Below are 144179 nucleotides of genomic sequence, written 5' to 3'. Positions count from 1 at the left end.
TGGATCATAACAAACTGTGGCAAGTTCTTAAAGAGATGGGAGTACCAGACCATCTTATTTGTCTCTTGAGAAACCTATATGCGGGTCAAGAAGCAACAGTGAGAACTGGACACGGAACCACTGATTGGTTCAAAATTGGGAAAGGAGTCCGGCAAGGATGTATACTGTCGCCCTGCCTATTTAACTTATATGCAGAGCACATCATGAGAAAGGCAGGGCTAGATGAATCAAAAGTTGGAATTAAGATTGCCGGAAGAAATATCAACAACCTGAGATACGCAGATGATACCACTCTAATGGCAGAAAGTGAAGAAGAACTAAAGAGCCTCTTGTTGCGGGTGAAGAAGGAGAGTGCAAAACTTGGGTTGAAACTTAACATTAAGAAAACCAAGATCATGGCATCTGGCCCTCTCAATTCCTGGCAAATAGACGGGGAAGAAATGGAAGTAGTGACAGATTTTATTTTTCTGGGCTCCAAGATCACTGCAGATGGGGACTGTAGCCAAGAAATCAAAAGACGCTTGCTCCTGGGGAGGAAAGCCATGGCAAATCTAGACAGCACACTAAAAAGCAGAGACATCACCCTGTCAACAAAAGTGCGTATAGTCAAGGCTATGGTCTTCCCAGTTGCAATGTATGGCAGTGAAAGTTGGACCATAAGAAAGGCTGAGCGCCAAAGAATTGAGGCCTTTGAACTGTGGTGCTGGAGAAGACTCCTGCGAGTCCCTTGGACCGCAAGGCGATCAAACCGGTCAGTCCTAGAGGAGATCAATCCTGACTGCTCTTTAGAAGGCCAGATCCTGAAGCTAAAACTCAAGTACTTTGGCCACCTAATGAGAAGGAAGGACTCACTGGAGAAGAGCCTAATGCTGGGAAAGATCGAGGGCAATAGAAGAAGGGGACGACAGAGAATGAGGTGGCTGGATGGAGTCACTGAAGCAGTAGGCGTGAGCTTAAATGGACTCCAGAAGATGGTAGAGGACAGGAAGGCCTGGAGGAATGTTGTCCATAGGGTCGCGATGGGTCGGACACGACTTCGCAGCTAACAACAACAACAACAACAACATATATATATATATATATATATATATATATATATATATATATATATATATATATATATTAGCATTGGTAAATTCAAATAGCAAATGAATACAACTCTAACCAACCAAATATTTTCTTATACCATACTGATGTATTCTCATTGTATTCTTTTTCATTATTTATTTTATTGTTTTATTATTTTACTTCTGTTCAATTCACACTCCTTTTATTTTTTTCTTTTTATTATTGTAAGTTGCCTTGAGTAACCGCACAAGGAGTTGGGCAGCAAATAAATTTTTCAAATAACTAAAGAAAAAAAGAAAATGCACATATAAAAAAGCCCAGAGAATGTAATGGGCTAATAGAACCATGTAGCAAAGTCAAGTTTAAAAAATTATTTTAAAAGATCTTTGATCCAAGAACCTTAAAACATTTCAACTTATGTTTAAATTGCAATTCCTCATGTTATCGTTTATACACCATGTCAATAAACTGAGAGTACTATAATTACCTCAGGAAAGAGGCAATTTCCCTGCTTTTGAAACAAGTAAAGTGCAGCATATTCTTAATTCCTTCAGGTCAGTTGTGTACGATACCAACTTAATAAAAATTAAGACACCAAAGAATTTAAAAAGTGGAAAAGAATATCAGCTAAAGAGTTGGAAATTAGAAATGTCTATTTAGAGAAGAATAGCTGAGCTTTAAGGCTAATTATTATTATTATTATTATTATTATTATTATTATTATTATTATTATTATTATCATTATTATTATTATTATTATTATTATTTATAATGCTTCAGTATGAAGTCTATTGTCAGATGCATTGTTCTGAAAGATCTAAGCTTTTTTTCTGGACTGTTCAACTGAAATGTTTGCAAAGAACCAAAGGTATTTGCAAAACACATATTTTTCACTTTCACTTCATTGTTAAATAATGTTTTTCTCACCCTGAGTGAGACTATTGCCTCCAAAAAGGCCTTCTTGGTAGAAGAGATCCAGAATATCAACTTACCATTAAGAAGTCTAGGACAGTAAAAGATGTTCCACTGGAGCGCTTTCTTTTCCAAAATAAATTATATTGGATCATGGAGTTTCAATGGCCCATTGAGATCTTTGAACTGAACATTCTGCTTAGTGCAGGAATCCAAATGAAAGCATCCTGGACAGTTATCTATCTAGCATCTGCTAAAACCATCCAATGAAGGGAAAGTCATTACTTTTCCACTCAGCTGCTCTAAATGTTAGAAACTTTCTTCTAACATTTAATTGGAATCTGCCTTCTTGTAGCTTAAATCCATTGTTCCATGACCTGCAATGTGAAATGACAGAGAACAGCACTTAACCTTCTTCTATTTGATCTTGTTTTGCTTATCTATCGTAGCCCCATTCAGCTGCCTTTTCTCTAGGCTAAACATACTGATTTCCTTTAATCATTCTTCATAAGGTTGAATTGCTAATCTTCTGATTAACTTCATTGTCCTTCTCTGAACCTGTTCCATTTTCTAGGCATAATTCTTAAAATGTAGCTTAGGTGGGATTGCATCAAAGTGGAATGATTACTAATTGTGATTTGGAAATTATACCATGTAGCAAAATCTGCATTTGTCATTTTTGTAACCACATCACACTGCTGGCTTCAGTTTGTACTTAATTACTATTCCAACATCTTTCTTTTTTTTTAATTGAAAAGTTTTAAAATACATTTTAAAAACATAAACTCCCTCCCTCCCCCTCCCCCCCACTTCCCCTCCCTCCCCCTCCCCCTCCCGACTTCCCAGAGCTGAATACAGGGTATTAACTTTTACAAACTTAAGCTAAAATATGCTAACTGACTAAAAAAACACTTTAAATTCTATTGCACTTTAACTCCCCTTAAACATAACTAAATAACTAAATAATAATAACTAAATAATAATACATCATATAATACTAATGCTCACTCATATGCTAAATGAAACTTTTTAGTCCCATATTTATTCTGAATATAATCAATCCATCTTCTCCATTCCAAAATATATCTCTGTTGCGATTGTTCTTTCAAATATGCTGAAATCTTTGCCATTTCCGCCAGGTTTGAAACTTTTAAAGTCCACTCTTCTATAGTAGGCAGTTCCTCCTTCTTCCAATATTGTGCTACCAAGAGTCTTGCTGCCGTAGTTAAATTCAACATCAATTTAGTTTCTATAACAGTACAATCTGTAATAATACCCAACAAAAATATCTGTGGAATAAACAGCCACATCTCTAGGTAATTTTCTTCGCCTGGCAATCCAAGAGTTGACACAAAATATTTTATCTATGTCCACTATAATATCTTCAGCTTGGCACCCCAAAATCGGTTCCAAGGCTTCTGCCAATAACTCTTTCAGATTTTCCTTTGGGTCCTCTTTCAAACCTCTTATCCTCAAAGCAAACTCCATATCTCTATATTGTATCATAACCACATCGTCATCAATCTTATCCATTTTATTCTCAGTTTCAGACATTTTAGCATCCAATCTCAAATTATTTTGATTCACCTCTTCCACTTGTTCATCCAAACGCTCAATACAAACTGCCAGCCCCTGAAATGCCGCTAAAATGTCCTCTCGTATTTCCTTATTCTTTTCATTGATAAGTTCTGCCATCTGTTCAGATATTTGCTGAGATTGATTTTTTAAAGCATCTTGTAAATCTTTTAATGTTAATGCAGGTGCAGGTGCCATAGGGGGTGGCATCAAAGCCTGTAATGTAGAATGTTGAACTGGTGATGCACCAGCACTTCTAGGAGCGGAAACTTTAGCTGGTTTAAGAAGCCATTTTAACACCCAGTTAACTTTCATTGCACACTTTCACTTTTCCACCCAGCTTGCAACTTTGTTGCTTCCCTATTAAATGTCCAAATCTTTAAGTTCACTTTTAAACTAATTTCAAATATTTTGCACAGAGTGACTTTAAAAAACACAATTTCTTCCTTCCACTCAATCTTTTATTTTATAATATTTCCCTTGTCCTTTTGTTCTTTCCGTTTTCACTGGGAATTCACTCCTGCGCCATCTTTCTTCCTTTCTTTTAGAATAAACCGGAGTTAAAGATCATATACTTGCTATTTCAATATTCTCCTGCACAACTCTGCCTGCATTCAAGTAATCCAAAGCACTGTATTGATTGCACAGATGGTTGCAGCGTCCTGCTCTGTTCCAAAGCCTTGGAAAAGAGAAGTTCCCATGTCCGGAGCTAGTTCAGGCTTCGAGGGAGCTCTCACCCTTCAACCCCCAGAATAATAACTCTGGGGGTCTAGGGGAGCTCTACCTCTACCTGAATGCTCACCCCCCTTCTCCCGAGGGGAGGGCTCCCAAACCACAAAGCAGCTGATTGTCACTGCTTTTGCGATTCAAACGGCAACAACAAGGCTGACGGTCAGAAATGACTGCCATCGACGGAGCCTTGCCACCCGGAAGTCCCCAACATCTTTCTTAAATACCATTACCATTACCAAGATAATGCTCCATCCTATGTATTTGTTTTTTATTTCTGATTAAAAACCTTGTCTCTGTTAAATTTCATGTTAATTATAACCCATTTCTTATTTCAATTTTTCCTTTTATTTTCTAGAGAATAAGGTATCCCAACCAATTCTGTGTCATCTCCATCTTAAATATGCATTCTCTCTGTCACTTTATCAAAGACATTTTAAAAAAATATCAAAGAGTACAGGGCCAGGGCTAAACTTTGCAGAATCAGTAAAGGGTTAATACTTCTTTCTAACCTGATGAGGTATTTAAATATGATATGTTTCTGATTATCTATCACACTATTCAGAACACATTTAATTAGCTTAATAGTCAGCCTGACATGATGCATTGTCAAATATTCAAGGAGCTTATAGATCTATGCCTTCATGATCTATTTCAGCATCTTCACATCTATTGATGTTATATTCTCTGTAGTTTATTAAATCTCCCTATCCTCTATTTCAGGGGTGTCAAACTGCTGGCTCACAGGCCGGATGCATCATAGTGAAACCGTACCTACCCAATTGCCGGCAATGGCAAAAAGGTCACAATACGTCACAACACGTCACATGACATTGCGAGTTTGACACCCCTGTTCTATTTGAAGATAGGGATATCTGCTTTTCTCCAGTTACATGACACTTCATTAATTCTCCAAAATTTCTTAAGGATAACGCATAGACCAATTTGCCTAGACCATCAACTTTTTTCCCCAGTGTAGAATTCATGTGATTTTAGAGATTTAAACTTATTCAAAGTAAGGACAAATTACCTGACCATACTTCTATCAGTGTGAAACTTCTGTACAGCCTCTACATCCTGCTCTTGAAAATTTCTATTGCAACATATATTTTTATGTTGAAGAAAGTTAAAATGAATTAGGAATTGTACAGTTCTGCCTTTTCTTTGTCATCAAGTAATCTTTTTATAGCAAAAATAAAGTTATTATTTAACTTCCTTTTATTTTGATCATGAGAAATTGGAAAATGATATAGCAGTGGGATACCTTTGCAGAATTAATGCCTTGCACAACTGTAAAAATACCTATTATCATATTATTCAATAGTTATATATGTTTTTCTGATTTATAACATATATGCTGATTGTTTATTTAGCTGACTTCAAGAAAGTGTTTTTTATCTTCAATGCCAAGTAAATCATAATGATCATAAACACCTAGGTTTTTCAATACCAAAAACAAATAAACATTTTTTTATTTTTCCTAAAAATTATCCTTAATTATTTATCAGTAAATTCAGTTTAGTATGTTTTAGTTAAATATCCTGTGTTCAAAGACTCAATAGAGGATAATAGTATGGCTCTCATAATTTACTAGCCCACAGATTCAATACATTAAGTTTCTAATTGTAAAAGGTATGGGTAAAAATAAATCTTAATGGCTTTGTTATTTTCCACCCACAAGTGAGTTGAATTCATCTGGATTTTCTCTGAATAAAATGTTTTCTCCATATATTCAGGGTATTCCAGTTTAATAAAATACAGAGTATATAAAATCAATATATTGATTTTGAAGTATATCAATATCAGTTATTTCAACAATTTTGAAGTATCAATATATTTGACTTAGGAAACAATATAATATGAGGTCCATCAGTGGGGTTCATTAATTTTTATTAGTAATTATGAATAATTGTGAGAGGGATCTTGGAGTCCTAGTGGACAATCACTGGGTGATTAAGATACTTTAAAAATTAACTGGATTTTCTGTGGTTTTGTGTTATGATGATCTGAACAACATTGTCATATCCAGTTTATAAATGTCATGTAATGGCAGCAACACTGTTTTGTACCAATCTTGATATTTACAGTTTTCTTACTGTTTATTTTTCTCTTTATAATGTGGATTTGTTTATTACTTTACCTTTTTCTTATGTGTTTGTTCCTGATTAATATGATACTTGAATCTTGCAATTAAAGGTATGTTTTAAACCAGGCATTTCAAACTTGTGACATCACATGATGTCACGTGATGTATCGTGACTTTTTCCCCATTGCCGGCAATGGGGTGGGCACAGTTTCAGCGTGACACATCTGGCCCGCAGGTTGGCAGTTTGACATTCCTGTTTTAAACTAAAGTAAGTCTTACTGAAAAAGGAAATGTGTGAACAACAATAGTTCTTTCTTTATGATTTTATCAGTTGATTTTATATCATTTTTATTGCTGTTCAATTGCTTTTGATTATTCAGTAACTCCTTCTGTGAAGTCTTGTAAACTCATTCTTGTGTTATCAGTAATAACATCTTGTCTTTGGTTAATCTTTTTTTTCAAATGTCTTTGATATTTCTAAGTATTTCTCTAATGTCTCTTGCCTTTGTGTTACATGTTCAAAATTTAACTTCATTATTAGTGCTTTTTATTAGTGCTTTACTTCATTTAATACTAATTGATTTATTCTTCTTGTGGTCCAAGGTGTACTAAAGTTAAGTAAATAAGATAATATTATACAATCTTGGCATGATCTTTTCTCAATTTTGAATCTTCTAGTCAGTCCATATTCTACTGAAGCAGTTGCTTCTTGATCATTATATAAATGCTTCATAGGCAAATAAGGTATATTGGTACACTGTTTTTTTAAGTGCTAGTCACAATTTGTTTGGTTCACACAATCAAAAGATTTTATAAAGAATAAAGCAGATGTTTTATTTTCTGAAACATTCTTGTCTTTTCCATTATTAATTGTATATCAACAATATTACAGGTAGTCCTCGACTTATGACCACAACTGAGCCCAAAATTTCTGTTACTCAGTGAAACATTTGTTAAGTGAATTTTGCACTCTTTTATGACCTTTCTTGCCATGGTTGTTAAGTGAATCACTGTGATTATTAAATTAACATGGTTGTTAAATGAATCTGGTTTCTCATTGACTTTGCTTTTCAGAAGGTTGCACTACAACCAACATAAATATGTGTCAGTTGCCAAGTATCTGATTTTTTTATTATTATCTTTCTTACATAATCCACATTTTCTCATATTTCTAACTTTCTAACCTCTGTTTTTATCAGCTAACCATTGGTAAAATAAGTCCCATTGTCAGAACCCATATTCTAGGGGGGCTCTTTCTTTCTTTAACTCAAACTCTATTTTTTCTATACTTCTGGGTTCTGCCATGCTCCTGGAGGGGAGGGGTGGGGGAAACCACTGCGGGTTATTGCTTTGTTTTCCTCTATCACTACACTGTAACACTTTGCTGTTTCTGCATACTTCCTCTGTGAACTATCAGTTCACAGTTAGAAAAGGGGGGGGGAGGAGAAAGGAATGTGCCTCCGGCAACTGGTTTATCTCTGCATTTGGATGGGGAGGTGTGAAGAGCCGACAAAACATCGCTGCAACTCTGAGACAACCTGGCATTATCTCTTCTTTCCCACAACGGACTTAAAACCTGGGGATTGGCCCATTTGAACTGGCCGGATGAACTATGGGGTGGGGTTTGCTTGGGACACTTCTAACCTATTGATCTGAGTGGGAAACCCTCAGATCCTGTCTATTATGCCTGCTATCAGCTTCTCCTAATAAAAGTTCCTTTCGGAAAAACTGCTTCCACGAGTTCTGCTTTCTTAGGATGAAGTTTTGAAGTGGGCCCTGACACCCATATCATATAGAATTCAGTTGCTTCTTTTTCTTTAATTTTTAATGTTAACCTATCCATTTTTGAGCATTCCAGTATTTTTTAAATTATACTCTCCTCTATAGGGCTTTTTTCATTTTTCCAAAATTGTGCATATGCTATCCTAGCTGCTGTTAATATATGTAAAACTAAGTAAGTATTACCTTTATTATAGTTTCCTCGTAACATGCCCAATAAAAATATTTCTGGTTTTACATCTGTATGTTGTTTTATCATTGCTTCCAATCATAAGTGTATTTTATTCTAATAATTTTTTGCTTTGGGACATGTCCACCACATGTAATAATATGAACCTGGTATTTGATTACCAGCATTTAATGGATCTGAATTTTGATAGGATGTTCCAATGGTGGTAAGTATGAAAAACGGTCATAGCTCACTTTTTTCAGTGCTGTTGTAACTTCAGATGGTCACTAAATGAACTGTTGTAAGTCGAGGACTACCAGTATATATGCCTACTATTTTAAAACCATATGTACATGATTTTAGATCACATACATAAAATTTAAATCACGCACACACATACACACACACACACACACACACTGTACTCCCAGTTGCAGTGCAATAACATGGTAACAGCATAACCACCAACATCAGAAACCAAACAGTACTCAAAGAACTAAAGAACTCCTTTCCCACAATGTATGTATCATGTTGACTTTGCTCTGAATCTGAATATCCATCTGATTTTCTTGGCAGAAAAGTGGATTGGGTTGCCATATACTTTTCCACTGTATTTATTCTGATCTTTCATTACCCCTCATGGGTAACTTGTTGAGAGTGTACAATCCCTACAGTGTAACTCATCACATTAGGATGCACAAGCCCATTCACTGCTGCAAGATAATAATTTATAATGGAGCTTTGTAGTGTAAATTTTTCATAAGGACTTCTTTTAAGGAAATAGGCAGGTATTGGAATCCCTGAAATTTGTTATTGATCTGAAGTGGGGAATAGACCGTGCTGAAAGAATCAAGGTACAACTTTTTCTTATCAAAAGTCAGTTGAGTAATAGCTTCTCAGACATAAAATTAATGCACCTAACAATTAAATACTTAATACTTCATTAGGCAAAGGAATATGAATGAATGAGTTAAAACAAACATATTATAATTCCAACTCAGTTAAACCTTGGTGTGTATTCACCACACATAAAAATAAGTTTGTATTAGATCAAATAAATTCTATGAAGTGCCCAGCTTTGCAACAGTTAGATTAAAATTAAAAGGCACATAAGATTGCAGTTTAGCAAAGCCCTTTTCCATATAATGTTATCAAATATGAGACATTTGCTATTTAAAAATAGCACATTTATTTTTTTGATGGAATGACAGCATTTCTTGAACACATTCAAGAACCCAGCAATAGGAAGAGTCAACATCAGTCTTATTTTATACATACCATAATAGCATTTCAGGAGTTCTGGAGGATTCCTCCTTTTCCAGCAGTCATCATATTTTTGGTTGCACAATATAACTTTGAATCTATCTTATTTCTTTACATCTTTTTCTGTATTTGCTTCTGAGCCGAATAGCAGCCTCTCCATCATTGATTTAGTTACACAAAATCTACTCAAGAGTTCAGCTACTGTGCAATTGTGGGATATTGAATGAGATATTCCTACTATTGTCCCTTGCTATTCTCCTCTATTTGCAGTGTACGCAGTGCTTTTTTTGTAAAAGTAAAAGGTGCCGGAACTCACACATGTCATACAACCTGTCTTGCCTACCCTACAAGGTTCCATCCAAAAAAAGTGCCGGAACTCCGTTCTGAGAGTTCTATGAGAAAAAAAGCCCTGAGTGTACCAATAGGGAGATGAATAGTATAAAAATTTGAGAAAGAAAGTACAGTGTGATTAACCTTTTCCTGAAAATCATCTATCAAATGCTTCTTCCCCCTATTAATGTTCAAAACCCTCAATTGTAAAATAAACCCAGTTGATGAAACAGAGATATCATTAGGAAAAGCAGTTTTTGAGTGTACAGGAAGAAATGATTTGTAGAAATGTGAATGTCTTTACATAGACATAAATAATATCAGATTACAAGAAAGCAATGATTGTCAAGATAAATATATACCCAATGTTATAGCATAGTTTAATATCCAAAAATGATTATTAGGATTATTATTATTTTTTAAAAAGGACTGTAAAAATTATTGGGGATAGTCAATATGAAAATGAAAATGCCATTTGGTTTCAAGTGAAAATGCCATTTGGTTTCATGTTGTTTATGAACATCTATCTATTAAAAGTTCAACTGAAGCCACAAACATATTTCATATATGATTCACTGAAAATCCATTGAATTGTAATAATGCATCCTTTTGTCTTCTGGAGGAAGACCTCTCATTTCCTTTGGCATTCTAATTCCCTAGCACAGTGATCCCCAACCTTTCTGGCTCTGTGGACCAGCAGTGGTAAGGGGGAAGGGATGGTTTCGCACGTGCAACCTAATCCCATGTATGCAGAAATGGAGTTTTGTGCACTGGCCCTCCACTTGCTTGGCTTGTTCCCAATGGACCACAGACAAGTACAGGTCAGCAGACCACGGGTTGAAAAAAGTTACAATATTATCCCCTTCCCCACCCCCCCCTAACCCCCCTCCCCCACTTCCCAAAGCTGATTACAGAGTTACAAATATATAATAATCATAATCTAACTAACATTAATCAACTGTATAAAAAACCAAATACATAATACACTTTAACCCGCCTTTAACATAATTACCAACACTCTAAAATACCCAACTCCTAGAAAAAAATTAAATTATAACAATAACAATCTAAAATTTACTCATAAGCTAAATGGAAGTTTTTAGTCCCATATTTTTTCTGAATATAATCTATCCATCTTCTCCAAACCGAAATGTATCTCTCTTGTGAATGATCTTTCAAATAAGCAGAAATCTTAGCCATTTCTGCTAAGCTCGACACTTTAAGTGTCCATTCCTCTATAGTAGGCAGACAATCCTTCTTCCAATATTGCCCTACCAGTAACCTCGCAGCTGTTATCAAATTCAGCATCAAATTAATTTCTTTAGTGTCACAGTCTGTAATAACACCCAATAAAAATAATTGTGGAGTAAACTTTATCTTTCTCTTGAAAATCTTTTGAATGTTCCACCAAATTTTAATTCAAAAAGCTTTTATATTTCTACAAGTCCACCAAATATGAAAATAGGTAGCATCCAAGCTACCACATCTCCAACATTTGGGCTGTAAATTGGAATAAATACAAGACAGCTTTTTAGGATCCAAATGCCATCTATAAAACATTTTATAAAAATTTTCTCTTAAGTTTTGAGCTTGAGTAAATTTTACATTTCTAACCCAAATTACCTCCCACACATCCAATGGAATCGGTTCTTGAATATTTTGAGCCCACTTTACCATGTAGTCTTTCACCAATTCCGTTTCCGAGTCCAATTCTATTAAAGCATTATAAATTCTCTTTATATGCGCTCGAGTTTGATCTTTTATCTGTTTTACCAAATTTTCATCCATCAGCGTCAAACCAACCTTCTGGTCTAACTTCCACCTAACTTGCAATTGAGTATACTGAAACCAAGACTGTACAATATTTTCTTGTTTTAGCTCGGCTAGTGACCTTAATTGCCAGTCACTCCCTTCCAATCTAAGTAATTGCTTATAAGAAATCATATCCAAATTAACACCCATAGATACCCCCTCTATTGCGTGTCCAGGAATCCCCCAAATTGGTATTTTATAATTAAACTTATAATAATACTTTTTCCAAACACGCAATAAAGCACTTCTTAAAATGTGAGATTTAAAGGCTTTATCAACTTTTTTATCATAAATCAAATATGCATGCCACCCATATAATAAGTCCCATCCCTTCAGATAAAGTATACTTTTATTGGTTAAATTGAGCCAATCACTAACCAGTGTTAAAACCACTGCATCATAATATAATTTCAAATTAGGCACTTTAAGTCCTCCTCTTTCCTGAGCGTCTTGTAAAATCTTAAGTTTAACTCTCGGTTTTTTCCCCCGCCCAGATAAATTTATTAATACCCTTCTGCCAATCATCCAAATTAGCATCCTTTTTATCCTCTAATGTTTTCAAGAGAAAAGATTCCTGATATTTTTTTATCAATTTCACTGGAATTCTGATCACCCAAAGATGGAAATTCTTAATGAGGTTTTGTGTTTTTAGCAAAAAGAAAACACATTCATTAAAGGTTACGAATCACAGGTTTTTCTAATGATATTGAAATTTTGCTTTGGATTTTTTTTTTAAAAAATATGAATGATAACGGATTCTAAGTTTACCAAATTATTTCATTATAGAAATGCACATCAAATTTACATTTACAGTGGCTGGAAATAAAATAACAAAATAAAACAACTAAAGTGAGCTTGTGGTCTAACTATTCATAACACAAAATAGATCTAACTTATGTCATCCAAGTAAGAAAGATGCAAATAATTTGTAAATAGCATATTGAATATTCTATTCATTTTTATATGCCAAATGACATTGAAAAATAAGTCCTATAATCCATTTTTCTTTATTTCCAGGTAAATCCATACATCCTGAAGAAAATGTATGGATACAGCATACAGAATCAAATTTTCTATATGTTTTCATTTCTTCCTAAAAGAGCACAAAAGGTGAAGTATATTTAACACTAGAACAACTTTAGGGAAATTCAACTTTGTGTTTAGATTATACTACTATGGCTTTATCATTTAGTTTCAGTTCGTTGTGTTCATGCATGCATCTCATCTTGGCTGATTTTGGTGTACTAAACATATTTTATTTTTAGTGGAAATCCAAAATGTTGCCTCTTTTAAAATTATGTCTCTATCGTGTCAAAGCAGATCATAAATCAACTACTAGGATATTTCTACATTAATGACCCTAGAGCTACCAATAAAAATACATTTCTGAAGCATTTCCTGCCTTTCCAATTTAAATTTTTTTATTGTAGAAAAAAAAGATGGAAAGAGCAGTAAGAAAAGGCATGAGGCATATAATGGAAGACTGTCACATCAATTCAAGCTATATTTATGAATTGAAAAAAAAGATAATTGTACAGCCACATATGCATTTTTAAGTCAAGACACAATTTGTTAATTGTCATAAGTGGTCAAAGATGTAACCGTGCAAAAATAGCAGAAAGAAGTTAAAGTAGCAATTGTCCATTTTATTCAAATGGTATTTGCATTTGAAATGCCATGCATGTATCCAATTAGAGACACAAATGGCAAGAGAGAAGACAGGGGTATTCTTCTGCTAGTAGCAGATAAAGAGATCCCAGAGCTAACATATGCAGAAAACATCCTTCGCCAGCATATTTTAACCTAACTTCATTGTTGAGTCCAATTCTGCCTCAGCAATGAGGCCAGATTCTGGTGCTCTTTTAGGGATGTCATGCTCAAGAGCTATTGGTACATCATTTGTAAGACAAATAACTACTAGTCACTATTTGTCATTGATTTGATCAGTATATACCCACCAACCATTCATATCAAGCCAAATATTATTGTTAGGTGTCTACAGTAATTTTATCAAGTAGAATATTATTTGATAAAACATATAGACAAATAATAGTAAAGGTATTTCCCTTCTCCAGTCATGTCCAGTTTTAGGGAGCAATGCTCATCTCCATTTCTTAGCTGAAGAAGCCAATGTTGTCCAAAGATGTTTCCATGGTCATATACAATCAGGTGCAGGGAGCGCTGTTACGTTCCCACTGAAATGCTAACTATATATATCTAGTTGTATTCCATTTATGTTTGGAAGACCATGTAGGAGCTGTGACCAGGGGGGCTTTTGCCCAGGTTCGCCTGGTGCGCCAGTTGCGACCCTATCTGGACAGGGATGCCCTGCGTACAGTCACTCATGCGCTCGTGACCTCTCATATAGACTACTGCAATGCTCTGTACATGGGGCTGCCCTTGAGGACCACTCGGAGGCTTCAGCTGGTGCAGAATGCGGCCGTGCAAGTTGTGATGGGGGTCTCCCAATACTCCCATGTAACACCTCTTCTCCGTGAGCTGCATTGGCTTCCAGTTGCCCTCCGGGTGAGATTCAAGGTGCTGGTGATTACCTATAAAGCCCTAAATGGCATGGGTCCGGATTACTTATGGGATCACCTGCTGCCAGCGTCATCTTCCCTTCGTCCTGTGCGCTCCCACAGAGAGGGCCTCCTCAGGGTGCCGTTGGTCAGAGAGTGTCGGCTGGCGGCCCCCAGGGGGAGAGCATTCTCTGTGGGCACACCAGCCCTTTGGGATCAATTACCAGTTGAGCTCCAGATGGCTCCTGACCTTTGCTCTTTCCGCCGTGATCTGAAAACCTACTTATTTGAACAGGCTGGCCTGGTCTAGGGTTTGGGGTATTTTTAACTATTTATTGTTAGGGCTAAATTAATTTAATCTTATTTTTAACTTTTGTATGTAGTACTTTTATTGCCCTGTACACTGCCCTGAGTCCTTCGGGAGAAGGGCGGTGTAGAAATTCAATAAATAAATTAAATAAATAAATAAATATGCTTTCAAATTGCTATGTGGGCAGGAGCTAGGGTGAGACTAGGAGCTTACCCCATCGCTCTGGTCTTGAACCTGGGCTGTCGCATTTCCACTCAGCAAGCCCAGTTTCTTAACTGCTGAGCCATAATAAATATTCGTTTTATATACTGTTTGACTGACAGATTGCGTACATATTGTATGAATCCCTTGGGTGCTGGCTTGGATGATGAGACATCTGACAGGGACTATGAGGATCATCATAGGGACGTGAAAGGCTTTATGGCAGATTCAGATGGTCTGGATGAGGCTGTTCCAGGAATGTTGGGGGAATGTGAAAGAGAATGGCTAAACAACCAGTTGACTGTGCAGGCAGGAGGAGAGATGCAGCTGCAGTCAGTTAATATGAATGACCAACCAGCTGTGCAGGCTGAAGAAGTACAGCTGCAGCTCGACCCAGAGAAGAAGTTGATGCCCCTGCCTGATCCAAAGTCACCTAGAGCTGAGCAGAAGGAGGCACAATGGAGGTTGCTATCAGAAATTAGTTGCTGTCAAGGTCTAGATGGGACAAAAAAAAGCATAGAAGAGAAGCAGTTGTTTAGCTGATAGTTCTTAAAAATCCAGTTTTTTTTCCATTGTGCAAAGCAAAATGATCCTTGGAAACAATACCCAGAGATTGAAGAGAAGAGGAAGTCTGGAGCAGCTTCAAATAGCCGATAGGATCTGAGCAGGCCCAATTTAATGTTTATTTATTCTTATTGTAGAAGCATTGGGCATTTCTTGTATGGCAAGACCTGTGCCAGAAGAAGAGGTAAAACCAGTGCAGTTGAATTTGAATATATCTATGTGAGGGTTGAGGATGAAATGAAGGTAATATCATGAAGATATGCCTTACAAAATCAGTAAGTAAGGTATTTTCATGCTGTACTTAGCAAAATAAATACAAGAGTTGAAATAAACTTAATCAGTATGCCTTCAATTCTCAAACTGCAAACTTGAATTGACTCATGCCATCTTCAAATTTCAGATCTCTAATATTGATTGAATCAGAGCTGACTGACATATGCATATAAAAGACAATTATGTGCAGTATGACATTGGCTTCTACCACAGAATATGAAGAGAAAAATTGCTGTTTTGTAAAAAGATATTAAATAAATAGACATTTTAAAACTGAGGACTTCATATATTTATCAACAAGCTATTCAATGTGATCACTTTTGCAAGTCACCTAAACCATATTGGGACAGAGTTATGCCCTTGGGCATTCTTCTTTGCTAGTGAAACAAAGGTTCACTTAAACTTGATGATACGGAGTTTTTATCAATTTCAGTTCTGATCATATCTGCAAAATTTAATAGTAAACTCTAAACCATAGCCTGTTGGTGCATGTCTCTGTGTACATTTATGTGTAAGAAAATTAAAATTAGTTATTTGTCTTTATAAGACTTTATTATACTGAATATTTAACAATCCAGAATGAATTAATATCCTCAATTAAGACAGCAAATAATTTACTTATTTAAGATTGTTTATCAGAAAATTCCTGTTTAATTTTACCATTCATGATCACAATGTCTTCTTCATCCTAAATATTGCAACTGATAATATCTTATTAATCAGGATTAATCCTGAACAAAAAACAGACTAGGTATATATCTAGTTGATCTAATTACCTTCAACACTTTCCAGAATGCAGTGGAAAGTAAGTTTTAACAAATGAGATGGTGATGAAGTTCACTTGGGAACTCAGAGAAAAAAAATGGCAACATTTGGCAAGTTCTGTGCTGATTTTGAAAACACCTTTTCTAATAAATCTGTTGAATCTTCTCAGATATGGATTTTATGCTGCGAATAGATTCTAGGGTGGTGACTGAGACGTGTCTACATTTGATATATGATCTTTAATTTGTTCACAATAAGGATACAGACAAATTGAATGTGGAAGCCTACAGTTGATTTGCTGATCCAAATCCATCCTGCCTCGTAAAAGCTGTCAGAAGGGAATAGAGTTTGAGTGGTGGAAACTGTAAATACTTCAGATAGCCAATGGTTATAAAGGAAGCTGTAGTAAGACCTGTGTTAAAGAAATTCTCTTTAGATTTCATCATCATCAATCATTATTGGCAAGTCACTAACTACTGGTTATTAAAGTCCCAAAGCTGATGAGCAAAACTCCAGGCTGTTTTTGTAGAAAGAGAGCATCAGCAGATGGCCAATGGTGATAGCTAGGGAAGTGTGTCCTCTGAATGGTATTCAGCAATATCAATAATAATATTGTTTTTTTAGAATGTTTGACTGTATGGAACTCAAGGCACCATATCATTGTGGCTCCAGTCCTAGAAAATGGAGGCAGAGACATAATTGCTTTTAATATTGATTTGAGATTCTACAGAATTTTATACCTCTTGTTTTCCATTTCAGACATATGTCTGAAGAGGCTAAAACTGAAAACTGATTCAAATTTTCTACTAATTGTTTAGATGCAAAATTGCATAAAGGGTCTTTATATATAGAAGAAAATTATTTTTCTAAATTTATCTTAAATATGAAGGCAGAGGCAAAATCAAATAAAGCTGCATTTTATTGGTTTACCTTGTGACTCCTTGTGACTTTGTGTAACTAAGTTTATAGACAATTAAATATGAATTTTAAACCAAATATTTATAGTTAATTGTTAAAAACCAAAATTATTGTGACAGAACTAATTCCAAATACTTCAGGAACTTCATGTTTCTTCACTGTGCAAATATATACAAAAATGAAATCCTTTAATTCTTATTGTTGCTACAGAAAGAAAGTTATTCAAGGACTATGCCATTATGCAATTTGTTTTTATAATTAAATAACAAATTGGGTTATGGGATATGAAAACATAAGAAACATCAGCATTACCAATACATCTTACTACAATAGTTAACAAAAATCTGAGTAGGGCTTGGTTGATAATAAGACATGGAAATATATAGGAATATGCAGAAGTATTCAATCCACTATTGTTTTCTTTTAGAATGCTTTGTTTTCAAAACAAAAGATTCACTTTTCAAAGTGAATAAAGTATTTTCAAGTAAACCAGAAAATATGAATAGCAACTCTTGATACAACATTTATTTTGTCTCATATATTGGTTTCAACTGAAGTGGAATATGCATTTTTTTCTACCATCTCTCATCTTACACTGGAAAGAGGGACTATCTACTATTACTTCTACCAGAACCTCCCAAGATATAATAATAATAATAATAATAATAATAATAATAATAATAATAATAATAATAATAATAATAATAATAATAATAATAATAATAAAGTTGGAAGGGACCTTGGAGGTCATCTAGTCCAACCCCCTGCTCAGGCAGGAAACCTTATACCATTTCAGGCAAATGGCTGTCCAGTCTCTTCTTAAAAACCTCTAGTGTTGGAGCATTCACCACCTCTGGAGGCAGGTTGTTCCACTGACAGAGAGAAAGAAAGGGAGGGAGGGAGAGATTATTTACCCCAATGACAATGGGTATCACTGTTACGCGTTTCATCCATAATCGCGCAGTTTCCATGGCCAGGTTGCGGTATTTTGTAATTTTTTCCAGTTCTTTTTCTTCAACTCAAGCATCTCCTGGTACAGCGATATCAATCAGCTGTACACTTTGGTTCTCTACAACTGTGATATCTGGTGTGTTGTGTTCCAAATGGCGATCTGTCTGTATTCAGAAGTCCCACAAGATCTTCACCTTCGCATCCTCGACAACTTTTTCCACCCTATGTTCCCACGGCTTTTCAGACACAGGCAAGTTGTATTTTTTACACAATGCCCAGTGGATTAGTTTAGCAACTCGGTCATGGCTAGATTTGTAATCAGTATGCGTGATTTTGCTACACTCACATATTAAATGTGAAACAGTTTCAGCTTTGTTGTTGCAAAGTCAGCAATTTGGATTGTCAGTAGATTTTTGTATCTTCGCTTTCATGGCATTAGTTTGTAGTGCTTGTTCTTGAGCAGCCAGTATTAAGCCTTCTGTTTCTTTCTTGATGGTTCCCATCTTAAGCCATGCCCATTTCAAGTTGTTATCACATTTTCCTTCAATGTTTTTCAAATGTTGTCCATGCAAAGCTTTGGTTTTCCATCTATTTAATCTATCATCCAGCCTTTTTTCCCTTATATTCTGCCTTTGTTTCTGTTATTTTGATAATGCTCTCTGTTTTCACAGCCTGCAGCAATTTTTCTGATTCACATAGTTATTCAAACTTCATTTTTCTTCTTCTACAGTTTGGTGGATTTGCAGTAGCCCTCTGCCCTCTACTCTTCTTGGCAGGTACAATCTGGCAATGTCACTTTGTGGATGTAGAGAATGATGCATGTTCAAAGGTTTACGTGTTTTCTGGTCTAGGTGTTCCAATTCGGCCAATATCCAGTTGATAATTCCAGCTGGGTAGCGTATCACTGGGACTGCCCATGTATTAATAGCTTTAATTATATTTCCACCATTCAGCTTTGATTTTAGTATATAATAATAATAATAATAATAATAATAATAATAATAATAATAATAATAATAATAATAATAATGTTGGAAGGGGACCTTGGAGGTCATCTAGTCCAACCCCCTGCTCAGGCAGGAAACCTTATACCATTTCAGGCAAATGGCTGTCCAGTCTCTTCTTAAAAACCTCTAGTGTTGGAGCATTCACCACCTCTGGAGGCAGGTTGTTCCACTGACAGAGAGAAAGAAAGGGAGGGAGGGAAAGATTATTTAGGAGGCAAAGTGATGTTAGGCATGTCCTGTGCTTAGAATAGGGAAGGGTATGGAGAGTTTAAGAAATTTATTGGGGCGGGGGACACAGAGAGCCTAAGAATAGATAATTCTTTGGCTGATCCCTGGCAGCTGCAGTACATGGTACTGTTTCTGAGGATCACTTTTAACATTTAGTTTGTGTGAAACTTTATAAGCTAAAACCACTTTCTTCATATAAACTTTGATTCTTGCAACCAGCCATTTTCAGTAGACCGAGAAGGGATGTTGAGTTCTAATGTTTATGTCCTTACAAGGATTATAGCAGTTGCCCCAAAGATGATAGATATCTTGACGGTATCTTGAGGGCATCCCGGTTTAGCTTGCCTTTCTTCTATGTCATATGAATCATTCATCTGCCTGGTGATAATATTAATATGGAAGAGCCTTTTTATCCTGTAATGGTAGCTGTCCCTAAGAGATGAAATGACTATTTGACAGTATCATTCTCTTTAGTGCTTGATGAAAGTTTTAAATCAATTTTTTACTTGTAATTACTAATGTTATATGATCATGCTTGGTTGATCTGAAATTTCATTGTTATTATTATTATTATTATTATTATTATTATTATTATTATTATTATAAAACTTTTATTCATAAAACATGAAACTCAGTCAACTGAACACTCAAATTGACTGGCACTAATGGTTGACACGGGCTGCTATCAGCATCCTAGGTATCAGCCAGGTATCCCCTTAAAATGTAAGATGTTCCAAGTAGCACAGTTTTTTGTAGCTTTGCTGGAGTTATTGCAGGAAGTTGCAATTTCTTGATGTGTTTTGTAAAGTTTTTGGACATAGTTCCCAGTGCCCCAATGACAATGGGTATCACTGTTACGCGTTTCATCCATAATCGCGCAGTTTCCATGGCCAGGTTGCGGTATTTTGTAATTTTTTCCAGTTCTTTTTCTTCAACTCAAGCATCTCCTGGTACAGCGATATCAATCAGCTGTACACTTTGGTTCTCTACAACTGTGATATCTGGTGTGTTGTGTTCCAAATGGCGATCTGTCTGTATTCAGAAGTCCCACAAGATCTTCACCTTCGCATCCTCGACAACTTTTTCCACCCTATGTTCCCACGGCTTTTCAGACACAGGCAAGTTGTATTTTTTACACAATGCCCAGTGGATTAGTTTAGCAACTCGGTCATGGCTAGATTTGTAATCAGTATGCGTGATTTTTCTACACTCACATATTAAATGTGAAACAGTTTCAGCTTTGTTGTTGCAAAGTCAGCAATTTGGATTGTCAGTAGATTTTTGTATCTTCGCTTTCATGGCATTAGTTTGTAGTGCTTGTTCTTGAGCAGCCAGTATTAAGCCTTCTGTTTCTTTCTTGATGGTTCCCATCTTAAGCCATGCCCATTTCAAGTTGTTATCACATTTTCCTTCAATGTTTTTCAAATGTTGTCCATGCAAAGCTTTGGTTTTCCATCTATTTAATCTATCATCCAGCCTTTTTTCCCTTATATTCTGCCTTTGTTTCTGTTATTTTGATAATGCTCTCTGTTTTCACAGCCTGCAGCAATTTTTCTGATTCACATAGTTATTCAAACTTCATTTTTCTTCTTCTACAGTTTGGTGGATTTGCAGTAGCCCTCTGCCCTCTACTCTTCTTGGCAGGTACAATCTGGCAATGTCACTTTGTGGATGTAGAGAATGATGCATGTTCAAAGGTTTACGTGTTTTCTGGTCTAGGTGTTCCAATTCGGCCAATATCCAGTTGATAATTCCATCTGGGTAGCGTATCACTGGGACTGCCCATGTATTAATAGCTTTAATTATATTTCCACCATTCAGCTTTGATTTTAGTATTTAATAATAATAATAATAATAATAATAATAATAATAATAATAATAATAATAATAAAGTTGGAAGGGGACCTTGGAGGTCATCTAGTCCAACCCCCTGCTCAGGCAGGAAACTTTATACCATTTCAGGCAAATGGCTGTCCAGTCTCTTCTTAAAAACCTCCAGTGTTGGAGCATTCACCACCTCTGGAGGCAGGTTGTTCCACTGGTTAATTGTTCTGTCAGGAAGTTTCTCCTTAGTTCTAGGTTGCTTCTCTCCTTGACTAGTTTCCATCTGTTGCTTCTTGTCCTGCTTTCAGGTGCTTTGGAGAATAGCTTGACTCCCTCTTCTTTGTGGTAGCCCCTGAGATATTGGAAAACTGCTATCATTAAACAAAAATAAAAAGAAGAAAAACCATAGATTAAAATTAAGGGGAAAAAATTATATATTGTTTAAAAGGATTTTTTCTAAGAGTTCTGTCAAAAATTTCAAATGTTGATAAACAGTGAATTTAAACAATTTAAACAATCAATTACAGTACTGCTAATAAAATATAGATTTAGCTTTTAAATGTTGTATTATACTCCTTTAAATAATTCTTGATGCTTTGATGAATTCCAAATAGTGGGGATACAGCCAATAGGAACATATAGTTCTTTAACACACAATAAGTACTGTATGGTCATGTCAACAATTCTATAATAACATTCCCAAACATTTCAGACTAAAAATATGGCAACACTAATTGTAGTGATAGTAAACAACTATTTTAATAGAATAATTGAATACAGTGATATCTTGGTGCTCAACTGCTTTAAAACTCATTAAATTTGGTACTCAATACATTTTGACATGAACATTTTGTCCCAGTATTCATCTTTTGTTTGATACTCAACACACAAGCTAGAACTTGTGGGTGTCAGCTGCCTTGTGACTCATTATATTCCTTATGACAGGGGTCTTCAAACTTGCCCTTTTATGACTTGTGGACTTCAACTCAGCCCACAAGTCATAAAAGACCCCTGCCTTATGAGAAACATTTGTTTGGTACTCATTGTTTTTGGTATTCAGCATGCCTCCCAGAACCAATTAAAGATGAGTACCGAAGTACCACCATACATATTTTGTCTGATATGAATTTTTAAAATATATATCTGTCAGGGAGTAAATCAAAAACTCCCTATCAGAGGGCTATGAACTGGTTCAATTTCTAGTCGACAACCAGTGGTACAATAGAAGATGCCTGTTGAGGAACATGCATTTGAGGTACTGGCTGTACAGGTTGTGCAATCCGGACTTGACCTGCAGGAGGCACCGGTGGCGCCTGTGCCAAGACTTGTAGAAGATGCATTGGAACTGCCACTGGTACTGGTGCTGGCTGTGGCTGTATTTGAGCTGCAATTCCACCCTGGCCAGCAGGAGGCGCTGCCACCTGAGCTGCTACATTAAGTTGGCCTGGCCTTTGTATTTGAGAACCCAGTGGAGGCTGCACTTGGGCTGAAGGCTGTTGTGCTCCATCTGGGACAGGAACCTGGATAGTAGCAGTATTAATAGGAGTTCTAACACCATCAGGGACTGGAGCTCCCGATGAATGGATCGGTGTTGCAGCTTGAAGCAATGATTGATGAAGAGAGATCTGTGAAAATGTGTACTGCATTCTTTGTATTTTCTCATGTAATAGTAACTCGTATAGTAATTTATCTTCACCAGCAGGTGGTGTTATAACATTAGATTCAGGCATCACTGTAGCCTTGTGTGTCATTAGATCCTGCTCTACATCATGTGGCTGCGACGCAGGTGCTTTCTGTTCCCCTTCATCTAACATAACACCCACTGGTGGGAGTGGCTTTGGCTTGGAAGAAGAAGGCAATATGGCGGAATCTGGGATTTGAATAACAGCAGAGTCCTTCTCATGCTGCTTAATCATTGAGGCATATGCTTTTGCCTGTTGCAGCTTGTTAAAAAAACTCAGTCTGATCAAAATAACTTTGCACAGCCTTCTCATGTGGAGTTTGTTCAGGGCTAGGAGGAGAATAATAAATTACATGCTTCCCTAGTGAAACTTTAGGTCTGGCACCGAGCCACTCATATTCAACTTGAGCCCCTTGAGTGTAAACTCTTTCTGGGGTGACTGCCTGAGAGCTTGTAGCATCAGAAAATGGTGTGACCAACCTGAAATCACCTGCTGCAGCTTCTTCTCCAAGACGCGTGGCAGAAGCAAGTGGAGTCTGTAAACTTGAAGGAAGATGCCTCAGTGCAGTGACCTTCTCCTCTTCATCAGACTGATAATGAGCTGCCTTTTTCCTCCTACTCTTTTTCTTCAGCATATTTCAGCAATTAATCACAGCATTCCTCAGTCGCTGAACTAACTAACTGACTAATAGCCTATAGGCTTATCAGCGTCAAAAAGCAACCATTCTCTGCTACCATGTCATGGAGTAAATCAAAAACTCTCTATCAGAGGGCAATGAACCATGGTTCATTTGATGCATGATAAACATCAGGTAAAAAAATAAAGAAACCCTGAAGCATATATTCTACTATTTATTTTATTTATTTTAATTCCATTTATATCCCACCCTTCTCCGAAGACTCAGGGCGGCTTACAAGCTTAGCAGTAGCCTTCATTCTATGTATAAAACTTTTAATTACAAAGAAACTTAAAAAAGTAAAGAAAGACTCATGACTACATGCCTATCTCACCAGACAGCACAAAGAAAAGGAGAGAAGAAAACTTTTTGTCTGGACATGCGCACATCATAGTAGATCCAGACATGAAACCAAAACATGGCTAGACATGTGACAATCACTTTGGTTACAATGATAAGAGTAGAATACAGCTGGCAGAAAAACAGAGTGAGACGTGTTGAGCTGAGAAAACAGACAAAACGCAGTGACAATATCCCACATTTTAACTGTTAAAAGATAGTCTAAAGAGGAACAATGCAATTTATATTTGTATAAAATGTTTATTATTCTTCAACAGCCTATTATAATAGTGCTGTCTCCAGAATTAACAAAAAATAAGCAAATGATCTAAATAATAAAGTAGGAAAAACATTTCTAGTATGCTTTTTTCCTCTCAAATCCACATTAATGGGATCTTACAAATGATCAACTGAAAGAGTAGAGGAACATTTGAATGTAGTGTGGTGAAAAATAATGAAAGGTCATCCAAAAATAGATGCACCTCAAGTTTAAGTTGACTTCCAAAAATGGGAATAATAAAAATAAAAGAAAAATTCTGAATATTAGATTTGACCTTTGACCATATAGACTAGCATTCTGAATCCAAAGTGATCAACCAAATCCATTCAGGAAGCTCACAATCAGGAAATAACTCTGTGGGCTGGCAGTTTGACACCCCTGCCATAGATTAATTACCGTATGCATTGTATAAAGAAGTATTGTTTATATTGGTCCTGAATGTTCTGACTTTTACTTTTGATAGTTGTTTTTAAGTTTCAGTATTGAAAGAGAGGTAGAAAAACTTCATGCATAATGTTGTATTTCTAGCATATCTTGCCTTGTTTGCCTTTGCTGGAAGCTGAAAAGTCTCAGCTATGTAATCATTCCTCAACAAAGAGGTGGTCTATTTCCTAATCATTTTTGATGGTGTGTTTGTTTTTTTCAGATTGTTTTCCAATTCTCTTATTTCTGATATGGTGACTAGAACTTTCCACAATGCTGACTATATTGGCTGATTTATTTTCAATAGTCTTCCAAATTATTCTAAGCTTGAAATTTGCCCTTTTAATAGCAGCCACATGCTGTGTTGACATCTTCATGCCCAATCCACCATTTTCTTAAACAATTACTTCCAACTCAGAACTCATTAATGCATTAATAAAGTTGGGATTTTATGTGCCAAGATGTATCTTTTGGGCCTAATTACATAATTGTATTTATCACTTTGATGTCCACTCACTCAATTTTAGAGCTTTTTCCAATTCCTTTTTTATTTTTTATCTCAAATAATTTGGTACCATTAGAAAATATTGCCACTTCATTGCTCACTCCAATTCTAGACGATTTGCAAATGAATTAAAAAGCATTGTAGTATTACTTATCCCTAGGGCACCCTGCACAGCATAACTTCCCCAGCTGGAAATTGTCCATTTCTTCATATCTTCTGTATACTGTTCTTTACCAATTACTAATCCATAACAGCTTCAGTTGCCTTATCACATGTGTTTGATCTGGAGCCTTTGATGAGGGTCTTTATCAAAGACTTTGAAATTCCAAATATATAGTGTCAGCTGGGTGATCCTATTCCACATGGTTGTTGACAATGAGAAAAACTGTAGAAGGTTAGTAAAAAAAATAAGAAATACCCTTGTAAAAATCCAGACATCTAGGGGAAAGCATCAAATATTAAAGTATTGTATGTTTACCTTTCAGTTGATCACTAAGATTGAAGAGACACATGAACAACATTACATAAGGCCAGCCAGTTTCATAAAGGCTCCCTATACTACCTATTCCATCAAGTGATGTTTTGCAGCATTACCCTATAACCACTGTACAAATATTACTGTAATAGCAGTAATAATTCTTAGCAACAAAATCAAAATATTTAAAGCACCTAAGAATATAAATATATGAATTATTTTTTCTCCACAAAATAGGAATGTGGGTTTCCAATTATATGCTTGCTTGTCCAAAGTCAGTGAAGTGGAATTTTTAAGTGTAAACACATATAAATTGTTTTGTAAGCAACTCTTAAAAAGATCTAATATTGGATTCAGACACAGGCATGTTTAGGATTGATCAAATATAACCCTGGTATTAATTTGCTCTGTGGATTTTTGTTAAACTGGACCATGATTAGGTCTGGATCTAATATCTTTATGGGAAAATCAAAAGAAGGTATTTTCTCATTCAAAATTAGCTTGTTTTCAGTTTTTTGTTGTTGCTTTCTTATAAAATCTAAACACAGTTAACCTGCAAACAACCTGACATCTGTGTTTCTGAGGAACAAGAATATTTCAGTTAATTAATTCAAACTATTTCATACTTACAAAACAGAGAGACTAAAATAACTAAAATACAAATTAAGCAGATAAAAAACAAACACCTCATGTTACTGAAACTTAATTTTTCCCCAAGTAAGGACTTCAAAATATATATACTATAAGAAATCATTACTTTAAATAAGTGCTTTTTTCTTTTGCAAAGGAGGGAGGGAGGGAAGGAGGGAGGAAGATCAATGAAAGAAGGACCTACAGTAGCAGTAAATAACCTGAAGGAGAACCAACTCTGGCTGTGGCAATAGGACTATTACCTGACTTTTTCACTGTCCTCTATGTTCTGCACATAGTTAAAAAACAGCAAGACCAATCTGCATAATTCATGACTAGGGACCAAGAAGGTTAGCATCATGTACTGAACCAGCCTCAAAATAATGAAAATTGTGCATACAATTATATAACATCCGTCTCCCACACTTGGTAGATGAAGGTTTTAGATAAAATTATTCCTGATCTGTACTGAAAATATGAATCAAAAGAGCCATAAATCTAGCAGATTTTTCCCATCTCTCACTCTGATCCAGTGATTGTTCACAGACTTGAAGTTTTGACAAAAGAGGGATGCATGTTTCAGAAATAAATAAACACAAATACCTAACTGGAAATAGAATTTTGTAACATGCATGCCATAATTTTCAATCCATATATTTGATTGGGTTTTGACATTGAAATGAATGGGGATATCCATAAATACAAGAGACACGGATATATCTACCTGTGATTACACATAAATACAATTCATATTGCACTTATATTATATCAATTGTGCCCTTTATTTATAGTCTATTCCACCAATTCTAAATGAGCTTATCCTTTTTATATGAAAAGAATACATGAAATTATATGTGGGTAACATGCTAATGTATGAGCAATGTGAATAAATGTATAGTTTTAATAAGGGAATGTCAGAGACAGTAAAGATTGGTTGGTTGTAAACAAGTTAATTCACTTAATAATACCAATAACTGGGATCTTGAGCATTTATGAGATAGAAGTTACAAGTTAGAAACAATTTGACTCAGTGCCCACTAATCCCTCCATCTTCTACTTCTACTGTCAAAGATTTTCTTCAGACAAAGACTACCAGTTCCATACATCTGGGCAAGAACTACACAGGTCTCATAAAAGATAGGGTTGCTTTCACGCTAGTCCTGGGTAAATATGAAATCTTTTAAAACAAGAGGGATTTGTCATCCTCATTTTTGTGAAGTATTTAATACAGACTATCTTTGAATTATTTCAACATTTCTTCCCAGGTTTCTTATTATCTGGGCTAAGTTGTCATTTAGGTCTATTGACTATTTACGTATGTCATGCTGGCTGGGAAGTTCTGGGAGCTGAAGTCCACACATCTTAAAGTTGACAATTCTGAAAAATACTGATATAGATCTGTGCTTTGGAAAATGATATTTCATGGATTTTTGTAAGCACTGTTGATTTTTTTTCTAAATAATAAACACTGCAAATATTTGTTATGTCTGCAAACTACTGTTTGGAAGCAAGTCTTGAAAAAGCATACTCTGCTAGCCACTCTGCTATACCATTTTTCCATTTTAAGATTCCTACTGTACCAGTAAAGGAAAATATTGGTAGCTTGGGATTAAAATGAGGGGTCCTTGGTGCTCTCTGAGCTTGGTTGTTTTCTTGGGTAATGTTTCATTACCCAAATTAGGTAACATGATCAGTGCTAGTAAGGAGTGAGCTTTGCTGTAATTTCATATGCTAGTGGCTTGCCTTCTCAGTGCTGGTGGGAGTGATCTTGCAGGTTCTTTGTTTGGGCTGTCTACTTCCTGTTTGGCAGTTCCTTGATTGGGGTATTGTTTACTTCTTGTTGCTAATCTTTGAATTAATCTATGCTCATCTGGGTGCTGACTGATGGTAGGGAAGTATTTTGGTCTTTTGGTTCCCTTTTTGGCTTGTTGATTGTCTCTTTTGCATAGTATGTAGATATTGTTTATGTCTGTGTGTCTATTGATGACTACTCTGTCAGAGTGCCAGGCTTCTAGAAATTTCCTATAATTTTTGGACTTGGCTTAGTCTCAGATATTCAGTTTCCCAGATAAAACTATGGTTAAATCTGTCCATATGTTGTGAAACTGAAGAGTTTTCATCATGTTTTCTGACTGCTAGTTGATATTCATGGATGGGTTCTGCGAGTCTTCTTCCTGTTTGTCCTATGTAGTGGCTCTTGCAGTCATTACACTGTATGTTGTAGATAATTCCTTTATTTTCTTCTGGGGCTGCTTTTTTGGTTTACTTAGGATGTTTTGGAGGGCTTTAGTTGGCTTGTGTGCTTTGCTGATTCCAAATGGTTGTAATAATCTGTTGGTGGTTACTGAGATATTGGCAGTGTTATTCTTTTTACAGTATGTATTGGTTGTGCTATATTGAGGTATAGTCAGGCACTTTTTGATAAAGTTGTGTGGATATCCATTTTGTTGGAAAATGTTGTATAGAAGCTCTGTTTCCTTTTTCTGCTACTCAGGGTTGCTGCAGTGAGTTTGTGCCCATCTAAATAAAGTTCTTCAGTCCCTCACACTTCGATGCTAACACATTCAACATTACCTTCTTCATCTGAGAATACTCAAGGCATTGGTCCATTGCCTCTAACACTGGAAAGAAATGATAAGTAAACTTCAAGACTTCTGAAAAAGGCATTGGGTCTTGTTTTAACTTTTGTAATCTGTATTTTTATTCTTGCCCTGTTCACCGCCCTGAGTCCTTCGGGAGAAGGGCGGTATAGAAATAGTATTAAATAAATAAATAAATAAATAAATAAATAAAAAAAATCAGAGTGCAGTCTCAGCTTAATAGTCACCTGAAGCCCCACAGCCACCAATGTCACAATTACCACACTCTAGATTTAAACTTATGTTTACAACTGAGCCCCTTCAAATCTGAGACTCTTGTTTCAGATGAAGAAATACTAGATCCATCACTTACAAGAATTCACTCTCTAGTGAGTCACTGTTTATTTTGAGACAATCAACACCAAGGCCTCCTTCTTCTATCTCAGTATCATTTTGTCTGAAGTGAATTGTCTTAAGGTCATTCTGTCTTCAGGAAATATCTGTCCTCAAATTAACTTCTATTTCTTCACATTTGTATTTTGTGGCTTCTTGAACTAACCACTTGTTTACTGGGATAAAATTCAAATTCATAATTCTTATTATCTCATGTACTGCCCTAAATCACATTCATCTACTTTAATATTACTATTCACTTAGCTTTAACTTTCCTAAGTAATCCCTTAACTGGCAGTATCCCATGCTGACACTTTCACATTACCAGAATTACAGTCTCATTGCAACTTCAGAATATCCTTTTGGCAGAGCCTTAACATTAAGGTCCACTGGAGGAAGAAATAATTAAAATAATACTAGACTGTGCAGAAATGTACAGACTTATTTTGAGATTGAAAGGAAAAGAAGAAACAGAATATTTTCAAACTTGGGACTTTACCAATGGTTGGAGAAATGAACTAGGAATTAGGAATTTAATTTGTATTAGTGAATGATGAACTTAGACAACATGTTTGTTGAATAAGCACTGTTGAATTGTATTAAAAATTAATAAAAACTTATAAAAAACATTAAGGTCCTTTCCCACATGGCCACTGGTCCAAGGTTACCAACATTCATTGTTTCTCAGGTACATGATTGTCTGATAACCTCCCTTCCCTTCTTGTACTATTTTACTGGATCTAAAATAATATATCAAAAGGGAGAACTATTGTTCTAAGGCTTCTTAGATCCTATTAGCTTATCAACCAATGTTTTGTTTGCAGATCACACTGCAAGAGTTCTTCAAAAGGGCTCTGACCAATTTCAGTTATCACATATAGCACAACTATATAGTAGCTTTAGAATCCCAGGACATTAAAACAAAATTGAACATATTATAGTCCAGAGAGTTCCTATAACATATGCTGGATCCCACTATTAACTGTGAATTGAAAGTATATCCCATAACTTGCTTAATGTTCTCTCATGGCTGAAAGATGAGAATGTTTTCCAGCTATTCTTTCAATTAAGAAATATGTGACAAGCCATCAAAGAAAGTAGGGTCCTTTTGAAATACCCAGTAGCAATGGTATTTACTATTATCTGTTATTGTTCAGTTGGAAATCTTGACAAAAAATTACATGAAATAAGAAATAAAAATTAAATTGAAATAAGAATGTATCTTTGAGAAGTATATAAAAGGCATACATTAAAGAGCCTTACATTAAACATATGGATAATGTAAAGCTATATAAATGGAATTTACTTTAAAAAGCATACCTGAGAGAAAATTTTATTTAGAACTATTTTACAGAAATATATAAAATGGATATGGCAGATTTTCCTTTTAGATAAAACAATAAAGAACAAATGGAAGTGGATTTTCCAGCTGATAAAATCCAGTTGGCAGACCATATGAATAGCTGAAAATCTACAGCTCTTACACAGCCTGCATTTATACTTATTCACACATTCCTAATAAAAGCTAGGGTTCCCAGCTGTCTACCAATTATATCTGTATTCTCATCAATGCTTGTGGTGCTTGACACTGTTTGAAAAAATATTTTGCTAAACTTCATTGGCTGAATTTCATGTAGCTGGTCTGCATATACAGTGAAAAATTATTTTCTTGCTGCATTTATTTATTACAGGGTATAAAATGCAGGTGACATTCTTAACTCAGATTGTGCACAAGAAAGAGCTTTTGGGCTTATGAGAAAGAGAATCCAATTAGAAAAACAATAAAAATGCAAATGCAAATATATAAAACTTTTTAGTCACTAAAAAGAATAAGAGGATCAGGTAAACTTCTTGCCAAGCTTAATGCAGAGATCTCACTACGCAGCACAAGAAGAACATAAAAATGGGACAGCTACATGAAAAGTTTTAGTGTAGGTTTAGATGGAGGACTACTAGATTTGATCTGGACCTTATTCTAAAATATAATAAACAACATCTGGACAAAATAACAACAGGCTAGTTAGCTCTACAGTATGCAGATTCAAATATATTTATAGAATATACATGGCTGTAAAACAGCAAAAAATAGGATGAACCTTAGCTGCATTTAGAGCTCTGTTGTATCCTCTGTTTAAAGCTACATTGGAAGAGACCATTTAGGGGGAAAAAACCTCATAGTGAATATAGAAGAAAATTGCTACCTCTTAATTTAAAATTGGGAAACTTACTAAGCAAATTGATTAATTATTCAGAACATTAGTGGATTTATCTTAGATATTCCTGGGTCATAGAGAGAATAGATGGGTACTCCTTATGGTTTGAAAAATCACTATCTCTATATTATTTGATTCCCAGTTGGGTTTTCTTGTTTTCCAACTGTATGATGACCTGTATCATTTTCTTGCTTTTAGGGTCACTTTCTTTCCTATAATTACAACTCTATCAAAGATTGGCCTTTCTTTGAACACAGAGAAAAAAAGCATAGTCATCTTGTTATTTGGCAGCAAGTGTGAAGTGAGTTTTGTTCTGTCACTAGCTAAAATGTGAAGACAGATCAGCTTTAGAGTTTTTGACACAAGAGATATTCCTCTCCAATTATAAAATCTAGAGGCACACCATTGGTCAGGCAAATCCTTTACAGAGCACATGAACAAAAATGGGGTGGGAAAGGTTATACTTTTATATTAAAGAAAGAATAAAGGAATTACAATGGAAAAATAAAATAAAATAATAAAATAAAATAAATCTATAAAATTATGAAGGAGCATACAACAGTTTCTGGGATTGAATTCTACACTATTTGTTTATGCCAGAGGTTTACTAGGATTAAAATAACAATCAAGTAAGTATCATATAATATTTTTAAAGATTATTGTTGTTAGCTGCAAAGTCGTGTCCAACCCATCGCGACCCTATGGACAATGTTCCTCCAGGCCTTCCTGTCCTCTACCATCTTCTGGAGTCCTTTTAAGCTCACACCTACTGCTTCAGTGACTCCATCCAGCCACCTCATTCTCTGTCGTCCCCTTCTTCTATTGCCCTCAATCTTTCCCAGCATAAGGCTCTTCTCCAGTGAGTCCTTCCTTCTCATTAGGTGGCCAAAGTATTTGAGTTTTACCTCAGGATCTGGCCTTCTAAAGAGCACTCAGGGTTGATTTCCTCTAGGACTGACCAGTTTGATCGCCTTGTAGTCCAAGGGACTCACAGGAGTCTTCTCCAGCACCAGAGTTCAAAGGCCTCAATTCTTTGGCACTCAGCTTTTTTTATGGTCCAACTTTCACTTCCATACATTGCAAATGAGAAGACCATAACCTTGACTATATGCACTTTTGTTGACAGGGTGATGTCTCTGCTTCTTAGTATGCTGTCTAGATTTGCCATGGCTTTCCTCCCGAGGAACAAGCGTCTTTTAATATCTTGGCTACAGTCCCCATCTGCAGTGATCTTGGAGCCCAGGAAAATAAAATCTGTCACTACCTCCATTGCTTCCCCATCTCTTTGCAAGGAATTGAGAGGGCCGGATGCCATGATCTTGGTTTTCTTAATGTTAAGTTTCAACCCAAGTTTTGCACTCTCCTTCTTCACCCGCAACAAGAGGCTCTTCAGTTCTTCTTCACTTTCTGCCATTAGAGTGGTATCATCTGCATATCCTAGGTTGTTGATATTTCTTCTTAATTCCAACTTTTGATTCATCTAGCCCTACCTTTCTCATGATGTGCTCTGCATATAAGTTAAATAGGCAAGGCGAAAGTATACAGCCTTGCCGGACTCCTTTCCCAATTTTGAACCAATCAGTGGTTCTGTGTCCAGTTCTCACTGTTGCTTCTTGACCCGCATATAGGTTTCTCAAGAGACAAATAAGATGGTCTGGTACTCCCATCTCTTTAAGAACTTGCCACAGTTTGTTCTGATCCACACAATCAAAAGCTTTAGCATAGTCAATGAAGCAGAAGTAGATGTTTTTCTGGAACTCCCTAGCTTTCTCCATGATCCAGCGTACATTGGCAATTTGATCTCTAGTTCCTCTGCCTCTTTGAAATCCTGCCTGTACTTCTGGTAGTTCTCGATCCACATACTGCTGGAGTCTAGCTTGTAGGATTTTAAGCATAACTTTACTAGCATAAGAAATGAGTGCAATGGTGTGATAGTTTGAACATTCTTTGGCACTGCCTTTCTTTGGAATTGGAATGTAAACTGATCTTTTCCAATCTTGTGGCCACTGTTGAGTTTCCAAATTTGCTGGCAAATTGAGTGTAGCACTTTTACTGCATCGTCTTTTAAGATTTTGAATAGCTCAGCTGGAATACTGTCACCTCCACTAGCTTTGTTGTTGCTCAGCTTTTCTAAGGCCCACTTTACTTCACATTCCAAGATGTCTAGCTCAAGGTCAGTGACCACCTCATTGTGATTATCAGGGACGTTAAGCTCATTCTTGTATAGTTCTTCTGTATAATTTTGCCACCTCTTCTTAATCTCTTCTGCCTCTGTTAGGTCCCTGCCATTTTGGTCCTTTATCATGCCCATTTTTGCATTAAACGTTCCCTTCATCTCTCCAATTTTCTTGAAAAGTTTTCTCGTCCTCCCTATTCTATTGTTTTCTTCTATTTCTTTGTACTCTTCATTTAAGAAGGCATTCTTATCTCTTCTAGCTATTCTCTGGAATTCTGCATTCAATTGGGCGTATCTTTCTTTTTCTCCCTTGCCTTTCACTTCCCTCCTGTCCTCAGCTAGTTGCAAAGCTTCCCCAGACAGCCATTTTGCTTTCTTGCATTTCTTTTTCTTTGGGATGGTTTTAGTTGCTGCCTCTTGTACAATGTTGCGAACCTCTGTCCATAGTTCTTCAGGCACTCTGTCTATCAGATTGAATTCCTTAAATCTATTTGACACCTCTACTGTATATTCAAAAGGGATATGATTTAATTCATACCTGAGTGGCCTAGTGCTTTTCCCTACTTTCTTCAGTTTAAGCCTAAACTTTGCAATGAGAAGCTCATGGTCTGAGCCACAGTCAGCTCCTGGTCTTGTTTTTACTGACTGTATAGAGCTTCTCCATCTTTGGCTGCAGAGCATATAGTCAATCTGATTTCTGTGTTGACTGTCTGGTGATGTCCATGTGTAGAGCTGTCTCTTGGGTTGTTGGAAAAGAGTGTTTGCTATGACCATCGTATTCTCTTGACAAAATTCTATCAGCCTGTGCCCTGCTTCATTTTGTACTCCAAGGCCAAACTTGCCTATTATTCCGATTATCTTTTGGCTTCCTACTTTAGCATTCCAATCCCCCATGATGATAAGGACATCATTTTTTGGTGTTAGTTCTATAAGGTGCTGTAGGGCTTCATAGAACCGGTCAATTTCATCCTCTTCAGCACCGGTGGTTGGGGCATAGACTTGGACTACTCTGATATTGAATGGTTTGCCTTGGATTCGAACTGAGATCATTCTGTCATTTTGGGGATTGTATCCTAGTATTGCTTTTCCTACTCTTTTATTGACCATGAAGGCTACTCCATTTCTTCTGAGGGATTCTTGCCCGCAGTAGTATACCTGATGGTCATCTGAATTAAATTCACCCATTCCTGTCCATTTTAGTTCGCTGATACCTAAGATGTCGATGTTCAGTCTTGTCATCTCTTGTTTGACTACGTCCAGCTTTCCTTGATTCATGGATCTTACATTCCAGGTTCCTATGGAGAAAAAATCTTTACAGCATTGGACTTTACTTTCACCACCAGACACATCCACAGCTGAGCGTCCTTTCAGCTTTGGCCCAGTCGCTTCATTCTTTCTGGCGCTACTAGTACTAGCCCTCTCCTCTTCCCCAGTAGCATATTGGATGCCTTCCGACCTGAGGGGCTCATCTTCCAGTGTCATATCATTTTGCCTTTTGGTACTGTCCATAGGGTTTTCATGGCAAAGATACTGGAGTGGGTTGCCATTTCCTTCTCCAGTGGATCACGTTTTGTCAGAACTCTCTGCTATGACCTTTCCATCTAGGGTGGCCCTGCATGGCATAGCTCATAGCTTCATTGAATTATGCAAGCCCCTTCGCCACGACAAGGCAGTAATCCATGAAGGGGATTAAGTACTATTAGGTAAAGGTAAAGTTTCCCCCGCACATGCGTGCTAGTCGTTTCCAAGTCTAGGGGCTGGTGCTCAACTCCGTTTCAAAGCTGAAGAGCCAGTGCTTGTCTGAGGATGTCTTTGTGGTCATGACTAGATGCCAAAGGCGCACGGAACACTGTTACCTTCCCACCGTAGTGGTCCCTGTTTTTCTACTTGTATTTTTATGTGCTTTCGAACTGCTAGGTTGGCAGAAGCTGGGACGAGTAACGGGCGCTCACTCTGTTACGTGGCACTCGGGATTCGACCCGCCAAACTGCTGACCTTCTGATCGACAAGTTCAGCATCCTCACCCACTGAGCCACCGCTATTATTAAGGGCTATTATTAAGGGTTTTATTGCATAAGCAATTACATTACAGAGTTTTTGTGCATTTTAAATCTGGAGAAACATATTTAGAAGCTATTTTCTTCTATTCTCTCTCCTCCCTTCCTTTCCTTTTGTATCTGGTGGAGGAATGTTAAATTTTCTGAGTAGCAATGTCTACAAAACCATGGGGAAATCCTTCAAAGGTCTGGCACAATCTGGAGTCTTGGTGTGCTTTGATGAATTTAATCATATAGAGCAGGAGGTAATTGTAGGACCAGCTTCTTGGCAAAACTAGCATTCACTGAAAATTACAAGCCTGACAACTTCATTAGCAGTGCTGACATTAAACAATACTGACTAAAGCTCATGGTTAAGTGGGGAGAAAAATAAAAATGTTTAATCACACTTAACTGCTATCCCCTGTTAAATTTGCACCTTTGCATTTTGTTCAAACGTTGCTATCTTTTCTTCTATACTTCCAGAGGAGATATATTGCTGTTGCAGTCTTCTAACACAATGGCAAAGGGAGGACAGTGAAGAAATGTAACATTTTGTTCATGATAGATTAATGGCATGACCTCTCATTTTCTGGAATACAACCTGCCGCTCACTGTCTTTATAAAATGAAAGAACACTTTCATTTTCTAGCAACCTAGAGACATGAAGAGAGTTCTGCTTTAACTGTTTTCTTTAAACCTAGCTAAAATTTGAAGACAGATACTTCAATAAATAAGATTTTTTTTCATTTATCTTCTGCTTGGAAATTAGTATTCAAACTAATTTCCTACAATCTTAAATTGCACAAATGTTATTAAATATCCACACAAGAATATTATAACCTGGTCCATTTTGCAATATGAGTTTTTGAACTCTAAATGCTTTCATGCTACATAGTGTCATCACAAAATGAAAGCAACCTTTGTATATTTTAAGTAGTCAATAAAATTTAAGTTCCTGAAGAAATTGAGAAAAAAGTGGTAGCTCATAGTAGCACTATTTGATATAAATTTCTTTTCAGCAACTAGCTTATTATTTTATGAATAATTTAGAAGAATAAGCTCATGTATTAATTTCAGTGCAAAATACAGAGACACAAATTGTTACTTCTGTTGTCAAAACAGAGATTCAAAGCATGGATGAAGGCCACTAGGTTAGCATCTGTTGTGCGAACTGTAAAATGCAATTCAAGGTGCTGGTCATCATCTTTAAAGTACTGTATGGCACAGGGCCAGATTATCTGCCAGATTGCCTTTTCCTAAGGACATCCACCTATCCTACCAGGTTCAGGTAGGTTGGGCACACTCCTAGTCCCTTCCATTAAATATTGCCATCTAATGGAATGCCTTTTCTGTGACAGCCCCTACTCTCTGGGATACTTTGCCTCCTAAGTTTGGCAGCCTCTATCTTCCTAACCTTATGTATATCTTTGAAGACCTGGCCTTTTCCCCAAGCACTGGGATAAGACACTGTTTTAATGCTATCTTTACTTTTGATTGGGAGCCACTCAGAGCTGGTTATAAGGTAGGAGATTATATCAATATTTTAAATAACTGCATAAGTGGAAGAGATAGATAGATAGATAGATAGATAGATAGATAGATAGATAGATAGATAGATAGATAGATAGTGTTATGTTCGGAGAGACGAGCGACACAGTGAGGTTTTGAACAAGAACGTTTATTAACACACATAAGTCAACTGACAATCAACTGTTGAACCCCGTCTTAAATACTCGGGTACGTTTGAACAGTAACCAATCCCCAGCCCAGAAACTCCCGCCGAAAATGCATTAACCAATAATTGCACCCAGGTTTTCCCGCTTCAGTGGAAACCCATTTAATTACTCTACAGACACAACACCCCTTCCCCCCCAGTTAATGTTATTTATTAACATAATCTTTCAGATATGTTGGTGGCTTGTGAACCCTAGTTGGATATCTATTAGTCTTGCTGACAACAGTATTATCTGCTGACTGGCTATTTGTTATTGGCCCAGTTGTTTGGGGCAATGACTCTGATGTTGCAATGTTAGTGGTTTGTTGTTGTTGTGTTTGTTGTTGTTGTTGTGCTGGGGTTTTCTGGGAAACTACTGTGTTTTCTACCGGAAACAACTCCCAATCTGCAATGCCCTGCTGTGGAATTGTTTCTGCTACCCTGATTTGAGTTTCCTCTCCATCCCCACAGACTGCTGTGCCAAGCTGGTGTATGTGTGTTCCGACCCTCATTATCCTGCACAATTTCAGGGGCCCTCTTCCTTAATTGGTCTATGTGTCTCCTGATTACTCTATTCCCTTCCCCCTCAATAGTGTAAGATAACGGCCCCGTTATGTCAATGACAACACCTGGTACCCATTTGTCCCCCTGTCCATAGTTCCTGGCCCAAACTAAGTCTCCGATGTTGAGAGATCGGGTTGGAATAACTGGTTCAGCTTCTGCGGGTATTCTGTCAGGGTGTAGTCTGTCCAATTTTGTGGTTAACTGTCTGCCCCACCTCATTTCCGCTGGGCTTTTTCCGGTGGCCGTGCATGGTGTAGTGTGCTGCATCAGCAGGAACTGTGCCAATCTCTGTTGCCAATTGCCATGGATGATCCGTTTCAGAGCGTCTTTTGTTGTTCTGACGTTCCGTTCAGCCAAGCCATTGGTGGAAGGGTGAAAGGGTGCTGAAGTCGCGTGCTTAATCCAATTGGCCTTGAGGAAGTCCTGAAATTCAGCAGAGGTGAATTGGGGCCCATTGTCAGAGACAATTACATCAGGTAACCCATGGGTGGCAAAGAGGCCCCTCAAGACCTGAATTGTTTTAGCTGATGACATAGATTTAACAGGCACAACCTCCAACCACCGGGAAAAGCTGTCCACCACAACTAGGAATGTCAGGCCCTGAAATGGCCCTGCGAAATCAATATGAATGCGAGACTATGGGTTCCTAGCCGCCTCCCACTTGTGAGTTGGTGTGTGTGCTTGTTCCGGCCTAGATCGTTGGCATTGATAACACCCAGATACGCACTCTTCAATCGCTGTGTCTAACCCGGGCCACCACAAGTGGCTTCTAGCTAATGCCTTCATGCGGACAATCCCCGGGTGACCTTCATGTAACTCTGCAATTACTGTCTTCCTATGGTTTTCCGGAATCACCACTCGGTTGCCCCACAAAATACATCCCAAATGTGATGATAATTCATCTTTCCTCCTGAAATAGGGTGTGAATTTAGGGTCTGGATTTTTATTGGGCCAACCCCCTTGTACCCAGGCTGCAATTCTGTTGAGGATTAGGTCTTTCTTAGTGGCTGCCGCAATATCCCTCGCTGTTAATGGGCATTCAGGTATTTCGTGTAAAGACATAATTTGGCCCACAGGTGCAGGATCACCCTCTGTGTCAATTAGAGGTAGTCTGCTCAGGGCATCGGCATGGCCCATCTCTTTGCCTGGTCTATGTTTCAGGGAAAACAAGTATGCTGACAGGAAAATAGACCACCTAAGCATCCTAGGAGACATGATCTGAGGCGTCTGCTTATCAGTAGTAAACAGTCCCAATAAGGGTTTGTGGTCAGTAAATATAGTAAAGTTCCTACCATAAAGGTAATCATGGAACTTTTTTACACCTGCCACAATTGATAATGCTTCCCTGTCTATTTGTGCATAATTCCGTTCAGCTTTGGTAAGCGTCCTGGAATAATATGCAATTAGCTTTTGTTGGCCCTGGTCATCCATGTGGCTGATGACAGCCCCTACACCATAAGGTGAAGCATCACACGCCAAATAAATTGGTTTGTTTTCAATAAAGTGTGTGACTGTGGAATGGCTAGACAGAATGTCCTTTAAAGTTTGAAAACTAATTCTATGTTTTTCCTGCCATTGCCAAGGGGTTTTCCTGTCTAACAGCCTATGTAATGGTTCAGCAATAGCAGCTTTATGTGGCAAAAATGTATGATAGAAGTTAACTAATCCTAAAAAGGCTTGTAATTCAGCCTTGTTCTTTGGTTCAGGTGCCAATTTAATTGCTTTAATTTTTTCAGCTGTTGGGTGTATTCCCTTTTCATCTATTCTAAATCCTAAAAATTCTGTTGATTTAACTCCAATAAAACATTTTTCCCTTTTTAATTTAAGCCCTGCATCTCTAAATTTCCCCAATACCTGTTCCAACCGGTCAGCTAAAATTTCTTCAGTTTTTCCAGCAATCAGGACATCATCGAAGTAAGGGCATACGCCAGGTATGCCCTTTAAGGTCCTCTCCATCACCTCCTGGAAGATGCCTGGAGCTGCAGCAATACCGAATTGAAGCCTGTGAACGCGAAATGCCCCCTTGTGGGTAACAATCGTTTGGGCCTCGGCGGCTTCCTTAGACACGGTAAGCTGTAAATACGCCTGCGCCAAGTCAAGCTTGGCAAAGATGGCGCTGTCCTAGATCGTCGCGAGGACCTGCTTCACCGTTGGGACCGGGTAAGCGTGTTTTTTCATTCCTAAATTTAGAGTGGCCTTATAATCGGCACAAATCCTCACATCCCCATTTGGTTTCAGGGGTGTGACGATTGGTGTCTCCCAAAGGCCTCCCTCGACTGGTTCTAACACGCCTTGGCCAACTAGCTTATTTAGTTCGGCCTTGATCTTTTGTTTAAGGGCAAAAGGCACCCTCCGGGCCTTAAGCCGAATGGGTTTTACTGCAGGGTCTAAATTAAAATTAATAGGGGGCCCCTTATATTTACCTAAAGACCCATCAAACACGTCTGCGAACTCATCGCAGACAGATTTGAGGGTCTTACTATGGATCGTATTTATTCCCCCGACCCAAATTCCTAGGGCCGGGAACCAATTAAGGCCTACCAAGCTGGTTCTCTGGCCTTCGGTCACTAACAGGTCCAACGAACCATTGAACCCCTTATATTTAACTCTATGGTGACTTTTCTCTTAATTTCTATGGGAGATTTTTGGAAATCAGCTAACTGGATTTAAGTCGGTTTAAGTGGAATTTTGTGACCACTTTTGTGTTAGATGTGCTTCAGGGTTTCACAAGAAATTATTGATACTGAGGCCCCTGAATCTACTTCCATTTTGCAGGGGACTCCTTGCAATTGGACTACAATTTTTAACTTAGGCCTCAGTATGTGATTAATTTTTGGTTTCCCTATGTGGTTGACTCGCGCCACCTCCCCGCGGTTGGATTGAAGTGCCTTAGGTCTAGGGGTCTCTATGCCACAACAACTGGGGGTTACCTTACCTTCGGCCCAGACATCCATTTCGTGGATGCGGTTGTCACGCGGCCGGCTGCGACAAATGGCCTGGATGTGGCCCGTCTTTCCGCACATTCTGCATTTTGCTGAGCGGAATCTGCATGTTGCTCTGGGGTGATTACCCCCGCAGCTTCCACATCTGGTGTCCGAGTCTCTTGGTCTAGACTGGTTGTCCCTTGGTGGTCTTTGCGGTGCTTGCAGCTGTTGTCTCCGTCCCTGGTCTGGTCCTTCGATGCGCGATGGTCTTGCCGCCATTTTTCCGAATCTTCTGGCGATTTTGGCTATGTCAGCCTCCCATTGTTGATCCACCTCCCCACTGTTCACATGGCTCTCGAGATTAATTTCAGTTGAAGCGCCCATGCTGTTGCAGGGGGGGTCCCGATTACCCGTTGATTCGTACGTTAGCAACTCATCGAGGACTTCCTGCAGATCACCTGTGGGCTTAGCAATTATGCGATTTTGAAAATGTTCATCTTGCAAGCCCAGCACCACTCGATCTCGAATTCTTATTTCGAGATTGTCATATTTGCAGAGCAGAGCCGCCTCTCTCACCGCTGCCATGAACTGCGTAATCGACTCGCCAGGTCTTTGATTCCGTTTTTCAAAAATCCGTCTCCAAAACAACTCAGATCTCTTCGGCGTGAAATGGACCTTTAATTTGGCTAATAAGTCTGCGTATGAGACACTGGATACCGGCAACGGTTGGCAAAGGCCAACAGCGATCCGGTACACGGGTGTGCCACTGATGGTCAATAGAGCTGCGGCTTTCTTCTGGTCGTCGGTTATGCCGTTAACAAGCAGAAACCCTTCGACCTGGCCTACATATTCCTCCCAGTCCTTTGGGTAGTGTGGATCGAACTCCTTCAGGGAGCCAACTTGTGCCATTTGTAGTTTTATTTATTTCCGTAGCGTCTATCTAGCGGTTGACTGTGTTTTAAATTTTTCCGCCTTGCGCGCAGCTGATTATTACACTCCAGTATCTTTGCCATGAAAACTCTATGGACAGTACCAAAAGGCAAAATGATATGACGCTGGAAGATGAGCCCCTCAGGTCAGAAGGCGTCCAATATGCTACTGGGGAAGAGCAGAGGGCTAGTACTAGTAGCGCCAGACAGAATGAAGCGACTGGGCCAAAGCTGAAAGGACCTCAGCTGTGGATGTGTCTGGTGGTGAAAGGAAAGTCCGATACTGTAAAGATTTTTTTCTCCATAGGAACCTGGAATGTAAGATCCATGAATCAAGGAAAGCTGGACATGGTCAAACAAGAGATGACAAGACTGAACATCGACATCTTAGGAATCAGAGAAATAAAATGTACATGAATGGGTGAATTTAATTCAGATGACCATCAGGTATACTACTGCGGGCAAGAATCCCTCAGAAGAAATGGAGTAGCCTTCATAGTCAATAAAAGAGTAGGAAAAGCAATACTAGGATACAATCCCCAAAATGACAGAATGATCTCAGTTCGAATCCAAGGCAAACCATTCAATATCAGAGTAGTCCAAGTCTATGCCCCAACCACCGGTGCTGAAGAGGATGAAATTGACCGGTTCTATGAAGCCCTACAGCACCTTATAGAACTAACACCAAAAAATGATGTCCTTATCATCATGGGGGATTGGAATGCTAAAGTAGGAAGCCAAAAGATAACCGGAATAACAGGCAAGTTTGGCCTTGGAGTACAAAATGAAGCAGGGCACAGGCTGATAGAATTTTGTCAAGAGAATACGATGGTCATAGCAAACACTCTTTTCCAACAACCCAAGAGACGGCTTTACACATGGACATCACCAGACAGTCAACACAGAAATCAGATTGACTATATGCTCTGCAGCCAAAGATGGAGAAGCTCTATACAGTCAGTAAAAACAAGACCAGGAGCTGACTGTGGCTCAGACCATGAGCTTCTCGTTGCAAAGTTTAGGCTTAAACTGAAGAAAGTAGGGAAAAGCACTAAGCCACTCAGGTATGAATTAAATCATATCCCTTTTGAATATACAGTAGAGGTGTCAAATAGATTTAAGGAATTCGATCTGATAGACAGAGTGCCTGAAGAACTATGGACAGAGGTTCGCAACATTGTACAAGAGGTAGCAACTAAAACCATCCCAAAGAAAAAGAAATGCAAGAAAGCAAAATGACTGTCTGAGGAAGCTTCGAAAATAGCTGAGGAAAGGAGGGAAGCAAAAGGCAAGGGAGAAAAAGAAAGATACGCCCAATTGAATGCAGAATTCCAAAGAATAGCTAGAAGAGATAAGAATGCCTTCTTAAATGAACAGTGCAAAGAAATAGAAGAAAACATTAGAATAGGGAGGACCAGAGATCTTTTCAAGAAAATTGGAGAGATGAAGGGAACGTTTAATGCAAAAATGGGCATGATAAAGGACCAAAATGGCAGGGACCTAACAGAGGCGGAAGAGATTAAGAAGAGGTGGCAAAATTACACAGAAGAACTATACAAGAATGAGCTTAACATCCCTGATAATCACAGTGAGGTGGTCACTGACCTTGAGCCAGACAACCTGGAATGTGAAGTGAAGTGGGCCTTAGAAAAGCTGAGCAACAACAAAGCTGTTGTTCCAGCTGAGCTATTCAAAATCTTAAAAGACGATGCAGTCAAAGTGCTACACTCAATTTGCCAGCAAATTTGGAAAACTCAAGAGTGGCCACAGGATTGGAAAAGATCAGTTTACATTCCAATTCCAAAGAAAGGCAGTGTCAAAGAATGTTCAAACTATCGCACCATTGCACTCATTTCTCATGCTAGTAAAGTTATGCTTAAAATCCTACAAGCTAGACTCCAGTAGTATGTGGATTGAGAACTACCAAAAGTACAGGCAGGATTTTGAAGAGGCAGAGGAACTAGAGATCAAATTGCCAACGTACACTGGATCATGGAGAAAGCTAGAGAGTTCCAGAAAAACATCTACTTCTGCTTCATTGACTATGCTAAAGCTTTTGATTGTGTGGATCATAACAAACTGTGGCAAGTTCTTAAAGAGATGGGAGTACCAGACCATTTTATTTGTCTCTTGAGAATCCTATATGTGGGCCAAGAACCAACAGTGAGAACTGGACAGGAACCACTGATTGGTTCAAAATTGGGAAAGGAGTCCGGCAAGGCTGTATACTGTCACCCTGCCTATTTAACTTATATGCAGAGCACATCATGAGAAAGGCAGAGCTAGATGAATCAAAAGTTGGAATTAAGAAGAAATATCAACAACCTAAGATATGCAGATGATACCACTCTAATGGCAGAAAGTGAAGAAGAACTAAAGAGCCTCTTGTTGCGGGTGAAGAAGGAGAGTGCAAAACTTGGGTTGAAACTTAACATTAAGAAAACCAAGATCATGGCATCTGTCCCTCTCAATTCCTGGCAAAGAGATGGGGAAGCAATGGAAGTAGTGACAGATTTTATTTTCCTGGGCTCCAAGATCACTGCAGATGGGGACTGTAGCCAAGACATTAAAAGACCCTTGCTCCTTGGGAGGAAAGCCATAGCAAAGCTAGACAGCACACTAAAAAGCAGAGACATCACCCTGTCAACAAAAGTGCATGTAGTCAAGGTTATGGTCTTCCCAGTTGCAATGTATGGCAGTGAAAGTTGGACCATAAAAAAGGCTGAGCACCAAAGAATTGAGGCCTTTTAACTGTGGTGCTGGAGAAGACTCCTGTGAGTCCCTTGGACTGCAAGGCAATCAAACCGGTCAGTCCTAGAGGAAATCAACCCTGACTGCTCTTTAGAAGGCCAGATCCTGAAGCTAAAACTCAAATACTTTGGCCACCTAATGAGAAGGAAGGACTCACTGGAGAAGAGCCTAATGCTGGGAAAGATTGAGGGCAATAGAAGAAGTGGACGACAGAGAATGAGGTGGCTGGATGGAGTCACTGAAGCAGTAGGTGTGAGCTTAAAAGGACTCCAGAAGATGGTAGAGGACAGGAAGGCCTGGAGGAATGTTGTCCATAGGGTCGCGATGGGTTGGACATGACTTCGCATCTAACAACAACAAAAATAGCCCTTAATATTTTTATTGATTCCAACCAGACTTTAAAAATGAAATAGTGTATCAAGTATATCTATAATAATTTAACAGTTCTTCAGTGCAGGCCCCTGGACCTCAGGTGACAGTTTGGAGACTAAGACTAAGATTCTACTTGTATAATTGGCATGTATGACTTCAATCTCCTAGCCTGGTATGTCCTCATATCAGTCCACAAAAATATTCCATGGAGGCATTTAGATGGTTGTAGCTAGTAGATGTAATGGAACTAACATTCCACAGAGTCTCATATCTCTCAGCTCTGACAAATCAGTAAGATAATCAGCCTTCATCTTGAATACTTGCCAGAGTAGTAACATTTTGCTCTTCTCTCTCAGTGATTTCACTGAGGACCTGGCAGCTGTGCAAATAATTCACCAAATCAATCAATTTGCTCCTAAAAATCCTTATGCCTGACATAAACTCCCAGTTATTAAAATCATCCCAACATTCTTACTTAGACCCCCCCATACTGCCCATTCTGTAACAGGGCAAGGAGAAACATCCTAGAAAAGAAAAAATGGACCGGCCTTGTATATTTTGTTCACATTCTCCCTTTTGCTATCTGCAAATTATTTAAAGCTAGAGTTATGGATTTAAATCTAGAGTTATGGTCTGATCATATGATTAAGACAAACTGGTTAACCAGTTCACTCCTACCTTTAAATTATGTAGTTTAATCAGGATAGTGTTTACTTATTGTCCAGACTATCATATAATCCATTCATGTGCCAGGCAAAACCCCAATAATGGAAGAAATTATTATATGTTATGATCTTAAATTATGCCATAACTAAACAGTACAAGTGGAAAGAAATAGACAGACTTACATTATGATGGAGAATAGAGGAACATCTTCATTCTGAAATCAGGGTAAAAAAAAAAGGTCAGCACTAACATGGTTGTTTCTCTTGGTAGAATTAAAAAAAAATCCAGTTCCTTTGAGTTGCCTTCAGACTGGCTTCATCATCAATGCTATTTAGCCAAAATGTTCTATTGAACACAAGCAGTTATTGATTTTTTTTTCTTTTTACCTTTTTTCTAAAGGCATAAATACCTATAAGTACCTATAAGCAGTGTTGGGATTCAGCCAGTTCACACCACTTTGGCGGAACCAGTTGCTAATTTTTTGTTGCCCAGGCCCAGAATGGACTTCCAGAAGCAGCATCCACACAGAGAACTGTTTGTTCACATATTTGAATCCCACCACTGCCTATAAGTAATAATACAGTTGAAACCTTAGTATTAAGGATTGAGGATTAAGTTTAAGATTTAAATCTTTATAATCAAGCAAAAAATATAAGCATTTGGGGCATGTTTATTATTGCTGCAGTCAGCTCTAGATGTGATATTTAAGCAAATGTATGCTTACCAACATCGTTTTAGAAAGTATAGCTAATATTTACATAAATCCTTTTTTCTTTATCTTTAAAGGTTTAGATTATCTAGAGTATTAATAATCTATAGACAACACTGTATAAATACCACTGTACCTAAATAATATAATTCCTGTGTTTTATAGTAATGCAATAAAACAATATTAAAAAGTAGTAGCACTAGTAGCAGTAGCAGTGATTTCCCAGTTCCTGGAGACTATAAGGATCTTGGTGAAAAATAACTGGCTTTAGCTCACACCTGGCAAGACAGAGTGACTATGTGTTTTACTCCTTCTTGTACCTAATAACTTACCATCTTTAACTTTGGCTAGGTTATCAATCAGGGATTCCATGTAATCTAAGGGTACTCCTGGACTTACAGGTCTTGCTTAAAGAACATGTTGCAACTGTGGCCCACAGAGCTATCCAGAAATTCGTCATATAGTATCTAGTTCCTAGTAGGAGGTACTATTCAAAGTCACTCAAGTCTTAATCACCTCCTGATAGAACTATTGCAACATGCTCTGCATGGGCCTGGCCTCTCTGGGCCTGATTTTGAAGAACATTTGGAAGCTTCAGCTGATCCAGAAAGCATTGGTGTGAGCAGTAGTGGGTACAGCATGGTACACTCATGTAACACAGCTTCTGTGTAGATCAGGGGTCCCCAAGCCCTGGTTTGTGGACCAGTACCAGGCTGCAGCATGCCAGAAACTGGTCTGTGCAAACAAGCCAAGCACCATATGTGGGATGCAGGTAGTACATGAAACCACACACCCCTCCGGTCCATAGAAAAACCTCTCTTCACCCTGGTGTTCAAAAGGTTGGGGACCTCTGGTGTAGATTACATTGATTCTGCAATTTAAGGTGCTGGTTGTCACTTTTAACACCTTATATGACATAGGGTCAAGTTACTTGATCCAAAATATATCCCCAGTGAGGATGAATGTTTGTTCTTCAGCTTGTGGGTTCGTTTATGAATGTTTCATTACCAGGCTAGGTAACATCTTCAGAGGTGTTTAGGGAGTGTCTGTGTCAGTGCTCTTCTGTTTATAAGGGCTTTAGGAGTGGGTGCGTCAAGTGAGTGTCTTGTGATGGGTCAAGTATGCATCATCAGAGTGAGGCTTGTGATAGGTCTTGTGATGGGGAGGTTACTTTATGTCAGTGTCATTGAAAGATGAACTTCTGGCGGGGAGAGGGGCTTGTGTGGGTTGGTTGAGGGTTGATGCTGTCTCTGGTTGGCTGTGCAGTTGATTTGGATTCTGAGGGATTCATAGGTTGGTTGTAGATCAATGTGTCTGCTCCAATCGAACTGGTATTGTTTGGTGTCAGTGTGGCTAGAGATTGGCATTTGACTACCAGCCAGTGTTCGTGAATCCTGGTTTTTAATTGATGTGATGTTTGTCCCACATAGAATTGGTTGCAATTGTTACAGATGATTTTGTAAATTACATTGTTTCTTTCACCACTATTACATATCCCAAATGGTTTCTGCCCAAACTGCTATATCTGTCAGGGCAGACATGCTATGGGTCCCATCAGTGAAACAGTAACACCTAGTGGGGCTTTGGATGCATGTTCCCTCTGTCATGGCACTCAACTTATGGAACACCCTCCCTCTGGAGATATACATGGTCCCAACTCTGCTGGCTTTCAGAAAAGCATCACAGCTCTGATTTTTCCCCCAGGCACTAGAGCAAGAATGTTAATGGAGTCAGTATGGTGTGTAAGATTTATGATGCGAGTTATATTGGGCCTCAAGTTGTCTTTTTTGCTTTAATAGTATTATATTTTTATTCTTGTTTGTTGACTAGATAAACAGCCCTGCAAATTTATTATCACTCTGTCTCAGCAAAATCCATCTCACAGGGTTGCTGTCATGGAAAAAAAGCAGGAGGAAAGAGTACATTTGCTGCCTTGAATTACTTAAAAAGTAATAAAGGTCAGATAAAAATCTAATACATACATACATGCTTACACACACACACACACACACACACACAGTCATTAGTTGTAACAAATAAGATTTGCAGCTACACTGGGTTGAGATGCAGAATTACGCACTATTTCAGATCTTATAAAACAGTTCAAATTGCTATATTATTTTTAGAGTACAAATGCCTATAGTTTAGTTAACTTTGGGCATGCAGTAGGCCAGATGACATTTTTAATATTAGGCTGTGAAAAACATTTCATATTTGAACAGTTTTGAATTTAAAACATTGTGATTCAAATGCTGAACAGGTGCATTTTAATCATTTTGGAAGTGGCTCAGTAATGTATTACAACTGAATACCAATTTGTAATCCTATGGTCTCTAGTGGTTGTCTTAGGGGGTTTAGGTTTTATTTTGGAACTTAGCCTTTGAAACAGACTGAGAAGTTTAATTCAACAATAATTTTAATGCATTCATAATTCTAGACTGTAGATGGCTATTTTTATTTCTGTAAGCTCCCAAGATTTCCAAGATTGCAGTAATTTAAACATCTAATACCCAATAAATGAAGTCATTCTTTTGCTCTGTCTAAACACCACTTCTTCTGAACATCTGATATTAAGGTACTGGTTTTCAAGTTCACTATATGCCTTTCCAGAAAGTTTAAGCTTCCAATTGTTCATCTTTAACAACTAAGCAGTAGACACTCTAACATCTAAAGCTGAGACTCTTTAGTTTTGTCTTAATGTTTTTTTAGAATACATTCTTCCACCCAACTAAGCAAGAGTGACCAGGAATTTTTGATTGATTTGTTGTTGTTGTTGACACAAGGAGTAAATGTTCAGTAGGATGAAAATTGCCTGGTAAGAATGGTCCAAATATCACCTGTCTTCTTGGGCAAATGAGCATTTATTTACTTCTGTTTCATAATGTACTCACTGACCTTTAAGGGGATGGGAACCGAACACATGCCGCTACTTAAGAAATTAAGTTCAGCTATTTGAAAATTAGGCTAAAGAATATACAGTAAAATAACCCTGAAGAAAAAATATTACAGTTTAGTCAACTTATTTATGTAGATTATTGCAGTATGTAAAAGAAATCTATCTAACCTGCTGAAAGATACATGTAATACATTAAAAACATAGTTACCTTAAAAGCTTAAATGACTTATTTTATGTCCCATATTAAATATGCATGTATGTATGTATATGTGTACATATCTTTTCAGAAAGAAATATGCTAATAGGCTTAAAACAGATGTCTTGTAGGCAGTAATTCACTTCATACTTAATTAAACACAGTGTTTAGCAACATACTTTCCACCTGTTTAAATATCCTAAGGGCTTCATGTACAAATAATAAATATAAGGTTGTAAGATGTTATTTTCACCTTGAAAAGAGTAGATAAAATAAAACTAGTCTTGCATAATTTCAACAAGCTGTTACCTACTCACATTGGTATGCGCTTAATGCTAATTACTTTGTATAAAAATATTTCATGCCTTTTACATTCAAAGCAACAAGCAACTGAAATAACAAAATAATAAATGTAAAATTAAACTAAATAGATCAGCTCCCTATGTTGGGAGTCACATGTAGTAGAATATATTCACAACAACCCATGAGAGCTTGTGTCGTTCAGTATATGCTGTTCCTGCCTACATCTTACTCCCTGCCACTACCTGTTGCACTGTCTCTGAGGCTTCTCTGAATAGTGTACCTCTGATCCTGCTATTGTGGTAGACCCTGCTTCTATGGATCTGGTACTTAGCGCCTGTTCTTGTGTTGCTATGATCAGTGCCTCAGTGTTGTCTTTTAATCCAGCCTTTTCCAGCCACTGGTAGAATTTCCCAATGTCTGCCACTTCAGCTATCTGTTGATGGTACATCCCATGCAGGATCTTGTCATGCCATGGCACTTCCTCTGCTTGATCTTTCTCCCATGTTTGCTGCTACCTCAGACATTATCTCAGCAGCTCATCCTTGAGTGTCATCTTTCTGATGTATTCCTGGATGCTCTGGGTTTCATCCAGGACAGTGGCTTTCATACCAACCAGATCCTGACTACCCTCTTTCTGTCTAGTGTACAATTTCTGGGTTTTGGACTTAGGGTGAAAACTTTTGTACCTTGTGAGAAGCTTATGGGTTTTCACATCAGCAGCTTCTATAGCCTTCTTTGGCCAACTCAGTATACTGGCAGGGTATCATGACTGGCAAGGCATACATGTTGTTGGCATAGATCTTTTTCTTGCCATTTAGCTGTCTCCTCATGATCTTTTGGTGATACACAGATATTGCTGTCTTCCTTGCCTCCTCCTCATAGTTCCCATGTGACAGTGGGATACCAAGATATTTGTAATTGGTCTGTACCTCTGCTATGTGTCCTGCTGCTAATTCCACTCTATCAATCTTAATTACTCAATCACCATCCAGCCACACATCTCTAGTCCAAATGACATCTTGATGTCCTCATTGTATATTTATGTGGATCCATGAGTCAATATCTTGTTCACTCTTAACATATAATTTGATGTCATTCACATAAAGGAGATGGCTTATAGTAGGTCCACTCTTGAATCTGTATCCATATCAACTCCTTGTGATTATCTGGCTGAGGAGGTTTAAGCCTATGCCAAACATCAGTGAGAACAGAACTTCACCTTGTTATATGCTGCACTTGATGGTCACTTGTGTAAACTGTCTTGAGTTGTCTTCCAGTGTTGTATTCCACAGTTTCCCTGGGTTTTTGAGTTTTAATGTCCTATTGACTTTGTATACTGTAGTGTCAGGCAATCGCAAAACTGGCATTTTGAGCCTCTGGTATTTTCTTCACAATGCCTTTCTGAGTTGTGTTCACATGGTCCTGTAGTGGGTGGCAGCTAGGTTGTGGGGAAGCAGGTTATTGGCTGGTATAGTATTTCTATGATCTTCTGCATCCCATCAGCTGTTGTGATTTGTAATGGAGAGGGTAATAATGATGTTCCAGTTTCAGAGATGAGCTGCACTTTTTCTTCTGGATTGTCTTGAGTATAGGATGTAAAGTAGTTGATCTATCTCAAGTTGTGAAACCAGCTTCCTCTTCACTATGTTGAAGCTTTGGATATACAGTATAGTTGTTCCTCAGTTAGTTCGGATGCTGGTCTTTTGTCTATCCATAGTTTCTTCATATGTTTAGAATAGAATAGAATATAATAGAATAGAATAGAATAGAATAGAATAGAATAGAATAGAATAGAATAGAATAGAATAGAATAGAATAGAATAGAATAGAATAGAATAGAATAGAATAACAGAGTTGGAAGGGACCTTAGAGGTCTTCTAGTCCAACCCCCTACTCAGGCAGGTAACACTATACTATTTCAGACAAATGGTTGTCCAATCTCAACTTAAAAACTTCCAGTGTTGGAGCATTCACAACTTCTGGAGGCAAGTTGTTCCACTGATTAATTGTTCTAACTGTCAGGAAATTTATCCTTAGTTCTAGGTTGCTTCTCTCCATGATTAGTTTCCATCCGTTGCTTCTTGTCCTGCCCTCACATGCTTTGGAGAATAGTTTGACTCCCTTTTCTTTGTGGCAACCCCTGAGATATTGGAACACTGCTATCATGTCACCCCTAGTCGTTCTTTTCATTAAACTAGACATACCCAATTCCAGCAACTGTTCTTTATATGTTTTAGCCTCCAGTCCCCTGATCATCTTTGTTGCTCTTCTATGAACTCTTTCTAGAGTCTCAACATCTTTTTTACATCTGGTGACCAAAACTGGATGCAGTATTCCAAGTGTGGCCTTATCAAGGCAATATAAAATGGTATTAACACCTCACATGATCTTGATTCTGTCCCTCTGTTAATGCAACCTAGAACTGCTTTTTTGGTAGCTGCAGCACATTGCTGGTTCATATTTAAGTGATAGTCCACTAGGACTCCAAGATTCCTCTCACAGTTAGTACTATTGAGCAAGGTACCACCTATACTGTACCTGTGCATTTGGTTTTTCTTACCTAAATCTAGAACTTACTTTTTTCATCACTGAATTTCATTTTGTTAGATAGCGCCCAATGTTCAAGTCTGTCAAGCTCATTCTGTATCTTAAGCCTATCTTCATACTATATCCCCTCTCATTAGGTCTGCTGATGTAGTAGTCCATCCATTTCTAGGTTCTCTTGTAGTCCATCCATTCTAGGTTCTCTTGTCTCACCATGAATGATTTGTTCTAGTAGCCCACTTATCATCAGATGCAAACCTTGTTAATCTGTGCAATGTCTGAGCTAGCACGACTCTTCTCGTTTATGTCACTCTTATATTTTGAGTAGGCAGATGTAGCATTAGGAGGTATTTGCTCAAGAATCCCTACTGGTTAGGTAGGTACCAGCTGGGATTTAAACCCTGATTTCCTGGATTTGAACCCTAGTCTCCTACATCTAACTACTACACTATTCAACTATTCACACACACAAAAATAGACATGCATCATTTAGAGAAGACAGTATTTTAAACTAGTTGCAGTTTCCACTCATTGTTCAAAAGAGATTTCATGTGATATGTTTAACAAGAATGCACTTAGTTATTAAGACTAAGTTATTAAGTAATATTAAGTTATTGATATTTGTGTTTTTAGAATACTAGTCCTCAATGTACAACACAATTGAGCCCAGAATTGTGGTTGTGAGTTGTTGCAATTGTAAGTTGAGTCACCATGAGATAGACTCACTTAATTACTGTTTTTATGATGGTTGTTAAGCAAGTCACCATGATTGTTAGGTGAATCACATAGTTAGAAGTATGAATCCAGTTTATCCAATGGGCAAAAATGGGGGAAAAGTCACAAAAAGCGATCCCATGATCGTAGGACATTGCAACTGATCATTAATATGAAATCTACATTTTATCAGAAATGTAATCTGATTACATGATCACAGGAGTGGTGTGGCATTCGTAACTTGGAGGATGGATTGTACTTTTTTCAAGCCTGGTGTACTATAACTTTGAACAGCTGTTAAGGGACTGATTGTGTAGGTCAAGGCTATATGCATACATTATGGTATTCTGTTTTATCCAAGATGTAATTGCTTAGTATCCTATTGAAAGTTGATGGAAGAAACCCCTGGCCAGAGTTTTGTGCTGGAAGAAAGCCATGCCAAGTACGTGGCAGGTGCAACCATGTAAAACAATACTTTAGTATTCCCTTTCATTTGGATCTTTTCAATTATTTATGGCATCCCTTTCATTATTACTACTATAATATTATAATGCATTCTACATGGAGCTACTCTTGAAGAGTATCTGGAAGCTTCAGCTGTGCAGAATGCAGTAGCACAGGCATTTACCTGTGTTTCTAAAGAACTTATATTATGCCTCTGCTTTTTGTATTAGTGGTTTAAAAGCACAGGACCAGGTTATCTGAGGGCCTGCCTCCCCTCAATTACATCTGCTTATTGCACCAATCTAGCAAAGAGGGCATGCTGCAGCTCCTGGTTGGTAGGTTGGTTGGTTAGGGAGCTTTACTTGTGGGTCCTTTTCTGCTATGGTCCATGCTTTGTGAAACATTCTTCCATAAACTGGCCTCATCTCATTTAAGGTCCTGGAAGTCTCTAATAACTGGTTGTGTCAGCAGCTTGAGGAGTCCAGAGGAGTGGTGAAATATTGAGAAAGCTCCAATATAATTTTTGCCTCCCCCCCCGCGTATATTATACCTGCATAGATTTGTCCTACAGATCACCAAAAGTTCCTAGCATGTTACTTATATGTTGATTGGAAAAGGGAGATTTTTAAATGTGAGTAATGCACAGAATTGCGTTCAACCACAATGAAACATTATCTTTCACCAGACCTATAAAAAATCCCATTTGCTTTAATTTTTTTCCCAATGAACCTAATAGAAACGGATTAAACTGTAGAGGTGATGAGCATATAAATTTTATTCCTTTCATTCCATGTAATATTAAGGTTTGTGGTTTTTTTTCACTGTAATCACCTCTAGACTTCAACAAAATTGAAAACCTTTAAATAGCCTTTCGCAAGCTTTTGCTATAGTAATGAAGTTTTAAGTGCTCACTAGGGATATTTTTTTTCCAGTTCAGAAATATATAAGCTAGAGCAGGTATTAAAATCCAATGTTTACTTCAATTCCTTTAAAACCTAATGTTTTTTTCCATGACAGTTTCATTTTTTAAAAGATCGGGTTTCATTTATTAATATACTATCTTCGCCCTAGAATTCTTTTTTTCTTTAAGGGGTCTGATGAGAACCTTTCAGCCAAACCTTGGTTTGATACCTTAATAATTGAAAAAAGCAGAGGAAAAGAAAACACACAAGTTACCACAAGCTACAGCAGAGGGACATGGGAGTGAAGAATCATGATTTACACTCTACAGGAGGTAAAAAACAAATTAAGGGTATGGGTTCCCTGTGGACACATAATTATAAGTAGTGAGTCATTGGGCTTAGCACAGTTTTTCGTCAGTTCAAAAGACTATGTAGGAGATCTCTCAGAACTGGGAATAGTAGTTATTTGTTTTCTGTTCCTATTGCATATGTTAAAAAGAATAGGATAGAAAATGGCAGGGTGGTTTCACACTTACCATACAACTGCAGTCTAGTCATTCAAACACACATTTCTGGAACGTAGTGCAGTACATGTCATACCAGGTAAAATAAGCCTCATGCATTTTAAACTCCCTAGGGTAGTTTTAAATTGGTTGGCTGCTTCCTTTTTTCTGGTGACAGTCAGCTCGAATCATCAATCCATGATGTGGTATAGTGCATTTGTGCTTGTGCACATACACCTGCATACACAGAGACACATGGTGTGCTTCTTGGAAGTTATATTTATTGATGTAGGAATATAAAGTCTACATTATGCCAAGTTAGATTATTGGTCTCTTTAGCTCCCTGATTGCAGTGATTTCCCACAGTTTCAGAAAAGAGTCTTCCTAACACTGAACCTGAAACATTATGCAAACAGAGATGGTAGTCTGTCGGTGGTCTGCTATTCTTATATCTTATTTTGGATGTTAGGATCCATTTGGCTAACTGCAAATGTTGCAGAGTTGGCGAGGATATCAGAGCATGCACAGTCTTATTGCGTGAAATAACCCAGGAGTAAACACAGTAACCCCTTCATGGATTACTGCCTTGTCGTTGCGAAGGGGCTTGAGTAATTCAGTGAAGCTATGAGCTATGCCGTGCAGGGCCACCCAAGATGGACAGGTCATAGCAGAGAGTTCTGACAAAAAATGATCCACTGGAGAAGAAAATGGCAACCCACTCCAGTATCTTTGCCATGAAAACCCTATGGACAGTACCAAAATGCTGGGAAAGATTGAGGGCAATAGAAGAAGGGGATGTCAGAGAATGAGGTGGCTAGATGGAGTCACTGAAGCAGTAGGTGTGAGCTTAAAGGGACTCCAGAAGATGGTAGAGGACAGGAAGGCCTGGAGGAACGTTGTCCATAGGGTCGCGATGGGTCGGACATGACTTTGCAGCTAACAACAACAAAAACACAGTAAACAGTGGTCTATATTAAATGGTGGTTTATCTTACACTATCTACAATATCATACACCAGGAACTATATATATATATATATATATATATATATATATATATATATATATATATACACATACAGATACACACACACACGTATATAAATTTTTGGGATTGCTAACATACATACATACTGTACATACACACATGCTAATACAGCAGGATCCAATACACCACAGTTACAGCAGGAAATGAAAGAGAGAGAACACAGCAACAGAACCTTCCCTTTATACAAAGGCTTTTAAAGGGACACAGACCCTGCTGAGTCATTCTCATCATTACATCTTACATCTTACATTACATAATCTGGTTAGCTGTTAAATCATTACCTTGACACTCATTCCATTTAAAGCTAAACAGCTGTTAACCCAAATATTTTACATATTCTTCCTAATTAGCTTTGTCCCTTCCCTCTGCTGCTCTTTTGGGGTCAGCAACATGTTTAACAATATAGTGCCAAGATCATGGTCTGGATAATGTGGATCCTTCAGACTCAATGTAACATCAACCGACATATTTTGTTCTAGGGAATTCAGGTCCAAAAAAGCTGACCCCATAAAATCATCTTGAAGTCCAAAATCATAATCAAAAACCTTTATATACAGTTGCTACCTTAAGTGTTCAATAAGAATGAAAGTTCTTTCTTTCCTCCCAAACAGGATTAAGATTCTTACTGATTGTTTTACTTCTAGAGATTTCTTTTCCACCAAATTTAAAATTGACATATGGATTACTTGTTCCTCTTCGATCATGAGATGCTAAGCTAGTACCTCATCTTAATGTAATATCCAACTGGTACATTCCTGGTTCAGCAGGTGGTAATTCTACATTACTTGTCCCAGTAAGACCAAATCTCTGTAACATCAGCTGACATCAAACCTTCTTTTTATATACCCATTTACACCCCATAGACTTTGTTCCTTCTGGTCATCTCATAAGGGTGAACACCGGATGCACATTCATAGACTCCATTTCTTTGTCCATAGCCTCTTTCCATTTATCCTGTTCTACTTGAGGCAATAATAACATCTCTTGGTAATTATGGGGTTCGTACCTTACACTATACAAAGCGTATAGTGTAAGGTACGAACCCCATAATTACCAAGAGATGCACATCTCACTTGCTGAGAACCGATCAGGAGGTACGTCTTTATTGCTATGTTCAGAACTCCTTGGCATCATCTGTTCCTGTGTTTCTGTTATTTCTCTCTTTACCTCAGGTCTATCCTCTTCTATTCCTGCTATTTTTGACCTGCTATTCTGTTCTTCCTTCATTGGGCTTTGTGTAGCCTCTCCTTCCTGAGAACTAGTGCTATGTGTTGGCATGAACATCTTGGTGTTAGCATGCACCCTGTCCCAATTCTTCTGTTCTGCAAAACTAGAAGACCTTCAAATCACAACTTCTTTGTAAATCTATAACCTTTGGAACCTGGCTCATATCCAACAAACCTAAGTTTCCTGGCCTTTTTTGTCCTTTCCTTCTGGTGCTTTTGAGAATATGCACCCAGGCATAACTGTCAAATGTCCTTAGGTGAGCCAATGAAGATATCCTTCCATATAACAAATAATATGGAGTTTCATTGATAGCAACACTAGATAGTTGGCTGTTTTCATGGCGTCCCCCCAGTATGTTTTACTCACTCCTGCATCTGCCAGCAGTGAGTCTTTCATGTTTTGCAATGCTATATTACATGGTGGTTTATCTTACACGATCTACAATATCATATACCAGGAATAATATACATACACATGCTAATACAGCAGGATCCAACACACCACAGTTACAGCAGGAAACGGAATAGAGTGTACACAGCAATGGCACCTTCCCTTTATATAAAGGCTCTTAAATGGACCCAGACCTTGCTGGCTCTTAAAGGGACACAGAACTTGAGCAGCAGCACGACAGGTGTCGGGGTGTGGAAGGCCTGGCTGCAACAGTTTTAAGGTAAGCTGGTGTGGGCATGTGGGGCAGCTCCATCCTCCACCTCCACCCTAGCTAGGGCTTATTTTGGGGGTAGGGCTTATATTAGGCCCACCCCAAAAAAATCAAGCTAGGGCTTACTTTCAGGGTAGATCTTACTTTGGGGGAAGCACGGCAGCTTCTCCAGCTTTGGAGTGTTCCATTTATTTATTTATTTATTTATTTATTTATTTATTTATTTATTTATTTATTTATTTATTTATTTGGCACTGAAATGATTTTTATTTTTTTTCCAGGCGTTTTAATTATGTATTAAAGCTACTGTACTGTTTTTAACTTCTTTACTGTTGCTTTTACTTACCACATTATTGTTTTACTGCTTATTTTATTGGATATAATACGTCTATGAACTATTTTAACTTTCTACTTTAATTATTTGGATTTTACTGTAAACTGCTTCAAGATATTTTTAATGAGAAGTGTTATATAAATTATTAAATAATAATTATTCTAACAAACTACCTAACTAGCAAAATGAAAGAGAGGAGATAAAAATACCACACAAAACAAAGATCTAAATCATGCTATATGTTTGTCTGCAGCAAATAATTCAACATAGTTTTTAAACAAGTCATTAAAAACTGATATTGTTAAATAACATCCATCAGTTGGTCTGTAATGTCATTAAAATGCTCACTCATAAACAGAAAACAGATATCTGAAATCCACTACTTTAGTTCTGGTACCACATTATCTCTCTAACATTGATCTGTTTTGTTGCTCCTCGTGATACATTCCAGCTCCTTATAGCTAGTTCAAAAATATATATATATGGCTTTTGGTTTGCGCATGCAGCGCTTCCGGATGTGCAGGGACAGTCTGTCTCCTGCCGTCCGTTTCTTGTTTGGAGAACCCTGAAAAGGGTCAAAAATCACCCTGAAGGGGCGATTACTGAGAGGAGGACTTCCCTGCAATCGTGGAAGGGCAGCAGCCCTCCTCTGGAATCTGGGATCATCTCTTTTGGCCCAAAGAAGAAGAGACTGGCTATAAAGATGGCCGATCACTAAGCCGCTCCCTGCTGAAAGCCAAAAGTACTACCTAGCACTAAGAAGCATTCTGGAGGACCTGGGTGAGCTTTTACCTTTCCTATTCCCTTAATCATGTTCCTGTGGGACTTTCCTGAAAATCTCCTTCCTCATTTTTTGAGAAAACAGCGAATATCTACTTTGGGAACAAATCTTCAAGCCTCAAAGTCACAAAAGAGATCCAATTAACGCAGCAAAGAATTTAAGCAATTTCAGCTGTATTTACTAAAAAGCTTCTACAGTATTTGTTGCTGGGGACTCACTATCCTATTCTCTCTTTAAACTGTGAATTAAAGAAAAAAATTGGACTAATCCTACAAAAGTTCTATATTAATTTGGAAAAAGGAAAAGGGAAAGGGAAAGGGAAAAAAACCCTCTTACATTGCATCTTATATGTTATTGATGACATCTTGTGGCAAAACCGGGTAAAAAGGTAAAGGTAAATGTTCCCCCGCACATGCGTCCTAGTTGTTTCCAACTCTAGGGGCCGGTGCTCATCTACGTTTCAAAGCCGAAGAGCCAGCGCTTGTCTAAGGACGTCTCCATGGTCATGTGGCTGGCATGACTAGACACCAAAGGCACAAGGAATGCTGTTACCTTCCCACCATAGTGGTCCCTATTTTTCTACTTGCATTTTTACGTGCTTTCGAACTGCTAGGTTGGCAGAAGCTGGGACGAGTAACAGGTGCTCACTCTGTTACAAGGCACTCGGGATTTGACCCACCAAACTGCTGACCTTCTGATCAACAAGCTCAGCGTCCTAACCCACTGAGCCACCGCATCCCTGGTGAAACCTGGTACAGCAAGTAATTTTTTTTTTGTGTTGTGAGAGCTGAATGAATAATAGATCTGTTCTTGAAGATAAGTGTGGGAATGCCTGGCACTGAATACAACTCTTCAGGAGGTGGAAAATCTTTGACTATTATTAAAACAGCCTCCATGGAAGATTTAACTGTAAACAACAACAAAATGGATGAATACATCCCGCCACTTGATTATAAACATATACTGGATACGATCTTGGCAATGACAGAGCAAATTAAAGCCAAGCTGCAAGAAAAATCTGACAATTTAAAGCCACCAAATCAAACTCTGACTGTAAATGAGGAAAAAATAACCCAAAACCAAATAGAAGAAGTGGAAACTAACATAAAATAGGAGATTTCAAAAAACAACAAAAGCAACCTACAGAAAACCTTAAAGTCCAAACTTTAATAGCAACTACAAAACTTGCAAGCGAAAAAGTAACAGCACCTGAAGAAAGCAACACCAAGAGTGAAGACACTAAAGGCCTTCAAATATACTATATTGAGAATTCAATTACTCAAATGTCAAACATAATACCAGCTACTACTTTCTACCTAACCCATACAGAATTGGAAGAACAAAAAGATTTGACTGATTTAATGACACTTATATCAACCACCAAAACCTGAACTACCAAAGCAAAAATACAATGGTTACAAAGGGGACATTTTCCTTGCAAAACTGATATTTGGATATGCTCCCTGGATTCAAATAAGGGGTCTAGGAAGAAAGGAAGATATATTTGAGAATTTAAAGATACCAAGAGCGAAGTATGATTGGCACAAAAGGAAGGCAAGAGTTAGATTTAAAAGACTGAACTTGTTTCTTTTTTGGGATTCCTAAAGATAGACTATAAAAATATCTTTTTATGGATTAAGGGGAATCTCTAAAAAATATCACTGATTTTACATTTAATTTCTAGATTTGTAAAGGAAATATAACTCCAAACTATATTATAGAATTTGGAATGACATATCAAAAGATGGTATTTTAATAATTGATGTACGATTAAGATGCCTTAAAGAATATTCAGTGGCTATTTTTGAACTACAGTATAGTATAGAATCTAGAAATTTATATATAAAAGATAGCATTTTAATAATTGTTGAACGGCTAAGGCAAATAATATATTTCTAATAACTGGTGATTTGCTAAGATGAAAATTAGACTTTAATGATAAAACATAAAAATGTTTTGTAATGAACAATTTAAGTTTTGTAGACAAAAGAATTATTCTTTATTGAAATAGGAAATTGTGGGCCACCCAAAATTAAGCTTTTTTCTATATACTATAGGCTATTCTAGAATATCCTATTGCAATTAGATAAAATTTAAAAACAGGATATTGATATGTATTAGTGAAAATATATTTTGAATTTTGTTGATTGACTAGGTTATATAACTAGAAATATATTAACTTGCTTATTTTGACTATGTAATCACTAAGGGAATTAGAGAGGGCATCTCTGTTGATGTAACCTGACCTATTTACAAAAGGCTATTTCTTATTTTAATTACCCAACCACCATATTGTTTCACAAATACATGTACATGTAAATATTAAAAATCAATATATCTATATCCATATATCCATATATCTATATATCTATATCTATATCTATATCTATATCTACCTATCTATCTATCTATCTATCTATATATTCAAAATGTATTAAACTTTGTAACAATGTATTAATGAAGTTAATATGTTATAAATGCAAAATAGGAATAATAATAGATATACTATGAGTCAGTTTCCCCTCATCCATTTTACACTTCCAACATAACAAAGTTAAGCAATCTTTTTAAAATGTTCTCTGGGTGTCCAATAAACATGAAAAATAAACTTTTAACGAATGCAACTGTCTTCTATTTCCAGCTCCTTATCAGCAGAGTGCAGAGACTTAGCACAAAGCTTGTTTGAATGTCTTTGTGGATGCAAGAACATATGAAGAGGCCACAAGAGGTTTAGCTCTTTTCTTGACAGACCTACCCTCAGCCTTTAGGTGTTTACCAAACTCAGAGATACACATATGCACCTGTGCAACAGCCACATCACTTCCAGCCAGTTCAGCTGCTCTCTTTTCTGAATCACAGTGGTGTTCTGACTTGATTTGAAATGACTCATACTTCAAGAAGTAGTGGCTCCAGCAATTTTTTCATTACTTCAAATTTCAGGCTATAGCCATTTGACACAACAAACCTGGGTCACTCTACATGCAGTGTTTCTCAACCTTGGCAATTTTAAGATGTGTGGATTTCAGTTCCCAGAATTCTCCAGCTAACCTGCTAACTGCTAATGTTTTCTTCAGGCTAAGGGCAGGAACAAATCTAACCACATACTGTGCTTTTGGCCAACAAGCCTAGGCTGTTCTTTCCAATCTTGTTTTCAATACCATTTTTATTTTCTAAAAGATCTGCATCCCCATAATTCATAGTTTGGGTTAATTTTCCTCTTGGAGCTTCCATACTGTCTTCATGAAAAGGCAGGCATGATGTTGGGCACTGCCTGCACCTGCATGTGATAACATTTGAACTGTCAATTAGAATTTTATCACCACCAGTATTTTGTGACATGATATATAACATGTGTTGCTGTTTGAGAAAGTCACATCTGCATAATTTTCTAGTTTTCCACCCTTTTTATACATTTAAAAAGATAAAACATGAATTCAGTTAAGCCTTTTCTGAACTGTCAAGCACTTCCAGTTTCCTGACTTCAAACCTCACTGCTACCTTGGTACTCATTGTTAGTTGGTTCTGGAAGGCATGGTGAGTATCAAAAATGATGAGTACCAAACAAAATTTGGTACAGAAGGAATAATGTAGTGAGTCACAAGCAGTTGACACTGACAAGTTCTAGCTTGTGCACTGAGTACCAAACAAAAGATGAGTACTGGGACAAAATTTTCATGTCAAAATGCATTGAGTACCAAATTCAATGAGTTTCAAAGTAGTTGAGTACTAAGGTACCATTGTAATTGTTTTGCAATCTTTTGTGAAGTTTTCCCCCTCTGACTGAGACCTTGATGCTGAAGTATCAAACATTTTTCTCCTACTCTTTAACTTATAGCCTTGTTATCTTGTTCAGTTATAAGCTTCTCTGAAGTATCCATAGCTTGTATACATGTCCTATGTTGCTTAAGTACAAGAACAACTCCTTACAAGAATTACTCATATAAGTAAACAGGCTTACTAAGCCTACTTTCTATCTCTGTTGGTCAGATGTAGTACTTGGATTAATCATTAAGCAAAATAAATAGAGGACCAATGGAATGGGGGTTACACAGAGATTTTTCCCCTGGCTATCATGCCATTAACTTTTTCACTATCACATCCAATTTTCAGCTCTTAATGTCTCATCAGTTAAGCAATGGGATGACAGAAGGGCAATAATGTTGGTCTTTCCTTAGGGCATCAGTAATTTAGTCCTGGTCAGATGAGTAAGCAACTGGCCTAGATTTAGTTCATTGCCTTTGTCAGGTAAATCTTGATATTTAATATTCCATCATTCCCTCCATCTTTGGCACAGTCCCCTAGTCATCTCTAATGCTCAGTTAGATCCTATGGCATTTATCTTCTTACATAAATTCCTTCTGGGTCTCAGAATCAAACAGTTTCTGGAACTCGGGAACAAACCAACCTTTCACAATATAAAAGCTGTCCAATTGGTTTTAGGACAATTAACTACTTTTTTCCAGATTAGGAGAAACAGCCAGTAGAACCATATAAATCCATTTTAGCTGTTTTAGTTGCCTACCATCTTCTCCATGACCAACCTGTTTCTTCCCAGAATTTTCTCTGTACTTAACCTATTTTGCTGAGTATTTTAAGACTTCTTCCTTTTCTCCAGCTCAGGATCTTTTGCTCCTTCCTTCTTCTAGGAGTACTATGTTCAGTATGAAAATATAAATGATCTTTCAGTGCTAGCTCTTTATGAGCCAACTGTAGTACAATGACTTAGACTCTACAAAAAGAGCCCAGCAAGATGTAGTAGAGATTAGGCTCATCACATATAAATAGCATTCTTAATACTGTATTCTTTAAACTCCTGATTTTGGGGGTATTTTAACTTTTATTCCCATGTTCTTACAAATTAATAATATCTAACTAACTTACAGATACATTTACTCGTTCACTTAAAAACATAACTGTAGAATAATCTAAAGTATGTACCAATGCTTTAGATTTTCTTTCCATGTCATCCCAGATCAGCTACTGTCTCACTGTGGTGTCAGTTTAGTTTTTAGCTACTATTTTAAGGCAGCAATGGAAGGTGTGATTTGGCTAAAGATGAAGGTTATAGTGAGTTGAATTTGTATTAAGGGTCCTCTTTTTCCTTTCCTTATATTTCAGGCCTGAATTAAAACCCAGCATTCTTTGCTAAACCAATATTATAGAATAACAAAACAGATTTGGAAGGAATCTTGGAGGTTGTCTAGTCAAACAGCCTGCTCAGGCAGAAAACCCTGTACCATTTCAGACAAATGGCTGTCCAGTGCTGGAGCATTCAAACTTCTGGAGGCAGGTTGTTCCACTGATTAATTTTTCTAACTGTCAGGAAATTTCTCCTTACTTCTAGGTTGTTTCTCTCTTTGATTAGTTTTCATCCATTGCTTCTTGTCCTGCCTTCAGGCCCCTTGGAGAATAGCTTGGCTCCCTCTTCTTTGTGGCAGCCCCTGAGATATTAGAACACTGCTATCATGTCACCCCTCATCCTTCTCTTCATTAAACTAGACATATCCAATTCCAGCAACTGTTCCTTATATGTTTTAGCTTCCAGTCTCCTAATCATTTTTGTTGCTCTTCTCTGCACTCTTTCTAGAGTCTCAACATCTTGTTTACATTGTGGCAGCGAAAACATTGATTCTGTATTTGGCTCTGTTATCAGAAAAATACAGCAAACTGTCTTACTTTGAAATTTTGACAACTTTTCCCATAAGATCCCATTTCTGTGACAAAGCAACATAGCAGATGCTATTCAGAGTCTTTCCATTAAACCTCCACTTTCTATAAACACACCTTCTAAATATTTTTTCTCCTGATGCAACTTTGTTATTTCAGAAGATGTGTGCTATCATCTTTGCCATTACTAGCATAATTCATTTGATAGCAAATAGCTAGTGGAATATCTATTAACTTGTCACCAGCAGTAAAATGTATTTAAAACTTAAAACTTGCTTTTTTTTCATAAAATGCTACCCACTGCAGCAGTAAATAGTATATATTCTTTTAATAAAAACACTTTTCAAGAACCATGGTGAGAAATCCAATCTACTTACTCTTTATAAATGAATTAAAATTAAATACCATAGCCGTGTCATGATTTTCTGTTTGTATTTGCTTTGTTGCCTTTCATTCTTCAGCAAGACATGGAGATTAGTATAGTTTGTGCCTTGTTTCTCCAAGCTACTTACTATCCTTCCAAGCAATGGTAAACCCAATTTATCCTAATGCTAATTATAATGAACCACCTGAGTTGTGGGAATCATGCTTTCCAAAATTTATGTGGGTCTTTTCACATTTGTATAAATGGAAAGTTACCTTATTTTTTTTTAAAGGGGGCAAAAATCAGCAGTCAAAAGAGATTTTTAAACAGTCCAGCTTCTTTGGAAAAAAACCAGTGCTGATTCCTTTGGAAAACAACTCCAAATAGAAAACAGAGGTCATATTTTAATGCATTTACAAAGCTGTTCAACTGGAAAGGAGACATGTTGCTCTATTTTTCTTCTCTGACTACCCCCTGCTGTTAACTTCTCCTTTGAGATATGTTGATTTGGCCATTTAGCAATTCAGTGTGCATCAGAAAGCTGCTGATTTCCCTTATCAGCCTGTGATTCATTTAGCTAGTAAAATCACTATTGAAACCCATTTGCATCATTAACTGTTATTACTAAATCATTCAAAAGCCTGAGAAATTGCAGCCACAGGAAAGGTTGTATGCCCAATGTGAAGAACATTTGATAAGCTCTTGGAAATAGAATTCTGGCGCTGCAATCTATTGCTTCTGTCAATGGAACTGAGCACAAGAATTCAAAATATATTTGATATTTGCATGTGCTTTTCTTTTTAAGAACATAAAATTCTATCTTTCGGTATTTTATTTGTTGGTGTATTTGTTTTACGTAGGTTTCCATAATCCTTTAAAGGAATTTTATAAGGTAAGGCCATATCAGATGTGACCTTCATTTAATGGCAATTATGAAAGCAGCATTGTGCTTTGCCCTTTTGGATGTGTATGCTATGAGACAACAAATGTACAAAGGGAGTTGCACTGGGACAATGCTGTTTTTGCCAAATTGACCTCTTCTCTGAATGTTGTAGCACCATATCTTTTTAAAGCAATAGTCTTTAAAAGAAAAATTTGAACCATTTGTCTCTTACACTTTTTGTATATAGAAGCCTAGAAGGAGAGAAGAAAGGTAATTTGAGAAGAAATGGCAAATACAAAATCCCTTCCTGGTAACATTACTGTACATTACCATATATGTGACATTTTGGAGAATATTGGTGCCCCAGCCCTGAAAAAACTCTGTTCTAATGCTTAATTAAGATTTATAAATCTGTATTGGGGTAGAAATGGAGATGGGAGACTAGTAATGTCTCTTAGTAAGAAACAGGAGTTAGGAGTAATTGGCTTGAGGAGTACACTGGGAATTGAAGTCTACATATCTTAAATGTCCAAGCCTAAATTTGGGCAACAGCTTCTCCCTGGTTTTACTGGTAAGAACAACAACAACAACATCAAACTTTGTCTTGAGGCCAAGAGAAAGGAGATAGCAAGACATGTAAAGAGAAGACAATCACCTGGAAAGGGACCTGGAAGAGAAGGTTGCTGAAAGGTACACAAACAAAATGGAAAATGGAAACAGTCACATGATTTTGGTGCGTTGAATTCCAGGAGAAGCAGATAACCTCAGCATGTGGAATGAAACTGCATTATGAATGAAGGTACCATATTTTTCCATCTATAAGATGCACTCTTGTATAAGATGTTATGGCATGCGAGTTTCTCCACACCAATCAGCTGTTCAGCAGAGCGCCAAAAAGCTGAGCCGGCAAATCCGAAGGTTCAGCCAGCTGACGATCTTGCCCCCTCCCCCTCCCATTAGTGGCAAGCCCACCAGGGGACATGGCAACCCATACAGGCATGCCCTGGGCTGCGGAGGTTACCATTATTTTTCCATGTATAAGAGACTGCACTTGTATAAGATGCACCTGATTTTTGAACAGGGTGTTTGTAGGAAAAAAATAGCATCTTATACATGGAAAAATATGGTAATCTTCTCTGGAGTTGGAGGTAAGGAAGGCTCCTGAATAGGAGCTAAGGAAATCTTTAGAGAGTAGAGAATAAGAAATGCTTTGTAGGGAAGAATTCAGGATGTTTAGATGGACAGCATGGACTGCCTGAGGCCTGTGATAAGAGCAGAGGTAAGTATCTCTGACTGGAGGTAAGAGAAGGTATCAAACTGTGTCCCAGAATACTCTAGAGAGTTAATAAGTATCTCTGACTGGAGGTAAGAGAAGGTATCAAACTGTGTCCCAGAATACTCTAGAGAGTTAACAGGAGTTAAGGAGATTGCTTTTGAAATTTGAATTCAAGGTTATAATCTATGGGAGTCAATGTCCAGATAACTGTAGAAGAAAATTCAGGAGAATTCTCTCCTCTTTGAGGTAAAATAAAATTTTATGTCAAGATTTCCACTCAGATGCCTTCTTTAGGAGATGTAGTATGCTTTATAGAATTTGCTTTTGATATCATTGTCAAAAGTTTATTGTCATTTTACAAACTCCATTCTTAGCCATTTTGTCACAGCTAAGCTACTTATGTCCACTTTCCCTGGAGCATTGTATGCAAGGCTGAGCATTTGAAATATTACTAGTGATCTTATCAGTGCTAAATGGATATTTCAGCCAAGTGAGACTGTTTGGGCTTTTGTTTTTTATGTTTATTAATGTGAAAATAAAGAAAAATAAAACAGTTTTTGAACCTTGAGAGTAATGCTTTTGCTTTTCTCTCTTCAGAGAGACAGGAGGTGACACTAAAGAGTTTACTTTTCCTTATTATTGTCAATTTATGAGCAATTAAGTGTTTATGCTGTCTTACAAACTGGTGTTGTTAAGGAGGAGGAGTCTTCACTTCATTTATCTTGGACAATGCTTCTCAACATTTGCAGAATTTTGGGTGTTGAAGTCCACACATCTTAAAATTGCTGAAATTGAAAAATACTGATTTAGAAGGATGGATGGTGGCAGTTAGAAAAGTTCTACAATACACTAAACAAGATACTCTTGGCAGGAGGGAGGTGGGGTTTCAGGGCACATGCAGGACAGTCAAGACTAATGTGTACCCCTTGTTATCCATCTTTAATAATAATCTATGTGATGTTTACCAATTTCTTCCACTTAAATTCTGCTGCTTTTATACTATTCATGAAATAATTATGGTGTAGCTTTACAGGTTTAAGTTATTGTCACTCTCCACTAAATATACAAGACAGCTTATCAAAATCACTTTACTAGGACAATGTAGAATTCACATACTGACCTGAAAAATTTACATCAGATATTGAACATGTGAGCATGACTTCTTCAAAATATTTTCCCAATTGAGTTTTCTACTTGAAAGGAAAACAATGACCTGGAATAAAAAGTAGTTATGCAGCAGCCACTGCATAATTTCTGAAGTTAATATTAAATATCTTGAGTAAACTCCAATCCATAGAGAAATTAAATGCAACCTAAATATCAAAACTTAAATGTAGCTAAGGTTTGATATTAAGATCAAATGAGGCATACTATACAATGTACATACAATATACATTGCATTCTGATTGTACAGTTCAGACTAATTCATAATATTTATTTCTTATTCCATATACATAGAAACACTCGATCTGTATTCTTCAGACTGCAAAACTCCCTTCTACCAGCTGCTGCAAACAACACATATTTGTTTGTCTTCATTATCCTTTTATTTCCTACCTCTCTCTACCTTTTAGTGCACTGACCCACTTGATTTAGTTGTTTTGCCATTCAATTTCCCAAATTTCTTTTGCCCCTTATTTCCTTATTTATCTTATTATGTTGCCAACAAATGAGAGTTCTTAGTGGATTATAATAATTGCTACAATGCTCTCACTTTTTCTTCCTCTGTGTTTTCCTACATTTCTATTTTCTATTTTTTCTTGAAATACCTTTGTTGTATTTTTGCTCACTTATCCAATCTGTATGCAGGCTTCCCAACACTTAATTTCTTTTCTTCTGACTCACCTTATAATTCCAGAATTAATCACTATAGTATAAACTTTTCAGATGTATATAATCCTTCCTGTCTGAAGAGAAAACAAGGAAGAGTGGGAATTTTAGTTCCATCTTCCCTCTCATCATCTTTCAAAATTGGAGCCAAATATTTGCTGTGTTAAACTACTTCTCGGTTTTCCCAGATTACAAAATAATTGGGAAGCATGTATAATATGTAGAGAAGATTCCTGTTTAAAATATTACACTGTCAAATAGAGGAGGATAAGTGAGCCAATGGAAGAGGTGGCCAAGGGCTTTCACAAGATGTTAGGCAACTATATTGTAAGCTGTGTGCATGGTCTTTTCCATTTACATAAACACAGGAAATTGTTTTATATTGAAATGTCCCATGATAATCAGCACGGACAAGAAATGACTTTCTAAGGACATGATAGGGATTGAACGTGAAAACCTATGCACACAAAACCTGCTTCCTATCACTCTCCCTTATGTGCCATGACTTTTGGATTACAAGATTGGAAGTAAAAATTGTTTTATTGTGAGCCCATTTTGCAAGAGCTAGGTTAAAAAACTCAGGGAAATATTTAGCATATTCAATCTTAATACAACCATTAAAAATGTTTAATACTGATTAAGGTGAATACTGGTTAATTCTGATGTTTATCATCAATAAACTAGTTGTTCTTACTGGAAACTATTACTGATCAGCCCTCTTCTGATCAGTTGCAAAATTAAAGTGATACTATTTTCATGACAAACATTCTATCTATTTGGCATTATATATACAGTATATTATTTTGTTTATTTATTCAGTATTAATGCCTAGTCAAGCCATCTGCATTTGTAAACAATTACAGATAAACTAACTGTTTAATTTGTTTTCTTAAAATATTATATTTAATTTATGATGAACTTTTAATTTAATCAATAAGGCATGACAGGAGATACATTATAATAAATGTAATATTAGGTATTTAGCAAAGCTAAAGCTCTTCAATAAATCAAGAAGTGTCATTTTTTCTTCCCTAACACTTACATCCTCAAGGGTCTTATTGAAATAATATGTTCTGGCATCCATGATATACTGTCCTTTTCTATTCTTTTGATAGATTCTCATTAGACTTTAATGATTACAAAATGAGCATTAGGAAGGAATAATTTATTATAGTACTATTATTGAAACTTTATCTTCACTTGAACAAACATTTGGCTACAAGTAATATGAACATTTATTCCTATTTATGTCTATTTATTGCATTAACTAATAAACAAAATACTAACTTTTTGCTTTTAATAACCAAGTTTTGAAATTATCTTATTTCTTATTACTGAAATAAAAATCGATGGGAACATTGATTAACTGAATTATCTGTTCACCTAAGGCAATGCTGGTGAATTGTGCTGAATATACTGTAGTTATAGCCTATTTGTCAAATATTCTTCATTGACATGGTGAAGGAAAGCATTGGAATGGAAAGGGCAGATGTAAAGTGGTTAGGATCATCGGATGTTTGAACTGCTGCTGAATTAGAAGTTACATTTATGTTATCCTTTAAAGCTGCAACAAAGACAATTTACAATAAGCTTACAATACAAAAAAGAAAAAAAAACATCTCTCTGTTGGAACATATTTAGCTTTATATATTACTCTTGCTATGTTTTTATTTATTTATTTCTGAAGTTAAAATACAGAATTAAAAAAATGAAAGAAAAATTAAAAAGTGTATAAAACAAATTATTAAACATATGTATAAAATTCCCCCTGGTTGAATATCTCAACAATATTTCAAGAATAATAATTTCAAAGATAACATTTCAAGAATAAAATTGTTCCTACCCCTTGCAAAATGGGTTCACAATTTATGAACTTCTAGATCTATATTTGTGAAATTGCTATATAACATTAAAACATGTTACAAATATAGAAATCTATTATCAATCATCCAATTTGATCTACCATCTATCTACTATAAAATAACAGGTAATCCCAACAACAAAGCTAAACTTTAAAGCCCTCGGTTAACAATCTGTTATTGTATTTAACTCACAGAAAGTCCACAAAGCAACTTCTAATCTCTCATAAACACACCATAATAATTGTCTCTAATGCGCCCAGGATCATATAGCATTGATTGAATTTTAATAATAAAAACAACTCCTTCCAGTTTATCATCTTGTTCTTTAAAATTGTAAGGGGAATCTTTCCAAACAACTGTTCCTCACTCCTCAAAAATGTAGGTCTCCATTGAGGATATCTCCACAGCACTTACTTGTTCAGTAAATTTTCCTACACATTGGGACACAATGTCTCTTGAGAGCTGTCTTCTAGTTACACATAATGGCTGTCTTCCACAAATTCCATCAGCTTTCCCAAGAAGGCCCAGTTTGTTAAAGCCCCTTTCAGCGTCATCTAGCAAGTCTCCAGTTTTCAGGCAAAACTTGTCCTCTTTCAAATCTGTTAACAGAAAATCATCCAATTCAATAGCTGATTGAAGTACTATTGCTGTATCTGGATGTCTTCTTTAGGATGACTTGAATTTTTTGTGAATTCATCAAACCTTTTATCCAATTTTTCATTTAAAACTTGTAAGTTGGCAAACATATTTTTCAAAATCATTCAGGAAGGTTTTAACATTAAAAACATCTGAGTCCCATCTCTCTTTTATGTCTCCTTGTTGAGGACATTGCAAGGAATATATAATTTATAATATTCAAACTCTTTAATTTATTGTTACTTTGTTTTTAATATAGTCCAAATTTCTTATGTAACCAAGCTTTCGCAGTAGAGCGTAAACAGTTCTTTTCAAGGACAAAGAGAATAAATGTTCCATAACAGAGTAACCAGAGAAGAAGCTGAGATAATAATTTTCACAGCTGAGAGAAAAAAATAAAAAGGAGGGAAAATTCTTGTCTTTCTTAAAATGAGAAAACAAGAATATATACAAAAATAAAATGAAGCAATGGAATTCTTTTAGAGCAGGGGTGTCAAACTGCCAGCCCGCAGGTCGGATGTGTCACGCCAAAATCGTGCCACATTGCCGGCAATGTGTTGTGATATGTCGTGACACATCATGTGACATCGTGAGTTTGACACCCGTGTTTTAGAGAAACAAGTAAAATACAAAATCATTAGAGTAAAAATCTGGTATGAATCAGATCAAGTCACTTTCACTGCAAAGAAAAAACAAAGCCCTCATGCCACCAACTTCTTTGTAGCAAAAGACAAGGTACTTTAAAACCATGGAATAAAATGATAAAAAATAACATTTGTAACCAAGCAAAATGGTATTAAGCAAACAGCATTGACCCAGGCTATTAACGGACTTCAAAAAAATGGTACTAAAAACAGAGGCGCACCTTAAAATACAAGCAGCTACTGGAAAAGATGGAAACCTGACCATTCCAGCCACTCTTACCGAAAATCACAATCCTCTTGATTCTCTACCCAGGCAAGAACTTGGTCATCCAAGGATCCTTATGGGTCATTCCTACTTGTTGTTGTTGTTAGTTGCGAAGTTGTGTCCGACCCATCGCGACCCTATGGACAATGTTCCTCAAGGCCTTCCTGTCCTCTACCATCTTCTGGAGTCCATTTAAGCTCACGCCTACTGCTTCAGTGACTCCATCCAGCCACCTCATTCTCTGTCGTCTCTTTCTTCTATTGCCCTCAACCTTTCCCAGCATTAGGCTCTTCTCCAGTGAGTCCTTCCTTCTCATTAGGTGGCCAAAGTATTTGAGTTTTAGCTTCAGGATCTGGCCTTCTAAAGAGCAGCCAGGATTGATCTCCTCTAGGACTGACCAGTTTGATCACCTTGCAGTCCAAGGGACTCGCAAGAGTCTTCTCCAGCACCATAGTTCAAAGGCTTCAATTCTTTGGCGCTTAGCCTTTCTTATGGTCCAGCTTTCACTGCCATACATTGCAACTGGGAAGACCATAGCCTTGACTATACGCACTTTTGTTGACAGGGTGATGTCTCTGCTTTTTAGTGTGCTGTCTAGATTTGCCATAGCTTTCCTCCCAAGGAGCAAGCGTCTTTTAATTTCTTGGCTACAGTCCCCATCTGCAGTGATCTTGGAGCCCAGGAAAATTCCTACTTACTCCCATTCAAATCTGGGGTGTGCTGCCAAAGAATTGGCTTTGTCAGCAAAGTCAGATGTTTGTCAACAGGAAGAAAAAAAGGACCCACTGCTCAGTAAGCCATTTTCTGGGGATGTCTCAAGCTTTATATAGTACCATTGCATTGAAAAATTCAGACTGCCTTGCCTTGATTTTAGAACCAGGCTTATCATGACAATCTGATAAATTTGTCCCATTTGAAACCTTAATTAACATAGAATAAGATCTTGATCCCAAACATAATTATTAATCATGACTTGATCAATCAGCAATATGTTGGTCTTATAAAAATATCATTCAACACAATGCAGCTATAAAACAAAACTGGGCAAAATGCATAATGCAGTGTTTTCAAATTTGTCTTTAAAACTGGTTGAATGAAGGTATCACCCTCCTAAGCATATAGTAACGGTAAGAGAAGATAGTGGTTTTTATTCAGTTATTGGTTTCTTCTTTACTATTTTCTTTCTATGATATGGATCAGTAGATGTCATATTAATAAGATTAACATTTTTTGTCAAATGTTTATAGTATAATGTTTATAGTATTGGCTTTAGCTCCCAGCAATCATTGGTTAATTCAAGGTCAGCCACTAAATTCACTGGATGTCCTTCTACAACTCTTCTTTTATAATCTATGTCTCCTTTTTTGGGAATAAAGTGCCTCCCTAAAAAAACCACCTTAACATTTTCTTAAAAGGTGAGATATACCTTATGAATTAAATAAGATTTTCTATTTGACTTATTTTAACAGAGTTACTGTGAGGATCAAGTAAAGCAATGCTGTATTTACTAAACTACTAAATGGAATGGTGCAGGGAAAAAAAGCAATAATAATAATAATAATAATAATAATAATAATAATAATAATAATAACAACAACAACAACAACAACAACAACAACAAGAAGCCTGAAAAGAGCACAGAACCAAGTAAATACCGCCCAATTACTTGTCTGCCAACAACGTTCAAACTTTTTACAAGAATACTGGCAAATTCAGTATTCAATCATCTGATGGAAAACAATTTGTATCCAGCAGAACAAAAAGGAAAATATAAAAAATCAAGAGGAACAAAAGATCAGCTGCTCATTGACAAAATGGTACTTAAAAATGCAAAATGATGAAAAACAAATTTAAATATGGCGTGGATTGATTACAAGAAAGCATTTGACTCATTACCCCACAGTTGGATTAATGCATGTCTGGAAAACTTTGGAATCAGCAAAAACATCTGTACATTTTTGAAAGCAAATATGCAAAAATGGAAAACAGTTCTAACAGCAAATGGGGAGAACATTGGTGAAATCAACATCAGACGAGGAATCTTCCAAGGGGACTCACTTTCACTGCTACTGTTCAACATTGCATTAATTCCATTGACAATAATATTATGAAACACAAAACTGGGATACCACATCTCAAACCAGCATGGCAAGATAAACCATCTACTATACATGGATGACTTAAAACTGTATGCGTAAAGCCACACTGAACTTGAATCAATACTCAACGCAGTTCAACTGTTTAGCAGCAACATCAGAATGGACTTTGGACTTGGAAAATGTGCTATATTATCCATGCAATGAGGAAAAGTGGGAAAAATAGAAGGAATAGAAATGGGAAATGAAAGTATTATGAAAGCACTAGCAAAGGATGATGGTTACAAATACCTAGGCATATTGGAAGCAGATAACATCTTGAATGGAAAAGTCAAAGAGTCAACACAAAAGTAATACATCAGAAGAGTCTGCAAAATGGAATCTTGAATCTTGACACCTGGAATACTGCATCCAGTTTTGGTCACCACGATGTAAAAAAGATGTCGAGACTCTAGAAAGGGTACAGAGAAGAGCAACAAAGATAATTAGGGGGCTGGAGGCTAAAACATATAGGGAACGGTTGCTGGAATTGGGTATGTGTAGTTTAATGAAGAGAAGGGTGAGGGATGACATGATAGCAGTGTTCCAATATCTCAGGGGCTACCACAAAGAAGAGGGAGTCAAGCTATTCTCCAAAGCACCTGAAAGCAGGACAAGAAGCAACAGATGGAAACTAGTCAAGGAGAGAACCAACCTAGAACTAAGGAGAAACTTCCTGACAGTTAGAACAATTAACCAGTGGAACAACCTGCCTCCAGAGGTGGTGAATGCTCCAACACTGGAGGTTTTTAAGAAGAGACTGGACAGCCATTTGCCTGAAATGGTATAAAGTTTCCTGCCTGAGCAGGGGGTTAGATTAGATGACCTCCAAGGTCCCCTTCCAACATTATTATTATTATTATTATTATTATTATTATTATTATTATTATTATTATTATTATTATTATTATATACTAAAATCAAAGCTGAATGGTGGAAATATAATTAAAGCCATTAATATATGGGCAGTCCCAGTGATACGCTACCCAGCTGGAATTATCAACTGGATATTGGCTGAATTGGAACACCTAGACCAGAAAATGCGTAAACCTTTGAACATGCATCATTCTCTACATCCACGAAGTGACATCGACAGATTGTACCTGCCAAGAAGAATAGGGGGCAGACAGCTACTGAAAATCCACCAAACTGTAGAACAAGAAAAATGAAGTTTGAATAACTATGTGAATCAAAGTACAGAAAAATTGCTGCAGGCTGTGAAAACAGAGAGCATTATCAAAATAACAGAAACAAAGGCAGAATATAAGGGAAAAAAGGCTGGATGATAGATTAAATAGATGGAAAACCAAAGCTTTGCATGGACAACATTTGAAAAACATTGAAGGAAAATGTGATAACAACTTGAAATGGGCATGGCTTAAGATGGGAACCATCAAGAAAGAAACAGAAGGCTTAATACTGGCTGCTCAAGAACAAGCACTACAAACTAATGCCATGAAAGCGAAGATACAAAAATCTACTGACAATCCAAATTGCCGACTTTGCAACAACAAAGCTGAAACTGTTTCACATTTAATATGTGAGTGCAGCAAAATCACACAAACTGATTACAAATCTAGCCATGACCGAGTTGCTAAACTAATCCACTGGGCATTGTGTAAAAAATACGACTTGCCTGTGTCTGAAAAGCCGTGGGAACATAGGGGGGAAAAAGTTGTCAAGAATGCAAGGGTGAAGATCTTGTGGGACTTCTGAATACAGACAGATCGCCATTTGTAACACAACACACCAGATATCACAGTTGTAGAGAACCAAAGTGTACAGCTGATTGATATCGCTGTACTAGGAGATGCCCGAGTTGAAGAAAAAGAACTGGAAAAAATTACAAAATACCACAACCTGGCCATCGAAACTGCGCGATTATGGATGAAATGCGTAACAGTGATACCCATTGTCATCGGGGCACTGGGAACTATGTCCAAAAACTTTACAAAACACATCAAGAAATTGCAACTTCCTGCAATAACTCCAGCAAAGCTACAAAAAACTGTGCTACTCGGAACATCTTACATTTTAAGGAGATACCTGGTTGATACCTAGGATGCTGATAGCAGCCCGTGTCAACCATTAGTGCCAGTCAATTTGAGTGTTCAGTTGACTGAGTTTCATGTTTTATGAATAAAAGTTTTATTATAATAATAATAATAATAATAATAATAATAATAATAATAATAATAAAACAATGAAATTTCAGATCAACCAAGCATGATCAGATAACATTAGTAATTACAAGTAAAAAATTGATTTAAAACTTTCATCAAGCACTAAAGAGAATGATACTGTCAAATAGTCATTTCATCTCTTAGGGACAGCTACCATTACAGGATAAAAAGGCTCTTCCATATTAATATTATCACCAGGCAGATGAATGATTCATATGACATAGAAGAAAGGCAAGCTAAACCAGGATGCCCTCAAGATACCGTCAAGATATCTATCATCTTTGGGGCAACTGCTATAATCCTTGTAAGGACATAAACATTAGAACTCAACATCCCTTCTTGGTCTACTGAAAATGGCTGGTTGCAAGAATCAAAGTTTATATGGAGAAAGTGGTTTTAGCTTATAAAGTTTCACACAAACTAAATGTTAAAAGTGATCCTCAGAAACAGTACCATGTACTGCAGCTGCCAGGGATCAGCCAAAGAATTATCTATTCTTAGGCTCTCTGTGTCCCCCGCCCCAATAAATTTCTTAAACTCTCCATACCCTTCCCTATTCTAAGCACAGGACATGCCTAACATCACTTTGCCTCCTAAATAATCTCTCCCTCCCTCCCTTTCTTTCTCTCTGTCTCTTTCTCTCTCTCACACACACACACATGGGGAGGGAGAGAGAGAGAGATGCCCATCTTATAAAGAAGTGATTGTGGGCAGCATACATCAGATAATTGAATGAGTTAGCTAGCTATTAAGCATGGTATATTTTCAGAATATTTTTTGTATTAACTATATATTTCTGAACCAAAATTCCTTTTGATGAGTTGCATCCCAAGCTTTATATGTATTAAGTTGCTATTGCTTTTGTCCATAACTGTGAGGAACATGGTACTCATTATCATCAGGAAGTCTGCTGCCTATCTTTTTTCCACTACCATGGAAGACTACCGTGGGGAGATAATTGATAAACACAGCTGATCTAATAATACATTCATTGTATTAGTTTCTGGTATTAGCTGTTTTAGCCCATCCAAAGATTAGAAAACCCATGGTGAATTTAGGTCTATTTGGTATATTTCTGAGAGTGAGAAGTAAATGAAACAGCAGTAAAAAATGTTAAAAATACAATTTATGCTATTTAAATATTTCATGAAAGTAAGATATTTCTACAAGAACATTTCAGATTATCTTTGCTATTTGCATTTGTCTTCTATTAATAGGCACTGAGAGTGGGTAAAACAAAAATACATGTGGATGATGGCAGCATTTATTAAAAGGAGAATGAAAAGGTAGGAAAATCATTGCATTCTGTGGAATCCAAATCATGATTACATAATCTTATGTATGTGTATGTGTATGTGTATGTGTATGTGTATGTGTATGTGTATGTGTATATACATATACTTTGGAAGTGTAACAGTCAGATTGTGTGATCATTTTAGGCCTGGAAAATAAACAAAATTCTGAAGAAAGTTCTAAATGTTCATGCAGCTATCTCACCCAGAGAAACCTTACAAACACAAATACAAAATTTTATTCATATTTTATAATTTTAAGCAAGCTATATAAAAGGGATAAATTGTATGTATATTAATCCTTTGAAATCCATAGAGCATTCTCAGTGAAATATGTCACTCCCTTTGTTTCCTCATTATGTAGATAGATATGCTTTTCCTTAAGTCATCAGAGGAGGTCATCACACAATTGCCCTTGTGGAATGCTCATTAATCTAATAATTAATTTGAAATGGATCTTCAAAACATTATTCTTTTCCCATCATTCTCTATAGATTAATTTAAATGCCTTATGTGTATAATGATTAACTTGATGATTAATTAATTGTAAGAATCTGAATTAAAGCTTACTTAGAAGATGAATTATTACCTGACAGAGATAAATGTTTCATTCCCTTTTGCTTACTTGAACAGCTTAACATTATTTTGCAAAAGTGCAAAATCTGTGCACAGGATAGTGAATCATAGATTTTTTGGAAGGAAAATAGAGGAATTGCTATTTTCATTTTATTTTTAATGCAATTGATTAATTGATTGATTGATATAATTCACAGTTCTAAAGCTACCACCTTCTTGATGACTCTGGGGGAAAACACACATTTAAAACAAAGAAATAGAACAACATCCAACATGAGGAATGAAACTTTCCACATAAAGAGTATAATTCCATCCTAGCCAAAGTCTAGAAAAAGAACTAGATTGTCAAGACTCATTTAAAGGTGTTCTGGGCCATTTGAATATCTAGAGGGCTATTATTCCATATGGCAGATAGCATGAAAGAATAGGCATGTCTCCTAGGTTCCACAATGGTATAGTTTAATGGATAGGACATAAAGCATGCCAATTCTGTCTGATCTTAAATTATAAAGCATGAGCAGAAGCAATGAGAGTTAGATGGTCCCTCAGATAATGAAGCTTTATCCCATGTTTGACTCTGTAGGTTAAAAACTGGCATCTTAGAGGATTTCCGGTTTTGCACTGTAGCGACAGGTCATGGGATCACAGACCTCCACACCCCGCAGCTAGTTTTGCCCTGCCAGGGGACCCTAAATGGGTCTAAGTTGCCCCAGAGAGGTGGTGAAGAAAGAAGGGTGCCCTGATGACTCTGGAATGATGGTGGTCATTTTGTTTGGTTTGGGAAAGCCTTCTAACCTGACAGGAGAAAGGCTGGCCACACCTCACTGACCAGCCCAAGCTACTTTCAGCCAAAGTCCAAAGACACTAACCAGCACAACAGTGAACAGCGTGCTTGAAGCTGGATGAGAAATTTGATCTTCTCTCTCCTATATTATACCTAATTTTCTGGAAAAGATCTTCAAGAAGCAAAAAGCCTGCCAAAGTGAGAAAGGAGGGGGGGGATTGCCTCACACTTCTATAGACGGAAGCAGCAAATTAAACCCTTATGGGGAACAAACATTACCACAGTTTGAATAAATTTGAAAACTAAGAAAATTGTTAAAACTGTATACCTGGAAAAGCATTTATTTTATATATATCGAACAGGCAGTAGTCACACCGGTGACAGCTCATATATTTATGTAAATTACTAACAAAGAATTAAGGGAGACTGATAGGCCCCATGTTTGGGGCCTAGCAAGGTAATCTAAATAGTTAACAAGTATTTGACATATATATATATATATATATATATATATATATATATATATATATATATATATATATATATATATATATATATATGTGTGTGTGTGTGTGTGTGTGTGTGTGTGTGTGTGTGTGTGTGTGTGCAGTTTTAACAATTTTCTTAGTTTTCAAATATATATATATATATAAACCTAAATATATATAAACCTAACTACAGCTGCAACATCAGCCACTTTAAACCCCTCCAAACCACACAATAAGCAAATTGACACCCACTATAAAAACATGGCACCACCACAAACACGAAGCCGAACAAAAGCAGCACAACTCACCAGCTCAGGTCTGGAGCTGGCAGCTGAGACCAGCCCATCCACTCAGAACAACCCCCCCACCCAATCAGAACACACTCACCATTCAAAACACACTCCCACCCAATCAGAACACACTTGGTCCCCTACCCAATCAGAGCACACCTCCACAGAACACACCCCCTCTGGCAGTTTAAAAAAGAGGAACAAACAGCCACATGCTTCTCCCAGAAGAAGGAAGCTAAAGCCTGATGATGACGGATGGGATTCCGTCGAAACGTTGCGCCTACACCTTTAGTTCTACGCGGGGAAAAACCCGAAAAACCAAGGATCCACATACAGGCACCCGCGAAAACCTCAGAAAACATATATATATATATATATATATATATATATATATATATATATATATATGGATCCTTGGTTTTTCGGGTTTTTCCCCGCGTAGAACTAAAGGTGTAGGCGCAACGTTTTGACGGAATCCCATCCGTCATCATCAGGCTTTAGCTTCCTTCTTCTGGGAGAAGTATGTGGCTGTTTGTTCCTCTTTTTTAAACTGCCAGAGGGGGTGTGTTCTGTGGAGGTGTGCTCTGATTGGGTAGGGGACCAAGTGTGTTCTGATTGGGTGGGAGTGTGTTTTGAATGGTGGGTGTGTTCTGATTGGGTGGGGGGGCTTTGCCATTTTCTTGTTCTCTGTCTTGGGTTTTTGTGGGTGTCTCTCTCTTCCCTCCTCCCATACTTAAAAGGGACCACAGACAGAATCAGCAAGGTCCTCCAAAAACACAACATCAAAACAGCATTCTACACAGACAGAAAAATATCCACCATCCTAAGAAACCCCAAGGACATAATTGGGTTAGAAAACCAAGGAGTATACAAAATCCCATGCACCACCTGCCCCACCACATACATCGGACAGACCAACAGAAGAATAAGTGCACGCATTGAAGAGCACAAAAACTCACTCAGAAAGGGAGAACAAACTTCATCCCTGGTCCAACACTTTGAAGCCACGGGACATGAAATTGATTTTAAAAAAACCAAAACTATCGCCAAAATTGAACATTTTAACAACAGAATAATCAGAGAAGCCATTGAGATAGAAAAACGCCCCCACAGCATGAATAAACGAGATGATACCTCTCGTCTACCAGCCATTTGGAAACCCGCCTTGATTGACAGACGAGGCCCAACCACCAAGAATGATACCAGACCCAAACTCATGATAACATCACATGACATCACCACCACACAACCATTCAAAAAGCAAATCCGAACCCACAACGATAAAGACACACAACCACAAAACAGGAACCTAACTACAGCTGCAACATCAGCCACTTTAAACCCCTCCAAACCACACAATAAGCAAACTGACACCCACTATAAAAACATGGCACCACCACAAACACGAAGCCGAACAAAAGCAGCACAACTCACCAGCTCAGGTCTGGAGCTGGCAGCTGAGACCAGCCCATCCCCTCAGAACACCCCCCCACCCAATCAGAACACACCCACCATTCAAAACACACTCCCACCCAATCAGAACACACTTGGTCCCCTACCCAATCAGAGCACACCTCCACAGAACACACCCCCTCTGGCAGTTTAAAAAAGAGGAACAAACAGCCACATGCTTCTCCCAGAAGAAGGAAGCTAAAGCCTGATGATGACGGATGGGATTCCGTCGAAACGTTGCGCCTACACCTTTAGTTCTACGCGGGGAAAAACCCGAAAAACCAAGGATCCACATACAGGCACCCGCGAAAACCTCAGAAAACATATATATATATATATATATATATATATATGGATCCTTGGTTTTTCGGGTTTTTCCCCGCGTAGAACTAAAGGTGTAGGCGCAACGTTTTGACGGAATCCCATCCGTCATCATCAGGCTTTAGCTTCCTTCTTCTGGGAGAAGTATGTGGCTGTTTGTTCCTCTTTTTTAAACTGCCAGAGGGGGTGTGTTCTGTGGAGGTGTGCTCTGATTGGGTAGGGGACCAAGTGTGTTCTGATTGGGTGGGAGTGTGTTTTGAATGGTGGGTGTGTTCTGATTGGGTGGGGGGGCTTTGCCATTTTCTTGTTCTCTGTCTTGGGTTTTTGTGGGTGTCTCTCTCTTCCCTCCTCCCATACTTAAAAGGGACCACAGACAGAATCAGCAAGGTCCTCCAAAAACACAACATCAAAACAGCATTCTACACAGACAGAAAAATATCCACCATCCTAAGAAACCCCAAGGACATAATTGGGTTAGAAAACCAAGGAGTATACAAAATCCCATGCACCACCTGCCCCACCACATACATCGGACAGACCAACAGAAGAATAAGTGCACGCATTGAAGAGCACAAAAACTCACTCAGAAAGGGAGAACAAACTTCATCCCTGGTCCAACACTTTGAAGCCACGGGACATGAAATTGATTTTAAAAAAACCAAAACTATCGCCAAAATTGAACATTTTAACAACAGAATAATCAGAGAAGCCATTGAGATAGAAAAACGCCCCCACAGCATGAATAAACGAGATGATACCTCTCGTCTACCAGCCATTTGGAAACCCGCCTTGATTGACAGACGAGGCCCAACCACCAAGAATGATACCAGACCCAAACTCATGATAACATCACATGACATCACCACCACACAACCATTCAAAAAGCAAATCCGAACCCACAACGATAAAGACACACAACCACAAAACAGGAACCTAACTACAGCTGCAACATCAGCCACTTTAAACCCCTCCAAACCACACAATAAGCAAACTGACACCCACTATAAAAACATGGCACCACCACAAACACGAAGCCGAACAAAAGCAGCACAACTCACCAGCTCAGGTCTGGAGCTGGCAGCTGAGACCAGCCCATCCCCTCAGAACACCCCCCCACCCAATCAGAACACACCCACCATTCAAAACACACTCCCACCCAATCAGAACACACTTGGTCCCCTACCCAATCAGAGCACACCTCCACAGAACACACCCCCTCTGGCAGTTTAAAAAAGAGGAACAAACAGCCACATGCTTCTCCCAGAAGAAGGAAGCTAAAGCCTGATGATGACGGATGGGATTCCGTCGAAACGTTGCGCCTACACCTTTAGTTCTACGCGGGGAAAAACCTGAAAAACCAAGGATCCACATACAGGCACCCGCGAAAACCTCAGAAAACAAATATATATATATATATATATATATATATATATATATATATATATATATATATATATATATATATATATATATATATATATATATATATATATATATATATATATATATATATATATATATATATATGTTTAAGTATTTGTCAAGGTTTTTTGTCAAATACTTTATATATATATAAAAGAACAAAAACAACTCTGTTTTAAAAAGTTGAAAAATGAACAGTGACCAGTGACAGCTAGTGGAGGATTAGAGAAAACTATAGCAGCACTGATCTAGAATTTGGCAAGATGCCTAGAAACAGTAAAAAACAGGTGGGAACAAAGCATTGAGTTATCTACTACTGAGTGAAACTACATAAGTTTAGAAACTGCTGACCTTCTGGGATTATAAACACACTGAACTGCATTCTTAAATATTAACCTAAGAACTGTTTGCAAAGAAAGAAAAATTTTGGCCTTTCCCTAATCTTCTAAAGGAGAAATTATTGCAAAACTTTTAGATGATCAAATACTTCGAACTGAATCCTGACTGGCTGATAATTATAACACACCTGAAAAGAAAACTGCCAAAAATATTGTTTTCAGTGGTGCCTTGACAATTGGAAATGTACTGGATTATAAAACCATTATATAAAGACAAGAACTACGTAACATTTGGCTGTTTGGATTTTAAGATGGACTGGCTTGATAAAACTAATTAAAAAGATTATGATACCAATGGAAAACTACTTAGGGGGAGAGATAAAATGGATATTATATACTTATCTAAAAATAACATAAAATCATACTTAACACCTCTTCCTGAAGATCCCAGTTTGGAGCTTCAAAGATCTCCAAGAACAATTTTTTATTTATTTTATTTTATTAAATTTATATACCGCCCTATTCCCGTAGGACTCAGGGCGGTTTACAGGGAAAATTAAAAGCATAACATACAAAAATTAAAATCAGTTAAAACAATTAATTAATTCAATTAATTAATTCAAGAATTCAACAATGACTCAAGACAATACAAATACATTCCAGGAGAAAATATACATAATGCTGCAAGAGATTCAAATAATAATTGTTTCAAACTATGATGAGATTAGAAATCAGTTTGACAATATAAATGAACATATCTCTAACTTAAACCTACAACTAATGACTCAAAAAAATGACAACAAAGAATGAACAAACAAATCAGACAGCAGAATATAAATTAAATGAAAGTGACTTAAATAGAAAAGCTACAAATAAAGAAAACTACAATTTAATACAAACAAATACCTTTATTTGAGGATAAAAAAGAAGAACAAATAAAATGGATTAAAGGTGTTATGTACTGGGCTCTTGTCACCACGTGGCTCTCCAGCAACCCAGACTTTAAGTCTCCTGTGCAGCAATTGGCTATCTCCAGGTGGCAATGGTTGATTCAAAACCTATTGGCTGCTGACTAGGGGCTAGACTATATATTGCGGCTAGTTGCAGACATTTCCCCAGTACAGTTCCAACACGAAATAAACAATGAGTTATCTTGTACTCAGCTTCGCATCTTCATTCCTGCACCAAAGAACCCGCTATTTAACAAAAGGACTGTCAGAAGAATCATCAAAACATGGGAGACAAAAACCTGATTCCTTACTTGCTTTGTCTTTTTTGTCCCCAATAACACTTACAAAAACACAACCAGGCTTAAAACATTGAGAGGGTCTATTTAACTGAAAAGTTTGGATATTTAAAGGTAATGAATTTTGAGAAAACTATGGCTGATAAGAGTGGTTTGAATACTGAGGGGAAATTAAGCTTCAGTAAGAATCTTGAAAACAAGACATATAATGATTTAATAAGATGAATTTTATAAATACAATGGAAATATGTTGATGTTATTATTATATGCATAAATACTAAAAATGTTTATATTCAACTTGGTTTGTACTGAAAATATTAAGAATTATATTTGTTTAATGTAGACAAAAGGAGAATATTACAGGAAGAAGAGAGGATCAAGAAATAAATTACCAACTTATTGATTAATTGTAGAAATTAATTACCATTGATTGTTTTAAATATATGAACCCAGACAACACACTCTTCACGAAGCACTAAAGATTGTTAAGTTTACTATAATCAGCCCAGTTCTTGAAGCAGAGATCTTACATCCATAGGTGGTCTTGCTGCTGCATGCTGGATCAGCAAAAGTTTCTGAGTGGTCTTCTAAGGCAGGGGTCTGCAACCTGTGCAGCCTGTTGGCCAGTGGGCCAAGGGAATGGCTGGCGAGTGTACATACATGTGTGTGCACCTCCCACTTGCACTAGCAACCCCTTTGCGCATGCGCATGAGTTCTAATGCTACCACCAGCATCACACAGTTGGTAGTGGCCCATTTGTGCAGGTGCGCAGTTGCTAGCAGCCCGTTTGCAGGCTGCCATCAGCACAAAAACATTTAAGTATTTTAATATAATATAACCTCAGATCAGTCTAAGATGATTAGCTGAGAATCAGTTTAAAAATTCAATAAAAATAAAAAGATCTAGCATACAGTAAACATATTATACTGGGTTAAAATAAATTATTTTACAGACCTCAAACCAATAGGATCATACTTGGCAGCTAATAACTGTATACTTGTTTTAATGGCAACAGGGAAATATTTTGTTGTTTGTTCTGCATTGGGTTTGTTTGTTTATTTATTTGACCAGGCAACTGATATAAAGTATAAAGTAATATATAAATCTAAGTGCTATTGCTATCATGAATAGAATTTTTGACTTATATTATTTAATGTGAGAACTTGTCTATGTATCACAGAGAACCAGGAGTCTTATGTCAATTTAATCATGCTTTTATGACATAGAGCACTGTTTCTTAACCTCAACAAGAATAGAATAGAATAGAATAGAATAGAATAGAATAGAATAGAATAGAATAGAATAGAATAGAATAGAATAGAATAGAATAGAATAGAATAGAATAGAATAGAAGCTGGAAGGGACCTTAGAGGTCTTCTAGTCCAGCCCCCTGCTCAAGCAGGAGAACTGTCTAGCCTCTCCAGTGATGGAGCACCCATGATTTCTGGAGGCAAGCTGTTCCACTGGTTAATTGTCCTCACTGTTAGTAACTTTCTCCTTAATTCCAGGTGGCTTTTCTTTTTGATCAGTTTCCAACCATTGCTTCTTGTCCTGCCCTCTGATGCTTTGGAGAATAGTTTGATGCCCTCTTCTTTGTGGCAGCCCCTCAAGTACTGGAATACTGCCATAGTGTCTCTCCTATTTCTTCTTTTCTTTAGACTAGCCAAACCCAAGTCCTGCAGCCATTCTTCACATGTTTTAGTCTCCAGGCCTTTGATCATCTTAGTTGCTCTTCTCTGATTTTTTTTCCAAACTGTCAACATCATTTTTGTGATACGGTGACCAAAATTGGCTGTAGTATTCCAAGTATAGTCTTACTAGGATTTACAAAGCGGTAATAATACTTTGTGTGATCTTGATTCTATGCATCTGTTTATACAACCCAGAATTGTATTAGCTTTTTTGCCTGCTGCTGCACACTGCTGGCTCATAGTCAAATGATCATCCACTAGGACTCCAGGGTCCCTCTCACAGTTGCTGTTTTTGACAGGTCTCACCCAATCTGTACTTGTACCTTTGATTTTTCCTGCCTAAATGTAAAATGTTGCTTTTCTCCACATTGAAACTCATTTTGTTGGATAGGGCCATTGTTCAAGTTGTTCAAGATTTTTTTGGATCTTGAGTTTGTCTTCTGGGGTGTTGGATACTCCTGCTAGTTTAGTGTCATCTGCAAATTTGATGAGTTCCCCTTCAATTCCCTCATCTAAGCCATTTATGAAGATATTGAAGAGTACTCGGCCTAAGATGGAACCTTGAGGTACCTCGTTGCTTACTTTTCTCCATGTGGATGTAGTGCCATTGAGGACTACTCATTGAGTACAGTTTACCAGTCAGCTACAGATCCATCTGGTGGTGATGTTGTCTATTCCGCTTTTTTCTAGCTTACCAAGGAATAGGTTGTGGTCTACTTTATCAAATGCCTTACTGAAATCTAAATATACTATGTCCACAGCATTTCGCTGGTCTACTAGTTTAGTCACTTTATCAAATGAAATAAGATCTGTTTTTAACAAACCCATACTGGCTACTAGTTATAACTTTATTTGCTTCTAGTTGTCCACAGATCTGTTTTTTGATTATCTTTTCTAGGATCTTCCCAGGTATTGATGTTAAACTGATTGGTCTGTAGGTTCCTAGGTCCGTTTTTTTTCCCTTTCTTAAAAATAGGAACTACTTTTCTAATCCTCAGGTATTTCTCCAGGATTTTTGAAAGATATGGTACAATGGTTCTGAGAAAACATCTGCTAGCTCCTTCAGAACTCTGGGATGTAGTTTGTCGAGTCTCCGTGATTTATATTCATCAAGGTTGGATAGATGTTGTCTTACCATTTTCCTGCTTATTTTAATTTTTGTTTCTAGTTTGTCTTTTGCAGTGGGTTTTTTGGTATGTTGGGCTGTTGTTTCTTTTTCTGCGAAGACTGATGCAAAGAATGAGCTAAGCAACTCTGCCCTTTCCCTGTTGCCTGTTATTTCCTTGCCATCTTCTATCTTTAGTGGACCTACAGTTTCTTTAACTTTTTTCTTGCTGTTAATATGTTGGAAGAAACGTTTTTTATTATCCTTGATTTCTGTTGCAAGTCTTTGCTCGTTCTGAGCCTTTGCTTTCCTGACTTCATCTTTGTATGTTCTGGCTGTCTGCTGATAATCAGCTTTAGTTATGTGCCCCTCTTTCCATTTTTTGTATTTGTCCTTTTTGTCTTTCAGTTTGTCAGAGATATTTTTGTGCAGCCATGCTGGTTTCTTCTTTAATTTCTTTAATTTTTCTTTTCCAGTGGTATTGTATTGATATAGGCTTTTATGATCACATTTTTCAGAGTTTCCCATGCTTCTTGGGTTGTTTTCCCCTTTAGGATTTTCATCATGGAATCTTTCCTAGGTTCTCTCTGAGTTTGTTAAAATCAGCTCTTTTGAAGTTTAAGACACTGGCTGGATTGTTTACTATTGCTAGTGTTTACATTATATTAAATTCTAGTATGACGTGGTCACTTTCACCCAAGGTTCTGGCAACTTCAACTCCCTTTATCACTTCTTCTCTATTAGTAAGAATTACGTCCAGTATAGCTTTATGTCTAGTTCTCTCCTCCATCTTTTGAATGACAAAGTTGTTGGCTAGGTTGGTTAGGAATCTGTAAGATATATGCATTCCAACTCTGAGAATTCTCTAGCCAGTATCCTGACTGGGGAATTATGAGAGTCAAAGTACACACATCTTAAAGTCATTGAGATTAAGAAACACTGCCATAGAGTATGTTTACTGGTGGATACTTAGTTTGATCACTGTGGGAAAATTTATATTCAGACAGTTATCAATAAACCTAAAGCTCCTTTGCTTTGCTTATACTTATAATTTTGTTTACAGAGGAGTAAATCTTTTATTGTCCCTTTATGATTACTTTAATAAACAACTTTAGCACTATTTGCCTGATATATTTATATAGAAAAATGTTTGGTTCATAACTTAAATAAGTGAAGTCTTCCACTATATCTGTCATTTGACAATAGTAAGTTTAAAGGTTAGTTAGAACTAGACTTCAGACACACATCAGTAATTATATGAGTAGTATGATAGAAATTATTTTTCTCTAAATGTGTGGGGCTTTTTGCATTATACAATTCTGCAACCTGTTAGGAAACAAGGAGCTATTTAGATAGGATACCGGTATATATAACTAGTCTCAATTTCCGCTGCTTAAGTTCACCAAGCTTTTTAAAGAACAAGTCAGAAAATTATTGGATAGCTCTTTATGAGTTCTTTGTAAATGCCTCTTTAATTTATTAAGTGTCATAGTCTCTGTTCAAATAATTATCTAACAAATAACAGAGAAAGGTCATTTCTCATCACTGTTAAGAATACTTGTGAAGCTAAATGTTAGGTAACTGTCAACATACTTTCTTGTCTTGTATGTCCTTTGAAAAACAGCTCTACATATAGCTATGGCATCTTCAGCTTTTCTTTTGACAGCTGTCAGAAACCACCCAACAGGACAGTTTTTGTGATGTTGTTGCATAGGCTTTGTAGACCCCAAGACTGAATACCTGCAGAATTCCAACTGGAGAGTACTAAAATAATGAGCCAAAAAATAACTGAAATGAAGCAGTCTAAAGCTTATACAAAACTCAAGAACCAGATGACAAAACAATGTTTCTGAAGATATAATTATCATATTTTCAAATTTAAAGAAAATGAGAAAGCTATTGACACATTCTTTTAGTTGTTATTCTAATTAGCTTTTAAAAACATGATAAAAGACAAACACAAGCAAGAGTTGACTCCAGAGTCGATATTTTAATGGGATGAGAATTTGATTGATTTTATGACTTCTCTATTCTTGATTGCATGCAATTATTTTCATGAAAGCCCAGTAAAAGAAATTTGCTTTGGCTGAGCTACTGTATGTCCCAGACATAAATCCTTGCCTTAGTTCAGCTTTTCCTAACTGCTCATAAAATGCTGCAGCTGATAAAACACAAGTAGAAGTAAGTTGCTTTTGGCTCTCACTTCCACTACAGCATCTCAGAGATAAGATCACAAATGCATCTCCTCTGTTCCTTCCTACTTTGTGCTTCCTGCTTGCTTAATAAAATGAAGCACCAGGCTGCAAAATGTTTAAAAATAGGTTTCTGAAACTACTAGAAGCTTAGGCCTGTGCAAATTCTGCTAGCTGTGTAAGTAACTAAGTGCCCTTGCTACAGCTACTGACCATTTAGAGGTTTATTCAGTCCTCTAAATCAGAGGTCTCCAATCTTTCCGAGCTCATGGACCAAAGAGAAGGAGAGCAGCTTCAAGATTGGCATATGTGCGCATGCACAGGGCCGTGCACACTGGCACTGCACTAGCAGCCCCTTTTGTGCATGTGGCATGCGCTGGTGCCATGTGCATGCGTGAACAGCCACACACACCTCATGGCAGCTAGCAGCCCTGTTAGCACATGCACAAATGGGCCACACAACTCACCCGGGCTAGCAGCCCCATTCATGCATGCGCAAATGGGCTGCAGACACCCACTCCACGCTAGCATCCCCATTCGCAAACAGGTCCCCAGGCACTAGTGTGAGTGGGGGAATGCGTGCCCACACCTGCGTGTATCGGCCAGCCATTTGCACAGGCTGCTGGCCAAGAGCCCACGGCCCAGGACTGGGCTGCAGCCCATAGGTTGGGGACCCCTGCTCTAAATGCCTACTAGCTGCAGGCCTTGATTCCTGGGGAATGGAACTGAAACAGGATATTACTTGAAACTCTTGACCAAGCTCTGTCAAGGATTGTGTGGGATACTGGTTACAAATAGCTAATGTAAAAAGTTCTTAGTTATTCCGATTGTGCATATGTTTTTCTTTACCTTTTTGTTTTACTCCACCTCCTTTACAATTGGTTTAGATTTATATGAACCTTCAGAACTTGACTTGGTGTTTGTCTTATCCAGGTATTTGAAAGGAAAAAATAATGTTCTTCTTTTGTTTTTTTAAGAAAAAGAACACCTCCAAAAGAACACCCAGGCTTCATGGCAAGTTGAACTTGAAAATTTTCCATATCCCAACCCCCAACTACTTGCCCGTAACTATGGTAATATATTCCAACATCAAGCTTGTTAGGTGAGTAGACAGAGAGTCATTAGAATATAAATGTTCCAATTCCTAAATCCTTTACCCTAGGTGGGTTGTTAAGTGTGGCTTCTCTGGTGAACCTGTGAAGTGGCCTTAATCTTCCTGGGGACTGATGAAAGAGCTGCATAAAAAAATAGGGGACAGGTTGTGTCTGAAGCCTCCAACTCTACTGAGGGAAGAATTTTTCACTCTTGCGATGGAGGAATCCATTTATGCCAAACTAGGGTTCAACTTAGGCTGTTCTGTCTCATCCAAGATAACAGCCTTCAGGCACCAGAGCAAGAATCATAAGGAGTTAGCCAAGTTGCAAATCAAGGTTTTGTCTTTTTGGTTTTTTGTAATATCTTTATTAAGTTTCAACATCAAATATTAAAATACAAACTAACACAGAGGAAAAAGGAAAAGGGAATAACAAAACAATTAAAAGTGACAAAAATATGCATCAAATATAACAATAATGACCTTCAATTTTATTTAATACAGAGATAATAGCAGAACAACCACTTCTCTCTAAGCAAACCACCCATCTATAAAATATCAGTTTACAAAAACAGTATTCATAAAATATTCTTCTTTTAATTTCATATAGGTAAAGGTAAAGGTTCCCCCGCACATGCGTGCTAGTCATTTCCAACTTTAGGGGCCGGTGCTCATCTCCTTTTCAAAGTCGAATTTAATTTAATTTCATATAAAACATAGTAAATTATCAAATGTGGATAACCTTATATTTAAAAAACTACAATATTTCTCCAGTCAAACCTAGTCTAATCTTCAAATCTCAAAGTCAAAAGTTGATTCTTTTCTTTATCTTGTAGGAAATCTAACAATGGTTACCAGGTCATTTGAAATTTAATCAAATTATTGTTAAAGTGTTAATTTTGTCATCTCAGTTAGCTCCATTAATTTCAAAGCCGATTCCTGTGTTGCTGATATATTTTCTTATTTCTATCTTATAACAACCTTGCCACCAATGTCATATATATATAAAAGACCCATGTTTCAGATCCAAGTTGTTTATATATGAGCTAATATAGAGGCCAGGAAGTGGCCTTACCTAGTCAACCTTAGTCAGTGGTGGGATTCAGCTGGTTTGCACCACTTTGGCAGAACCGGTAGCTAATTTTTTGTTGCCCAGGCCCAAAATGGACTTCCAGAAGCGGCATCAAACTGGTTGTTCACATATTTGAATCCCACCTTGGTTGATATTAAAAGGCTAAGGAGGATGGGGCCTAGTTACTTTCTGGATGGAAAGGCATGGGGAAATCCTAAGACTATAGGATAGAATGTGAAGTTAAAGGGGAGGAAATGAAGAAACTCCAGAAGAATGCAATCACATCTTTTCTATTGATGGTAAGAAAATCACATAGATACGTAGTAATGAGCTCAACTGAAAGGAGATTTTATTATTTACTTTTACATAAATGAAAAATAATACAAGAGGAAGAAGAGAGGATGAAGAATATTTGAAAACAGAACTTAATATTGGAGACTGAAACAAGGACTATATATGTCTTTTATCACCTTTCCTGCTTGAAATACAGTCTTAAATAAAGGCTTGGATGTATCCTATACATTCTCTCCTAAATGAATGGTAAATATATCAGTAAGAGTGAAGGCAGAGAACACTGCAAATACAGGACCTTAGGTATATGTAGTGGCATAAATGTGTAGTTTAGCTTTAGAGCAGTGTGATTGCTAATACTGTTTAATTCCAATTATGTGTCAATTTTGCATATATTCATTTTAAAGTCCTTTCTATCTTGCTCATGTATCAAAAAGATATTTTCTCTAAAATATCAATATAAAATTCTAAATGAAAATAGTACTAATATGGTGATTCAAAATACATATTTTCTTCTTTTTCCTCCTTCTCTTTGTCTAGGAATAGCCACCTAAGTACTTTGAAGGCTGTCGGTGCACCACTGAAACTGGAATCATGGTGCCTTTAGAAGTAATGGGATACAACAACATCTCCAATGGACAATGTGCACTACTACATCATGTTGTTTGAGATGCAGCAATGTTTTATGGATACCTGATGCAACCATTACCTGTTTTAAAAGCTTACTATTATTATGATTATGATTAGGCAATTCCTTTGGAAGGTTTCACAACATAGCATGCATCAGAAAGGGTAACTGTTCTGATCAGTCAAGGAGGGCAAACCCACAGCATGTCATATTGTTTATTTGGCCAGGTTTCCTCTGTTTCTAAATCTGAAATTCTAACAGCTCAGTCTAATTGTCCAATAATTTTTGCTATTTTCTTTTTGTGTTCCTCTCATTTCCTTAAATGATACAACAAATTACTGCCAAACAAATGTATATGTTAGGAAAAACAAATTGTACTGGTAGCTACTAATAACCTACTTTTTATTGTGTGTGTGTGTGTAATATAATAATGATACTATCTACACAATATGTGTGTCAGTATTATATTTTAGAAGGGACGCGGTGGCTCAGTGGGTTAGGATGCTGAGCTTGTCGATCAGAAGGTCGGCAGTTTGGTGGGTCGAATCCCGAGTGCTGCGTAGCAGAGTGAGCGCCTGTTACTCGTCCCAGCTTCTGCCAACCTAGCAGTTCGAAAGCACATAAAAATGCAAATAGGGACCACTACGGTGGGAAGGTAAGATCGTTCCATGCGCCTTTGGTGTCTAGCCATGCTGGCCACATGACCATGGAGACGTCCTCAGACAAGCGCTGGCTCTTTGGCTTTGAAACGGAGATGATCACCGGCCCCTAGAGTTGGAAATGACTAGCACGCATGTGCGGGGGAACCTTTACCTTTACCTTTTATTATATTTTATTAAAACTTTTTGTTTTGTTCATATCTTTCTATTTCATGCACAGTAATACAATTACAAATGGCAGAAAAAATTAATTAATAAATTATAGCAAATGTGTCATAGTATGTGAATTCATTTTAAGGTTTAAACATATTTATTGATAATTCTTATTTTATGAAATTTATATTTTCTAAAATATAAAAAAGTGTCAATTTTGTCGTCTCAGTTACTCTTATTAATTTCAAAACCCATTCCTATGTTGTGGATATATATTCTTCTTTCTATGTTATAACAACCTTGCCACCAATGTCATATATAAAAAACAAAGACCCATGTTTCAGATCCAAGTTGTTTACATATGAACTAATATAGAGACCAGGAAGTGGCCCTACCTAGTCAACCTTAGTTAATATTAAAAGGCTAAGGAGGATGGGGCCTAGTTACTTTCTGGATGGAAAGGCATGGGAAATCCTAAGACTATAGGATAGAATGTGAAGTTAAAGGGGGGGGGAAGAAGAAACTCCAGAAGAACGCAATCACATCTTTTCTATTGATGGTAAGAAAACCATATAGATATATAGTAATGAGCTCAACTGAAAGGAGATTTTATATTTATATTTATATATCATTTTTAAGGTTTGCACATATTTATTGATAATTCTTATTTTATAAAATTTATATTTTCTAAAATTCTGATTTTATTCTATGGCCATAAACATTTCATTCTCAAATAGAAATGATTAAGTCTTTAGTTTTAATATATAATATATTTACATCCATGCCAATTAGAGTGCCATTTCATTCATACATTATATGATAATATAAAATAGAAATCTGTTCTAATGAATATTATTTGTTTTCCAGAATGATTTAGTAATAGCTCTAGCACTGACATATCTAATGAAGTTAAAAAGAAAAGTGCATGATGGAGAAAAAGTGAAAACAGTTCCTTAATGTCATATGTAAAAATAGTAAACTTTACTCAAAACAAAGCTTGCTCAGAACTGGCATTTGGGTGCTGATTGTCAAAGCAAAACCACTTATAAAAATAAAGAGTAAATGCCATTTCAAGTGAAATAATGGATGATATTTTTTTTACTTTTTTTGGAGCTGGTGATGCATTGTAATTGGCAGCTCTTCTGGTGTTGCCTGGTGCAGAGACCTTCCTGTTCAATGAACAAATGCCACATTTACATGTCTGATCAGCATTAGCATGCCTACCTTTCTTGAACAGTCTTTGTTTAAAAAAGAATAGTCCTGGCATGTTGTCCAAATTAATTTATTAAGCGACTTTAATCACATAATGACAAAAGTGCAGAATTTTTATAAGATTCTTGACTAAGCAGAAAGAATAATTTGGGGGTTGAAATAACTAAGATATCAAAAACAGGCAGCTGAGGTGGATAATATTGTCTTTGCTTTAAAAGAATTACTCGGTAATAAATCCCCAATATAATTTATGCCAACAAGTAGGGTGCATTATACAAAGCCTAATACTGGGAATGTATGTATAATGGGCAAGCCAGTTTTAAAGAAAATTCAGACCTAGCTGAAAAGAATGTAAGTACTGTCTGTCATAATATGTACATTTTTTATTTAAAAAAATAATAAAATAAAACAAAATGTATTTATTTACGAAAATTTACAGCATATGGTTGTCCAACTCACTCTTAGTGACTCTAGGCAGTTTCAAAAGATAAAACCCAATCTAAAAATAATAAAAAAGCAATAATCCCCAAGCCCCTGGGAACATCAATCAAATAGCAATTTGATAGGTGTCATCCCATTGTCAGATCCCCAAGTCGGTTGGCAAAATCAGGTATTCAGGGTGTTGCAAAAGAGTGTCAGAATAGGGGGCAATCTTATCTCCACAGGGATGATGTTCCACAGGGAGAAAGCTACCATAGAGAAAGCTCTTCTTCTTGGTCCTGCTAGATAGACCTCCTTAGGAGAGTGGATCCATAGTAATCCTTGCCTCCCTATTCTGGTGGGTTGGGAGGTTGTGACTGGGAAAAGATACTCCACAAATAACTTGGTCCCAAACCATATAGGGCTTTGAGGTGACTACCAGCACCTTGAATTGGACCTGAAAACAAATCAGCAGCTAATGCAGCTCCTGCAGGAAACGTGACACATGCACATCTATGCCTGCACAAAAGCATGTGGATCACTACATTTTGAACCAATTGAAGCTTCTGGATATTTTTCAAGGGCAGCCCCATGTAGAGCACAATGCAAAAGTCAGGATAGGAGGTGATTAGAATGTGGGTGACTGTGACCAGGGATTGTTGATCCAGGAAAGGCATAAGTGGTGTACAACTGCAGCTGCACAAAGGCCCTTCTGGCCACAATGGTCATCTGCTCCTCAAGCAAGAGTCATGAACCCAGGAGAACCCCCAGATTATGCACCAGGCTTGCATACAGCCCAAATGTGGCAATTCTCCATAGGCAAAGAACCCCAAACCCAGATCTATTTCAACTTGCCCAAGTTCAGCTTCAGCCCATTGCTCCCCATCCAGCCCTTAACAGCTTCCAAGCACTTCAAGAAGAAGGTCACAGCATCACTTAACTCACCAAGTCAAATAGTTGGATGTCATCAACATATTGATATAGACAGCAGGGGCATTGCAAAAAATAAATCTGATCCTCCATGAACAATGTTAAGGAAGAGCAAATCATGATGAGCATAAGCTTTTGGTAGGACTATCTGTAGCATTTTCTAAAAGGCCCTTGTTCCCTTTTTGCTCTTGGGTGTCCTTGGGTGATTCTTGTAAACATAACTGATATTTTTGAATGCATTCTACATGTTATATTTGTACAATATTCTTGTAAATGAAGTATTGGTTAATAAAAGTTTGCTGAATCTACCTTTGCAAATATATCTATCAATGGGTAAAAACTTTTGGGACATGAGATTTTAAAATTACTGGTGGCTAAACATGGAATAAAACCCCAAATTTAACCAGAAACATCAATCATCCATCAATTTATTTGCAATAAGACCAAATCCAATAAAAAGAATAACATAAATACAACAAATAAAAATACATTTTAAGTTGCAAGAAAATCCTAATGCAATTTGCAGCTAACAATTAGTAGAATGAGGGAAGAATTATATGGTTTAAGAATTTTACAGCCTTAGAGATTTCTGAAGAGTGAACATCCAGAGAAAGGATAACAGCCTTCTATTGCAATGGCAATTAGAGTTCTTAAAAAGTGTAAGTATTAAACTTGATTGTCTCTGAATGTACAATGGACATTGTAATAGCTTGCATGATACAGATCCTACTTCCAAATGTGAACAGAAAACAAGTTTGGCTTTCATATAACAGTCTTATTTATTTATTTATTTATTTATTTATTTATTTATTTATTTATTTATTTATTTATTTATTTATTTATTTATTTATTTATTTATTTATTTATTTATTATGGGACTTATATGCCGCCCTATCTCCCGAAGGACTCAGGGCAGAAAATACAATGATACAAAAGTTTAAAAGAATTAAATTAACAGCCCCAATAAAATAAATTAAAATTGAGGTTAAAAATTAAAAAACATTTTAAAATCCCTGTCATCAGTCCAGGTCAGCCTGATGGAAAAGAAGTGTTTTAAGGCCACAGCGAAAGGACCGGAGATCTGGGGCCATCTGGAGCTCAAGGGGAAGTTGGTTCCATAGGGCTGGTGCTCCCACAGAGAAGGCCCTCCCCCTGGGGGTCGCCAGCTGACATTGTCTAGCCGACGGCACCCTGACCAGGCCCTCTGTGTGAGCATACTGGACGATGGGAGATCGTTCCCGGCAGCAGACGTTCCTGCAAATATCCCGGGCCTAAGCCATGTAGGGCTTTAAAGGTAAGTATCAGCACCTTAAATTTCACCCGGAAGACAACCGGTAACCAATGCAGCTCACACAGGAGGGGTGTAATATGGGAGTATCGGGATGCTCCCATCACTACCCGCACAGCCGCATTCTGCACCAGCTGGAGCCTCCGGGTGGTCTTCAAGGGCAGCCCCATGTAGAGAGCATTGCAGTAATCTATATGGGAGGCTTACATATCTACCTACTGGATATTGCTTAACAGGTAGTGCTCCAATTCGGGCCATAGTAAATAGTCTCCTATGTGGCAGATGTAAGATGTTAAAATAAATATCTAGGGACAGATCAGATAGGATGAGTGATTGTGCTACAAAAGTAATTGGAACTTTGACACTCTCATTTTGGATATCAAGATCCCAGACCATCTACATTAGTTCAGCCAGGATTTTATCAAGTCTCAAAGCAGATAGTGTTGACAGGATAATACAATAATATGCCAAATCATCATTAATTTGTCTTCTTAGGTGGAAAAGAACCTGTCCAGCAAAGTGACTTGTTTCAGCTAGAATCTAAGACAATAAATTTTAATCAGTCCCAAAGGGAAATGCAGCCTAATTCTAGATACGTTCAAGCTCTGTCAGTTGAATAAGGAACTTATAGTAAGATTCTCAAAAATTTTGAAAATCAGCTAGAAGATTTCTTATAAATACATAAGTTAGAAGGTTAAAAAATACTAGTATTACTAATACTTATTATTTACGGTCAATATCTAGATATCTAGAATTCTGCACAATCAGATAAAGAAGAAGAAAAAAAACTTCTAATATAAAATTATTTCAGAAATTAATGAAGTAACTTATTCCTTATCCAGGCAGCATACATTAAGAGAATCAAAAGTAAACAAATAATCATCTTGTAAAAGTTCAAATCAAGCAAAATGTAGTAATCCCTTTGGAGATTTGTAGAGACAAGTTGACTAATATGAAGGGTTTAGCCTCCTCATCCAGTCTGGTTAAATAAGAACATGTCATACAGGTAGTCCTCGACTTACAACAGTTCATTTAGTGACCGTTTAAAATTACAACGGCACTGAAAAAAGTGACATGACCATTTGCCACACTTATGACCATTGCAGCCCCCCCCCCGTGGCCATGTGATCAAAATTTGGACACTTGGCAACTGGTTCATATTTAAGATGGTTGCTGTGATCACCTTTTGCAACTTTCTTACAAGCAAAATCAATGGGGAAGGCAGATTCACTTAACAACCATGTTACTAGCTTAACAATAAAGGTCATAAAATGTAGCAAAATTCAGTTAGCAAATTTTCACTTAGCAACAGAAATTCTGGGCTCAGTTGTGGTCATAATTCGAGTGCTAGCTATATTGCCAAACTTGAATAAAAATGGATAACATAGTAAAACATGGGGAATGTATTGTCCCCTTATAAATGGGCACATCATTATATCCCTTTCTAAAAGTATAGGTGGCAAGACATTAAGCATGACTAGGAAAAAAGTATGGAGATGGTATCTTCATAGAATAGAATAGAGCTGGAAGGGACCATGGAGGTCTTCTAGTCCAGCCCCCTGCTCAAGCAGGAGAACCTAAACCATCTCAGACAGGTGAATGTCTAGTCTCTTCTTAAAATCCTCCAATGATGGAGCGCCCCTGATTTCTGAAGACAAGTTGTTCCACTGGTTAATTGTCCTCACTGTTAGGAAGTTTCTCCTTACCTAGGTTGCTTCTCTCTTTGATCAGTTTCCAACCATTGTTTCTTGTCCTTCCCTCTGGTGTTCTAGTTAACGTGACCCCCTCCTTCCTTGTGGCAGTCCCTAAGATACTGTAATACTGCTATCATGTCTCCCCTATTTCTTCTTTTCTTTAGACTAGCCAGTCCTGCAGCCATTCTTCATATGTTTTAGCCTCCAGCCTTTGATCATCTTAGTTGCTCTTCACTGAATTTTTCCAAACTATCAACATCTTTTTTGTGAAATTGGCTGTGGTATTCCAGGTGTGGTCTAACTAGGGTTTTATAAAACAGTAATAATACTTTGTGTGATCTTGATTCTATGCCTCTGTTTATACAACCCAGGATTGTATTAGCTTTTTTGCCTGCTGCTGCACACTGCTGGCTCATAGTCAAGGGATCATCCACTAGGACTTCAAAGTCCCTCTCACAGTTGCTGTTTTTGAGCTAGGTCTCACCCAATCTGTACTTGTACCTTTGATTTTTCCTGCCTAAATGTAAAATGTTGCTTTTCTCCACATTGAATCTCATTTTGTTGGATAGGGCCATTGTTTGTCAAGATCTTTTTGGATCCTAAGTTTGTCTTCTGGGGTGTTGGATACTCCTGTCAGTTTAGTGTCATCTGCAAATTTGATGAGTTCCCCTTCAATTCCCTCATCTAAGACATTTTTGAAGATATTGAAGAGTACTGGGCCTAAGATGAAACTTTGTGGTACCCCACTGCTTAGTTCTCTCCATGTGGATGTAGTGCCGTTGAGGACTACTCATCGAGTACAGTTTGCCAGCCAGCTACAGGTCCATCTGGTGGTGATGTTGTCTATTCCACCTTTTTCTAGCTTACCAAGGAATAGGTTGTGGTCTACTTTATCAAATGCCTTACTGAAATCTAAGTATACAATGTCCACAGCATTTCGCTGGTCTACTAGTTTAGTCACTTTATCAAAGAATGAAATAAGATTGGTTTGGCATGATATGTTTTAACAAACCTGTGCTGGCTACTAGTATCATATAAAGTAATTTATTTATATTATGGTAAAATGCAATTTTAAGAAATGAATACTGTTAAGTCGTGGGCTCTTGGGTGCAGGAAGGAAGACATGAGGCTGAGTACAAGATAACACATACTTTATTCTTGCTAGAACTGTACTGGAACTTGGGCTGCAACCAGCCACAATATATAGTCTAGCCCCTAGGCGGCAGCCAATAGGTTTGAACCCACTCTTGCCATCTAGGGCTAACCAATTGCAGGACCGGAGACAGCTAGTCTGGGTTGCTGGAGAGCTGTTAGCTGCTCCAGCAATGCATGTGGTGTAACACCACAAGCCCAATACATAACAAATACTATACATGTTTTCTTTGCAGATTGCATGTTGAAAAGTTGCAGTGTTGCAATGTGTAGAATCCTGCTGAGCAAAACTCCCCCACTTTATTTGATTAGTCCATCTTCATTTAATCTGGTACCCTCCAACTGATGTGGATTTCAGCTTTCCAAATTGTCAGACTAGAAGGCTAATGGATAACACCAAATTGTTTTAACTTTTTGGTAGCTAGCTAGGCTCTGAGCCACCATTATTTCATCAGTGTTCTTGGCATTTGAACAGAGTAGAATATTTTTCCATTTCAGGAATTAGCTTTACATGAGTGATTTGGACTAACAAGAGCAACACCCAGTGCCAATGTAATGTAATGAGATGAGAAAGTATGTTCAGTGAGGCAAGAGTTCAATCACAGATATTTCATTGATGGTATTTGCACAATATAGCTCAGAAAGTAAACCTACCTTTGGAATTCTGGAAAAACAGACCCAGTAAAAGAGAGAAGAAACAATATTATTTGACTGTTTACCCTAAAAATGAGTAGAATTAAATAATGCGTGGTCAAACACTTCAGCCCTAATAATGGCTGAAGAGAAGAAATCGCATTCAGGCTAATTCCACACAATTAACACTTTTCAAGTCCAGATATTATCACTTTAAATGTAGAATTACTTGCTTAAATGTTTCAGTTCAGAGAAATTTTCTTGGCCAGCTTATATTACAAAACTAGAGAAATTTGCACATCCATTGTCATTACTATAACAAGCAAAGTGACCTTTCAATGCATTCCCATAAATTCAAAATAATTTGTTCTTGAAAGTTCAAATTTGTCATGCAGTTAATCTTGAATGAAGATAAGGGAAGTTTTAACCATTTTTTTAAAGTTTTAATATTTAAGTTCAGTAATATTTGCTGCAAACTTATAAACTATGAATTTTTATTACATATTTTATTTGTAAATTTTTTATACCATTTCAATCATTGTATATAAAATCTACAAAAAATATAATACTATAGTACTTATAAAACAGTCATAAAACAATTATAATACAATACCATGCATAGTCCCAGACTCTACTGAGATATTCCTTTTTTCCCTAAAAGATCTGGACTAAAAAGGGTATTACATATTTTTGGAAAATCAGGAGGAAAAGGGCCATTTTGGGTACATGGTGTCAACAGGAAATGAAGAACAAGGAATTTTAGATTCTATGTTGCTTTTCTGTGAAATATTGCATTGGATGGACAGAATCTATCTTATGAATGAAGTCACTGCGACCAGAGATTTTGTCTTCTGAGTTTTCAGACTTGTGCTGGAGCCCATATTCAGGGAACCTCTCTCTAGCAGAATGTGTGCTGTTCCGTGTGCAGTATTTATATAGTGCCTGTTGTATGTGGCTTTATAGGTGCTAATTGGGGTCTGTTGATGGCTGGTTTTAAGTTATTGGCTGTTATTTGCTTGTGCTGTCCAGCCCTTGCCTTCTAAATACTTGATATGCTGGTGATAAATTAGCACTCCTGTTGACTGACAAGGGGCCTGTTTCTCAGGTTTTAATCACTTCCCTGGCTGTTTTTGTGCCTGCTTGTCCAACAATCTTAGTAGCTGCAAAGTTCAATGTTTGTACTTGTTCATTGTAATTGAAACTACCAATGACTTTGGGTCTCCTTGTCTGACCGCTTGCTTGTGTTCTTGTAATCTGGTGGTTATCTTCCTTCCCGTCTGTCCTACATAGTCACAGGGACAATCCATACAGGGGATTCCATAGATTACATTGGAAGTATCTCCCACCTCCAAGCAATCTTTACAATGCATAATTTGTCCTAGTATGGTAGCCTGTGGACATTGTGTGATATCTACTTCCAGATCTCAAAAGCTGCATTCTACAGCTTTGATGTATGGCAGGATGTGCCATGTGATTGGTCTTCTACCTTGTTTCTTCCTTTCTGTCCCCACTATGTTGTGCAGACATCTTGAGATGAATGATTGTGGGTACCTATTCTGCTTGAATTGTTCACATAGGTACCTGCTCTCCAGATATTTGGCTTGCTGGTACTAAGTTGTGTTCTGATGCCACTCTTTTTGTGTGACAGTGGATATTGAAATTCAGAATGTGTGGAGTGTTGGCGACCTTGTGATAAATTGTGATTTCTAGGCTTCCATTCTCTTGCCTGTTGACAAGTACATCTAAAAATGGTAATTGACTTATTGTTTTTCCTCCATTGTGAACTGTATGTCTGGGAAGATGGAGTTCAGTATGGTATGAAAGTCTTTAAGTACATTTCTCTTGTTGATGACAAATGTGTCATCCACATAGCACCACCAGAATTTGCATGGTGTTTAGTTCTTTAATTCAAGAATCTATCTTGAACAAAATGTTCAAAGCTCAAATCAAATATGGATCTATAGGCAATAACCATGATCTTGAACGGCATCCAGAAGTTTACCAATAGCCAGCAGAGCTTGACATGGGGAACATGGAGGAAATGTGATGACAATTTAATTTGTAACACTGCTAAACATAAATTTCAGTATCTCTAAGAGTTTGACTTTGAGATAGTTCTATAAGTACCATACAGTCAAAGCAAATAAACAGATTTTCAGATCCTGTCCTTCCTTTTCCATTAATAACTGACCTAAAATAATTGGGATATAATAAAAAAAACCAGTGAATCATGGTATAACTTTAATTACTGAACTGTTTAATGATTCCTTATTTCCCTGCTTACACTAATTACTGTCATAGTTTGTATGTCTTTTTTAAGAATTAACTTCATGTGTAACTTCACAATACCACACTGATTTAATGAAGATCTTTAAATAATGTTTAGCTGATAATAGCTTGTGGCCTACAGAACTTTGATCTTTTATTTTTGGATGCTTTTCTTCCTCTCTCTTCACTAGGTGGATGGGATCTCTCAAGGCATGGTATCCCTATTGGAAAATTGATTGATTGATTAAGTGACATCAATTTGATGTCAACTCTGTGTAACCAAATAGATTATTGACAGTTTTGTTTGCACCCAAAGTAGTTCCAGTCAATACCTATATTTAGGCTAACAAAAATATAGCTTAATTTTTATTTATTAAGCATCAGGAAAAAATCAAAAATATTTAACTGCCAAAAAAGGGATGAAAAGCAGGCATTTTTTTCTCTCCAACATTTTTTCTTGGAGGAAAAAAAATGGAAAAACAATTGGCAAGGTTAAGATTTCACCCATCTTGACCTATTGGACTTAAAATCTGTTCCTCATTGCACCTGCTGTGGATTAAATTTAACACTCTATACCCCCATGTATCCTGATGTAAGAAAATTATGTAAGAAAATTGCAAATTGTGAGAATAGTGGCACCTCTGTTTCCTTTTCTTTAAAAGAAAGAAATGTCAGTGAGAAGAGCACTATCACTTCTCCCTCTTTCAGGTATTGTTTTTTTTTCCTTATGTACAGCTGGCTAAATTCTACAAAGCATTTTTAGCTCTCATGGAACAATAGAGTTTAATCTCATGTACTTCACTATTTGACATAGGCTATTCATTGGCAAACTGATTTATATATAAATGTTCCTGTGAAGTGAGTTGTCTGAATGCCACATACTGTTAGCTAAAATAAATAAATGACCCTATGCAATACAATATCAAGTCTTATAATTCTTAGGGAACATACTGTATCTCTTGTACCAGGAATTCAAGTAACCCATATGTTCTAGTGATCTGTTAGACAGGACATTAATACACAATACTGTGATATTTAAAGGCTGCAATCATATATCTGCTTCCTGAGCCTTACTTTTAAAAAGATATATAAAGGATTCCATGTCAAATCAAACATCTAACAAAAATATAGAACAATTTCAGATTTAGTTACATGGTTCCATTGTTAACTAAAAACTCCATGAAACAAAGAGCTATATTTGAGTGTTACAAATATAACACTCTGTTTTCTGTTGAGTGAAAAATCAACAGAAAGAGATAAACTCTTTTCTTTGTTCTCTTTAACTACATATTTTAACTTTTCTCTGATGGCCAAATTTGAAGCTCATCCATACTAAAGTTTTTTTGGTTATTTCAGTCAAATGGAAGCTTGGTGAAGGTTTCATTACAATTTCCAGAAACTTCCTGCCAGCACAAATCAGAGAATTTTGTATAGCGTATGTATTATAAAAGATTCCTGGCACTACTTCAACTGAATTATAGGCTGCGTAATGTACTCTGAAAGCTCTGCTGAGCCAATTGCATCTCTTACTGTTTGTATCACAAACACAGAACCCTGTAAATCTGCTAAAATTATAGCTTCAGGCAGTAGGCACTTTCCATGAATAGTTTGTTTAAAAATAAAAAATTATTATAATCAAAGATCAGCATACATTGTGAGACGTTGAAGAAATAACAAGAGCATATTCAATGCCATGTATACATGTGCCAATATCCATAATGTTCTAAGGACTCTCTAATTTAAGTAATAAAATATGTTTATGTGTACAAGTAATATATTATATTTATAACACATAATATTATACCTTGTTCTGGGCAATTCATAGCCTGTAACTGCATAAGCCACTACTGTTCCATTAAGGTTCCAAAATATATCTGAATAAACAAGCCAGTACATTTTGTGGAATAAAGTTTCTGTCAATAATTTTGCATACAACTATTGGATGTAGCAATAAGCTCAGATGTAGATTTGGAATATGAATTTCTACATTGAAAAATTATTATACAAGCAATATCTAAAAAAGAAACAATCTTATATAGCCTAAGATTGAATGGCATTGGGTCTGTCTACTTTAATTATTAGAATATTACAAGAGATGTAGATATTATTTTTAATATTTGTTTTCTTAGGCTTTTACAAAATCAAACTAAGATGGAATTTTATCAATTAATAGGACACAATTATTATTGGATGACCAATAATTCTTTATTCTTTTTTTTAAAAGAATAAAACAAATCTAATAATAATTACAATAGTAACAAAGACTAATTACCAAATAGGATGCATACATCAAATAGTAAAAATGCATGGGTATATGTTTTAGATGTACTGTATTAAAGCTCCAGCTGAGGTACTTGCATGCCATTTCTCATGTAAGGGACTATTTATAACCCTCCAGATGTTATGGAAGTATCTCTTTCAGTCTGTTACTGCTTCTACTTCTAGTTACCGCTGCTTACAGTTGTAAAAACAATAGGAAGATAACAGCACCCATTCCTGCTCTGTTTCCTAAATTATTCTGTTTCCATACATTGTATTTTTAATTATAGTGCAAAGGATAAAGGGATTAACACAGTTTTTAAACTCCTGAGTAAATATAAAGAGATGTGTTCTGTATATGTGAAAGCAACTGTTCCATGAAAAAGGTATAAAGAAAGAAAATGTCCAATTCAAATATGAGTACCCAAGACATATGGTTTCATCTTAAGATATTAAGATATTCAAGAGGATATAATTTTTCTTCTGATTTTTAGCAGCTATTAATATTAAGAAATAACTATCACAAACTACCCCATGTAGTAAATCTTAACATTACAACTTTCCAGTGAACTGTCTTTGGTCCACATTGTCTTTTGACTCTTTCCAGACAGAAAAGAGTATAAAAAATCTTCCTGCTGAAGTGGAATTTTACTGTGATACACAAGTTCCAGTTTCTCATATGTTTCTGCTCTTTGATTCTGGCTTCTAGTTTGACCTCAGATCCTGATTTCTATTTCCAACTGTTGATGAGTGGATAACTGCAATCCAACTTTGACATTTAGATAGTCATGTAGTCATTAAATCTAATCCTTAGAGAGTTGTTCTGAATGGCTCAAAGGCTACACACACACATGAACATTTTGCTTTCATTTTATGGACCCATTCTCTATACTTCAGGAGATACTGCAGCCTTCAGCCATTAATGGTTAGCAGTGCTAGGGAAAGTTAATTTCAGAGTGGTTGAACTATTGTGCCACCTTTACAGTTGTCAATAGGATTTTTAAATAATGGTGGAATATCAGGTTTCTGTAAACAATTCATTTTTTGCAAAAATGTGGTTGGTAAAGGGCACTGGTGTTATTAAATGTTTGTGAAATGAAGATATAGAAATTTTTCTGACTTCATAATCTTTATTTATTTGTTTATATAGTCTTTTTGGTCAGCTGGACAAACACTGATTGGCTCGTGCAGTTTTTCTAGTATTCTGAAGACTGCTGTGAGTCAGTTTTAAGCTATTTTAGGGGAATACAAGAGAGAGAGAAATGCTCTATGGAAGCAATGTATTGCTGCATTTCGCAGTCCTCACAAATAAAAATGCAAAAATGTTTCGCAAGAACATTATATTATGGAATGGAGAAAATGGATTGAGTTTATCCAGAATAAGTATAGGGTCAAGAAGTTTTATCTAGCATTTGAATAAGTCTTCTTTCGTTTTCTTTTTTCTTTTTTTATTTTGTCTTCTATATATATTTAATAATGCTAAGTTTTGTTTGATCCTATATAAGTTAGAGAGTGATGGATTTTAGAATTTATAGTTGTTAGTATATGGTTGTTTATGATTGCTTTTTTTTATATATATACCTTGTATTTAGCTCTGGGAAGTCTGGGGGGGAGGGGGGTTGGGGGAAGGTGGGGGGGAGGAGGGAGGGGGGGGAGGGGGGGAAGGGGGGAGGTAGGGAGGGGAGGAGGGAGGGGGAAGGGGTTTTTTTAAAGGAAAACTGTATTTTTAAAACTTTTCAATTAAAAAAAATGCAAAAATGTTCAAATAATGCTTTGGGTCAAATATGTAATTCACAATACACTCTGTAGATACTTTTAAGCATAACTGCCACTTTAAGTATGATATTTTTATAGAAAAGAGATAAGAAATAGACAAGAATAGTCATTATGAGTGGAAGTGAGATGACCATGGGCTACACTGAGGTGACCCCCAATGTCATCTGGATTTTTGAAGCCCAAACTTTATGGCTTTAGCTGAATCCAATTTACTATTGGTTTTGTTGTCAGGACAATACCCATCACTGATGAATTAGAAAGAAATACTTATATATGCTTGTTCCCTACATACAGTAAGTAAAATAGACCTCAGCCTCATATTTGAATGCTTGAGTGATGAGACAGGATGTGGAGGGCAGCTCAAACCAAAAAAAATCAAGGCAGGGACACAGAGAACTGTCTCACTTCCTCCATTTGACAATAATAATGCAAGCTATAAACCTCAAAAGGGATAGTGAGTTGCAAGGGTGTTTAATAGAATTATATCCAGGTTGAGGTGGAGAGAAATTAAATAAGAACTGTGCATCAGATACAGTTAAATTAGATTTGCATTTTGAGTCAAGATCTGTATTCTGTTTTCAGTGACCAATATGAGTTTTATGAATATTTATTGATTCTTATCATTTCTATTCTGTTTCTTTATTCTTTTTTTTAGGACATGTGTGTATTTTTCATTACACATCATAGTGGTAAGAATGCTCTGTGCTGTATGTATTTTATTACTGTGCACAACCAGTGATTTATAGTGCTTAGTTACACCATTATACTTAAGCAAAATATGAAAGTCCAATGTAATGGCAACAAAAGATGTTGCTTGGGACAGTAAAGGAGAGGGTGTAGCTCCTCTGGATTTTGCCATTGCCCAGCTGTCCCACCTGCTACAATGTGCTACTACAATAGAGTAAACACAGGTCTAAGACAGAAGCAAATTTCCATTGTTAGCCGAGTGCTTTTGCACATTGGCCATAGGATCCCTGAGTCCTGGCAGTCACAGTTGTAGAGGCAGGAAAAGACAGGATGCACGACTTCACTTTCTGAGGCAGATGGGTAGTTAAGAAATATGGAGTACAAATAAATAAATTTTAGATTTGAATAAAATATCAATATCCACTTGTTGCTTTTAAATGCTGCTAGTGATTCATCCTGTTGTAATACTATTGAGCATTGATCTAAAAGGTGCAGGGCATTATTCTACAACACTGATTGATGTTAATGCTAAATGATCCATTGAGTTTCTAAATATAGAAATGCCAATTGGGAGCCCTTTTTCAATTGCTATGGGCACAATTCAACCACCTTTTATGTTTCCTGGCTCTTTCACTATTGCTGCATTGCAAACCATATTTATAATCTTTTGTCATCCTCAAATGCTGACTGCATTTTTCTTTTAGTATTTAATATTTTTGGTCAAATAAAGAAATATTCCCTAACCATTGATGTGCATTTCTTTGTTTACAAGATGACATAAATAAATAAACGGAAAACATGGCCCTGCTCTTCTCTCTCTGAAATATTAGTAGATTGTGTGTCTTCTGCTGCAGCAATTCGATTTTGAAATTGGTTTCATTGTTACCCTCTTCACCTCATTTCTATGAGGGTTTAGTGTCATATTTTGTCATTGATTTGTTTCTTCTGGCCCCAGAAACATTGAATGGATACTTAGATCCTGCTATAATTTTCACTAAAGCTCAAATTTATATTCCAACTTTTCTCTGTATCAGTAGAAAAAGCAATAAACTCAGTAAGGTGTAAAAGTAAGCAGATACTAAGTAATAGATGCAGAAGAGTTAAATAATTTCAAGCATTCCCCATTTATCAAATCTAACATAAATATTTAATAATTTAAATATTGGGAATCTCAAACTTAAGCATGCTCTGACTGCCTAAAAATAGTTAATAAACTTGTATGACTTACCATGGATGATGATGTTGATGACTACGACAATGGTGATTGTATCAATACCCACTATAAGCATTAAACATTCTCAGTATTGTGGGAAATTCTATGTAGAAACTAAAAAGATCCAATCTGAGTCAGTCACTGGGATCAGATATTTAGTTTTCTAACCTTTTGGACTTGTGCTGGAACCCATCCTCAGGGAACCTCTTCCTCTATGTATGCACTGGCCTGTTCTGTGCATAGTATTTATGTGGTGCCTGGTTGTGTGTGACTTTTAGTTGTTAACTGGGGTGTTGATCGCCAGCTATTACAATAAGTCGATGGTTGTTGTTTCCTTGTGCTGCTACACATCAGCTCCTAAGTACCTAGTAAGCTGGTGGTAAATCAGCACTCCTGTTGACTGACAAGGGGCCTGTTTGCCAGACTTTAATTGTTTCCCTGACTACTTTTGTCCCTGCTCAGCCAACAATCATTGCAACAAACAAGGACACACATTCAATTTCGCAACTACTAAGATTGCCCCCTGTCAGTCAACAGATATGCTGATTTACCACCAGCTTACCAGGTACTTAGGAGCTGAGGGTGCAGTAGTACAAGGAAACAACAATCAACAACTTAATAGCCAGCCATCAACACATAGAGACAGAAGTTCCCTGAGGATGGGCTCCAGCACGAGTCTAAAAGCTTGGAAGACTAAATCTCCTGGTGACTGATCAGATTGGATTCTGCAACATTATCCTGGGACATATATATTTGCCTTCATTCAAACTAAAAAGGTCTGCAAGTACAAAGCCATAGCCTTGTCAAAATTTGTTCCAGGCTTTGATTAGACAGGGTGGCTGTCCATTCTCTTCTGTAACCAATTGATTTACTTTATCATGGTACAAGTCTTTGTACAGGATAAACCTCTTCTGCAGACTCTTAGAACTTTCACTGCCCATTCTACTTGCCTACCTCAACTATTGCCCCACTTTTTTTTCTCTTACCTGTCCACTCTTTTTTCCCCACTGTTCTCCAATAAATAGCAACTGAAGCCTCAGGTTCTGGGCCACTAGCTATCCTCTTCATTGCCACCTTCTTTCTTTTCACCAGGCTGCCCTTTCCTGCCCTTCTTTCTTACCTAACATACATGATATTTGAACACAAAGATATATTCTCATATATAAATGAAATACCAGAAATATACTCGTAAAAACAATCTTTAATCACTTTACATTCATTAGTCAGATTCTGCAGATCTAATAAGTCATCCCATAATTTGTTATAATGTATTTACAGTCAGCTTATTTTGACCACAGATATTTTTCAGTTACCTTTTCAACTTAATAGTGGTTCCTTGGTACTCAGTGTTAATTAGTTCCATGAGGCATGATGAGAACTAAAAACGATGAGTATCAAACAAACTTTTTCAATAGGAATAATGTAGTGAGTCACAAGGCTCCTGACATTGACATGTTCTAGCTTATGCATTGGGTACCCAACAAGTAATAAGTACTGGGGCAAAATTTTCGTGTCAAAATGCATTGAGAGCCAAATTTGATGAGTTTCAAAGCATTTGAATACCAAAGTAGTACTGTATCCTTGTAGATTCATCACAAGTATGACATTTTACAATTTACCTTTATGGGTAGAATGCTGTATCTTTGGATTAAAACTCAGCCCTCTGAGCAAGGGCATGTTTACTGTGAAGATTCTATTGAGAACATTTGTTGTTCCTTTGCTATAAATAAAATAATGATGATGATGATGATGTAGGAAGGGACCTTGGAGGTCATCTATTCCAGACATGTCAAACTCGCGACGTCACGTGACATCGTGCGACGTATCAGAGCTTTTTCCCCATTGCCGGCAATGGGGTGGGCGCAGTTTCCTCGTGACGCATCTGGCCCGCAGGCCGGCAGTTTGACATGCCTGATCTAGTCCAAACCCTGCTCAGGCAGGAAACCCTATACCATTTCAGACAAATGGCTGTCCATGTCTTCTTAAAAACTTCCATTGTTGGAGTATTCACAGCTTCTGGAGGTAAGTTATTCCACTGATTAATTGTTCTGTCAGGAAATTTCTCCTTAGTTCTAGGTTGCTTCTCTCTTTGGTTATTTTACATCCATTGCTTCTTGTCTTGCCTTTTGGTGCTTTGGAGAATAGCTTGATTCCCTCTTCTTTGTGGCAACCCCTGAGATATGAGAACACTGCTATCATGTCACCCCTAGTCCTTCTGGAAGGGGAAGCGTCTGAGTGGCTAAACAATCTGTACAAAGAGCGAGCACCTGAACTGGGAAATCTCCATCTGTTCCTCCTTGGACTGAAGGCCAGGTTCTAGGACCAATCCATAGCCCTCAAAGCAGAGAAACAAATTCACAAAATAAAGTAGAATGGTAGACCTGCATTGGAATATGTATGAGAGTTTTGCAAGGTAGCAGGTCAGATTGAAAGGTGGCCTGAGCAATCCCTAGTGCAAGGAGGGGCTAGCTGATCACCTTTCCCAAACCTGCATCTACCAGGCTGTCCCTAATCAATTGCAAGAGTAGTATCAGGTGTCAGTGAGATTGGACGTCGAGCTTGCTTGTTACAAGAAACCATCCTCTCCAGAAACTGGGCCAAAACCAGAGCAGACCAGGCAGCCACCTCCACGAAGACCCCTAGCCATCGTGGTTGCAGAATCCCCCAAACCACCTGCTGGTTCACCAATCAAATGCTTCAGGTGTGGACAACCGGGGCATTGAGCGGTGAATTGTCTGATGCCATACTACCAACAGGAGGTAGATCAGGGCCACCAGTGAGGAAGAAAAAAAATCTAGCAAGAGGCTTCATTGAGCTGGCCAAATCCCATGTGGAGGCTCCAGTGTTATTTAAAGAGAAAAAAGACAGATTGCTTAGTCTCTGCATGGATTATAAAGGGTTAAATGCTGTGAGCATAAAAAACAAGTACCCTTCCCCCTCCTTAAAGACCTACTAACCCACCTTGCAAAGGGAAGCATCTTCACTAAATTGGACCTGAGAAAAAAATACTACCGGGTGAGAATAAGAGAAGGAGATGAATGGAAGACTGCTTTTAACTGTCCTATGGGCAGCTATCAGTTCAAAGTTATGCCATTTGGACAATAGGGGGCTCCAGCAGTCTTCATGCAGGTGATTAACCAGGTGCTACACAATCATTTATATAAGGGGTTTTTGGTGTATCTTGATGATATCCTGATATACAGCAAGAATATGGCTGACCATGTGAAACTAGTGCGAGAGGTGCTAAAGAAATTATTGAATGCCAAACTATATGTGAAACTGTCAAAGAGTGAATTCCATCAGACCAGACTGGATTATTTAGGCTACAGAATTTCCAGTGAGAGTATTGAAATGGATCCTGGAAAAGTGAGAGGCGTAATCGAATGGCAACCACCAAAGACTCTCAAACAGCTTCAAAGCTTTCTGGGGTTTGCCAACTTTTACTGACAATTCATCCCCTCATTTGCCAAAATTGCTTTGCCTCTCACGGATTTGTTAAAAGCAAGCAAAGATGGGGGAAAGCCACAACCGGGCCAACTGCTAACATGGACTATGAACTGTCAAACTGCTTTTGAGAATCTGAAAAGACTATTTGCAGTTGAGCCGGTCCTAAAGAACCCCTGCCAGGGGGAGCCCTTTGTGATTCAAGCCAATGCCAGCGACAGAGCTGTACTATTGCAGAAAAACCACGAGGGGATCCTGCAACCCTATGCCTACACCTCAAAAAAGTTCACCGACTGTGAGAGAAGTTGGGCAATGTGGGAGAAGGAAGCCTTCACAATTTGTTGGGCTCTGTTAAACTGGTGGCACTACCTAGAGGGGAGCAAGGTGCCTTTCGAGGTATGGACGGATCACAAAAAGTTAGAGGCACTGAAAACTCCTCACAAGCTGTCCCTGAAGCAAGTACGCAGTATTTTAACTGGTTTAATTTCATCCTGAAGTACATACTGGGAGAGACAAACTTTTTAGCTGATGCTCTATCCAGATTGCCTTAGTACAAGAGCCAGTGTGAAGAGATTAATGAATCAATCATACCTACACCACAAGCTGCATCTCAATTAACACCGCAAAGAGCCCCTTCTTCGAGAGTCCTGAACCCCGATGATCCTGGGACAAGAAAACTAAAACAGGAACTCCTCAATGATTGATGGTTCAAGGACAATCAGGCCACCCTGACATGCAGGGATGGATTAGCCTACAAAGGGGAGAAGTTGTATTTGCTCAAAACCCTCCGCCTCAATGCTCACCAGCACGGTCATGATGTGAAACAAGCTGAACACTTCAGCTATTTAAAAACACTGCATTTGGTTTGTCAGCAATTTTGTTGGCCAGGTTTGAAATGGGACATAAAGAACTATGTAAAAAGCTGTGCCGTGTGCACCACCATGAAGAGGATTCCAGGAAAATAGACCCTGGACTATTACAACTGGTCATGGACCCTTCCTAGCCATGGGAAGAAATTGATTGCTATGGATTTTATAGTTGAGTTACCTGAGAGTAGAGGAAATACAGTGATTTGGACTGTGATTGATCTTTTTTCGAAGCAGGCTCATTTCATTGCCTGCAAAGGACTCCCATCAGCCCAGAAACTAGCTAAGATGTTTCTTAAGCACATTTACAGACTGCATAGCATGCCAAAATGGATAATCTCTGACAGGGGAGTGCAATTTATGGCCAAATTTTGGAGTGGTTTCGTCAAATTATTTGGTTCATCGCAGGGACTGTTGTCGGCTTTTCACCCATCTGAGTGTTCTAAGCTGGTGAAGGTGGCTTCTGATGCACCCTGTGTGGGCAGTTCTCCAAGTGCCCCACACTGGCTTCCAAGTGCCTCCGGCTTCTGAGTGCCCAGCAAGTGAGTGGAAAGGAAGCAAGTGAGTGGGGCGGGAGTGCGGGATCGGTGTGTGCAAGTACAGCTGAACCGTGCTTCTCCATGCTGTTTTGCTGTTTTTTGCAAAGTTGCCCCGGGTTGGTGGAAAAGCCTCCAGTCTCCCCGCTGCAAGTGTGGAAGCACCAGAGCTCCTGATGAACCACGTTTAAAGGCGAGAGAAAGAGAGCCGAGCTTGACCTATGGGGCTGGGCTGTTTCTGCTTTTCCTTTGCAACTTGGAAGAATAACAGCAATAATAAAAGTTCTTGCATGATTTCCAGACGTTTCCTCTCTGTCCCTACCCTACTCCATACCAAGAAGCAGTATTTGTTTCTGCTTTTCTTTTGCAACTTGGAAGAATAACAACAATAATAAGAGGAAAAGTTCTTGCATGGTTTCCTCTCCGTGCCCACCCCACTGCATCCCAAGAAGCAGTATTTGTAGTTTGGACTAGCAGGTTGCTTTGCTGCTCTCCTCCTTTGCTCACAGAGCGCGTGCACTGCCCTTTGCAAAAGATGGAGCCCCCGCGGTTTTGCATTGCAAGGAGATTACTTTGCCCGAAGGAAGGGTGACTTGGTGGTGATTCGGGTTTGTCTCCCTTCCTTTGGAGGAGGGAGAAAAGTATCACTCTCTTCCTTGATAACAGTAGCAATGCAGCCAGAAATGGGCATCTCTCGACAGTGCGGGGGAGTGCTATGGGAAGAACGATGTACACAGAGAGGATCAGGAATGCTGGGCTCTGGTAGGGGAAAAATGACTGGAGAAGTAGCCAGTTTGTAATGTATGTGCCTGAAAATGGGAGATGGATAGGTTTTGTGAGGTGCAGTATTTGTAGTTTGGACTAGCAGGTTGCTTGGAAGAGAGGGAGGGAGGGAGGGAGGGAGGGAGAGAGGGAGGGAGGGAAGGAAGGAAGGAAGGAAGGAAGGAAGGAAGGAAGGAAGGAAGGAAGGAAGGAAGGAGGGGAAGGACAATGAGAGGGAGAGAGAGAATGGAAGGGATGGAGGGAAGGAGGAAGAGACAAAGAGGGAAGGAAGGAAGGAAGGACGGGGAAGGACAATGAGAGGGAGTGAGACAATGGAAGGGATGGAGGGAAGGAGGAAGAGACAAAAAGGGAAGGAAGGAAGGAGGGGAAGGACAATGAGAGGGAGGGAGAGACAATGGAAGGGATGGAGGGAAGGAGGAAGAGATAAAGAGGGAAGGAAGGAAAGAAAGGAAAGGAAGGAAAAGGAAAAAGGGACGGTGGGAGAGAGGGAATGAAGGAAGGCACCCACCCCCCTCCACCAGAGACCCATGCATTTCCCCCCCCCCCACAGGCCCCCAGCAACCTGAGTGATAAGCTGGCCATGCCACGCACCCCCGGCCATTAATCACATGACCCAGAGACACTGTGAATGTCATAAGTATGAATCAGTTGCCAAGCATCCGAATGTAAATCACATGACCCTGGGCATGCTTGAACAGTCATAAGTGTGAAAAATGGTCATAAATAACTTTTCCAGTACCGTTGTAACTTCAAATAGTCACTAAGCAAATTGTTGTAAGTTGAGGACTACTTGTACTTTATCATTTTTCCCCCTCTTTTTTGGTCAAGTGGTATTCGGATATTGCCTTATTCTAAAATTTGGTACAATGGGTGAAAAGGTTGAAAAGCCCTGCACTAGGACTCCAAGATCCCTCTCACAGTTAGTACTATTGAGCGAGGTACCACCTATACTGTACCTGTGCATTTGTTTTTTTCTTTCCTAAATATAGAACCTTACTTTTTTCACCATTGAATTTCATTTTGTTAGAAAACGCCCAATGTTCAAGTCTGTCAAGATCCTTCTGTATCTTAAGCCAGAAGATTAGCTTTGCACTGTTCCATAATCAGACCAGGAAACTTCAGATATAAGTTTTAATCGCTCATTTTTCATGGAAAAAGTAATTCAGATACTGCTGTAGCTTTCCAGAAATTACCTAGCTTCTTTCATCTTACTCTGCTATGAAATATCTTGTCGTATTATCCCCATGTGTGGATGTTATGATCCAGAGATCTTATTATGAAGCCTCTTCCAACTTCAATATGCATCTCCATTCAGCTTTGACCTGGAAAAATCCAAAAATATAATGGCTCCTTAAATTCATGATTGTTTGTTTAGCTTTTAACAAGTTTCATTTTTTTGTTCATAATATCTCAAGACTTCACAAAAATGTTTGACAATGTCCAAACACAAAATATGTTTACTTGTTCATTTTTAGTTCCTTAAACATACTGTATACAAATACAAACTTACCTAATTAACTCTTTTTTAAAATTTTGATAAAAATATGTAGTAGATGTTTGTTCAATATCTCTTAAGTTATAAAAAGCTAATGTAAAGACTTTATCCCATGTAAATGCAGAGAAGAAACATCAGTATTTTTCCCCTCCATATTTGATAAAAAAGAAACCTTATCATTTTGATGATACATTCCAATGTTTGTGCTCATTATTAGCATATTTTTCAATATTTCCCTCCAAAAAATTTAGTATTTATTTATATGGTTCAAAAAGAAATTTGGGTAAAATTGAATGTGGATTTACTGAATTCATAATTCATATATGTGTGTGTGTGTGTGTGTGTGTGTGTGTAAATTGCTAACAAAGAATTAAGGGAGACTGCTATGCATTTCAAACTTATTAGTTTTCATCAGTCAGCCATGCCCTTCTGAGATTCGAACCTGGGCTGATTGCACATTAGGCAGTTGTTTTTACCTCTAGGCCACAGGTTCTCTCTCACTTTGTTAGCTTAAGAAGCAAGGGGAGATATGTGTCAAATGCTTGTTAACTATTTAGATTACCTTGCTAGGCCCCAAACATCCTTACATTAACTAGAAACTAAATCCACTGAACATTTGTAAAATGTATTACTAAGTAAACATGAATATGATTATGCTGAAAATACACATATGTCCCCTTGCTTCTTAAGCTAACAAAGCGAGAGAGAACCTGTGGCCTAGAGGTAAAAATAACTGCCTAATGTGCAATCAGCCCAGGTTCGAATCTCAGAAGGGTATGGCTGACTGATGAAAACTAATAAGTTTGAAATGCATATCAGTCTCCCTTAATTCTTTGTTAGCAATTTACACAAATATATGAGCTGTCACGGGTGTGACTACTGCCTGTTCGATGGCCTTCAAGATAGGCTGAAACAGGAAATAAAGATTTGTCCCATGTTTGGGGCCTAGCAAGGTAATCTAAATAGTTAACAAGCATTTGACATATATATATATATATATATATATATATATATATATATATATATATATATATATATATATATATATATATATATTTACATATATATATAAGTTTCAAATAAGTTTGAAATGCATATCAGTCTCCCTTTAATTCTTTGTTAGCAATCTAAAAATTTTTTTTTACATATATATATATATATATATATATATATATATATATATATATATATATATGTAAATTTTTGGGGGGATTGCTAACAAAGAATTAAAGGGAGTCTCCCTTTAATTCTTTGTTAGCAATCCAAAAAATTTACACAAATAATGAGTTGTCACAGTTGTGACTACAGCTTGTAGATGGCCTTAGGTTAGGCTGATACAGGCAATAAGGTTTGGCCCATATTTGGGCCTGGCAAGGTAAAGAATTAGGAAAATGTACACAAAATGGGCATTATATTTATATTTGAAATATTTTTAACATTTGAGACATAATTAAAAGCCAGGCCTAAAAGCTCATTTGTGCTATGAAAAGTTATTGAAAATATTTATACTGGAAAAAGTGCATACATAACAGTTTAGATGAAAAAAATGAAATGTACCAGCTTTGTAAATACTTTTCTCTAATTGTTAAAATATCTCAGTCTTAATATGCTTTTCTTAAAGTGGCTTAAACCTTAGCTGCCATGAACATTAGCAGGAACAGCTTAAATGGTAAGTGTGGATATGCCTTTATACAAGTTCTATCAAGAATGTGTTTAGGGATTTTGTATTTTCAGCATAATCATATTCATGTTTACTTAGTAATACATTTTACAGATGTTCAGTGGATTTGGTTTCTAGTTAATGTAAGGATGATTATGGACTGGGTCTCACATAAGCTTCTATGGTAGAGACCAGGATTTTTTTTTATTCCAGAAAATGCTTTGCTGGCCATTTTCTAGTGATGAAATAGTTATGTAACTCTAAAGACTTTGATGAATCAGAATTACATAATCTACAAATATGCAACTAGCCTTCAATTAAATAAGCATATAAATGAATAAACTATCACATTGTGTCCAGAGACATTTGGGTGTATTTCACAACTGAACACATACAGCATACTTGATATAAATCATAATGTTTACATATCTACTAGGCTATATGAAGTTATATTTTTGAACTAGGGAAAATGTTAAAAAACATATTATCTATCCACCCTGCATAAATATACAATAAACAAGAGGGAAGTTGTATGCTATGCTATGAAAAGAAATGTTTTATTTTTAAAATGAGCATCCATCCTTTAGAAGAGTGATGTAAAATAATAATAAACCTTTATTGTCAAAGTACAACATGTGTACATTGAGATTAGCTGAGCCTCCCCCTGTGCTCTCTCCCCCCAACACACAGTGACAACAAACCCTCCATCCCACCACACTATGTGAACCAACTATACCACACACCGGCCTCCCAAGTCAATTCTGCATAAGATTATGTCCCATTTAAAAGCCTAACAGCCCACGGATAAAAGCTATTTTTCAGCCTGTATTTTCCTTCCTTCTTTCCTTTATTTATTTATTTATTTATTTACTTATTTATTTATTTATTTATTTATTTATTTATTTAGCAATTAAGAGCAATTAAAGTAATCTCACTGTTCAAGATGCTTTAATTGTGCTGTTTGTAAAATAAGCATTGTTGCTGACATATTTGTCACCAAGGTTAAAGGGATATATTGTCTGATGTAATGAAAGAGGAAGCTATAATTTCAAATCAATACAGTCTTAAATACAGACTGCTCTAATTAGATTTGAAGAGTAAAAAGACTGTTCTTCAAAGAAGTAAATTAGCTTGCTGTGCATGTTCAAGATGAAATAGCCCTTAGGCCTGGTACATGCAGGGGTGACCTTACCTGCTCTGCATGGAGTCTGTCTCCAAGTTCTGCTCTCCAACCAACACACTGCAGGTCCAGGCAGCTTCACAACAGGTTCCTTTATTCTAATTATTTTAGCAACGCATGATGAGACTCCATCTTCTGAGGAGTCTCATGCTACAACCCAAGCACTAAGAAAAAAAAGGGAGAGGTATTAGGAAAAAAGGGGTTTTTTCCTCATTAACCTACACACAGTACCCTATAATAACAAGGGGAAAGCAGAATTTTAGAAATGTCTGTAAATTTATTAAAAAGAAAAAACTGAAATATCACATTGGCATAAGTATTCAGACCCTTTGGAGCAACACTTGAAATTTAGCTCTGGTGCCTCCCATTTCTCTTGATCATTGCTGACATGTTTCTATACCTTGATTGGTATTGACCTGTGGTAAATTAAATTGATTGGACATGATTTGGAAAGGTACACATCTCTCTATAGAAGGCCTCACAGCTGACAATGCAGATTGTAGTAGAACAAAAGCCAAGAAGCTGCGAACAAGGCATTGAGTTATCTACTACTGAGTGAAACTACATATGTTTAGAAACTGCTGATCTTCTGGCATTATAAACACACTGAACTGCATTCTTAAATCTTAACCTAAGAACTGTTTGCACAGAAAGAAAAAAAATGACCTTTGGCTAATCTTCTAAAGGAGAAATTACTGGAAAACTTTTAAATAGTCAAATACTTTGAACTGAATCCTGACTGGCTGGTAATTATAAGACCCCTGAAAAGAAAACTGCCACAAAATATTGTTTTTGGTGGTGCCTTGACAATTAGAAATGTACTGGATTAGAAAACCATTATATAAAGACAAGAACTAGATAAGATTTGGCTGTTTGAATTTTAAGATGGACTGACTTGATAAAACTAATTAAAAAGATTATGATATGATGGAAAACTACCTAGAGGGGAGAGATAAAATGGATGTTATATACCACAGGTCTGCAACCCGCGGCTCTTTTAGCCGTCTCCTGCGGCTCCCAGTCCTCTGCCATGTGCAGTCCAAAAAAAAAAGTGGGACTAAAAAAGTTCAACCAATCAATTCAAATATGCAGGGTAGGTGCATATCTCGCCTTGGCTCCACTCTTCAGTCAAACCCTGTTCTGCACATGTGCGTATGTACGCGCACGTGCACACATTTTTTGCGGCTCCCAGTTTTTCCTTTTGTGAGGGAACCGGTTCCGAGTGGCTCTTTCACTGTTTCAGGTTGCTGACCCCTGTTATATACAGTACCATCTAAAAGTAATATAAAACCATACCTAACACTTCTTCCTGAAAAACCCAGTTTGGAGCTTCCAAGTTCTGCAGGAACAATGACTGAAGACAATACAAATACATTCTAGTCTTCTGAGTGTTATTAGTAAACTGTATGTCAAACACCTAAATTATAAACTGCAGGACTGGCTAATTTTGGGGAGGATAATCAAAGATGAACAAGCCAGTTTTAGAGAAGGAAGATGTACAGTGGATCATATCTTGCTACTTCACCATCTAGTACAAAAAAACACATATAATTTTTTTTCCCCTTTTCGTGGCCTTCCTTGACTTTAAGCAGGCCTTCGATTCAATATCTAGGAACACCCTCTGGGAGAAATTAAAATACACTATTATCGATGAACACCTCCTTTTCCTCATACAAAAATTGTATGCCAATTCCACCTTGAAAGTGAGGTGTAATCCCCATGGGATTTTAACCGGCTCAGTAAGGGTACAAAAAGGGGTATGGCAGGGTTGTATCCTGTCCCCCTCCCTTTTTAACTTCTATATCAAGCCCCTGATCAATCTCTTACAGAACCCTGATCTGCATCTGCCTAACCTAGCACAACGCAAAATCCCAATTCTCCTATATGCTGACGATGCTGCTATTATCTCACAAACTCTTGTAGGACTGAAGAGAGCAATTAGGGTAACACTTGGCTATTGCAGACAGAACAAGTTGTTCCTTAACTTTGATAAATATTTTTTTTAGTTTTTGCTAAAAGACCCAGTCAATACTCCTGGAAAATAGAAGGACATAGTTTAGAACAGGTTAGAACATTTAGATACCTTGGGGTGGTTTTCTACTCACAAGGGACATGGAAGGCACACCTGGATCATACATTGCAAGCAGCCAATAAGTCCTCAAATGCAATTAAACATTTCTTTTATACAGGCGGAGGTCAATTAGTACCTGCTGCCTTAAAACTTTTTGAGGCCAAAACATTGGCACAAATTCTATATGGGGCACAAACAGGAATCCTTGCAAAGAAAAACTTGCTAGAAACCATACAAACCAAATTCCTGCAAGCCATCTTAGCTGCATCCAAAGGAACTCCAAATGCCCAGTTAAGAATTGAGACAGGCATGCCTCAAATTCAGGTAAGAGCCTGGAAGCTGATGATTATTTAATGGCTTAAAAAGCATTTCTTTCCAGAGGGTCTGTCCCCACTAGTGTTGACTGACAACTTCCCCTCCCCCTGGAAACAAGCGATAGATCACAAGCTGGGCTTTTATGGACTCTCATCAGTATTCTTAATGTCCCTAGGCTTTGACCAAGCAAAGCAAGTAGTAATCAATAGAATGAAGGACATGGAGTTCCAAGAAGAACTAAATAGGTTGCCTCTCCACAGTAGGGATAGAATCAAACAGGGTGTGTGGGAATCGGCAAGATATCTAAATGATCTGACCTTCCCAAAACAAAGAATAGCTTTCTTCGGAGCCAGATTTAACATTCTTCCCTGAGCACTCCTCCAGGGCAGGTATAAGAGAACACCAATAGCAGAACGGGTATGTATATGTAGTAAAGGAGAAGTCGAAGATATCTCACATGTTTTATTGTACTGTGAGTTATACCGAGGCTATAGGTCAGCATACATTCTCCCCTTATTAGAGAGATTGCAGGGAGGGCAGACAATTTTTATGTAGGCTTTCTCCTCCAGGACTCAAACCCTTCTACCATGCATGAAGTGGGAAAATTCTGTGTTGCTGCAATGTCCACAAGAAAAAAATTGGTTGCAGAATTATAGTTGTCAACTTGTGCCAATTTTTTGGAGATATCTCTAATAATTTTTGGAACATTATATTTACTCACAAACTTATCGGCTTCCCACTCACGTAAACTAGGGAGTGACCTTAACATTTTGAGAACATGTATTTTCTTAACAGGGATGCTATTATTTATTATTAATGTAAGTGCTATTTTTTAACATATTGTAAAGGGTGTCATCTATTGCTGGTGTATTACCGTAATAAAGTTATATTCATTCATTCATTCATTCATTCATTCCAGGAGAAAATATGCACAATGCTGCAACAGATTCAAACAATAATTGTTTCAAACCATGATGAGATTAGAAATCAGTTTGACAATATAAACAAACATATCTCTAACTTAAACCTACAACTAAATGACACTCAAAAAATGACAACAAAGAATGAAAAAACCAAATCAGAAAACAACATAAATTAAATGAAAGTGACTTAAATAGAAAAGCTACAAATGAAGAAAACTACAATTTGATACAAAAAAAATCTGCAAAACCTTACTATAATAAAGAAGACAAAAAAGATGCCTTATCCTTCAGGACTTCAAAACAAAATTGAGGGCAAAAAAGAAGAACAAATAAAATGGATTAAAAGACTGTCAGAAGAATCATCACTGGAAGTTTTTAAGAAGAGACTAGACAGCCATTTGTCTGAAATGGTATAGGGTTTCCTCCCTGAGCAGGGGGTTGGACTAGAAGACCTCCAAGTCCCTTCCAACTCTATTATTATTATTATTATTATTATTATTAGTAGTAGTAGTAGTAGTAGTAGTAAATAAAATAGTTGGAAAAGAATTTTAAATTACTTTAAATTAAATACATTTATCTTTGCATAAAATTCATAGCTATGTTGAAGTATAATACTCTGGTATGGAGAGTCTTCTTGAGGAATGAGTGATATAATATTAAATATATTTTATTAATTTTGAAAGTTCATAATTTTCTATGTTTTGATAGCTAATCCATACCAAATGATATCACTTGTTTTATTATTATATAGATATGGTCATTTAGAAGACAGAATAGCCAGAACCAGAATGTTCTCTGCCAGAGAAAAAATATACTAAATAGAAGAAAGAATAATGCAAGATAGGTTCTTGATAATGCAAAATGGATGGGAAGAACCAACTGACAACAAGAGAAATTATTCATTCATATTTTTGCAATTAATCAATGAAGAATAATTGTGCCAAGCAAGTTTAGAAGGAAGAATCATCATTAATATCCCAAATTTTAGTTAGAAATGAATGCTTCAGGTGAAGAAGGTTTTGAATGCTAAAGTTGGAATTAATGTCAGATTCTTTTAATCATTCAGCTATATTCTCCTCATACAGGCAGTTTTTGAACACTCTCTCTCTCTCTCTCTCTCTCTCTCTCTCTCTCTCTCTCTCTCTCTCTCTCCAACTCATTTTCAAATCTTTTTTGGTACAGATAGATCTTGCTTAAGATCAGTTGCTTAATGTGTAATTGAAGTTATGACATACTTCAATAAATTCCATCTACTTACTACTGTCCTCAAAGTCTGCCGTACCAACAAGGTCCTGTCATGTAATCGCATTTTGAGTTCTTTCTATGGATCTGAGATAGGCAGATTGGTGTTTGTGGTGGTAAAGGTATCATTATAGGATGCCTCATTACTTTTCTATACACAAAAGTGTGAACTTCCAGCTCTTTTTTTTAGCTGTTTTTGGCATCCATATGCATCAATTTCTTACCAAGAACTCAGAATGTCGTAATGTAATAGAGTAGTATATCTGTGGATCCAAGCACTGTGACCTTTTGTAATGGACAGATGGAAATTTTTGTCAATGCACAGATTTTAAAAGTGTTGCTCAAGATTTTATATCAGCCTTTTTCACTTGCCAAAGTCCAGGCATACAATCTGATCATTGTAAGTCATCTGAAGGGCAGTAGGTTGGAAACAATAACACAACAAAATCCATTAAAACAGGGCATTTCAACCTTTTCACCCATTGTTCCACTTTTAGGATATGGCAACATCCAAGTACCACCAGTCACCTAGCAAGGTGTCAAAAACTTGATGACCAAAAAAAAGGAAAAAAGTGATGTACAGGTAGTCCTCAACTTACAACAGTTCGTTTAGTGACTGTTCGAAGTTACAATGGCACTGAAAAAAGTGCCCCCCAAGCCACAGCCGAGCAAGACACCTGCCTGTTCAAGGTTTTCATTGTTGTGAGCATTTCTGTTGAGGATTGGCAGCGGGGGTGTGGTGGGAGGTGTTTGGTTTTTATTCCCCCCCCGCCTTCTGCTGGGTGGTTGCAGCAGATTTTGGTCACTTCACATGACCCTGGGACACTGTGATCATCATAAATACGAATCAGTTGCCAAGCATCTGAATGTAAATCACAAGACCCTGGAGATGCTGCAACATTCCACCTGATCGGCGCTTCTTCTGGGCTCAGCAGAAGCACCAGGATCAGTGCCAAGCTCCAGCTGGAGCCTGGTGCTAATCCTGGTGCTTTTGCTGAGGCCTGACAGCCTTGCAGCTCCAGCCATCTCTCGCTCAGGCTTGTGTGGTGCTGCCACCGGTTCAGCTCATTCCCCTCCCCGCTACCACTTTTCTAGGATGGTCACATACCACCTGCCAGGTGCCAATGTACCACAGGTGGTACCCATACCACTGGTTGAAAAGCCCTGCATTAAAAGGACAATTGGCAGTAAAATGCAAAAATAAAATTCTATATAAATGGTATTCAATTCTCTTTGGCTAAGAAAGTTTTCTTTTAAATACAGTGAATAACACTAGTTGCAATTCAGAGAAATGCTAAGGGACCACAAGCAAGAAAATTTAAGACAGCAACTTGGGACATTCGGATTACTGTATTTTCCAGTGTATAAGATGACTCGGCGTATAAGACGACCCCCAACTTTTGGGAAGATTTTCAAGATTTTTCGTCTTATACGCCGGAAAATACTTACATGCCAGTTGCCAAGTGTCCGACACAAGTCTGATTCAGCCCCGTCTGATGCAGATGGTGCAAAGCTTCCCTTTTGAAGCCCAAAGGGGCTTTTCCTTCCACCCACCCTTTGGAATAAACGCAAGAGCTGCGTTCACAAGACACGCTCTTCCAGGCCAGACTCTGCAAACGGCACACCAGAAGCCGCAACCACCGCGGGAACTCCAAGTCCCCGCCTTTCGGCAGCCTGCACAGCTGAGCGCAATCCGGCTTTGAGAGCGGATTTGCAGATGGAGCAGCCACGTGTCTGGGGCCAAGCCCCACCCAGGAGGCGGTCAGCCAGGCGGGCCCGGAAGATGTGCTGGAGAGCCGGGCTTGGGGCGGCCATGCCGAGGCTGGCTGGCGAGGGCCGTTGCGTGGTCTGCGGGCGAGAGGGGCGCCAGGCTGCCAAGTACCGCTGTCCACTGCCGGGAGAGATAGCGGGTAGCAGGGCGCGCTCTGCTTATGCTCAGATGCCGCTTGGGTGAGGGTGAGGGGCTTCCTGCTGCTCCCGGGGTCTGGCATTTGCAAGGGGGAGGGGAAGAGGCTTAGAGGCTCTTGGGGGTGGGAAGGGAGAGTCACATTGGAGGGGGGACTGGACTAAGGAGGCTTGAAGTTGCTTTGGAAGAACGGGGACACTCGATTGATTTATGTTTTTTTTTCCTGGCGTATAAGACGACTGGGCGTATAAGACGACCCCCCAACTTTTGAGAAGATTTTCATAGGTTAAAAAGTCGTCTTATACCCCGGAAAATACGGTAAACCTCCATCGCTAAATAGAAAAATCAGGAAATTTAAAGAGCTGTTCAATAAACACCCAATTAATTAATAATCAGGTCTGATCAGAGGTTCAGGAACAAAGCAATTAATCTTGAATTCCAGGAACAAAGCATGTTCAATGAATAGCATTTTTTAAAAAAAGCTCCTGGCAATTTATATTAGTCACTTATACATATATGTTTTAATTAAAATATTACTTGAGGTGCATTGTTATAGAAGCTTGTTAACAACCAACTATTTTAGTTATTTCTCATTAAGTCAGATCAGGGAATGCAACTCAGGAACTGTTTTAAACACACAAGAGATGATGTATTTTCATCTTAATTCTTTAGCGAGATGAAGGAATTAAGAATCAGTACCAAGTAGCTACAGTAACTCTTTCTTAAGCTCAGGGTAAATTGCAGAAAGGTTCTTGTGAAGGTGATTAATCCAGTAGAATTTTCCACAATGGAGAGCACAGATGCTGATCTGCCTTGTTTTTTTTTTAATAAAATTTCAACAACCATCAACCTTATATTTGTGCAAAATAAATAGATTCTTACTGGATCTTAGCCTACACATCCAAGCCTTCTGCAGTGTGGATAGGCATAGACATACAGGAGGCATAAAAACATGACATAAAGGAATTTTAAGCCAAGCATTGAATATCAAAACTAAATAATTCAAGCCAAAACAATTATTTTTCATCTATTACCTGGAGAGTGGTTGATGTTTTAAATCTATGTTTGACAGTCATAATGTCCCAATAGAAAAGAAGATAGTCAGGAACAAAATTTCAGGATGACTTAGATAAAGTAGTATTTCCTCTGGGAAATACGATTTGCATACTGGGATGTGTCTGGATTAAGCTTTGCACTTGGAAGTTCAGAATGGTGACTGCATCCAAGACAAATTTTGCACAGTTTAAATGTGGTGCACCATAATGAAGTGAATTCCATTTACTTAGGCATAGTTTCTTTTCATTTTTAACATAAGGATTTGTCAACTTTGGTTTTATTATTTCTACTATCCTACTACTAATTCTATTATTTATACTTTTTTATTTCTACTACTATTTCTATTATTATATACTTACAAAGTACAAGGGATGATATTAAATAATGATATCAAGAAAATGAAATGTGAGAGTAGTTATGGACAATTTTCACATCAAAGTCCACCATCAGCACATCAATAATAGGTAAGAGGGAACTTCCAGAGACAACAATGGTGGGCTGAAGACAGCTCTGGGTTTGGTGGAAAAAATTATTTGGCAGAAATAGAAGTTGCTGAATGGATTTGTTCCTTGGAATTCCTCTTCAGATGAAGGAGATGACAAGGATTGCTCACAGGTTTCATCCAGGATATACTTGTGAAGATAACATAAAACAGTGGCTTCCAACAGTTTTGAAAGTAAGGGGTGGGTTGGGGTGGCATAGAGAATAACCCTGCTTAACTTGTGGTTCTACACTTTTCAAAGTTTGGATTACAAAAGAGCCTTGGTGGAGCAGTGGGCTAATGCCTCCTTAAGTAACACCAGCTGCCTGCAATTAGTGCAGGTTCGCGTCCCACCAGGCTCAAGGTTGACTCAGCCTTCCATCTTTCCGAGGTAGGTAAAATGAGGACCCAGATTGTTGGGGGCAATTAAGCTGACTTTGTAATAATGCCGCTTGGGGGGGTGTATGAAAGCCCTAATAAGCAGGCATATACATAGAATGAAGGCTACTGCTAAGCTTGTAAGCCGCCCTGAGTCTTCGGAGAAGGGCGGGATATAAATGGAATTTTTTAAAAAAATTAAAACATTAAAAAAAAAAAATGGATTTTTAAAATTAAGATTAAAATATGTATGTTGAGGGAGAGAAGAGTCATCTTTCATATAATTTCTTTTTCTTTCTATCTCTGCCCTATTATTCTCTTTTTTATTTTTTTTATTTCCCTTTGTTTGCATTAATCTTTTGTTTTGTATTTGTAAATTTTAATAAAATTATTGTAAAAATATTAGGAAAGGGAAAAAATACAGAGAACAAGTCCAAGGTTGCAAACTCTGCTAAATCTGCTCAACAATTTAAAATCATTGATCTCTTACTGCCAAAGAAAACAGTAATTTTTGGTCTGCCAGATTGGTCTAGTGGTTCAAAGCACCAGGCTAGAAACCAGGAAACTGTGAATTCTAGTGTCACATTGAGCCTGACCTCAATACCTGGGAAGATTCTGGAAAAGATAATCAAACGAGGAATCAGCGAACACCTAGAGGCAAACAAAGTCATTACTAAAAGCCAACATGGGTTTGTCAAAAACAGATCATGCCAGACAAATCTTATTGCATTCTTTGACCAAGCGACAAAATTAGTGGATCAGAGGAATGCTGTGGATATAATTTACTTGGACTTCAGTAAGGCATTTGATAAAGTAGATCACAACCTACTGCTCAATAAGATAGAAAAATGTAGGTTAGACAGCATCACCACCAGATGGATTCATAGCTGGCTGACTGGCCATACTCAGTGTGTTGTCCTCAATGGAACCGCATCTACATGGAGGGAAGTGTGTAATGGGGTGCCCCAGGGCTCTGTTCTGGGCCCAGTGCTCTTCAACATCTTCATCAATGATTTGGACAAGGGGATAGATGGGGAACTCATCAAATTTGCAGACGACACCAAGCTGGCAGGAATACCTAACACTCCAGAAGACAGGCTTAAGATACAGGAGGATCTGGACAGTAGTAACTGTGAGAGGGATCTTGGAGTCCTAGTGAACAATCACTTAAATATGAGCCAGCAGTGTGCTGCAGCTACCAAAAAAGCCAACACAATGCTGGGCTGCATTAACAGAGGGATAGATTCAAGATCACGTGAAGTATTAATACCACTTTACAATGCCTTGTTAAGGCCACACTTGGATACTGCATCCAGTTTTGGTCACCACGATGTAAAAAAGATGTTGAGACTCTAGAAAGAGTACAGAGAAGAGCAACAAAGATGATTAGGGGACTGGAGGCTAAAACATATAAGGAGTGGTTGCTGGAATTGGGTATGTCTAGTTTAATGAAGAGAAGGACAAGGGGGAACATGATAGCAGTTTTCCAATATCTCAGGGACTGCCACAAAGAAGAGGGAGTCAAGCTATTTTTCAAAGTGCCTGAAAGCAGGACAAGAAGCAACAGATGGAAACTAATCAAGGAGAGAAGCAACCTAGGACTAAGGAGAAACTTCCTGACAGTTAGAACAATTAACCAGTGGAACAACCTGCCTCCAGAAGCGGTGAATGCTCCAACACTGGAAGTTTTTAAGAAGAGACTGGACAGCCATTTGTCCGAAATGGTAAAGGTTTCCTGCCTGAGCAGGGGTTTGGACTAGATGACCTCCAAGGTCCCTTCCAACTTTATTATTGTTGTTGTTGTTGTTGTTGAAAGCCGGCTGGGTAACTTTGTGCCAGTCATTCTTTCTCAGTCCAACCCACCTCACAAGGTTATTATTACAGGGAAAAATAGAAGGATGAAGGATTATTAAGTATGTTCACTGTTGTTAGTATTTATTAAAAAAAATAAAGGTAGGATTAAAAAAATTAAATAAATAATTTTAATTCCTTACTATCTCAAGTAGATGTGTTAATGTTGTAGTCAGATTCAAGTTAAAGATTCTCCAACAAAACCATCTTTTGAAGTCAGAGAAGATAATATTGTAAAACCTAATAATCACCTCTCTTTGAAAATACAATATAAATTTATTAAACATGCAAACAACAACCTTTAGCAAAGCATTGACAATTTGCTGAGCAACCTTGAGCAGCCCTGAGTAAAAGCAGAACTACATCTTATATACCTTTGACCTTTAGAAAGGCAAGATACAGAAAAGGCAAATAGAGTGTATATTAATTACAGCATAATCTTGAGTATTTTTGATAAACCTATCTGGATGACTTTCTCACTCATTCTTTCCTTACTAGGTCAACGTGTTGTTGGTTGTCACTCGTTCCTGTCTGATTCCTCCCCCTGTTGTCTAGCTCAGGGTTACTTCAGTTTGCTGTGAACATTTTCTTACAAGGGGATTTTAAACAGTGTGTGTGTGTGTGTGTGTGTGTCTCTGTGTGTGTGTGTGTGTGTGTGTGTCTGTGTGTACTGTTTAAAATGACCTTGTAAGAAAATATTCACAGCAAACTGAAGTATAGGATCAATAGGATCAATGGAATAAATTCCTATCTGTTAATATGACTGTTTCTGAGTTCCATTTCTTGAACTGATGGTTCAAGTTCTTCACTATTTCAAGATGTTGAGTAAATTATAAAGCATCTTGGAACTAAACAGTGTATTTTTGAAGCATGGACTAGTTGTCAGTTTGGACCAATTAATCACAATGAGTAAAGAAGAATTGTTAACATCAACTTTTAATTCTTTTATTTAGAAAAACAGTCTCCCTACTCCCCCAAATCCAATAAACCTATTTTGGCTGATAATCTGTCAATTTGGAGGCATACCAGGCAGACAAGCTCAGTTTGAGACCTCAGCAGCAAACACTCAGGGAAAAGTAGCATAAGGTAAGTCTCACTTGCTAATCAGGTAATGCTACAAATTTTACTCATCAGAACTAACACAGGGTGTTGGTTCTAAAGAAGACTTGTACATTCTTGAGCCAACTCCATAATTAAAAAACAGTCTAATAACCAATTTTGAGTGAGGGCTTAGCAATTTGAATAGAAAGGTTTTATTACCATTCAGCCATTCAGGCCTCTGTGAAGCAACTACAATTTTTCTTGAGCAGATGCTTTTTTTCTTGATGAGATGTTTTGTGTTGTGGAGGCAACACTGTTCATCCTATTGAGGCATAGATATGATGCACCTTATTCCAGGAGCAATCTTTTGTCCTCAAGATGAATGAGGCTTTTGTACAAATGTTATGTTGGAAGTGTTGTAGGAGGTCATCAAGCAATTTGGCAGCTTATCTTTTTTAGAAATGGGGATTGTGTTGTGAAGCAGCATCAAAGCAACATTGAAGCAAAGTGCTCTTTGAAGCTTTGCATAAATATATAATCAATCTTTAATTATATAAAAATCACTAAAGATCTAAATCTTTTTGTCTTTCAAATTTTATAATACATGCATTCTGTTATTAACATTCACCTGTTAATTAGTGTACAGTACTTTATGACCACTAACAACCCAAAATGGAGGGATGTTTTACTGACAGATAATATTCTTATTGTTTATTGTGAACTTAACAAGGCAGAGCTCAAGTAGATATTCTAAAACATATCCTGAGTGAATTAGTAGAAGTCATATTAATTAACACTTCCAATGGATGAGCTGTATGAAGCTTTATCAAGGTCATAGAGTCATTTCTTTTTTTAAAAAATCCTTTAAAGTGTTTATATTTTGACTGAACTGTTTATAGTCCTTTCCCTCTGGATTCATTGAGAAACACAATTCTTCTGGGTCATCACTCCTTTCAGAATTGAAGAATACAGATTTTTTTTCTGACCGACTTAATGCATCACAACTTAATATTAATGTTGTCCAAAAATCTATACAAATTCTGAAAGTGAATCAAGAAGAAACAATAAAGAAAAATAGTAAAACAGTGAAGCAAATGGAAGCAAAGTGTTCCAGCTAGGTGTACACTAAATCAACAATGCAGGTGTCAATAAATCCATCAAGCCAAAATGCCATTTTTCAAATGAAAAGACAAAAGAAAAGGATTGGGGACAGGAAAAAAAAGATGATGATCATAGAATGCTGATAATTCATCTCTTTCTCTGATACTTCCAGAGCCACCTATTTGGGAATGACTATTCTTGATTTGTTGAGACCTGAGAAATTGGGATGCAGTGTCACTAATAAAGATAAATAAGTGAAGTTTGGTTTCAATTTGGTTCCAAACCAAAACTGTTAATTATTATGGAAATAACTGATTAATCTTTTAACAGGAATATATATATATATTCCAGAGGACCCAGATTGTTGGGGGCAATAAGCTGACTTTGTAATAATGCCGCTTGGGTGTGTATGTGAAAGCCCTAACAAGCAGGCATATACATGGAATGAAGGCTACTGCTAAGCTTGTAAGCCGCCCTGAGTCTTCGGAGAAGGGCGGGATATAAATGTAATAAAAATAAATATATACATTATATATATATATTTTTATTACATTTATATCCCGCCCTTCTCCGAAGACTCAGGGCGGCTTACAAGCTTAGCAGTAGCCTTCATTCCATGTATATGCCTGCTTGTTAGGGCTTTCACATACACACCCAAGCGGCATTATTACAAAGTCAGCGCCTCCTGTCCAGCAACATACATCGGACAGACTAACAGAAGAATAGAGGTACGTGTAGAAGAACATAAGAACTCAGTACAGAAGAAAGATCACACATCTTCACTAGTACAATACATAAACACTACGGGACACAACATCAATTTTGAAGGTACAAAAACAATCGCCAAAATAGAACATCTCAATAGCAGAATAATCAGAGAAGCCATTGAAATAGAAAAACACCCAGACAGTATGAACAAGCGAGACGACACCTCCCGCCTACATGCCATTTGGAAACCAGCATTGATAGAGAAACGAATTTCAGCAAACAAGGATTTAAAAAACCAACAAACAACCCCAAATGCCACCAGCCCCAGCAAGACTCATCCACACCCAGAACAAAAACTCTCCCACACAGAAGACAGAACAAGTCAAGCAAAAGTGCCATCACCCAAGCAGAAGAACGCACACACGAACCTGACTGACCCATACCAGAGATACATAGCAGGTCCTCGAACTCGGAGCCGGGCCAAGGCTCTGGAGGCCACTACACAGCCCACTCCTCAGGACACCAAATCACAATACTCAGGATATTACAACACAACAAAAAAACCCACCCATTCAGAACACACCCCACCCAATCAGAAGACAGCCACGCCTCCAACCAATCAAAAGACAACCACACATCCACCCAATCAGAAGACAGCCATGCCTCCACTCAATCAGAAGACAACCACGCCTCCACCCAGTCGGAGGACACCCCCACCCAATCAGAAAGCAGCCACGCCTCCACCCAGTCAGAACACAGCCCCACCGGCAGTTGGAAGGAAAGGAACAGCCAGACCACGCATTGCTCCTGGAAGCAGCAGGAGGAACACTCTGGCCTGATGATGACGGATGGGATTTCGTCGAAACGTCACCACAACCTTCTGAAGATGAAAGGAACGCGGGAAGAAACCCGAGACTCTAGATCTACATATATATATATATATATATATATATATATATATATATATATATATATATATATATATATACACATACACACACACACACAAACACAAATATATATATAATCTGTTTTGCAATATTTGTTACTATATTTCTGCATGAGACTGGAGGACTGGATTGTTCTATATCATATTTATTTAAAATCCCACTTAGTGAAAAGATAGATAGGCTTAGTGGAGGCAAGCTGCTTCATTTCAACAAAATTGGATAAAGTTGAGTTTCTTCTGCATTAACTCCTGGTGACTATATGGACACATATACAGTATGTTGGGGGTTTTTTCCAGCAAAAATACAGAAATGGTTAGCCATTGCCTAATTCACAATGTTTCAACCTACAATTTTTCAACCTACAGTTTTAAGATTTGTCCAATCTTGCTTAGTTTTTGACGCCAGCCAAAGTTGGTTAGGCATTGTCATCTGGCAAACATGCAGCAGGTAACTACTATTATTAAATTTAATGTGTTTAATTGTCTATCTACGATGTATGGAATATCCCTCTATTTCCCAATGTTTACCTCTTGACCACAATTTAGCAGAGCAAGTGAGTATACATTTGTGTGTAGGTTATGTTTAGCATGTATAAACAATAAAGCATCTCGGGTTAATAAAGACCCTATGTGTACTGTGTATTGCATTACCTTTTAAGAAAGACCCTGAATTTTTGTAGCACCATTGAAAGTTCGGGAATGTACCCACCAATAAATTCCACCTACATTTTTGACCAAGACTCTTCATCCCAAAGCCCAACTTCCTCTATTTAGCCCCAAGATCATATGACCTACACTTGTGTCTCATCAGGGAGTTTGAGATTGGAAATAATCAATTAAGTATAAACAGAGGATTTTGCAACAGTCTTATGACCTATTCTGACACAGAAACAGATTGAAGAGGATGGCACAGTACCAGCAGCCTGTTTAATTTGTGTAATTTCCCTTATGTGGCAGTTAGATGTATTATGGTCCAATTAAATGTGATGATATAATACTTTCAGTGACACCAATCAGAATAACTTCACCTATCAGATAGAGAAATACCTGAATATTAAGTATTGGAAATTAATAGTAATAATCTTTGAAAAGAGTCTGGTTCAACCCTGACCAATCAATGAACAGATTATGCTTTTGAAGCTAAGTCAGTGGTCCAGTTGCTTTATAGGAGTCAAAGGTTGTAAAGTTGAGCGCCTTACTTGTCCTAGCTTCTGCCAACCTAGCAGTTTGAAAGCACGTAAAAATGCTAGTAGAAAAATAGGGACCACTACGGTGGGAAGGTAACAGCATTCCGTGCGACTTTGCCGTCCAGTCATGCCGGTCACATGACCACAGAGACGTCCTCAGACAAACGCTGGCTCTTTGGCTTTGAAACAGAGATGAGCACCGGCCCCTAGAGTCAGAAGCGACTAGCACACATGTGCAGGGGAACCTTTACCTTTACCTTTATTGAATGTATTCGCATTCCAGTCATACAGATATAGGAATCATTTAGTTAATTTTGATCTAACCTATTTTTTTTCCTAAGAATTGTGCTCCTTTAAACTATAGGATAGCTTTTTGTTTGTTTGGAGATCATTGGCTGAAAATTTCAGGTTTATGAATTTGTAAATTTTAGTGTTTCGGGGCTTTAGTAGTACTAAGCTGGCTCTTAAACACTGCATGTAGTATATTGAATTTGAAAGAGATTGCTTAATTTGGTGGTGGTGGTGGTGGTGGAGTTAAGATAAACTTTATACCTGTACAATTAGCTTTAAATGATGAACAATGTGAAAAAGACAAAATAGAGATGGTGGACATATATTTTTATATATATATTTTAATACTTTTAAAAGAGACCTGCCCCATGTATTTAACCTCCATACCACAACAAAATTAGACCAGAAAAGTGTGTACCTTCTCATTATCAGAATGAGATTTATCTGTTTCTTCAAAAAATTCATAATACACAGTGCACACAATTATTAGGCAAGTTGTATTTTGGATGATTACAGTGCTCTTGGTCAATCCAAATATTCAACCTGGATATTTAAGAAAGTAAGCTTTTGGCTTTCTTAGGAGAATAGCTATGTGTGCACAATTATTGGGCAAGTATTAGTGTGCAAAATAAAAAATAAAGTGAAAAATAAAAATTTGCCCATCTTGTTTATTTGCATCTGTTAAAGTGAGAATAATAAACAAACCATTCAAAATGTACAAATAAACATTTCTGACATTTGAAAAAAAATCAGTGACCAATACAGCAACACTTCTTTTCAATAACAGTCATGGAGTCTGTCAGTTTCTTGGTCTATTGGTGATCAACGTTTTGTGCAACAGCAACCACAGCCTCCCAGACACTGTTCATAGAGGTTTTCCTTCAGTGTACATCTCCCATTTAAGAAGCGCCAACAAGTTCTCAATAGGGTTTAGTCAGGTGAAGAAGGGGGTCATGTCATGATTCTTTCCTCTTTAAGGCCTTTACTGGCTAACCACACAGTGGAGTACTTTGATGCATGCGATTGTCCTGCATAAAAATCATGGTCTTCTTGAAAGATGCAGACTTTTTACTGTACCACTGCTTAAATAAAATGTCTTCTAAAAACTGGCAGTAGGTATGGGAGTTGATTTTGAGTCCATCTTCAACTCGAAAAGGTCCAACTAGTTCATCTTTAATAATACTAGCCCATACCAGTATACCACCTCCACCTTTCTGGCGTCAGTCAAAGTGGTGCTCTGTGCCCATTACTGATCCAGCCACGGGTCCATCCATCTCGTCCATCAAGAATCACTCTCATTTCATCAGTCCATAAAAGCTTTGAAAAATCTGTCTTGAGATATTTCTTGGCCCAGTCTTGCTGTTTCTACTTATGTGTCTTATTGATCATGTTTCAGCCTTCCTTACCTTGGCCATGTCTCTGAGCACTGAACACCTTGTACTTCTGGGCACTCCAGGTAGGTTGCAGTTCTGGAATATGACAACATGGGAGGATAATGGGTTCCTGGTAGCTTCACTTTGGATTCTTTTCAAATCTTTGGCAGTTAATGTTCATCTTTTTTTCCTCAACACATTTCTTGTGACCCTGTTGACTATTTGCAACAAAATGTTAGCAATTTCAAGAGTGCTGCATCTCTCTGAAAGACTTTTTACAATGTTTGACTTTTCAGAGTCAGTTAAATCTCCTTTTTGGCTCATTTTCCCTGAGGAAAAGAAGTTGCCTAATAATTATGCACACCCTGATATAGAGTGTTGATCTCCTTAGGGCACACCCACCCTCATTACACAAATACACATCACCTGATATGCTTAGATCCACTAAGCATTCAAGTTTATATAGCTTGGAAATGGAAAATATGCATTGAAAATGATGATATGGTCAAAATACTCACTTGCCTAACAATTGTGCACACAGTATATTTATTATGATGCTCTAGTGACTGCCAAAATGATTGAATATACAGTTTTTATGCTTATTTTATGAAGCAGTGATTGTAATGGCTATATTATATGTATATATTTTCTTTTTATGATTTAATACTGTACCATAATAAATTTACCTAACTCCAAGTAAGGGAGGGAGGAAGGGAGGAGGTGGAGCAGTATTCTGAATAATTCAGTCTGAGATGCTTCTGGATCCAGCTTTATACCTGAAAACTCACAAAGCATTTGTGGCCAGGAATGCCTTTGTTTAGTTTCATGTGGGTCTTCTTGATGAAAGCATCAGAGACACTTGCTTAATTATGTTAAAGCAAAGGTTCCCAACCAGGGGTGCTCGCACCCCCTGGGGGTGTGAGATGATATTCCAGGGGGTGCGAAAACTTGGCTTTTCAAAATTATAGTGTATATGCATTATTTGTTACCATTATTTTGATTTTTTATAAAGGGTACGAGACTATATCAGAAGCGTTCTTGAGTTGCGGGGTATACAACAGGTTGGGAGCCACTGTGTTAAAGTGAATGATTTGGTGCTATCTTTAAACAGTGTTCAGATCACAGCAATGTGAACACTGCAGGGAAGGCTATATAAGACCAATCAGGACCTTTTCAGTGCTTGTTTGGAATCCCTTTCCTTGGGAGTCCAGGCTATCATTTTTCTGCTGAAATTCAGAAGCACAGTTTTTAAAACCAAGTTGAATTGTAGAAGAGGGGACCTCCTGTTTCACCTCATTTTATCACAAGTTAATTTTTGAAAATATGAGTATTTTAGTATTTTTATCTTTGTCACTTAAACATTTTATATTTATTTGAAAGCATGCTGTTCTCTCTATCCTTCGAATGAAGGATTGAAAAATATAAAATATATTTCTGGGATGCAATGGATGTAACACATCATATTCATAAACTGCATATACATGTTATTGCTGGTGGGGACCCTAGACATTTCTTTATTTGAGTTTAAAAACTCTTTTGAATTTAAGCATACATTTTTCACTGGAAGAGTAAAACCAAATGTTAAGAACAGCTTCTTATTACAGCTTCTTCAAACCAATTATTAAAATTAAGCACTCAGTCTTCTCCATAATGATGACATGAAGCCACTTTTTTGGTAAACCCTTCATTATCCTATTTTAAGACAAATGCCAACAGTTTTAATACCAGATTTAGAAAAGAGCAAGAAATAAAAGTATTACTAAATAATCTTCAGGAAGTTGTAAAATCCTACTGTAATATTCTTCTCTTTCACATTTTTTCCATTAATCTTCTGTTTAGCTCTTTTTCATTTTGTTCTTAGTTCTTCAAAATCTCTATAGAAAATATTTTTTTAAAAAATAGTAATTTTGTTTCTATTATATCAGACATTTCTTCTTCCTTGATCTTCTCCTTATCATTAAATCTTGCTTATCTAAATATATACTACTGAGTTTCTAAAGAAAGAATAGCTGGAGAACCCAGAAATAGTGCTTAACTAATATGCACTAGTGCATGGAGAATTATCAGAGTGGATTTGGTAACCAGCAAGAAACAGACAACATTTCCAAGGAAAATAACATATAGCTCTCCCCCTCCTCTCTGTGTAAATATATGTATAACATGTGAACAATCAACCTCAGCTTTAATTTTAATATATTGCACTGTGTGAAACTTTTAAAAGACAAGGATTCTAAAATTCACATAACCCCCCATTGGTGCTAACAATGTTATCATAAGAATATTATAGGAGGCAATGTCAATTCTCCAGTCGACAGGAAAAAGCTGAAAGTTTTAAGACCATCAAGACATCTTCAATCATCATTTTCATCTTTCTGGAGAAGTAGATTTACTTATTAGGTGCAGGAAAAAACCTGTCGTTTCACAGGGTTATATGATTGCAGGCAACTTTGCCTTTTAGGCTGGGTTTTTATGAGCTAGCATGAAATACTCTAAATAACCTTTAAAACTGAAAATGTGAAACTACAATCCAGCCTTAAATGCTCACTTTAGCAGTGATTACACCAAAATCCAGGCAAGCTCTATTCCATTTCTGGGGTATTTATTGGCTTCAAAAAAAAGTGTTATATTACAAATGTGTAGTGAGTGAACTTCTAAAAATATGTAGCAATTTCTCTTTATACTGTTAAACAAGTTATATTGAGATACCATGATTAGCAACCTATTTACTAGTAACAATGTCATTTTGTGACAATTGTTCCTAATTTAACCAATATGACACTATTCATGCCCAGAGAAAGAGGTTGAGATTGGAGAAACCTCAAAAATGGCATAAGTGCAATAATATTTTAGAAGAAAGAAAATCCAACTGTGTAGGGAATTATGCTTCCTGACACCCAAAGGCCTGAGGTAAGCACGGAATATTGATCTACTGGCCAGAACAGAAAGTGGAAGCCAGACTAGCAATGCAACTGAAGCAAAAAGAAACTTTAGTTATCTAATTAGCACTCTCTGTGGACTTGAAAAAGATGCCAGGGGTTTAAGGAATAAATGTGAGCCTTTAAACTGTGGCACCTGAAAAAAATTTTCCTATAATTAAGAGTCAGGAGTTTTAGTTCAATGGCAAGCAAGCACAGAAGTTAGTGTTTTAGCTACCGTAAGTACTGCAAATATTTTCCTAGATGACAGATTCTCTGTAGAACATCTTCAGTAACAATATTTGAAGTTATTTCTGAGATAAATAATAAAAACTAAATACTCTGAAAGCCAAACTTCAGTCTTCAATATATACGGCAGGTGAGGCCAATGCTTTTAGGTTTTTCAAAAACATCTTTTTAGTCAGTATTGGCAAAAGAATGTTGGATTAAGTAAACTTTTTCAGATATAATCAGATTGTTTGATTTATTGACTGAAAATATGATGTGAATAATGTCATACTGCAGCTAAAATTAGAAATACTGTTAGGTCTGGACTTATTCCACAATTTTCATGAGAAAATATTTTCTCCAAACAAATCCCCATTATTTATTCAACCTTTTTGTGTGTGTGTTTACAATTTATTTCACCACTTTTATATATGATATGAATATATGATTTTTCCCAAGTCATGGGATAAACTGGATTTGCTCATAACCATCTGTATGATGATTCATTTGGTTATACTATAAAATGTCTAAATTAATACAATATTGGTCTAACCTTAGAATTAAACTGTTTTTATGGGCTTCCACTGCAATATGTAGGAACTGATCCTGAATTTGTAACCTTGAGGGTACCAGATTAGAGAAGCTAATTTTATGCTCTGTATACTATTAGCTTTAGTTGCTTTGTGGAATGTTGAGTAGATGGTGGTGGTGTGTATGTTTGGATAGATAGATAGATAGATAGATAGATAGATAGATAGATAGATAGATAGATAGATAGATAGATAGATAGATAGATGATATAGGTATAGGTATACGTATAGGTACAGATATAGATATAGATGAACATCAGTGTGATTAAATCTGGAAGTTATACACTCTCTGTTATATACATATACATATACACACACAAACAAATCACTTACTACAATAGGAAAGTACAATGAGGACAGAATTAGAGCATCTTGAAGATTTTTTAATAATAAAATGAAATAATAAGCCCTTTTTGACTATCACAGTTAATAACCCAATTGTCTTCAAGCATTCTGGACAAAGAAATGATGGAAAGCAAGAAATGCAGCTGATTTTTGAAGAGCCTAGTGCTGAACGGTAAGATTTTCGGTGTTTCTGATGAAAAGCATATTTGAGGGTTGTTAAAAAAATTACAAGTCAAAAAAGGAAGAAATATAGCAGGTCACCTTCTCTCCTAGTGTGCTTAATACAAAAGTAGAGTCACTTAGTTTTAACAATAATTCTATGACATTTCAATAGGTGGCTTTCAGCTTTTTCATAAAGAACTTTTCTCTAATTAATGGATTGTTAACTTGGCAGCAATGTCTAGCCTTTCTACAGAACATTTTGTGAAGGAAAAAATAGAGGAAGAAGATTTCTCCTAGCATAAGAACTGCAAATGATATATAGCATAAATGGTAATAATCTTACCTTACCAAATAATACCAGAATCCAAAATATACCACATACCCAGTGTCAATTACAGATTTACAAAGCAACATGGTCCAAATACCATGATATTGGAATTAATTACATGGACACATTTATACTCATTATCTGGATCTTAATTGGCATGGGGAGGGTTATGTTCAGTTCTTTTAAATGTTACAAGACTTTCTTCTTCTTTCTTCTTTTATTATTTTAAAGCACACACTAAAAGTATTAGAAAAAAAGATTGATTAAAGCAATAGATGTGAATAGAATTAGAAAAACGCAATATAGTATTACATTTTACTTCATTTGAAACTTAACTTGCCTGATCAATAGGAGGATGGCCCAATAAAAAAAGAAAGTGGATACATTTCCCCGCCCCCCAGACAGAAAGTAAGAAAATGAAATAATTCAGTGCATAGATGATGGCTTATTGGATCCCACACATTTCAAATCTAAACTCTTTAGGGACAGCTTTTTGTACCACTGATTTGAATTTTTGGTTCTTCCTCTCCTCCTCCTTCCATGTCTAGATGAAACTTCACTGCCAGAATGAAAGCATCTTCTTGGCTTTGTCGTTGATTATCACAGTCAATTTATTGGTACATGTTTCTGGTAATAGCCAGCATACCAGCTGATAGGCTGGGCTCTGTGTCTCTCCCCTTTCAGCTGAATAATTATTTTTTCAAAAGAGCTGAAAGCTAGTGACTCAAGTTAAATAAAACTTGAAAAAAGGTATATACATTTAAATATGTTGAAAAGCATATTTTGGGACCCTTCATTTTTTCATCATCTTTGTTTGGTGTCTACTCATTTTTATTTTCCTCTTTATCAGAACCAAGTGCTCTTCCTTGATCATGTTCCTGATTGTCTTGTTCTAGATTATTCCTTCCATAATCTGCCTTGATGACTACAGAGTCCTGGATTGGAATCTCATGTTGGAAGAAAAGGATTCTGCACTTGAACTGGAGGAGTAAAGAGGTATTCATTTTTTTTTACTCAGCAGCTGGTTTTTAAATTATGTTGTTTATTGTTCCTGACCCTTGAGAGCCATCAATATGAGTATTTTTTTTATAAATCCTTGTCGAATATATATATTTTTAATATGCAATGCCATGTCATATTATTTAGACCTTGCATTAATCTGGAACAACTTTTTCCCATTCCTTCAGGTATATTTTACCAATGTCCATTTGGCAGTATAATTAGTGTTAATGCCAGTGTGGTAGTAAATGTCACTAAAGTTTATTAAAGCAAATTATGCAAGGCAAAGGCAAGAGTTATATACTGTAAATGGTATTATATGTCATGCATCAACATTATTTGGCATGCATGTTAATTGTCCAGGATTGATGTTGTTGGGTTTTTTAAAAGCAGAATGACACTGAAAATGAATTACAAAAATTACTAATACTTTGAGGGAATTTTTAAATTTATGATTAGCACTATTATTTGTTACTGATCAAGTAACTTCCTTCTATATAATTTGCCTATTTTCATAAACATCAATAAATATTCTGTCAGCAATTTTGATTTTTTTTACAAGGTGTATTTGAGGTTGGAAAAATATTTTTTGAAGTAAATGAACACTAGAAATTTAGGGTAAACATTTTTTAAAAAAAGGAATGTGCAGTTTTACAATCTACTAGAAGCTAAGTGTTTTCAACCATTCTTATTATATAATGCAATTAATCAATCTCGATCAGCAAGTTGATTGCTATTTTAGATGAATCTCTGTTGGCTGGAAACGGAACCCCTTAACATCCAATCTATATATCCTAGCTGTGGAAAAAACATAACTTGGTGCCATTAAATTCATTGGTCTGAAGAAATTTAATGTACCTATATGTTGAATTGTAAGTATTGTTTGTTCCAGCCAAATAGGCATTAAAAAGAAACCAAAGTTCATTGGTTTGAAACTGTCTAGCTTACCTCTTTTGCATTGTGCTAAAACATATCTCCATCTGACAAATAACTCTTAATCATTGAGTTTTTAAAATTTTAATTATGTAATCCACATTCATACGTCTTGCAAATATGATATTTTAGTCCTCTAAATCATAGCAGTCATGAAATTTATAAATATAATTCCTGAATTATTACAGCTTATTAAGAATCTATATTTCTATACTAAATGAGAACATAATGCAGTGTATCTTTAGGCAACAATTCAATTGCCTTCAAAATTCAATACATTCACTGCATGCTATAGCCATATAACCATCTCAAGAAATTTTCAAAGCACTTCTAATTATGTGTACATTGCAAGAATACAGTAAATTCTTCTACCTCTTCTGTTGTCTATTGATTAAAAAGTCTAACAGTTGATCCAATGTTCACTGTATGTATCCATAAACATATACACAATAAATCCTTTTCAAACTGACGTCATATTTGACAATGAGGTCATATGAAAAAATAATTGCCTTAATTTCAGCAAAGCCTTTGTTAGCTTCATAATAAATAAATAACCTATACTTAATTAAATAATAATTCCTTAGGTCTTTTGAGGTCTATCTATACTTGGTGGAGCAGTGGGCTAATGCCTCCTTAAGTAACACCAGCTGCCTGCAATTAGTGCAGGTTCGCATCCCACCAGGCTCAAGGTTGACTCAGCCTTCCAACCTTCCGAGGTAGGTAAAATGAGGACCCAGATTGTTGGGGGCAATTAAGCTGACTTTGTAATAATGCCGCTTGGGGTGTGTGTGAAAGCCCTAGTAAGCAGGCATATACATAGAATGAAGGCTACTGCTAAGTTTGTAAAGCCGCCCTGAGTCTTCGGAGAAGGGCGGGATATAAATGTAATAAAAATAAAATAAATAAATAAATAAATACTGAATAATTTGACAAACCAAAACATCTTTTAAGTATAACATCTATCCTACGTAAGGCATGATTTACATTTAATCTAATTAGTTCTCTAAAATATTATCACACATGAACATACAACAATGCTTGTATTCTATTGTCCAGGCCCTTCTATCTGATTCCAACCTCTATTATTAAATTTTAGTCTGCTTTGCTGTATCCAATATTTATTGTACCCTGCTCACAATATTATCTTCTTATTTAAAGAATGCATCTCTGTTAATTTTCTTTAAAAACATATTCAAAGACTTCCACTGTATTCAATATGCTACCAAAAGTAAACCAAATGAGCTGCAAAATTTGTAAAAATAAAAACTGTACACTATGTAGCCTCTCTAAGATATAGGATTCAGATTGGTCTAACCACCCTTAAGAGTTATTATAAATTCTGAGTAGGAGGTTATAGGAGCATATCCTTGTTAGTCTATGGTGCCAAAAAATCAAGAATCTGGTAGCACCTTTTCCAACAACACATTTTATTAAAAGGCATAAACTTTAATGGACTGCAGTTTACTTCATCAGATGCACATAGTAATTGGACTAATGTACGATTTAAATTGGGAAGGAAGGAGAGGAGAAGGCAAGTTGGTTATGCAAATGCATGTTATATCAGAAGGTTATATCAGAAGGTTATATCAGAAGGTCGG

This window comes from Vipera ursinii (genome assembly GCF_947247035.1).
Source record: "Vipera ursinii genome assembly, chromosome: 6".
NCBI classification, from domain to species: Eukaryota; Metazoa; Chordata; class Lepidosauria; order Squamata; family Viperidae; genus Vipera; species Vipera ursinii.
The sequence above is the reverse complement of the archived record's forward strand: the minus strand, read 5'-3'. Positions refer to the sequence as shown.